Below are 135,595 nucleotides of genomic sequence, written 5' to 3'. Positions count from 1 at the left end.
AAGTTTCAGATGCTTGCCAGGGGCTCTGCAGGTTTGCAGAGGAGATATTGATTCAAGTAATACCTAAAAATGAAGCCATCTGGGGCTGGGAGCTCAGGAAATGCTTTGCAAGAGGTTTTGGGTTTTTTTGGGTTTTTTTTGTGCCCTGCAAACACAACCACCTTCAGCTCCCCAGGTCACTGCTGCAGAGACTTTGAACTTCTGCATCCTCAGGCGAGGTTTCTGCTGGAAGCAGGCCAGGGGTGACTCACCTGAAAGGAGTGGAATGGGAAAAGCACTGAGCACACAACTGCAGCTCTCCTTCTGGAGCCTGATTTGCCACTAGCAGGTGGCTGAGATTGAGATGGCTGCAGCCCTTGGACAGCTGCAGCTCCACTGCAGGGAGCTCACTCGCTGCCAGGCCTGGGGGCTCCTAAAGCCCTGAACAGAAACAAAGACACCACAACCCCCTAGGAAGAAATTCTTCCCCATGAGGGAGGTGAGGCACTGGAACAGGTTGTCCAGAGGCTCCAAGCCTGGATGTGTTCAAAGCCAGGTTGGATGAGGCCTCGGTCTAGTGGGAGGCGTTGGAGTCACGGCAGGGGGCTGGAACTGGGTGGTCTGTAAGTTCTCTTCTACCCCAAGCCACTCTGTGATGCCTCAATGGTTCTGTGCACCCTCCTGCCAAGGCTCAAACTGCTCTAGAGGCAGCAGATGAAGCCCAGACAGCAGGAAGCATGCAGGCAGCTAAAGGCAGGAACCAGCCAAGGTCTGCCCAGGAGGGGCAAAACCCACCCAGAACCCCTCTGAGATCCTCCCTGCAGCTCTGCCCAGGCACAGACCGAGCAGCCCCAGAGCCAGGGCGCAGGAGCTCCGAGCTCTTCAGCTGGCCCCAGCTCTGCCTGCTGACTGGAGCTCAGCCTATGGCAGACCAGCCCTTGCCACCTGCTGACAGAGCTCCACAGGAGCCTACCTGGGCACTTTCCAGGGCACCTTCCAGGTTTGTGCTGTGCTCAGCACTGTAAAGCTGCTTTGAGCGCTGCTGGCACGCTCAGGCAGTGCCAATGGGCCAGGGCCAAGCTCACCCAGGGCTGGCCTCCCCCTGGGCAGTCTCAGCAGGCTGGGAGCTGGAGCTCCAGGCAGCTTCATCTGAAATGGAGCTGCTCAGAGCCACAGAGGCAAGGCTCAGCTCAAGGTCACCCAGGGAGAGGCTGAACAGACCCTGCTGGTGTGGCAGCCACTCCCAGGGCCTCCCCTGCAGCCCTGCTGGCCTCAGGCAATCAGGAGACCTCCAACCTCATCCAGTCCAACCCTGACCCAGCACTGCCAGAACAGCACCAACCCATGGCCCTCAGCACCACAGCCCCAGGCATGGAGACTCCACCACTGCCCTGGGCAGCCTGGGCCAGGCCTGGACAACCCTCAAGGGGCAGAAATTGTTCCTTATGGCCAACCTAAACCTCCCCTGGGGCAACTTCAGGCAGTTTCTCCTTTCTCTCCAGTCTTAATCTCCCTCTTTCAGTTCAGACCATCACCCCTTGTCCTGTCCCAATAGGCCCTGCTCAAAAGTCTGTTCCTAGCTTTCTGCTCAGCCCTTGAAGCACTGAGAGGCCACCAGAAGGCCTCCCTGCAGCCTGCTCCAGGCTGATTGGTTCCAGAGACTGGAGGAATAACAGAGAGATGGGAAAAGTGCCCTAGTGAGGACCATTTCACAGAAGCTATTTTTCTTCCTGGCATTTAGCTCTGCACTTGGGTGTTAGTCACAGCCCAGCAGCTCTCTGCTGTGTGAACCTGCAGGAGGAGCTGTCCAGGGGTTTGCCTTTGCCACCCTGCACTGCCAGCAGTGCTCTGGAACAGCCATTCAAGGACACAGAAGCTCCTCTGCCTGCCCGAGCTCGGCCAGCAGTGCTGCTGGCACCAGAGCACAACCTGCAGGGCTCCAGATCTGTCACCACCAAACTGCTGCTGCAAGATTAGAAGCTTTCACCCTCCAGTTTCTCCTCTAGGCTTGTGGCTAAGGGGGAAGCTTCAGAGGCACAAAGGGCTTCACTCACCTAAAGAACCTCCTGACCTTGGCCTTTCTGTCTCTTACTGAGAATGTTTTGTTTCTGTTCTGCCTGCAGAAGAAAACCAAGAGCAGACCTGGTGGGCTCCAGCTGGATGGGTCCAGGGAAGCTGATGTAACCAAGGAACGAGGATCCTAGCAACAGGCTGCAGCCCAGCATTTAAAGAGAGAAACAAAGGCAGGAGCGAACAGACAATAGCGAAACACCGGCTCCAGCCCATAGGCAGCAGACCCCAAGGCAGCAGGGCTGGGAAGAGATCAATCGGGGCCGCGGAGGGCAGGCTGCGAGGTGTTCGTAAAGGCCCAAGAGAAGTTCCAGCCACAGCAGAGGATTGTTTCAAACACTTTTAGAGCTGCCAGGTTCTGTACAAATCGTCCTTGGTACAAAGATACAAACCCTGGGGACTGCACCCCGCGGCCACCGCCTGCAGGAGCATCCCACTCCCCTCCCGCAGGCTGTGCACGGGGCCCTCGTCCCCTGCTGGTTGTTTTCCGTGTCTTAAGAGAAGCAAAATAAAAGCAACCCCCCACACCCCCTCAGTTATCCCTCCCCCCCCCCCCCCCCCACTGCACCCCCATGGGCTAAAAACAGTGAAGTACAAAAGTGGGTGAAGCCCTCCTGCTGCCAGCTCTGCCAGAGGCTAACAAGGGCTTGGGTTCCCCCCCGACACACACCTTTTTTTCTTGTTTTCACCATCAGAAGCCTCTCAAAACCCCCAACAGCCCCAAGCCAACCCCCACAGGGCAGTGGCTGCTGCTGCAGCTGCTCTTTCCATGCCACTGTCACCCAAACAAAGTGCCTGAGTCAAGTCCTCTTCAGTAACAAAAGGGATGGAAAAGAAAATTCACAATTTGCAGTAAAAATCCTAACAAGCCCTGGCAGAGTGGCTGACCCTGCCTCAGAGGGGGGGGGTTTGTCCTCCTCACCACCCCCCTTCATCCCTCACTCCTCTGCCCTGAGACCCCTGAGATGTTTCTTCTAGCCCTGGCCAGGGCTGGGTGCAGGATGTGGGGGATCTGGGGGTGCCTCCCCCCACCCTAACAGAGGCCAAGTGCCTTTTTTGCTCCTCCTCACAAGCACCAGGGCTGGGCAGCTCCCAGCCCAGGTGGCCTCCCTGGCAGTTGTGCTGTAGGTGCTGTGGGTGCTGTGTCTGACAGCACCTCCCTGCTCCAGGGAACTCATAGCCCTTTTATGCTGCTGGTCTCTGATCAGCAGTGAGAAACATCCCTGGAGAGCCCTCCCCAAACTCCGCCTGGCTTGGGGCACTGCCTGAGGAAGAGCTCCCTGGAGCCAGCCTGGCTCTGGCTCCTGGATCTGGGAGGCAGTGAGGGGAGAAGAGAATGAGCTCCACCCAGGAGCCAAGGGAACAGAGAGGACATCCCAGCCGTGAAGTCTCCTTGTGAGGAAATGGAGCAGGAGAGGCTGGGCCACACCAGGCTGAAGTCACTGAACCTCCAGAGGTCACCAAGCCACCAGGAGGGAGGCAGCTGGGTGGGTTTGGGTCTGTACTGCCCCACTCTGGCTCCTGACCCACCCAAGACAAGACAGAAGCAGGCAGTGGAGTTTGCCAAGCTGACAGAGAAAAACAACCCCAAAGCTCTCAGGCTAAACACAGAGCCCCCCACTTTGGAGGCAGCTTCAAAGAGATGGATCAGCTGCTCCCAGCAGAGGCACAGCCCCCAGGAGCAGCTGCTGGGCTGGGGAGTTGTCAGCTTCCTTCTGAAGAGGGCCCAGCTGAAGACAGAAATCAAGCTCCCAGCATAGGCAGCTCCAGCTTGCTCTGCACGACTGCTCCCAGCTCTGCCCTCCCGGCAGCAGGTTGGGAAGGGGTAAGAAGTCTCCAGCAGCAGATTCCTGTTTGCTAGTGGACAGGGCTGGCAGTGGTAGGAGCTGGGTAGGCAAAAACCATTTTCCTCCAGAAAGCAGTTTTCCAGGAGCAGGGATTGAGGATGGCTGGGACCTCTCCCCATGGATCACCGTGGTCCAGATCAGAATTCAGCAGGGACCAGCCCCAGCCCCACTGCAGGATGCTGCTGGAGGCAGCAGGATGGTGACAACACAGAGGTTTGGGCTCCCAGCAGCCAGGCAGGTCCCCAGGCTCCTTGGCTTCATGCTGGGGAAAGCTCCCAGCCTGGGACGTTGCTTTAGGGGGAGGTGATGGCTCCAGACTTCTCAGGCTTCTTGCCCTTGGAGAGGGCAGCTGCCTGCTTTAGGAGTTCTCTGTTCTTGGCCTGGAAACAGAGGAAATGGGGAGTTTATGGAACAGCTCAGTAGCAGCTCTTGGGATCACAGAATTATGGAATTGTTTGGGTTGGCAAAGCTCTCTGAGGTCATCCAGCACAACCCTCAACCCAACCCCACCATGGCCACCAAACCATGGCCCCAAGTGCCATGGCCACACATTTCTGGAACACCTCCAGGGCTGATGACTTCACCACCTCCCTGGGCAGCCTGTTCCAACCCCTGACCACTCTGGCAGTGAAGAAATTTTCCCTAATGCCCAACTCAAACCTCCCCTGGGAAATTTGAAGCCATTTCTGTCACCTGATACCAGGGAGAAGAGACCAACCCCCACCTCACTGCAACCTAGAATGCTAGAACCAGACTTGATGGTTAGAGAAGGGTTGGACTCAGTGACCTGAAAGGTCTTTGCCAACCAAAAGGATTCTGTGCATCCTTCCAGAGCTGAGCAAGATGAAGGCCTTGGGAAGGTGTCTGGCAGCTCTGCAGGAAGCACATTAAACCAAGAAGGCTCTCACCTGTAACTGCTCCATGACCTCCTTGTGTGTCTTCTCCATTTGGTTCATCTTGGCCCTCATCTGCGACTCTTGGTACTGCAGGTCAGCCTTCAGCTCTGTGATCTGCAGAGGGAACAGAAAGGAGCAAGTGAGCTGGAAGGGGAACTGAAGGCCTCCACCCTGCCCTGAACAGGGCTCTGCAGCAGTGCTGTGAGCCTGGGTGAGTCCAGAGACCTGCTGGGCTGGGCTGGGAGAGAGCAAGGAGACCATAACCAGGGCAAGGAGTGGCTCAGGGCTCTTCCCACAGGGAGCAGCAGTTTGCCCTCTGTCTGCTCCCTCACAGAGGTCACTGAGACAGTGGCCAGAAAACCTTTTCTGAAAGGAGATCTTCTGGGTGGGGCCAGAAAGCTTCTGACCTTGGGCAGGAGGAGCCTGGAAGCATCCAGAAGCTGTCCTGCTCCCTCCAAGACACAAAACCAAGCCCTGCTGGAGCTGGAGCTTGGGGAGCACACCAGGGAGCTGTGGGGAGAAGCAGGCCAAGGGCTGTTACCTTCTTCTCCTTCTCCAGGATCATCTGATCCTTCTGGTGCAGCATCTTTTTCAAGGTAGCCACCTCCTCCTTCAGCTGGGCAATGATAACAAAGTGGTCAGTGCCAGGGGAGTCCAGGGCCAGGTCTGGAGAGAAGCTGCAGCAAAGGAGAGGGAAAGACTCAGCACAACCCTACTGGGGAGGAGAGAAAGGAAAGGCAAGAAGCAGCCTCCAGCAAGCAGCAGAAGCTGCTGCCTGGATCCCTCCAGCTGGGAGCAAGCCCTGGCTCACAGCAGGCTCACCTGTCCCCGTTGGCAGATATGGCATCAAACTTGGCTTTCTTCTTTGGGATCTCATTCTGGATGGAGGAGGTGGATAAGGTTTTCTGGCTAGAAGAGGAGGAAATGAGCTGTCAGAGCCTGAGGCACTCCCAGGCCAAGGCAGAGCAGCAGATCCCCACCCACTCTGAACCTAACCAAACACTTCTGAGAGCAAGCACAAGGATCACAAATTCCTTCCTTCAGGAGTAGCTGAGACTGCAACAGCAACCAAGATGTCAGCTAGAGCAGCAGGCAGGGGAAGAGCTCAGGCTTGAAGCTGCCATTTCCATCCTTCCATTTTACCAGTTTGGATTTAACTGTGAACAAACCCAGGGGGCTGAAGCACCAAGGCTCAGCCCAGCACCGTGGGGTCTGCAAACCAGCACAGCCCTTTAGCCAGATCCTCCTCACCCCTGGGGCAGCCTAGCCCTGCTCCCAGTGACTCCAGAGGTGCATCTCTGTGCTCAGCCTGCAGAGCCCCAGCCCCTGCTGCAGCTCACCTGTTGTAGTGGCTGCTGCTGCTGAGCCTGTACTGCTCCTTCTCCTGCAGACTGCCCCGGGAGGAGCTGCTCAGGTGCTTGCACTGCTCTTTGGTCTTCTGCAGCACCCTTTTGTAGGACAGGGTGCACAGCCAGCACAGCAGCTTGCCATCCACCTGCAGGGAGAGGCAGGAGTTATGCTCTTGTCTCCTGCCTGCACACCAACCAGAGAAGGCAACAAGTGCCTTGGAATGATGGAAGGGTTTGGGTGGGAAGGGACCTCCAAAGCTCATCTGGTCCAGCCCCTGCAGCCAGCAGGGACATCCCCAACCAGAGCAGGTTGCTCAGAGCCATAAACAACCTGACCTGGTGCCAGGGATGGGGCAGCTCCCACCTCTCTGGGCAGCCTGGGAGAGGGGCTCACCACTCTCAACATCAATAATTTCTCACTTCTCTCCAGTCTCAATCTCCCTCTTTCAGTTTCAAATCATGCCCCTGTTCTGAGCAGACCTGGCAAAGATCAGCATCACAGAACTGCTTGGGCTGGGAAAGCCCTCTGAGAGCATCCAGTCCAACCACCAACCCAGCACCACCACAGCCACTAAGCCATGGCCCAAGTGCCACAGCCACACACTTCTTGAACACAGTACAGGGGCTCAAAGCCAAAACTGCCCCAAAACACAACTCCCACAGCACAGCTCAGCTCCAGAGACCCCCCTGAAGCAAAAGTGCCCCGCAGAGAGCATCTGAAGGCCAGAGGAGTGCTGGGATCAGCCCTTCCGCCTGCCCAGCTCCTGCCAGGCCGCTGTGCTTGCCCTGGTGGCAGCCTGGCCTGGTGCCCACCTTCCTCCTGTCGTCCTTCCTGTCAAAGGCGCAGTGCTGCTTGCACTGCTCGCAGGCCTGGGGGGGGCCATGCTTCTTCTCCGAGTTGGTGCAGCGCTGGCACTTGTTGCCGATGAAGGCTGCGATGATGTTGCAGTACTGGCAGGGCTTGGGCTGCAGAACAGCAATAGGCAGGGTCACAAAGCAGGCAGGGAAGAGACCTTCAGACCACCCAGTCCAAGCTTCAACCCAGCACTGCCAGGGCACCACCACCCCATGGTCCTCAGCACCACAGCTCCGGGGCTCTGAAACCCCTCCAGGGATGGGGACTCCACCACTGCCCTGGGCAGCCTGGGCCAGGCCTGGACAACCGTCAGGGGGACGAAATTTTTTGTCATGTCCAACCTAAACCTCCCTGGGGCAATCTGAAGACATTTCCTCCTGTCCTGTCACTTGTTCCTTGGAAGAGGAGACCAACCCCCACCTGGCTCCAAATTTTCAGGGAGCTGTAAAGAGCAAGGAGGTCTCTCCTCAGCCTCCTCTTCTCCAGGCTCAACACCCTCAGCTCCCTCAGCTGCTCCTCCCCAGCCCTGTTCTCCAGACCCTTCCCCAGCTTCCTTGCCCTTCTCTGGACCTGCTCCAGCCTCTCAATGTCCTTGGAGTAAGGGCCCCAAAACTCACCCCAGGATTCAAGGTGTGGCCCCAGCAGTGCCCAACACAGGGGACAATCCCTGCCCTACTGTCACACCATGGCTGACGTTTAGCACCCAAGTAACTTATCAGGCACCAGGAAATCTTTAGCCAATCCCTATCACCAAACCAGAAACAACCAAAGCTGCTTTTCCAGATCTCAGACAAGCAGGGACAAAAGATTTATCCCTGCTCCCTGCAGCAGCCTGGGCTCTTGTTTCTACTGGAAATGGAATTATTCATCTCCTGGCCTCAAACAATGCAGAGCTGCTCTTTTCTGGACTAACAGAGCAAAAAAGGCAAAAGCTTCCTGCTCAGGGGGCCTGTGCCACTGACCAGTCCTGCTACTAGAGCAGAGCCAGCCACAAACCGCTCCAGGGCTCAGCCACGGAGAGATGGCAGAGGGCGGGGGGTGAGGAGCCTGCTCCCTACCGTGCCGTAGAGCTTCACGTTCTGAGCACACTTCTTGCAGATTGTGTTGGTCTTGCTGTGGAGGTGAGCACAGAACATCCCATCAGCACCTCCCCAGGGACAGCTGGACCCTCCCTCCCCAGAGAAATGAAACCTCTGTGGTTAGCATCCCAACTCCCTTAGCTTCTGTCTCCAGTGGCAATGCTGCAGTCCCCCCAAGCAGGGACTCTGGGTTCAGGGTGGGGCTCCTGTCCCTGTCTGCCTGAGGATAATTTCCCCCAGAGGTGGCACTGCAAGGAGGGATCTTTTGATGAAGCTGCCTAGGTGACACCAGGTTTTTATCCTCACAAACACAGGAGCCTGACTGCTGCCTAACTGGCAGGGGGTGTGATTCAGCACTGCTGACAGCCTGGCTTCTCAAGGAGCTCTGCTCTGGATGAGGAGGTTAAGGCAGGTCAGGACAGAGGGGGATTTGTCCAGCACAGGTAAGAACATCCCTGGGGTTACCTCTGTCCTTCCTCTGTAAGCTACAGAACTGGCAAAAGTTCAGTTCAAAGAGGCACAGTTAAAGGAAACACCTCAGGAAATAACTTTGGGAACCAGCAATTGGGTAAGAGAAAAACTCACGGGAAGAGGCATTTAGATCCTCCACTAGCAGATGGATCTGAGCCCTGTCCAAGGAGAACAGCCAAGCAAAAGTGCAGGTCTAAGGACACCACAGAGGCACAAGAGACCTGCCCAGCTGGCTGCTGAAGGCCAGAGGTCCCCAACTCCCCCACAGCACCAATCTACAGGCTAAGGCTCAGTCAGGGCAGGGGTGGACACACTCCCTGGGTCTGCCTGCTCTGAAGCAGGTGCTGCTGTCCCCAGACATTACCTCTCCTGCTGGAATTCTGTCCTGCAGTAGGTGCATTTAACAATGGGATGTGCAATCCGGCACTCCTGCAACAGCAGAGCCTTTGGTGAGCTGCAGCCTTCATCCTCAACTCCCAGATCCCCCCTGACCTCCACTCCCATGGACATTCCGCACACTCTGAACATTTCCTCCCTGTACAGTCATGGGCTGAGAGCAGAGGAAGGGTGACAGGGCTGGTGTGTCACAGGTGAGCCAGAAGCAAACTGAGGATCCTAGCAAGGATTACTTGTGCCCAACACCCACAGACAAGGGTCACGGTGCTTGGCCTTCCCTGCCCAGGCACAGACAGGCAGTTCTGCCACAGCTATTCACACCTCTGCCCTGCACCAGCTTCCTGTGCTGGAAAGACTCCAGCCCCACTCTCCTCTCATCCCTTGCCTCAGAGGCTCCCCTGTGCTCCCCTGCTTTGCACCATCTGTCTCAGCAGTCCCAGGCCACTTCACCTCCTGCTGTCTCAACCCTGACCTTGTTCCTCCCTGTGCAAACTGCCACACAACCAGAGTGATCCCCCAAACCCACTTCCCTCCTTCAAGATACCATGAGACCTTCCCCAAACGTCCCCAGACCCTCCCAAACTCCTCAAACATCCCCAAAATACCACAGGCCTCTCCCTTTGCTAACAGCCTCCCTCACACACAGCCCTTCAGTTGCCCCTAGGCCTCCCCTGATGAACAGCACCCACCTCCAGCCCCCCCAGTCTCTCCAACACCCTCCAAATACCCAAACAGCCTTCAAGGCTCTCAGGTACCCCTAACAAAAAAAAACCAGCCCCTCAACACCACAGCCCCTCAACACCACAGCCCCTCACTGCTCCCAGGCTCTATCAGCTACCTCCACACCTCCACCCCGCTCAACCTCCCTTCCCTGCTCCCAGGCTCCCACCTAAACAGCCCACGACTGCCCGACCTGTACCCCCAGGCCCCTTGATACCCCAGACCAAATAGATACTCCCAGGACCACCCCATAAACACCCCTCAAAGACCTCCAAGTCCCTCTAAAAGTTCCCAGACCCCTCAAAAACATCCCTTGTCCTCGCTGCCACCCACGCAGCCCTTCACCCCCTCAGAGCCCCCCGCCCTTCTCAGACAGGTCCTGTTCTCCCAGGGCCTTCCGCGGCAGCCCCGCAGCCCTCCCCAGACCTTGCAAAGCTGCTGGCCCTGGCTGAGCGCCTCGAAGGGGAAGCGCTGGTGGCACTTGGTGCAGGCGTAGAGCGCCGCCATCCCGCCGCCCGCTGACAGGCGCGGCCCGGCCCGCCCCGGGCCCCTCCGGCCGCGCGGCCCCTCCCCGTCCCGCCTCTCCTCCCCCTCGCCATTGGCTATCGGCCACATCGCTCTCGCCTAGACCGCTTTTCATTGGTCAACCTGCCGTCGCTCGCGGCTGGGGGGCGTGGCGGAGCGGAAGGGGCGGTGGCGACGTCACGTGGGCAGTGGTGACGCAACCGCCCCGCCCCTCCCGCGTGACGCTGCGCGGAGCAGGTCGCGCGAGATCGTACAGGGTGGGGGGCTGCCCCAGAATGCCTTACGGCACCGGCCCGGAAGCGAGGCCCGGCCGGGACAGGGGAGAAATGCACGAGGCAAGGGCAAGGGACGGAGCTCAGCTGGGAAGGGTCTGGGCCGGGTTAGGGTAGGCTGGGCCAGGCGAAGGCGCTGAGCCGTGCCAGCCTAGGCTGGCCTGGGCCGAGGGAGATTGCTGAGCAGGACGGGGCTGAGCTGGGCCAGCCCAAGGCTGAGGAAAAGGTGAAGATCAGAGGTGGCAGGGCTAAGCCTGGACGCTCTGTAGTTAGCGTGTGAGAGGGGTGAGGAGGATATGCGAGTCCAGATGAGGAAGAGAGCCTGGGTTAGGGCAGGGCTCAGGGGTTGACTGGGGAGGTGAGGAACTGCTGCCGGGAGGGGAGGGCCTCAGAGGAGGTGAGTGAGAGGGGTTCAGGTCTGGAGGAATAAAGGGAGCAGAAAACTGGGGAGGAGGAGGAGTTGCCTCCACCGTGAGAGCAGAGCTGAGGGGGAGCAGAACCAGAAGGACTAGAGGCAGAGGCAGGGCAGGGGGAAAACAGTGCTTGAAAGCTTGAGGGGAAGAGAATGGGAGGAAAAGGAAGGGAGAATGAGGGAGGAGATAGTGTCTGCAGCAAAAGGAAAACATTCATGTGAACTTGTTTCCCCCTTTGTGCTGACTCCAGCAGCTGCTGGCCTGCTGCTAGAGCAGCTGCTGATTTGCAAGTCCCAGGCCCAGCCAAGAGGATGATTTGCATGGGTGGGTCTGGCTCTGCTGTGGGGCAGGGTCAGAGCTGCAAACCACAGCTCAGTGTGTTTACACCACAGCTTGGCTGCTGGAATTCCCAGCTCCAGACACTGGGAAGGTTTGTTTTGGACTGGATTGGAATTGCTACAGCAAGGGCAGATTATTCTCTGTGCACACACTGACTGCTCGGTTTTTTCATCAAGTCATTTTCACAGAACCCAGTATGGTGGGAAGGGACCTCTGGAGCTCACCCAGTCCAACCGCCGTGCTCCAGCAGGGCACCCACAGCAGCCTGGCCAGGGTCATAGTGGCCAGAGGGCTTGGAAGCTCTCCAGAGAAGGAGACTCCACAACCCCTCTGGGCAGCCTGCTGCAGGATTCTAGCACCCTCACACCAAAGAAGTTTTGCCTCCTGTTCAGGTGGCACCTCCTGGGCTCCAGTTTGTGCCCACTGCCCCTTGTCCTGTCCCTGGGCACCAGTGGCAAGGCCTGGCCCTGTCCTGTACCCCATGTGCCCAGCAGTCCCGATGTGAGTTCTCTAGAGGGAGAGGAGAATCCCTCTTGACCTGCTGGCCTTGGCCATGAGGGTATGTGCTGGTTTGGGGCCAGACAGATCATCTCTTGCCCCGAAAGGGACAAAAGAATGAGACTCACACAAATGGATTGGAGAGTGATGGAAAGTTTAAATGGAAAAAAAAAAAAACAATTGGTGAAGCTATAGAGAACTACAAACCACAAAGCATAGTGACAAAGAGTATCGCAAAGCGTACAGAACCCCTCACAGAATTCCCAAAGCTTCCCAATCCTTCCCTTCTTCCCACCTGAGGGTAAACCCAAACCCCCCAGGGCTCTTTCTTCCCCCTCCCGCTGCTAGGCAAGTCTCAGGCTGGCCAGGTCTGAGACTGCCCCCCCCTCCATTCTCCTCCTGGCATTAGGCCTAGACAGGCCTAAGAGGCCTTGAGGATACTCCCCCGGCATTACCCGATAAGAGAGGACATCTCCCATGGGAGCAGAGAGGGAAGAAAGAGGAAGAGAATGACTTTGCAGATGGCCTTATAGGGTGCAGGATTTATGGGTAGAAATACGTCGTTTCCTGTGTCCACCCCTGTGGGTGGGCACCCAGGACACCAGAGGTGTATCTCATGCGGCAGTGGCAGGGGGCACCCAGCCTAAACTGCCACAGGGTACGTTGCTGGCTTTTCAGGATCTTGTCCCCCGGCACTCCCAGGTCCTTCTCCTTGGAGCTGCTTCCCAGCAGGTCCTCCCTCATCCATACTGCTGCAGGTATTTTGCAGTGTGGCACAGGATGGGTGCTGTGAGCTTGGGTAGCTGCTGCCTGCCTGAACAAAGAGGGGAACTGAAGCGTTTTGGAGTTCAGAGCTGGTTCTGTAGCTGCGAGATGGAGTGAACAAAAGGCAGCAGCTGCTCAGAGCTGTGCTGAACCCCCAGCAGCCTGAGCTGCTCCTTTCCTGTCTGACATTCCTGTGTTCTCTCTCCCTCCCCTCTCTCCGACCTTGGGGGATACCTTGAAATCTTTGGGAAACTTCTTTCCCCACCTTTTCCTCCAGCAGATGACAGAGAATCTGCAGCCCCTGTGCGAGTGGTGGAGCTGAAACGCGAGCCGCTGGCTGCTGCTCCGCTGGGAAAGGCCGGGGGAGTGCCTTGGGCTGCAGTGGGCTGCGTGGGTGTGCACATGAAACTGAAACTCTGCTGTGCTTGGCTGCCTCGGGGACTGCCTCTCATCGCCAGGCAAATGTGCTACGTGCAGGAGAAAGGCTCCGCGTCAGGGAAGGGGCTGCGAGGAGCTGGCTGCTGGGTGGGGACCGCGAAATCTCGGGCGGTGGAAGCAGAAGGCAGAGCCTGGCAGAGGCGTTGGATGGCTGCAAACAAGCCCTGCTCAGTGCTCGGGGCTGGCTGTTTTGCGGGGGGAGGTGGAGGGCTGGGGCTGCCCCAGCTTTCAGGGCTTCTTGACAGCACACCTGGAGAAACCCAACCGCCGCCAGCGATCTGCGAGGAACAATCAAACCTTGCTGAAAGCCAGCGAGGAGGGGAGGGGGAACTGCAAAGCCCTGGAGCTGAAGGGAAGAGGAATGGTTTGGTTTGAGCAACAAACCTGCCAGAGCAGTCGCGGGTGCTAGGGGAAAACATTTGGCTGAGGCAGAGCATTTGTGAAGCTGCTACTGAAGGGTAACCAGAAACGCTCCGAGGGCTGCAGCCTCCCTGGCTCACGGCACAGCCTCAGCTCTGCAGAGCTTGGGAGGCTCTTCAGGCTGTGCTGGACCCCATCTGTACCCCAAAAGGGCTCTAGATATTAGCCAAAGTGTACTGGCCTGCCCCTGCATCGTGGGCTTTCCTCCTAAAACCTCAGGGCTCTCACAGGGGTCCTTGTCCTCCAAGAGCCACCCAGCCCTGTCCTGTTCCAGCTCCAGACCCCGGGAGGCTCCAGGAGTGTTGGGAGCTCAGAGAGTCACAGAATGGTTTGGGTTGGAAAAGCCTTGCAAGAGCCTCCAGTGCAACCATTCTCTAACTGCCCAGGCTGGGGCTAAGCCATCGCCCTCAGCACCACAGCTCTGCCTCTGCCCCTCCAGGGATGGGCATTCAGCCACCTCCCTGGGCAGCCTGTGCCAGGCTTTGAGAACCCTTTCAGGGAAGAAGTTTTTTCTGATGTCCACCCTAAATCTGCCCTGGTGCCACTTGAGGCCTTTTCTTCCCCTCCTATCCCTTGTTCCTTGGGAGAAGAGCCCAACCCCCACCTGGCTCCAGCCTCCTCTCAGGGAGCTCTAGAGAGCAACGAGGTCTCCCCCAGCCTCCAGGCTGAACGCCACAGCTCCCTCAGCTCCAGACCCTTCCCCAGCTTTGCTGCCCTTCTCTGGCCTCACTCCAGCCCCTCCATGTCCTGGCTCACACACACACATGCACAGCCCCCTGCCTGGGTCATCTGCAGCATTTTGGAGCCAAGAAGTTGCCAAAGGACGTTTGATGCAGCTGCTGTCCTCTGACACCCTCTGTGGCTCTCTCACAGATAATATTTCCCTGTCCTGGCTCTCTCCACCTCTCTCCTCTCTGAGTAATTACCTTGTTTTGTGTGAGCACCGAGAGGTTTTCACAGATAATTCATCCAGCATTGAAAAGCAGCCAAGCTCTTGGGCTGCAGAACATTTTCTGGCCACCTGGCACTGCTGCACAGAGGTCTGTGCTGGAGAGCAGCTGCTGGGGAGGCTGAGTGCAGGACAGCCCAGGACAGGGTGAGGGAAGAGAACCCAGAGCCAGCCACAGCCTTGCAGCCTCTCCTCAGAGGACTGCTCAGCTTGGCAAGCTCAGCCCAGGCCTGGGAATGTGCAGGTTCTGCAGATCTGGCTGCTCTGGCAGCAGGCAGGGACCCTGGGGAGTTGGTGGTGGTGCTCTGCTCGCTTGCAGCTCCCTGTCCCAGCTGCTGCTGGGCTCTAGCTGGGTTGGAGCCCAGCACAGAGCTGGTTTTGTCCCGAGGGATGAGCTGATGTGGGCAGCCAGAAGTGACCTTCCCTGTGGCAGCTTAGAGACCCCCAAACAGGCCTCCAAAGATGCCAGGGCGAAGGCTGGTGCCACACTGCTGTGTGTGCTCTCAGCATGAAGCTGACCTCAGGAGACATCTTGGACTACCTCACACTACAGACCAGGGAGGGGAAGGGATTCTCAGGGGGGCACATGGGAGGCAGGTGCCAAATGCTCCACTCTGGGCAGGTGGCTGCCCACAAAGCAGCAGCCCTAGCTGGTATCTCACTGTCTGGCTGTCAGATGTGGGAAGTTCCCCACATCCCGTGTTTCCAGCTCACCAGTTCTGCAAGCAAGGGAACCTTCAGGCCAGCTTTGCTGCCAGTCAGAAGCAGGGTTCAGAGGGGTTGCTATCGGCTCTGCCTGGCAAAAGCCTGGAGCCACTCTGCGGTTTGGGTGGCTGGGGGAAGTCTGGAGGTCAGCACTCACCCAGGTTGGGAGCCAGAGCCCAAGGCTGGCTCTGGAAACAGTCAAAGCTCTCCTCAGGCGTGGCCTTCCCTTCCTTGTTGTCTCCTCTTTCAGAAGAGGAAAGAAATCTCTCTGTGGAGCTCCCAGCCACCCACAATTGCCCACGCTGAGCTGCCAGCCCCAGGGCCACTAATGCAACATTTCAGGCTCCTGCTAACTGCTCCCTGGGGTGCAAACCCCTCCAGCTCTCCAAGGCAGCTGCGTGCTCAGCAGCAGCTGTAGAGCATCACCTCTGCAAAGGCAGCCTCAAAGTCACAGCCTGGCACAGGCTGGCACAGCCTGGGTTATGGACTGCAGCCAGGAGAATCGAGGAGCTGCAGACCTGGACTCCCATGGAACAGACCAACCTCCCCCCCCCCATCCTGCGTGGGGCCAGCTCCCTCCCAGACACCAGCTGGAGTCAGTGCCCTGCTGAGTGATGAAAGAGCACAGCAGGAGCCAGCCCAGCCTCTGGGGAAGGAGCAGCTGAAAAAGGCAAAGGAAAGAACCAAAGGGTTTCACTTGCCAGCCTCAACTGGCAGCCACTCTGGGCCCTGGGCTGGGCACTGCTGAGGCCACACCTCGAATCTTGGGGTCAGTTTTGCACAAAGGACATTGAGGGTGGAGCAGGTCCAGGGAAGGGCAAGGAAGCTGGGGAAGTGTCTGGAGAACAGGGCTGGGGAGGAGCAGCTGAGGGAGCTGGGGGTGTTGAGCCTGGAGAAGAGGAGGCTGAGGGAGACCTCCCTGCTGGGTCACTTCTGCTTTTATTGCCCAAATGCTGAAAGACCTTCCCAGCACCCTGGGACCCCGCATCCCTCCACCACATCCCCATCCATCCAGAGCTGCCCAGGGGGACACAGAGGAGACAGGGCACATGTGGGGCCGTGTCCCATCAGGCCAGGATGGGGTAGGTGGCCTCGGTGGCCACGCCACAGTTGTTGTCCCTCATGGCCATGAGGATGTAGCCATCGTTGCCCCAGTAGGTGGACCAGGAGTTCTTGATCAGCCAATAGGTCTCTCCCTGCAGCACTCCATAGCCCACAGCCAGCACAGCATGATCCAGCTCCCCTGGCTCATTGGCTGCAGGGCACAGCATGGCAGAGATGGGTTAAGTCTGGAAGACATCCCTGGCCTGAGGGCATCCCTGTGCCAAGGCCATCCCTGCTCCCAGGGCTGCCAGCAGACTGGTTCCCTCCTCCACTCCTTGCCAAAGCTGCTCAGTGAAGAGGGGATCCCAGGGGTCCTGGCACCTCCCTGGGCACCCAGGGGCTCCTGTGCCCCCTGACTCACCACACTTGGGCTCGTAGTAGATGCCATTGGAGTAGAAGGAGAAGGTCTTATGTGAGGCATCGATGCTGACGGCCACGGGGCCGTGCTTGTAGATGGCAGCTTTGAGGGCAGTGACGTTGCCAGAGGTGACATTGACGTAGCCTGAGATCTTGCCCAGCATCTCAGACTGGTTGTAGTGGCAGAGGCCATTCTGTGGCACCCAGGGACAGGGACACTGTCATCAGGAGCCCCCAGGTCCCCTCACTGGGACCCTGCTGGGCCCCTCTGCAGCTCTGTTCTGGTGTCTTGGCTCAGGCTCTGGCAGCATCCTGGCTCTGAGCCCTCTGTCCTCCGCTACCCACCACAGTGGGGTCGTGTCCCTGGCTGCCCACATGCAGCACGAGGAGCTGGCTCTGCTCCCAAGCACTGAGGGTTGTTGCCTGCCTCTGGCAACCACATCCCTGCACCCCGGGGTATGGAGGGACCCAGGGCACCACCCATGGGTGGAAGAACCTTGTCCCTGTTTTGCAAGAGGAGAAACTGAGGCACGTGCTGATGAAAGCACCCAGCTGAGCCCTGAGGCTTGGCCTTGGACTCGGCTTTGAGCCACAGGGAGCCTGGGGCTGAGGTGATGTCCCCATCTCTGGAGCCTGCTGCCACTTCTGACCCATCCTGATCAGCCCCACCATGGCTTTGTAGTCCTGCAGGGCACACGCAAAGGCCCAGGGGACCCCAGCAGGAGCACTGCCACTCTCACCTGTCCCTTGTAGGTGCCATAGGACTCAGTGCTGGCAATGCCTCCATGCTTCTTGATCCACTCATAGGCTCTCCACTCCTCGCCCCCATCGCAGGCATAGTTCCCAAAGCCCCAGGAGCAATCAATGAGGACTTGCTGGGATAGGGGGGTCAGCACCCCGGTCTGTGGAAGACACACACTGCTGGTATGGGGACAGGCACTCCCAGGGCACCTTGGCCTTCCTTGCAGGTCACAACTCCGCTCTCACCTTGAGAAAGAGGGCACCCTCCATGGCACCTGTTGTGGCGAAGCTCCAGCAGGACCCACAGACAGCCTGGTCCTTCACGGGGGTCACAGCACCTGGGGACAGCAGGATGGGGACACAGAGGAGCAGGGGGTGCTGGCTGTGCCCACACAAACTCTGGCACGCAGAGATGACCCCCACCCTCCTGCACGCTGGCACAGCAGTGCCCCCAGCCCCGCACCTACCATACATGCGCCAGTCGAGGCTCTCGGGCAGGATGAGGCCACTGTAGAGCTGGCTGGGGAAGGGCTGCCCGGCGTTGGGGACCCCACTGCGGCGCCGGCCCCGCAGCGCCGCCAGCTCCCGCGGCGTGCGGTCGGCCAGGTGGTTGAGGGCCAGCGAGTAGGAGAGCGCCGCTCGGTTCCGGGAGTGCACGAACCTGCCACAGGGCGGCCGGGGACCGGGCTGGCAACGCCGCCCCCGAGCCCTACTGCCCAGCCCCGGGCACCTCTGAACCCCGGCGTGGGAGGTTTCTGGAGTGCGCGAACCTGCCACGGCGTGGGGACAGCAGCAGCCACGCTGCTGCCACCCCCACCACGGCTGTGCCAATACTGCCCAGCCCCAGGGGGCAGAGAGTCAGAGTCCTTTGGGTTGGAAGAGACCTTTAAGGTCATGCAGTCCAGCTATGAAGCCAGCACTGCCAGGGCACTACCAAGCCATGGCCCTCAGCACCACACCTCTACAGCTTTAAACGCCCCCAGGGATGGGGGTCCCTGCTCCTGCTGCCACACTCTTCCTGACCAAGGCCACGCTGCTGGTGGCTTCCCTGGGCACCTGGGCAGGCCCTGGCTCATCCTCAGCTACTGCTGACCAGCACGCAGAGCAGTGGCAGCTTTCCAGGCCCCTGCCCCAAGCCTGCAGCAGTGCTGGAGGGGTCGTGGCACAGCAGAGGCCCCAGCAGGCTGTACCTCATGTTGTGCACAAAGATGCTCTGCCTGTGCTCCAGCTCCCGTGCCGAGCTGTAGCTCCGGCCCAGCCGCCTGCGGTACTGCTGGAAGGCCTCATGGGCCCAGGGCTGCTGCCTGCCCACCAGGTCCTCCATGGGGTTTGCCAGCACCTGGTGCTCTGCCACGCTGCCCGGCAGCACCCCACACTGCTTCGTCTCTGGAGGGAAGGAGGGGATGCCATGAGTCTGAGCTCCACGGGCAGGATGGGGGTGCCGAGCCCAGCCCCCAAGACCCCAGACCCCCAGGAGCCCAGCCCACCGTTGGCAGGGAGGTCGAAGACGTCCGGGGGGAAGCTGTTGTCAAAGTGGCTGTAGGAGATCTCATACTTGTCGTAGTGGGAGCCCAGCAGGCTGTTGTAGCCTCGCATCTCATAGTGCACCGGAGCCACCCCGCAGCTGGCATTGGTCACCCACAGGGTGTAGACGTTCTTCTTCTGTGCCCAGTGGGTGACGTTCTGCCAGACGGTGCAGTAGTGGCCCCGGTGGTATTCCTCCCGCAGGAACTGGGGGCACAGGCTGTGAGGGGGGAGCTCTGCCTGGTGACCCTGCACCACCCTGCCCTGCAGGCTCCGCCTCACCCAGCCCCTTTGCTCCCAGTGCCCCCAGGCAGGGCACATACAACACCTTGCACCAGCCTCTGATGGGCACTCAGGCCAGACCCAGCAGCTACACAGAGGCACAGAATCATTACCATAGACTCCATCACGGAGGGTCTGGAAGGGATCTCTGGAGCTCACCCAGTCGAAGCCCCCTGCTCCAGCAGGGCACCCACAGCAGCTTGCTCAGGATCACATTGGCTGGGGGGGTGTGGAAGCTCTCCAGAGAAGGAGACTCCACAACCTCTCTGGGAGCCTGCTCCAGGCCCCCAGCAGCCTCACACCAAAGGAGTTTCTCCTCCTGCTCATCTGGAGCCTCTCCTCCTGCCATGTGTTCCTTGGTAGGAGAGTCCAAGTCCAGCTCTGGGGGCTGGATTAGTGTCCAGCTGGGTGGCAGCTTGTCCCCACCTCCCCCGTGCTGCACCCCTCCCGCTGCAGCCATCCGTGCCCGGGCTGGGGCCGGCAGGAGCCGGGGCACATGCAGCGACTTGCAGGCTGTGTGGGCTGCGGCGCGCCCTGGCACGGCTCTGCCTGGGAAAGCAGCTGGAGTCCGGCCCCGTGAGGGCGGAGAAGTGACCCTGCCTGTGCCCCGGGCTGTGGGGACGCGTCCCAGCCTGTCGCAGCACCCCCCGGGATGGTTTGAGGCACCCCCAGCTGCCCAGTGCCCCTGCATGGAGCCTGAGGATGCTGCAGGCTGGTTCCGAGGTCTGCACTCCTCACCCTGAAGCCATCCAGGCTGGGGAAGACGCTCTGAGCCCTGACCACATCCTCCTTGGAGCCAGGCAGCTGGAAGCACTTTCTGGCGTTCACCTCCTTCTCCGTGGTCTCTGGGGTGATCTTGTACCTCATCCCGTAGGGCTTCACCGCTGCCAGCTGGTATGTTATCACCTGCCCTGTGCCAGCGGGAAGGGGGCACTGAGGGCATAGTGCCCCTGTCCATGTCCTGCCTTGGCACAGGGGTGGAGCCAGTCCGGAGCAGAGGGTGCCCAGCTGCTTACCACCATAGTACTGGATCCTGCTCTTGTTCCCTGTCTCATTGTACCAGGCCTCGAAGGGTTCCTCGATCTCAGCGTAGGGCAGGTTAATGACACCTGGTGGGAGCCCCCACCACAGGGCAAGGGTCAGCCCCGAGGCCTCAGCACCCTAACAGCCCTTCCAGAGCTTCCCCAGCACCCACAGACCCTCAGCTGACCAAGCTGCTGTCCCCACCTGGCAGCCATCTGGCTGTGGGAAGCTGCCCTAGTTTGGCACTGGAGTGGCCTGGTCCTGGCCAGTTTGAGCATCCCCTCCCCCCATGACAAAGGGTCCAGGGGGTCCTGTTACCTCTGACGTGGTAGATGGAGCCGAAATGGGGGACTGGGGGGGACAGCCCAGGGTCCTGTCCTGAAAGGCAGAGAAGGGCAGGGGTCAGTGAGGAGTGGGGTGCTGTGGGAAGTCCTCCACCATGGCCAAGGTGGGGACAGGGCAGGAGGCTGCCCGAGCCAATGCTCCCCATGCCTGCAGCCCTTCCTGCAGGAGGAGGTGGGAGCTTGGCTGCAAGGAATTCCCAAAGCCCCCAAGTGGCACATACAAAGCATGCCAACACACTGTGACACCCTCCCAAGGTCAGTACCGTGCCACAGCCTGCCAGTGTCACATCCCCAGGGCACCCCAGCTGCTGTGTGTGCCTGTGGGAAGTGTGGGCTGCTGGCATGGCTTTGGGGGATGTTCCCAAGGAGGGATGCAGCGAAACTGTCCCCTGATAAGCAGGGAATGGTTGAGGGGTTCCAGGTGGCTGATGAGTCCTGCCTGGCATCTCCCAGTGAGCTCTCCAAGCTCTCTGTGGCTGCCAGCTTGTGCAACCCCACGCCAACACACCTGCCACTGGCACTGGGGCATTCCCTCCATCAGCATCTTCCACCCTGCTGGGAGCAAGGAGCCAGCAGTGCCTGTCCCCCAGCGCTGGCAAGCTCTGCTCTGCACCACAAACCATGGCACCAGCGTGCCCCAGGAGTGCCATTCCCCTGAGTCTGGGCAGCTAGGGACAGTTCCCCAGGGCAGAAGGGGCAGTGATGGATCGAGCAACCCCACAGCCCTGCTGAGCTTCACAGCTGCCCCAGAAGGGGGTCCCATGGGGGCACAGCCCCTTCTGCCCCACTGTCCCCTCCAGCTGCCTCTGGTGACAGCCTGCCTGGCTGCCCTGCCCACACCTTGCAGGCAGCAAGGGCAGGGACACAGCCTGGGCTTGTGCAGGGGTTAAAGCCCTCCTGGCTCTGCTTAGACTCATCTTCCTCCCCCCCAGCCCTGCCAAGCCCTCAAGGCACGCTCCCCACCCTCCACCCACCCCCCTTTGCCACCCCAGCTCTGCTCTGTCTTGGGGCAGCTGCACATCTGGAGACCCAACAAGCGAGGAACGACATTGCCCAGCCTGCCTGCCCTGCCGGTGAGACCTGCCTGGGTGTTCCCAGCAGGGACAGTGCCAGGCGGGGACAGACTCACCCCGGATGGCGGCGCAGAGCGCAGCGGCCGCGAAGCAGCAGAGGACCCGAGCCATGCTCCCGCCCCGGCACGCCCGGCGCCGGCTCCCAGCTTTAAGCCGAAGCCGGCGGCAGCCAAACCAGCGGCAGCCAATGCAGAAGTTGGGGCCCACCCCAGAAGAGGGAAGGAACCGGCACCGGGTGGTGCCTGGCGGGGTGTGGGGGAGTCGGGACAGGCACCCCGGAGTGCTCAGCCTCGGCAGGGTGCCCAGGGAGGGAGATGGAGCAATGCTGGGTGCTGCAGGGAGGTGGGAGGTGCAGGATGGATCCCAAGAAACCGTGAGAAGCGTGGTGGGAGGGTGCAGGCCGGATGGGTCCATAGGGCAGCCCCCAGCCTGCCAGGGCAATGGGGTGCCTGAGGTTGTGCATCCACTCCTGGGCCTGGGGAGCCCTGATGGTGGGGGGCAGGAGCAGTACCCGCAGCAGAGTCAGGGCTGTGAGCATCTCACCATTAAACCACTAGGCCCTGAGACTGAGAGCACTGAGAGCCCTTTGCTGAGGGGGCTTGAAGGGAAGGGAAGCTGAGCTGGCTATGGGGCGTAGAGAAATGTGGGCATCCCACTGGGCAAAGCCACCCCATCTCCCATGGTCCATGGCTCTCCTGTGCCCACTCCCCTCCCAGGGACACTGGCAGGGCTGGCTCCATCCCCAGCAGGGTCTGACACACCCCACCCAGCAAGTCCCAGAGAGTTCCCCCCAAACCCCCACAGCTGGGATTCAGGGGAGCTGGGTGAGCTGGGGGTGACAAGGGGAGTGTGGCATCAGTCTGGGGGGCACATCCCCCATCCCAGCAGGGACACAGGACCCCCAGCACCCCTGATCCCATGTGAGAACAGGAAACACTGAGGCCACACTCACTGTAACACAGGAAAGAGGTCAGCCTGTGAGGGCTAACCACAGGTGAGGAGGAGGAAGGCTCCAGAGAGATGAGGAAGGACTCTGCCCCCCATCCTCCAGCACAAATCCAGTCTGTCTCTGTGAGGAAACTGGGAGGCCAAGCTGGGATGCAGCCAGCTCCTGCCCCCCACCTGCCCTGTGCCCCCTCACCGCCCCGGGAGCACAGCCCAGCACCGGAAGCTGTTTTGGGGACACAGACACTAAAACGTCCCCAACCCCTCGCTGGCACTGCTGGCACTGCCCTGCATGGCAAGAGGGCAGCTGGGGGTTGGGGCCTATGCAGGATCAGGCGCAGGAGCAGCTGCGGGGTGGTGTTACCAGCTGGGGAGGGGGTTTCACCTCAGTAAGGTGCTGGGGGAGGTCACACTGGGTGCTGGGGGGGCTCAGGCAGGCAGAGAGGGGCTCAGGCAGGCTGCTGCTTGTGCTTTGCTCTCAGAGGGTCACCCTATTGCTGTCCCCCCGGTGCCACCTCCACAGGCAGATGGGAGCTCCCAATGCCATCCCTGTGCCTCCTCCACAGCCAGGTGGTGAAACTTGTCCCCTGCCCACAATACCTCCACAGGCAGCTGGTGGTACCCCTTGATGCCATGTGGTGCCCCCACATTTCACAGGCAGGTGATAGAACCTCGCAATGCCATCCTGCCCCTCCTGTACCATCTCCACAGCCAGGTGGCGAGGCCTGCCCCCTCCATGCCACCCCCACGAGTGTGCGATGGGAGCCCTCAGTGCAGTCTTGTGCCCCCCCATGCCAGCTCCACGAACGTGTGATGGGATTCCTGAATTCCAACTCGCCCCTCCATGCCACCTCCCTGTGCAGGCGATGTGCCCGGCGGAGCGGTGCCCGGCGGCGGGGCTGGCTGGTACAATGCCCCATTGCTGGGAGCGCCGGGAGGAAGGGGGGGCCGCGGGGAGGGGAAGCTCTCTGCTGGCTTTGCGAAAGCTGTTGGAGGAGCCGGAGTGGCACGGCCACGGCCGCGGTCCCCGCACTGCCCTGCGCTGCCCTGCCACCCTTCTCCTCCTCAGCTCGGCCCCCGGCGCTGGGTGCTGCGGTGGCACCGAACCCCTGGTCCCAGCCGGGAGCTGCGGGGGCAGCGTGGGACCGGGGTCCATGCCAGCTGGAGCCGGAGGGTTGACGGTAGGAGGGATGCACTGGGATGTACTGGGATGCACTGGGATGTGGGAGGTGGGCTCTACCCTCTGCAGTTTGGGGAGGGGGTCTCTCAATCTCTTTGCTCTGTGTTTTTGGGGGTGCTGAGAGCTGTTCCCCCGCAGCCATGTGTGAGGTGGCTCTGGGTCAGGGCACTGAACTGCCGGGAGGCTGCTGGGGGGCTACTAGTGAGCCCTGCCCCCACCACTCCTACCTGGAGCCTCTGCAATCAATCTGGGGCTGGGGGGTGGGGAGCAGGACCCCCCATCGTCCCTGTGTTGGGGGCCAGCAGAGGGGCAGCACACTTGGGGTGTCACGGTGTGGGGAGGGCTGGGGGGCTCCAGCTTGCCCCCCCAGCACTAATCAGCGATGACAGCTCAGCGGGGGGGGGGCTGTCAAACAAACGGTGCCTTGGTCACACGCTGGGGAGTGGGCAGTCACGGCACCTTGGGGGACACCAGGAGGGAGGGACAGGGGAGTCACACCTACTACCCCCCTCCCCACAGGTGCCCAGACGATGCCAGCCCAGCCAGCTCTCGTGGGGGGTATGCTGGGGGCTGAGCTTTCCTCAGGCAGGGGTGGGGGGCAGCTGTGGGGGACTCAGGTCATGGCTGGAGGTGGGGCTCCCCCTAATCCCTGCAGCTCTGCCTCGTCCCCAGTCCTTGGTGTGTCCCAAGGAGGGACAGGAACTCGCCGCTTCCTGCCCTGCACAATTCCCTGCCCGCGCCGCTGCTCCCGGGACATTGTGTGGCTGCCCCTCATCCCCCACCCCTGCAGCCCTTCGGATCCGGGAATTGCTCCACTTCCAGCGGAAATCCTGCTTCCCGGCCCGGGCTGCCACACGGAGGGGTGGGGTGAGTTCCCTCTGCTCCGGGCAGCTCCTCCCAGGGTGGGGGACAAGGAGACACCCCCCACCATGGGTCACCCTTTGTCATGGGGTTGGCCGCTGGTGGTTGGGCTTGTGGGGGCAGTTGGCTTCCTAGGGGATGGTCAATGAGTCCTTCCTGCTCTGCCCCGGGGTGCTGGAGAGCTGCAGGGGCTGAACTGGGGAGACTGGAGCACCGGCAAGCTTCCAGCCCAGGGCCCTGGCTCTGGGTAACAGGGCTGGGGACAGCAAGGTAGGAGCAGGGGCATGCCACCACCTGCCACCATGCCAGTCTGAGGAGAGGATGGTGCAGGGGCAAGATGTGCTCTCCTCAGCCCTCCCCAAGCTTGAGGGTGTCTTGGGAGGACGGGGACACAGCTCAGGGCTGTGTGTCCTAATGAGCCACTTAAAATGATGACACTTCCCCTCCTGGGCCGCAGCAGCTTCATGCCTCAGTTTCCCCTGGGGCCAGGGATGTCCAGAGCTGGGGGGCGCTGGAGGGCCCCAGGTGTGCTCCTAGCTGGGCTGTGCTGAGGCCTCAGTTCCTCCTCTCCCGGGGGGCTGTGGCAGGGTGGTGACAGCCCCTGGGCTGCAGGGCCACACACAAATGACAGGGCTATAACCAGAGTGCCCAGAGGGCTGCAGCCACTGTGCAGGTTCCTGCCTGGCTCCTACAGCTGCCACTGTCCCCAGGGTCTGGATCCTCTCAGTGTTGAGGTTCCCCTTGCTGGCTGCAGCACCATCCTCTTCCTCCTCCTCCTCCTCCCCCATGCCTGCTCTTGTTGCTTCCTCCTCCCCTCGTGTAGATGCAGACCTGGTTCTTCTGGCAGCTGCCTCTCAGCCACTCACCCCCTCCCCAGGGAGCTGTGGCACTCCTGGGTGCCAGGGACTCACTTGGCAAATGCCACCTTGGCTGTGCCCATGGCAATAGGTGTTCCAAACAGCCCCAGGATCTCTCCATGCAGTTGCCTCCCCCCGGAGCCTGACCCCTCCACCCCATTGTTCCCCATAGTGGAACAGAGCCAGGGGATGGGCACCATCCCCTTGGCACTGGGGATAACACGCAGGGTGGCACTGGTGTGCACTGGCATGTTATGCCCAGCTCAGAGCTGGTGGTGGGGATGAAGAGGGCAGGAGCAGATGGATGGCGGCTGGGATGTGGCTGCCTGCCCCCAGCCATGCCTGGTGGGGTGGGGGCAGTGGTGGGGGTGAGGAGTTGGCCAGGTCTTAGCGCAGGGTGGGAGCTGGCAGCTTGGCTGTGCTCTGTGCTGGTGGAGCTGGTGCGGGCAGGGCTCGGTTGCCATCTGCTCCTGGGCTCCTTCTGGGGAGGGCTGGGGCCAGACACCAGTTTGCGGCTACCAGACACGCAAGGGGACAGTTTTTGTGCCACTCTGCCCAACTGAGAGGCAGCACAGACCAGCTCAGAGGTTTTGAGGGTGCCCAGAGAAGGCGAAGCATGGGTGCCGTGCTGCTGAGGGTGCTGGGCATGGCATGAGCAGCTAAATCCCACAGTGCTGCATCCCGGCTTGTGTCTGCAATAGTGTGGCAGCAGCACCAGGGCTGGGATTGTGCCCCCGACGGCTCTGCGCAGCGCAGGGTCGCGGCACGGTGCCCTCCCACCGATCCCGGGCTACGGACCGGGCGAGCGCTGCCCTAATGCTACGGAGCTCTTCACCGCAAAGCTCTGCCCAGTCCCAGCTGGGCAAACTGGTGCGGCTGGATGGCCAGCACCCAGCAGAGGTGACGGGGCTACAACAGTCTCCTTACAGGAGAGGTCCAATCCTCTCCTCCCCGCCACCGCCACACCTCCTCTGCCGAGCGCGGTGCAGGCCGGAAAACCGCAGCCACGACCTCGGCGGAGCGAGCAGGACCTGTTCTGGCCCGGGGCAGCAGCTCCCCTGAGGGCTCCTTTCCTGCGGCGGGACAGCCGAGGGACACGGCTCCCCTCGGAGGGAAGTGATCGGTTTTGGGGGGGACATGGTGCAAGAAAACCCTCCCACGGATGTGGTTTCAGCGCATGCAGCGGGGTTTGAGTTCCTGCAGGGGGGGTTGAGCTCCTGCAGGGGAGTTGGGGTTCCTGCAGGGCTGTTGCATCATGTGCAGGAGTGCTGCAGGTATTGGAGGGATGTTCAGCTCTTGGAAGAATGTTGCAGCCGTGCAGAGAGGTTGCAGCCCATGGCAGGAGGATTTGAGCCCTTGGAAGGGCCTTGCAGCCCATGGCAGTGGTGCCACAGTGCACTTGCTCTCTCCCTGATGCCCTCCCTGATGCCCACAGGTGCCTCTTCTCCTCCCCGAGGTGACATGGAGCAGCTGAAGTGACCCAAGGACCATTGCAGTGAGTGAGGCACCATGGATGGGAGCATGGGGAGGACACGGGACGGGGGGGGCGGGAGCAGTGCTGCCCTCCTCACAGCCTGGTCCCAGCAGGGCACATGGTGTCCCCATGTCACTGCCCAGGCACCCAGCTCGCTGTGCCAGGGGTGGTCAAGACCACGCTCGTCCTGGAGCTGGGATGGGTGGGCGGAGGGGTTCCTGCCAGAGGGGACCAAGTGGGCACAAGATGTGCATGGGGCTCATGCTGCCTTTGTCCTGCAGGTGGTGCCCAGGATGGGCTGCGTGCCCTGCAAAGAGAAGGTGTGCAGCAAAGGGCAGGGGAGGGGTGAGACGGCGTCCCCCCAGCCCCTCCCCTCCCAGTACGACCCTGACCCCACGCAGCCAGGCACCATCTTCACCTGCATCCCAGACTTCAACAACTTCCACAGCCCCGCGGCGCTGCCCTCGGCTCCAGCCCTTGCAGGGCCGGGGGGGGTCAGCACCAACACCCTGCAGATGCGGACTGGGGGCATCACAGGTCAGCAGGGTTAGGGTGCTGGGGTGGTCCTGGGATGTGTGAGGGACCCAAGGGCTCAATGTGTTCCCCTCTGTGTGTCACAGGTGGGGGGGTGACGCTTTTCATCGCCCTCTATGACTATGAGGCCAGGACAGAGGATGATTTGACCTTCCAGAAAGGGGAGAAGTTCCACATCATCAACAACACGTGAGCCCCCCGACCCCTGCCCCCCGCGGGCCCACCCTAGGGAGGTGCCTCTGTACCACGGGTACCCCCCACAGCACCCAGGCTGGGCACCCATAGCTGTGTACCTGCAGGAGAACCAGGGCTGAGTGTCACAAGCTTGGGTGCCCACCGTGGTGGGGGTGAGCAGAGTCTGGGGGGGCTGTGGGTGAGGAAGGAGGCAGAGGGCACCCAGGTCTGTCTTTCTGTCCCGTCTCCTCACTCTCTGTCCCTCTTTTCCCAGGGAGGGTGACTGGTGGGAGGCCAGGTCACTGAGCTCAGGCACCACAGGCTACATCCCCAGCAACTACGTGGCCCCCGTGGACTCCATCCAGGCAGAGGAGTGAGTGGTTGGGGCAGGGGTGAGGGGGACCCTGACCCTGTCTGCACTGGCCCCTGGTGAGCCCTGGCGGCGCTGCGGTGCTGGCATAGGGCAATGGCGTGGGGATCTTGTGGGTGCCCTTGCAGGGGGTGCCCGTGGCTGCCCCCCGGTGCTGAGCTCAGCCCCCGCAGGTGGTACTTTGGGAAGATTGGGCGCAAGGACGCCGAGAGGCAGCTCTTGTGCCACGGCAACTGCAGGGGCACCTTCCTCATCCGGGAGAGTGAGACCACCAAAGGTATGGGGAAGGGGGCACTGGGGGGCTGCACCCCGCATCCCCCTCGGACCATCCTGACCCATGTGACCAACCAGGTGCCTACTCCCTGTCCATCCGGGACTGGGACGAGGCCAAGGGGGACCACGTGAAGCACTACAAGGTGCGGAAGCTGGACAGCGGCGGCTACTACATCACCACCCGGGCGCAGTTCGACAGCGTCCAGCAGCTGGTGCAGCACTACATAGGTGCCGCGGGCTGGGGGGAGAGTGACAGCGGGGAGGAGGGGGCAATGAGGAGGGGTGGGGAGAGCCACCAGGCTGGGCTACCTGGGTGTAAGTGGAGAAGGAGAGGGCTGTGCTGGTGGTGGCTTTAGAGGACCTCCTCAGGGTCCCCCCTCTTCTGTATCATCGCTGCAGGGACCACCTGGCCTCTGTACAGAGGGGAAACCTACTGGGTCTGGGTGGGCATCAGCTGCTCCCTGGGCACAGCCTGGGGGGCACAGTCTGGGGGACACTGAGGGATCTGGCCCAGCTCAAGGGGTTGCAGGGCCATCCCTGGTGAAGGTGGAGGGGGTGCACCCCATTTCTGTGTGGGCACATTGGGGGGTGACTGGACCCTGCAGAAGCCTTGGTGATACCCAGGGTAGAGTGGGGACAAAGGGCTGGTGGTGGTGGTGTCTGTGCCCAGGCTCATGCCCATCCCCGGTGCCACAGAGCGGGCAGCAGGGCTGTGCTGCCGCCTGGCTGTGCCGTGCCACAAAGGGACACCCAAGCTGGCAGACCTCTCAGTCAAGACCAAGGATGTGTGGGAGATCCCCCGGGAGTCCTTGCAGCTGCTCAAGAAGCTGGGCAACGGGCAGTTCGGGGAAGTGTGGATGGGTAGGGCCTGGTAGGCGAGCTGGGGCGAGGCGGGAGGGGAGAGGGCACTCCCAGGCCTGGCACCCTCCCAGGGAAGAGCTGAGTAACTCCAATTTGCTGACAAGGAGAAATGGTCATGGAATGGTGTTGGTTGGAAAGAATCTCAGATCAATGAGTCCAACCATCAAAGATCACCAGGGCCAGCAACCTATGGCCCCAAGGTGCCCCTCCCCGGGCAGTCTATGCCAATGCCTGACCACACATTCAGTGAAGAGATTGTCCCTGCCAAGCCAATGTCCTGCTGTGGGGTCACAGCAGGTACCCCAAGGTGCCCCATGACCACAAAAAGCTCCACCCCATGCATTTCAGACACAAAGCAAGAGCCAAAGCCAGGCTGGGGGGTTCCCTCCTCACCATCCTCTCCCTCCAGTGCCCTGTGCTTCCCCCGCTTGGCATCTGCATGCTGCATTCATCCCATGCCTCCCGCCCCCTCCCTGCCCCCTGCAGAGTACAATGATGGTTTGTGCTCCCTGCTCACCCACCCCTGCCCTGCCATGAAGCCCCCGACCCTGGGCCTGGCTAAGGATGCCTGGGAGGTGGCACGGGAGTCCCTCAGCCTGCACAGGAGCCTTGGCATGGGAAGTTTCGGAAACGTGTGGCTGGGTAAGGGTGCTCTGGCCTGCAGGAGCTGTGGGTGTGGGGGACAGAGCACAGAGTCACAGAGGGACAGAAGTGTTTGGGGTGGAAGAGACCTCTGAGACCACAGAATCCAACCTTCAACCTACGACTGCCATGGCCACTGGAACACAGCCCCAGGTGCCATGGACATGCACCTCTTGAACTCCTCCAGGGATGGGGACTCCACCACCTCCCTGGGCAGCCTGTGCCAACCCCTGACCACTCTGGCAGCAAAGAAATTTTTCCTCATCTCCAATCTAACCCTCCCCTGGCACAATTTCTCCACCTATCACCTGATCCTAGGGAGAAGAGACCAACCCCACCTGGCTCCAGCCTCCTTCAGGGAGCTGCAGAGAGCAATGAGGTCTCCCTCAACCTCCTCTTCTCCAGGCTCAACACCCACAGCTCCCTCAGCTGCTCCTCCCCAGCCCCCCTCTCCAGACCCTTCCCCACCTTCACTGACCTTCTGTAGTCTGGTCCTACCCTGGCAGGTGGTGCCATGGGATGCCAGCTGATACCCAGTGCTGTGGGGGAGATGGCATCTTGGCACAGGCTCCCCTATGGAGGGTGGGGAATGGGCAAAGGTTGGCATTAGGAGATGAGCTCACAGGGGCCTTGTGCCCATGCTGTGGGGTGAGAGGGACTCCTTGTCCTGGGTGGGGTGTAGTGGTTTCATGGCCCTCCCTTGCCCTGCCCTGACTTCCTTGCTCCTCCACCCACTCACCCACTCATCCATCCATCCATCCATCCATCCATCCATCCATCCATCCATCCATCCATCATCATCCACCCACCCAAGCATGCACCCACACACCCCTCCATCCTGGCCCTGCCAGGGCTGGCTGTCCTGTGGAGCTCTTGGTGACCTCCTGTGCCCACCCCAGGGACATGGAATGGCACCACGAAGGTGGCAGTGAAGACGCTGAAGCCTGGCACGATGTCCCCAGAGGCCTTCCTGGAGGAGGCTCAGATCATGAAGAGGCTGCGGCACGACAAGCTGGTGCAGCTCTACGCCGTGGTGTCCGAGGAGCCGATCTACATCGTCACTGAGTTCATGAGCCAGGGTCAGCATGGGCACTGCCTGGGGCACCACAGCTCTTCTGACAGCCTCACCCTCGGGGGGGACACCCTTGGATGGGCAGGGAGCTGGTCCTAAGGTTGAGGGCTTGCAGAGGAGGGCACCTTTGGGTGGGCATGACCAGCTCTCAGGCACATTGAGTGGCACCCTCTGCCCACAGGCAGCTTGCTGGATTTCCTGAAGGATGGGGACGGCCGCTACCTGAAGCTGCCCCAGCTGGTGGACATGGCTGCCCAGGTACTGGGGAGGCTGGCACGGGGTGGGGGTGCACCTGAGGGGTCCTCACTGTGTCCTCCCTGTGCCCAGGTGGCGGCAGGCATGGCCTACATTGAGCGGATGAACTACATCCACCGGGACCTGCGTGCTGCCAACATCCTGGTGGGGGAGAGCTTGGTCTGCAAGATCGCTGACTTCGGCCTCGCCCGCCTCATTGAGGACAATGAGTACACAGCACGCCAGGGTGAGCCCCCCGTGCCACCATGCCCCGGGCACCACTGCCCCCTACCCTGTGCACTGCCTTGAGCCTGGCCAAGCACTCCCCGAGGACTGGGGGTCCCAAGAGATGGATGCTCCAGGGGATGGCCACCTCAAGTGATGGTGTGCCAGGAGATGGGCACTCTGGAATGATCCCCCAGGGGATGTGTGCCCTGGGTGTGATAGATACCCTGAATGATGGGTACCCTGGCTGCTGGGTACTCTGGCTGCTGTGTGTCCCAGAGGATAGGTGCCCCAGATGCTGATGGGTGCCCCAAATGCAGGGTGCCCCCAGTGCAGGATGCCTCAGGCACTAGGTGCTCTCCACGAGGAGTATCTTGGGTGCTGGGTGCCCCAGGTGTGGGGTACCTTGGGTGCAGGTGCCATGGGGTGCTCTGACCACAGCCTCCCCTCGCAGGTGCCAAGTTCCCCATCAAGTGGACAGCGCCGGAGGCTGCCCTGTTCGGGAGGTTCACCATCAAGTCAGATGTTTGGTCCTTTGGCATCCTCCTGACCGAGCTGGTGACCAAAGGCCGCGTCCCCTACCCAGGTACAGCGGGCACCCTTGGACTGGGCAGGGGGCTGCTGCCTTGTGCACAAGATCGCCCTGGGCCTCAGTTTCCCTGGCTGAGCTGGGTGCTGATCGGGGGGATGCTAGGTGCTGGGCCGGGGGGTCCCGGGTGCTGATCGGAGGGATGCTGGGTGCTGAGCCGGGGGGTCCCGGGTGCTGATCAGGGGGATGCTGGGTGCTGGGCCGGGGGGTCCCGGGTGTTGATCGGGGGGATGCTGGGTGCTGGGCCAGGGGGTCCCGGGTGCTGATCAGAGGGATGCTGGGTGCTGGGCCAGGGGGTCCTGGGTGCTGATCGGGGGGGTGCTGGGTGCTAGGCCGGGGGGTCCCGGGTGCTGATCGGGGGGGTGCTGGGTGCTGAGTCGGCGGGTCTGTGCGCCGCAGGGATGAACAACAGGGAGGTGCTGGAGCAGGTGGAGCGTGGGTACCGCATGCCGTGCCCGGGCAGCTGCCCGCCCTCGCTGCACGAGGGGATGGTGCAGTGCTGGCGCCGGGAGCCCGAGGAGCGTCCAACCTTCGAGTATCTCCAGGCCTTCCTCGAAGACTACTTCACTGCCACCGAGCCCCAGTACCAGCCTGGGGACAACCAGTGACCCTCTGCCAGCCCCTGGGGAGGCCTTTGGGCAGATCTCCCTCTTCGTGCAGGGGGGCCGATGCCCCCTGTGACTGTGCCCCCTCCAAGCGCCTGTCAGGGGGTGCTCGAGGGGTTTGGACTCAGAGAGGGGGCAAAGCTGTGCCCCCCAATCCCAAGTCCCCTTTGCAACTCCCCCCCAGCCCTTCTCTTGTTTCCTTCACCCCCACCTTTGAACCAGGGAAGTGCTTTTGGCTGTGGGGAGGAGATGGGGACCCCGCTGTACCTCCCCCAGACACCCCTACCCCACAGCAGCAGAAGCCTTGGGGTGGGCATGTGGGGGCCTCCCCATGCCAACCCAAATTTCCTCGAGGGGGTCCAGCCCCCCCCCAAATCCTGGCTCTGGCCTGGGGAAGGTTCTCTCACACCCCACACCCCCTCCCAACTTTACATCTCTAATTTATAAGATTCCCTCCCCGCCCCCCCCACCAGCCACCTCACCTCAAGGGTCCCCACAGCTGGGGGGGGTTCCCTGCCCCCCTGTTTCCTCCCCCCCTTCTTATTTCCTCTCCTTACAGTAGGGCCAAATCCTGACAGCCATAAACTTCTGATTGCACTGGGGGGAGGGTGTCAAGGAGTCCCTGGGTGGGTACAAGAGGTGCCAGGGAGGGAGCAGACTTGGGGGCAGCTCTGCCCTGAGGGCTGTTTCCTGCTGCCCTGTGTGGGGCAGGAGAGGGTACAGGATGGGGTCATCCACCCCAGCATTTGTAGGGGGGCCCTGCTGGAGCTTGGCTCAGACCCCTGTGGCAAGCATTAATGGGGGCTGGGGGGGACGACTCAGGGCACAATGTGAATGTGATGGCACTGGGGTGTGACATGGGGGTGCCACCCTGTCAGCTGCCCCCCACCTGGCACCCCCAGGCTTGACCCCAGCCCTGCTGTTTATGGCCAGGAGTTCTCCTGCACCCATGGGGCAGGGCTGGGGGGGGAGCAGTGCTATGGGGGGGACTGGGGAAAGGGGGGTGGAATTTGTTGGGTTTTTTAAAATCAAGTCTGTAAATAAAAATAAAAACTTTCTAACGAATAGAGGGGGCAGCCTGGCTCCTTCTGCCCCCCTCAGGGAGAGAGGCTGCCCCAGTGGGGACAGACATAGGGCAGGGGGGGATAGAAATGGAGGGGACAAAGCTTCATTGCAATATTTGGGGTGGGGGCACCCATCCCCACCCAGGGGGGCTCCCAGGTTGAACCTAGGATGAGGGTTGGATCCCCCCTCTCCAGCCCCAGGCACCCATTGGCAGCCTGGTGAGGGGAGACCCAGAGAAAAGCCCCCCCTGCCCCTGGCATCCCCATGGAGCAGGGGGGGTGGAGGGGTGGGGGCTCCCCTCTTGCTCTTCCCAGTCATCTGTGTTAATGAGGCACCAGCCTGAGTATAATTAGTGGCGTGGGAGGGGTGTCCCCGGCCTGGAGGAGCGATGTGTGGGTGTGGGGTGTCCTGTGCTTGGAGCGTGGGGAGGAAAGGGTTAATTTCCCTCGCAGCTTTGCCTCCCCAGCAGGGCCCAGCTGTGGGCAGCTAATGAATTCCCCAGCACCGGTGGGGAGGGGGAACTGGCCCCGGCCCCATGCGTGGGAGGCTCAGGCTAGGGGTGGAGAGACGTTGGACAGGTGAGGAGGGGGACACGGGTCCAGTGCCAGTGGGTTTGGCGACATGCCAGGGGGTTCAGGGATTTGCCACCTCCCGAACTCCTCCTGCTTCACCCCAGCTCCTCCCAGAGCTGCAAACCCCTGGCGGGCACAGCGCAGGGCAGCAGGGCTGGATGCAGCCACCCCCCTCTCCCCCACCCCCTACATTTTTCCCCCAATCCCAGGGAAAAATCCCTCCGGGAAGGGCCAGGCCCCCAGCCGGCCTTGGCTGGGCAGCATGGCACACTGCCCGGTGCTGGGGTGGGGGCAGGCTAGGAGAGCAGATTGCGTGGCACTGCCAGCCGAGGCGAGGAGGTGGTTGGCACCGGAATGCAGCGGGCAAAGCTCTGCTGCCAGATTGCAGCCACCAGCTCTGGTCGCCCCATGCCTGGGGCTGGGCACCCAGGAGCACGGGGGCATGTGGGGCCAAGGGCACCCCATGGGCACCGCAGTGTCACCATCACCCTGCTCAGTGGCTTTGGGACTGGGGAATTGCCACCACCCCGTGCTCAAAGCTGGCACCCAGGGAAAGAACAGGGGTGGGAGGTGGAGCTGGGTGAGAGGAGGAAGCAGCTGGGTGCTGGCTCACCATCACCCTCGCTGTGCCCACAGGCAGCTCCTCCAGCCAGGGAGGGACCCTGGTGTGCTGGGCCCTGCCTACGCCAGCCTGGAGTCCTGCTCCTGCAGAAGTGAGCAGGATCAGCCCCTGGCTCTGCCCAGCTGCCTGCCTGGCAACCCCTTCCAGGCAAGAAAAAATCACTTAGAAATAAAAACGGAAATGTGAGGCCTGGTCTGGTATGGAGGGGCAGGTTGGCAGTGTGGGCAGCTCCTGCCACCCTCCTGATGCTCTACTTTCACCTCCACAGAGCCTGAACCAGATCCTGCCCAGATTCCTGACTGGAAATGCCACCTCCCATGTCCGCAGCCCAGGCTCCCTGTCCCCAGTGGTGCTGGTGGCAGGAGTGGGCAGGGCTGAGGCAGAGGGTTTGTGCTGGTGGTGCCCTGAGGACCTTGGTGGAATTGGCACTGGAACACTGCTGTGCCACAGCAGTCCCTGCCTGGGCATCTCACCCCAGCCCTTTTGCCGTCATGAGCGTGAGAGGTCTTGGGGAGAGAGGGTGGGGCCCAGGCTCGCAGTGACCTGTGTGGAGGAGCTGAAGGGAGGGACCCCCAGGGACCCCCACCCTCGACCTCCATCCTTCTGCTCTTTCCTCCTCTCCCACCATAGGTGCCCCGAGGCAGGAGCGAAGGGGTTAAAGGGTTTCACCCTGGGGTGGCCGCAGGCTGGGCAGGGGAGGAGGCATCGATTTTATGTTAATGCTGAGCTGTATCGACCAGGGAGGGTTGCTGGGGAGCGGGGGGGCACAGCCACCCGCCCACTCCTGGGGTCGCCCTCTGCAGTCCATTCTCCGCAGCCCAGGACAGAGTCCACCCTGGGGTGTCCCCAGCAGCTGGGAGTGCTGCGGAAGGAAGCTGCCCCCCCCCAGGAAGGTGCTGCAGGGCTGAGTTTTGCTGCAGAGCTTGGGTTGGTTGCTCGGCGGGAACAGAACCGCGGATGCTGGGCGGGGGGACAAAGCTCAGCATGCAGCCCTGGGCGGGGGGGCTCCAGTCCCTTCACCTCTCGGCTGCCTGGTCCCTGCAGCATCGCGACCAGCGCCGCAGAGCCGAGCCCTGCCTGCAGCATCCTCTGGAGCTCAGTGCCACCACCCCTGTCCTCACTCTGCCTGCGGCCGAGGGCCGAATCCAGCACCACGCTGCAGCATCAGGTCCCCTCCATGCTCCTCAGGACCCCCAGCCCCACCATCCCTGCTCCTGCCTGCAAACCCTGCCCAGCCCACACAGTCCTGCTCCGACTGGCTGCTCTGCCCATGTTGTGCCAACCTTAATCCAGGCAGGAGCTTGCAGGTGGGGGGTCTGGAGTGAGTGTGCCCACCCGGTGCCAAGTGCACAGTGGGCACAGGTGTGAGACCACTGCAGATGGCTGGTGCTGCAGACCCTGGCACAAGGAAGCCATGGCATTGCCACCCTCCTTCGGGAGGTTCCCTTCACTTAGTGCTGCTTCTGGGAGCTGTGTCACCTCCATAAGCATCCCCACCCAAAACAGGGCCAGGGAACTGGGGGTCCACTCTGGCCCCAGCCCTGCAGGGACTGGCAGAGCCCTCAGAGGTCCTGGGTCATGGATCAGAGCTGCATCCCCGGGTGGCCATGGCCAGACAACAGTGGAAAGTGGCCAAAAATGTGGTTTTAAGCTCACCCAGGCTTGGGATTTCTGGTCTAGGCCAGCAGGGAGTGTGTCTTCAGAGGGGAAACTGAGGCACAGAGAGATTTATCTGCCATCACCCACCAGTCCTGGGGGAGAGGGGTTGGCACTTTTTTCCTTGGAAAAACAAACGATATTTGGGAAGAGCCAAGCACACAGCAGCAAGCAGGGAGCAGCAGGATTTAGGGACGGAGCCCTCCTGGACGAAACCAGACGTGGGGACACTCAGGTCACAAGGCTGACACAGGCGGGAGGGGAGAAGGCACCGCGGGAGCCTTCCTCTGCCCGGGGCAGGAGCTGTTCGGAAATGGTTGCACAGGGGAAAAAAATCTGGGATGGTTTTGCTGCTCCTTCAGGGCAGCACCGGGCTGGAATACTGGGATGGGTGGGGGTCTTGTGCTGCAGTTCCATTTGTCGGGGTAAAATCTGGCTGGTCCCAGTCCACTGAAGACAATGGAGGCACAGGGCCCCCCAAACCACTCAGTGGGGGTCTCTGGACCATGCTCTCCACAAAGGCAGTTGCTGCAACCTGATGAGGCACCACATTGTGCTGCCCCCATCGCCATCCTTGTGCCCGTGCACCCCAGCTCCTCCCTGCAGCACCCCACGGCACCCCACTACCGCCGAACCCCCACCCCCTACGCCAAGCAGCCGGTGACTTTTTTGAGGTACCGACTGCCACCACCACCCATTCGGGACGAGCCGAGCTTTGGGGCGACAAACCCAGGCGGATGCCCCCTTGGCCCTATCCTGCAGTGGGTGATGGGAAGTGGGGCCTTCGCGCTGCAGGTTTGGGGAGGGGGCCGGGGGTGTTAGGGTCCCTGGGCAGCCGCCAGCATCGTGCAGGAGCACGGTGTGAGCCGCAGGGACAGCGGTAGCCCCGGCGAGGCCAAAGCAGCCACTAGATGGTAGCGTAAGCCCACGGCAGCGCTGCTGACACAGCACTGGCCTGGCAGAAGGGACAGGGTGCCCCGGGTAACCCGGCTGGCCCTGGGGACCTGCCCCCACCACCCACCTTCCCCGGTAAAAAGAGAAGCCGATGAGGCTGAGCACCCGCGGAGTTGTGACACGGGCGGTGTGGGCACAATTCCCTTGCCCCAGTGTCCCCCGCTACCACCAAGAGCCACCGGTGCCCACCAGCAGTTCTCTGAACTGGGGGGCAAAGAGGGGGAACCCCACTCCCAACCCCATCTCCCCCTCCAAACGCTGTGGGGACAACCACAAGGCACAAACCTAACTTGAACTAGGGACAAACTCAGACCTGGGGACACCTGGGGTGACCTGCAAGGCCCCCAGCTCAAGGTGGGGCTGCTGGGCATCCATGGGAGCCTAGCAGAGCTGGGGCGTGTGTGCTCCTCTGCAGGGATCCTTCTGGGAAGCGTCTCTCTTTGCTCCTCATCCTCACTTCTGGCCCTGCCCAGGGCTCCCTGCCAGGCTGGGATCTATATTTTATGATAACTCCAGGGATGTTCTTCAGACCTGACAAAGGACTTTGACAGTTTTAAGCTTCCCTTTGATTAATGCAGGACCTTTTAATGCTTCAGATTAAATTAATAAATCTTTTACCTTCCAGCCCATTCTGCTTGCAGTGTTTGGTGCCTTTGGTTTGGGGTTTTTTTTTGGTTTGGGTTGGGTTGGGTTGGGTTTTTTGTTTGCATGACCTCCTCCTCTCCCTGTCTGTGCAAAAAGCCTGCCCCATGTCCCGCTGCTCCTGTCCCCTTCTCAGCCTTGCAATACTCAGAGGGTGCTCAGCCCTGCAACATGAGAAGGGAGGGATCCTCCTTGGGGGCTCATTGGGGTTTTTTCTGGTTTTGGTTTTTTTTTGTTTGTTTGGGGTTTTTGTTTGTTTGTTTGTTTTTAACTGTCCCTAAAAATAGCAAGAAAATTCAAAGCTGACATTCAGGGCGAGGGGACAAGGAAGGCTGCAAAGTTGCTCACTCAGCCACCAGTGACTGCAGTGATCCTGTCTGCGTGTGCAGATTCCTCTGCTGACCAGGCTGCAGCCCAGGCCTCCTCTCCACACTGCCATGCAAACCTCTCCCCATCCTTATTTGCCCAGAGAAGCTGTGGACAGCTCATCCCTGGAAGTGTCTCAGACCGGGCTCAATGAAACTTTGAGCAAACCTAGACTGGTGTAGGTGTTCCTGCCCGTAGCAGGGGCTTAGAACTGGGTGATCTTTAGGGTCCCTTTCAACCCAACCTATTCTGGGGTTCTGTGGTTATCCAGGTTATGTGGAGTCCACCCAGCCTCTGGTCCATCCCACTGGGGTGCACAGGACCCCAGGGATGGAGCTGGTGGCTTCTTAGGATGCAGTAGATCCCAGCTGGAAAACAGCTTCCAACTTTACAGCTGTACACAAGAAACTCTCTGAGGCTCCTGGAGCACCAAATCCAAATGCCAAGGCAGCAGCCAGCAGCAAGCTGGGCCTGTCATCAGGCAGTCTGGTGGCAAAACTGGCACTGCCCAGCCTGGCTCCTGAGTGCAGATTTACTCCCCGTCACCTGTTGCTCTAGGAACGCTCCTCCAACCCCAACTTGCACCAGGCAGGTAAGGATGTGGCAGCCAGGTGCTGTGTCTCTCTCTGCACCCATGGTGTTATTGCATCCATGACTCATGTGTTATTAGCTGCCAAGCAATATTCCCAATTCCCCCGAGTTTAACCCTTCCCTCGGCACTCCCAGAGCCATGGTGTCACAACAAACATCTCCAGCATCTGCTGCTCCAATTAGATTGTCTCGAACCCAACTCCACCAACACTTAACACTGGCAGGGACTCAGAAGGAAGATGCTGAGAAGATGCTCCAGGAGATCATGGAGTGCTCAAGGTGTGTGTGCAGAGAGGAGATATCTTCTTGTTGTCCCAAGGGAATTTGGTCACCTCTTGCCATCTCCTTCTGGGACGCAGCCAAGAGAAGGTGGAGGACCAGGGTGTTCCCAAGCAGCAGGGAAGTTTCCAGGGCTGGAAAATTAATTTTAAAAGGGGTGGGCCACGCTCTGCCAACCCTTTACGGGGAGGGGGGGAGAGGCAAGGGAAGGGCATCCCGGGGTTCCACCAGAGGTGGTTGCCCCCACCCCCGGGGTGCCTCCCCCCTCAAAAGTAGTGCGCAACGGCTGCGCAGCCGTTTGCGCATCACCAGGGAGGAGAAAGAAGGAAAGGGGGGGTGGAGAGGTGGGAAAAGAAAAAGAAGGGGGGGCGAAAAAGGGAAGGACTACAAGGCCCGGCATGCCCCGGCGGTGCTGCACGGCTCCCCGGGGTGCCGGATGCTGTTCGTGCCGCTGACAGCGGAGCACAAGCGGAGCCGCGGTCCCAGGGTGTTGAAGGGGGAAGGGGGAGAGGAGAGAGAGAGGGGCAAGGCGCGTCTCACCGCCGGCTCCACTTCTTTTTTCTTCCCCCCCCCCCCCCCCAGCACCATTTAATCTTTTTATTTTATTTTATTATTTTATTTTTCTTTTTAAATCCCAGCCCCCACAAAGCCGGGAGCGGCAGAAGGCAAGAGAGAGAAGGGAGGAGGAGGTGGTGGTGGTGGTGGTGGTGGTGGAGGAGGAGGGAGGAGGAGGAGGAGGAGGAGGAGGAGGAGGAGGAGGAGGAGGAGGAAGGGGGGAGGCAGCAGCAAGCCAGGGCTTTGCTGCGCTGTGTCTTTTCTTTGCTTTCCGCAGGCGGCGAGCGGCGGAGGCGCAGAGGGGAGGTCGGTTCCCCTCCGCCTCCCGCTCCGCTGCCTTTTGTGTGTGTGTGTGAGAGGCGAAGGGGGGGGCGCTAAAAAAGGGGGGGGGATAAAAGGCAAAAAATTAGGGGGGGGGGGAAAGTAGAAGGGAGAGGGAGGGGGGAAACACACCGAGGGGTGGAGGGGGGGGCGGATTGGAGAGGGAAGGAGGAAAAGAGCAGGCAAAGGACGGAGAAGAAGGAGGAGGGGGGGCTGGCAAGGAGCAGAGTTGCCTTGGGGAGAATGTGAGCAGGAGGCGCTGGAAATGCTCTCGTTGAAGGTGGTGAACGGTGCCGAGGGCTCCGGGACTCCCGCTCAGGAGGTAGCTCAGCCGGACGGCAGGAGCCTCCCCGGGCGGGCGAGCTCCGGGGGGTTCGGAAGGCAGCAGCCGCTGGTGGGTGAGTAAAAACCGGGGATCCCCCCCACACACCCCCGCCTTTGTGTGTGGGGCTGGGAAGGCGGGGAGGAATGGGGGCGAGGACACAGGGGACACCCCCTTGGGGCAGAGCATGGGGACGTGGGGAGGGGTGCGGGGGAGAGGCGGCGGCGTGTGCTCTGTGTGTGTCGTGTGCCCCCCTTGTCCCCTCCGCTGAAGTTGCGCGGCGAGTTGGTGCCCAAATTGCCGGAGTTTAATGGCACTTGGGGCGGGGAGGGGGGCCCGCGGCGAGCCCCCGACCAGGGAAAGGCTGTGAGCTCCATGAGTTCCGTCGCGTCCCCGACTGGCTGGGGCCCCCCCGCTCCACTCTCCCCAGTGTGTCCCTGTTCCCCCCCCCCCCGGCTGTGAGCAGTGAGTGACAGCTGTCAGAGCAGCTCTCTCCGCTAGAAGGCAGAGGCTGTGCTGGAGCCCAGAGTGTCAACAGCGTCTGGGGGGGATGTGGGGCACCCCCCCGGGGCACAGCATCCCTCTCCTCAATCATCCTTTGGCAGCTGAGCCCCGGGGGGGAGCAGAGGGCTGGCCCGTGGAGTGCAGTCCCCGGTGGCGGTGATGGGGAGGCTGGTGATGGGTATAAGGCTGGGGCGGGGGGTCTCACCCCAGCCCCACAGGCGAAGTTGCGTGGTGGTGCTCGGCGAGCAGTTGTCACTTTTGTGCCTGTCATTCCCCCTCTGATTTGTTTTTATCGATCAGCTGATTTAAATCCCCCCCACACCCTCCCTGGTGTTTGCATGGTGACAGGGACTGCAGGGGACTGGTGGCTCTGGAGGGGGCTGGAGCCTCCCCGTGGGGTCACACTAACGCTGGACCCTCTGCCCACCCCTGGGTGATGTGTTTGGTTTCCCCGAGGCTGGGGCGGGCGGTGACACCCGGGTCCTTGCTTGTTTATGTGCTGGGGTGGATATCGTGGCCTTGGCTACGACCGGGTGGCATTGTGCGCCCAGCCCTTGGGTCCGTGGTGGCCAGAAGAGCCACCGGGAGCCAGGGGCTGAGCTCATTGTGTGCCGTGGCGAGCTCGGGCGCGCGGTGGAGTCGCTCCATATTTATCCTGGCGTGACAAGAGAGCAGAAGCGAACCCCCAGGGCGACCGGCAGGGATCCTGCCCTCTCCTTGCGACCCAGGCACTGCCAGGCAGTGGGGGTGCATGGTCCAAATCGAGGCACCCCCATCCACCCCAGGCCTCCTCCTTCCTCTCCTCTCCTTGCCCCCCCAGGTGTCCCCTTACACTGGCTTTTCCTGCTGGGCTGAGGAATTTGCAGGGGAGGGTGGTGGTGATGGTGGTGGTGGTGGGGAAGAGGGAGAAGAGGAGGGGAGAAGGGGGGGCTGGAGAAGGGATGGCGCGGCGCCAAATTCCGCTCTGCCATGTCTCTGTAACCTGAATAGGCCAACTCCATCCCCGGTGCGAGTTCCCCGGGGCTCCGCCGCGCTCCGGTGCAGTCAGGCAGGAGGTGCTGGCCTCTTCCCACCCTCCCTCCCTGTTCCAGCACACCCCAGCCAGCCACAGGCCACTTCCCTCCCTCCACTGTCCGGCGAGCGGACGCCGGACGGAGCCACCGTGCACCCACTGGAGCCACCGTGTACCCACCGGGAACCGACCGGGCAGGAGGTGGAGAAGGTTGGAGGTTTGGCGGAGCGGGGAGCGGAGGGTGCGGGGAAGAGGCGAACGATTGGCACGAAGGGGTTGGCACGAAGGGGCTGGCACTGCGGCGAGGACGGGGTAGCCAAGGACATGCTGGGAGCGGGGCGGCCGGCGGTGGAGAAACGATGGAAGGCTGTGGAAGGTTACGGGAAGCCTGGGGGGGCTGGAGCTGGCCTGGCCTCCTTAGAGGAGGCAGCAGAGACCCGGGGCAGGCTATTTCTGCTGAGATCCCGAGGAAAGCTCTGGGAGAATTGTGGGTTCTATAAATAGTGTGTGTCAGCCGAGTGGAAACAGGGCCTTGAAATGCTCCTGCTATTCTCCCGAGTGCTTGGAACCAGCTCTTGGTAAACAGGGCAGCGCTGGGGAGGGCTGTTTCCTTCTTCCGGGCTCGTGGTGGGGGGAGCGGGAGGGATAAGGAGGGGATTTTTTGCCTGGTGATAGGGCAGGGCTCCCCCCCGGGGCTGGCCAGCTGGATGCTGGGCTATGGCCGGGCTGCCCGGATGCGGGATGGCCTCTGAATGCGTCGCAGATGTGTGTCTGTGTCCCCCGGCCGTCGTCCTCTCCTTAGCCCTGCTGCTCGCCAAACTTCGGGGCTGGGATGTGCCACGCGGTGTGGACCGGTCCTCGGGGAGATGGCGACGCTTCCCGGGAACTAGGGCTTGGCTGGCCGGGAACTAGGGCTTGGCTGGCCGGGAGGTACTTGGCCTCCCCTCTTTGGTCGCTGACACGGGGGGCTATGGGGTCACAGCCTCGTTCCCCTGCTCCCCACCGCGCGTCCATCTCTCTGGGCTGTAGCTGTTCCTGCTGTGCCTCAGGGGCATGCACTGAGCAATGCTTTAGCCTGGTCTGGGTGCCTGACGGCAGAACTTTGATGCCATGGGACTTTCCCCAGGCACACCTGGACACCCAGTGTGCCAGGGACACCCTCCCTAGCGGCGTTGTGTACGTGGAGGGACGTAGTGACGTGTGCCAGGGTGGCGCTTGGCTCTGGGGTGCATCCCCACGATCCCACCGCAACGGGCGGGCACTTCACCTTCGCACAGGGACCCAGCGTGGTGCACGGTGTCACCTCCTCCTGCACCCACCCTCAGTGTTTGCCCTGTGCCTCGGACAGGGTCTGGAGAGCTGTGTGACCCTTTCTTTCCCTTCACAGTAACAGAGGGGAGGCAGAGGGGTGATGCTGGGGGGCCTGCCGGGTGTTTGTAAGGTGATGTGCTGCGCCGTGAGAGGGATCCGGTGTCGCGAGAGGGATCCAGCATGGTGAGAGGGATCCAGCATGGTGAGAGGGATCCAGCATGATCAGAGAGATCGGTGTGCTCGTGGCGGGATCTGGCGTTGCAGAGTGCAGCAGCTGGGAGCTCACTGGGATGTCATGGGGCTGGGGGGCACCCCGGAGCCAGGTGAAGGCTGTGGGGTGCTGGGTGCTGTCGCAGTGGGGAGCAGTGTGTCTCTGCGTGGGTGGGAAGGGGCCAGCGCCAGGCCAGTGGTTTGTTGGTTTTTTGGTTTGTTTTTTCTCTCCATCTTTTTTTTCCCCCTTTCTTTCCTAACCCTCCCTCACCCCCCCCCACCGTGGGTTGAGCGTTGGGGCGACAGACAGGGAAAGTCTGAGCAATGGTCTCCGCGCTGGTGCTGTCTTCAATCACCGCGTCCCAGAATCCCTCGCTCTGGGCCTTCTAGGCACAAGGGCTTACAGCGAGAATCGGCAGCTGCAGCTGCGAGTGAAAGCACAAGAGCCCGGCTGGGTCTTTGGCATCGGCAGGAGAGCAAAAAGCTGGGGGAGGCGAGGAAGGAAAGAAGAAGAAGAAGAAGGGAGGGAGGGGTGTAGGGGGGTGGAAATGTGCCCTGTGGTTTTTTTCCAGGCTTTGCCACCGAGGGTTGTGTTTCAGAGCATCAGTTCCCGGGCGCGGGAAGAGGCGGGAAAGGAGTAGGGGGGGGTGCAGAGCGATGCCTCCGGGGAGCTCATTAAAATCCGTCGGCTCCCCCCTTTACGCCGGCCGAGGGAGGCTGGTTATGGAGGGGAAGGAGGGACGTGCTGGGAAGGAACATGCCTGCAAAGCGGCTGCCCGGTGGGGACAGCTCTGGCCCAGGCAGGAACGCTGCCCCGGGGGCTCGCACGTCGGAGCACGTAGGACGCCTGCGTGCCAGCGAGGCCGTGACAAGGGCGGGAGCGATGCCGCCACGCCAGGGACTCTTGCTGCGCCCCCCGAGCTGGCCTGCCAGGTGTGATGAGCTGCCATGGGGCAGATCTGTGGATGGGCTGAGGAGAGCTTGGCTTTGGGGCACAGGGGCTCGTCAGGGTGTGGGGAGGCAGGAGAAGGATCAGCAGGGGACGCTGGCATGTGTGTGGGCAGGGTTTGGTGTGCGGGCATGGCACAGGAAGGGCTTGGTGCATGGACAGGGCTTAGTGCATGGGCTGGTTGCTGGCAGGGTTTGGCATGCAGGCAAGGAACATGCAAGGTTTGGTGCACAGACAGGATTTGGTGCATAGGCAGGATTTGGAGCAGGTTTTGCTGTGCTGGCAAGGCACAGGAAAGGTTTGGTGAACAGAGAGGGTTTGGTGTGCAGGCGGGGTGCAGGCAGGGTTTGGTGTGCAGGCAAGGCTTGGTGCACAGGCTGGTTGTAGTCAAGATTTGGTTACGGACAGGGTTTGGGGCACAGGCAGGGTTTGGTTCATGGGCTGGCTGAAGGCAGGGTTTGATTTGTGGGCCAGGTTTGGTGCACAGGAAGAGTTTGGTGCACAAGGATGGGGCTGGTGTGAGTAGCTGAGAGATGCAGGTGGGTCTGTCAGAATGCTACCATGGTGAAAATGGGTGATGGGGAATGGGAAGTAGCAGGGAGCTCCCTCCCTGTGCCAAAGCCCACCCCACACCAGCATGCTGGTGGGTCAGAGCTGATGCAGCCTGGCCTGGCATGATGCAGGGAGAGTCAGGGGAGAGGCGAAATGTGGTATTGATCGTCTTGGAGGGAGAGCAAAGCAGTTCTGGCATCTGCCAGCTCCAACCTCTGCCCTTCCTGCTGCTAAATCAGCTGCAGGCAGAGGGAGAAGCAGCATCCCATCCCATCCCATTCTGTCCTGTTCCATCCCACCCCACCTCATCCCATCCCCACTCCACCATCACTGCTGCCGGCAGGGCCCCCAGCCCCAGGCTCGCTCTTTGCTCTTCGCTCTTTGCCTCCTGCTGACTTCAGCTCCTCAGCTTGGGCTCAGTGCCTGAGCATTCCTCCCAAAACCTGGGCCTAAAATATCTGGAGGAGGACGGAGCGCCTTGGGTGAGGGAGATGAGCTCCTCAGCTGCAGGAAGGAGGGAAGCTGCTCCGCTCCCTGTCAGCTGCCAGCCCCACTGGCCCCCTGGGAATTGGCTGGGAATAAATCTTGCCCAGCAGACTCGGTGGCTCGGTTTGGGATGAATGTGGCTGAGCAGGAGCAGGGGCAGGAGGGGAGTGTGGCACCCTGAACATCATGGGACCAGTGGCATGGGAGCATGGTGACTGGGGAGAGGGGTGACAGGGAGCGGGGTGGAAGGGGACAGGGAGAGCGGAGTGGCAGGGAGTGGGTGACATAGGAGCAGGGTGCCAGGGGAACAGTATGGGAGGGAAACAGGGTGGCAGGGAGCAGGGTGACAGGAAGCAGGGTGACATGGGAGAAGGGTGGCAAGGAGCATGATGACATGGGAGCAGGATGTCAGGGAGAAGAGTGGCAGGGAGCAGGGTGGCAGAGAGCAGGGTGGCAAGGAGCAGGATGACATAGGAGTGGGATGGCAGGGAGCTGGGTGGCAGAGAGCAAGGTGGCAGAGAACAGGGTGGCAGGGAGCAAGCTGGGGCTGGGTGGCTGAGGAGGGACAATAAATGCTGAGAGGGAGGTGCTAGGCGGGAGCTGTGTGAGAACCAGTTTGCAAGGTCCAGATTGGCAGCAGATCCTGAACCAGGAGGAGCTGAGCATCCATACGGCCCCTGCCGAGATCAGACGAGACGACAGCGACTCGGTTTGGGGGAAGAAATTGGAGGCGGGGAAGCTTTTTTGCTGAAATGAAATTTGAACCCCAAAGTGGGAGGGAAGTGGAGGTGGGGGGCACGGCTCTCTCCACATGGTTATTACTGCTGTTTTCCACCCAGCTGAAAGGAGAATGTAGCTTAATATGGACCCGCGGGGAGGAGAAGCGATCGGGAACGGGGATTTGTCAGGAGGGAGCTGGGAAACAGCGAGAGAGACGTAGAGGTGAGAGTGGCCAAGAGCATTTGCCCGGGGAGGTGTTTGCAGCCCGGCAGGAGAGGACAGAGTCGGGCTGGAACAAGGAGCTATTGTTCTTGGCGAGCGGGGGGCCAGCCCGCGGCCCCCCCAGACCAGCAGAGCTGGCGCGGATGTGGGGAAGGCTTTTTTTGGGACTGGTTTTCCCAGTGGATTGTTGGCTGGGGAGTGGGAAGAGCTCTGGCAGTGTCGGGGTGCACGAAAGAGACTGCTTGAAATGCTGGGGGAGGGGGGGGTGGTGGGGCAGCATTCTGGGGCCTGGGAGTGGAGGGGGCGTGATGGCAAGTGAGAGGGGAGAGGACTGGAGTGAACTGGAGGAGTTTTGGATCAGTGAGTGGGAAGGTGGAAATGGCAGAGTGGGGGCTTGGTGGTTGGAGGCTGGCATGGGGATGTGGCTGTTGTGAGCAGTGGTGAGGCAGAACCAAAGTTCTTTGGCTGGCAGATGCTTGAGTGGGGCTGGGGAGGGGCAACCAGAGTGGCTTCTGCCCTTGGTGGCCTGGGGACACCCAGCACCCCACAACCAAGGTCCTGCTGCGGTCCCCTCTTGGCTCTTGGTGTCTGTCTGGCAGCCCCCAGCCTGTCACTGCCATCCTGTGTGTCCCCCTGGTCCCTTGCCCCAGTGGCTGCCATCACCACCCTTGGCACATGCCACTGCCATTGGCATCTCACTCATGGGCACAGAGGTGTTGGTGCGAGCAGATGCCCTGCCCCACTGCTGGCATCAGCTGCCACAGTGCCACAGCTACTGGCTGTCCCCTAGGCTACGTCGTGCTTGGGGACACCCCAGGGTGCTAGAGAGTAGGAGTGTGGGAGGTGCATGAGAGATGGAGGAAGAGGAGGAGGAGAAGGGACAGACACACAGTTCTGCAGGGTATGGGGGCTGTGGCCAGGGAGTGGGAAGCAAGGCAGGAACAGCTTTTGCACAGCTCAGGGTGAAGCTTGGCCTTGCCCCAGCCCTCCCTGAGCAACCATGGCCACCCATAGCCCCTCCAGTCCAGCTGGGAGAGAGAGAAACCTTCCTGTTCCCGGTGCAGCCCTGGCATTTGCACCCACAGCCTCCCTGGGCAACCTGTGCCATTGTCTCCTCACCCTCACTATAAAGAACTGAGTGGCTTTGGCTCACAGGTGGCTTTGGACTCACAGGTGACATTGTGGACTTGAGTGGCTTTAGGGTCATGGGTGGCTTTGGGGCTGCTGCTACTCTTTGTCCTTCTCCAGTCCTGTTCCTGGTCTCTGTGTTTCTGGAGCCCCCAGATTTGAGAGTTACCTGTGGGGGCTTCTCCTCTCCTCCAGCCCAGGGGTGCCACATTTTCTTGGCAGCTCTCACTCTGAATCCTTTGCTCTGCTCCAGCCCAGCCAGGCAGTGCTCAGCATTGCCATCATGTCACAATTGTCACCATGTTTGTAATTCCCTTCCCCCGGCCCCGCCACTGCCAGCCCTGCCCACACGTGGTGGCACCGTGGCACCGGCACGACGCCTGCCTCCCCATCCTTCATCCTCCATCCTCCTCTTCCTTGCAGGCTCAGCACCCTGCAATCGGGCTGGGTGCCCATCTCGGGGTGTGTGTGTAGGGGGGGAGCAGCATTCCCCTCTCCTCCCCTCCCCAGCATTCCTCGGGAGTGAAGCACAAGAGCTGGCAGGGCACTGCTGCTTTCTCTGGCCTCCACTCCTCCGGTGCCTGAACAAAGCCCTCCTGCCTCTCCCGGGAACCCGGGGCTGGAAATGGGAGAGGCTGCTGGTGCTGCGTGGCAGGAGAAACCTCCTTCTCCAGAACCTATTTTGGGCTTGTAGGGTGGGTGGGGGACGGAGGAGGGCATAATCCTCCAGCGATCCCTGTGAGAGGAAGCTCTGGACAGACTCAACCAGGGGACAACTGGGGGACTGTGCCCACCTTGTGGCATCATCCCCAGCCTGGGCTTTACATCCTTACCATCTCACTGCCATCCTATTGCTATGGTGACTGAGCCCTGGAGAGGACCACTTCGGCCCCAGTTTGGCCCCAGTTCATGCATTACCCTTTCTGCTAATACAGCTGGGTGCATCCAGACCCTCTATCCAACAGGATGCATCCCAAAGGGATTTTGTGCACCTTCCCAAAGTCCAACACTCTTCTCCTTGCAGAACAAAGCCCCCCTTTTGCTTTCTCCCCACCGCCCCCGGTGAGGCAGGCCCCCGTTGGAGCGCAGTCCCCGACAGCGAAGGTTATTTTAATGGATGCATTACTTTAAACGAGCCCTCCGCCATCTGTTCCACCCCCTAATTACGCATGCAAAAAAAGAGCCCAGCTCGCAGCCAGCGCAGGGGAAAGTACAGAGCTCGGTGATTTAAATGCCTCTATCCGCAGCTCCTCCGGCAGCTGGGCTGGGCTGCTCCTCTCCTTCCTCCTGAATCCTATCCTTGCTCCCTGCTCCTTGCCTTGCTCCTGGCTTCTTACCTTCCTCCTGACTCCTCACCTTCCTTCCAGCCCCTCGCTTTCTTCCTGACTCCTCGCCTTCCTCCTGTCTTCTTGTCTTCCTCCTGACTCCTCGCCTTCCTCCTGACCCCTTGCCTTTCTCCTGGCTCCTCAGCTTCTTCCCACCTCCTTACCTGCCCTGGCTCCTCATCTTCCCCCTGTCTTCTCAATTTCCTCCTGAGTCCTTGCCTTCCTCCTGACTTCTCACTTTCCTTCTGAGTCCTCACCTTCCTCCCAACTCGTCATCTTCCTCCTGACTCCTTTCCTTCCTCCTGGCTCCTTGCCTTCCTCCAGACTCCTCACCTTCCTGGATCCTTGCTTTCATTACAGCTCCTCACCTTCCTCCTGGCTGCCTTGGGAGACAGGCAAGTTGCAGGGAAGAAGGCAAAGGGATGGTTCTCCTGGGTCCAGCAGCTGCCAGCACCTCGGGAGGGTGGCTGTGCTGCCAGACAATGAGTGCAGGCAGGGTCTGGAATTTGGTGGCTCTTTCCTTCCCTCCCTCCCTCCTTCCTTCCCTCCCTCCTTCCCTTCACCTCCCCCCCCTCCCCCGCCATTGCCTCTCCTCACCACCTCCCCTGAAGGTGAGCTCTGCACACCAGCGGCTGAAGCCTTCAAAGCACACGGGCGTCACCATCCCCGGGCTGCCGCGGTGCACGGTGGGGCTCTGCGGGGGTCACCGCGGGCCGGGCTCGTTGCTGCGATGCTGTTTGGTGGTGGCTGGTGTGGGTAGGGGGGTCCCACAGTGCCAGGTGATGCTGGGGTCCTCGTCTTCAGGAGAGGAGCTGAGCAGGAGGCTCTAACCCTCAGGCTGTGCTCGGCGCTGTGGGGCTGTTTCCCAAAATCCAGGAGTCTGGGACCCAGGGTCCAACCCTGAGTGTCCCCAGGTGATTTTTGTTCTGAGATGTCTGTCCTTGGGGCTGTGGAGAGAGAGGGCAGGGTGGGGGGGTTGGAACAAACTGCCTCTCAGAGAGGCAGAGTCTGTAGGTGTTGGGAAATTCTCTTTGAAGTCAGTCTCATGGTTTGGGGAGTGCCAGCTGGGGACGGGGAGGTGACAATGTGCTGTGCCCAGCCACCACCCCCAGCTCTGCCCCAGGGTAAAACCTCTCTTGGGTCTGGGACCAGCGTGGCTTTGGGTGACCCCAGGGCTGACAACTGCAGCCCCACGAGCAGCACAGCAGGGCTGCCTCCTGTTGCCGAATCCTCCAGCGTCCCTGGGTGCCAGCATTTCCACCCTCCTGCTTTCCTCCTTTTTCTCCCCTCCGTCTCCCCTCTCTCCGTGCCTGACTGCAGCAGATGCGCCAGCTCTGCAGGAAAAGGGAATTAAGTTGGGCTGGAGGAATTTTAAAGATTGCTGCAGGCCTGAGGGTCTCGGATCCCCCCGCGGAGATGGGCAGTCATGCAGAATTAATCCTATCGCAGCCTGGCTTGGATTCAGCCGGTGCAGAGCTCCATAAGAGTGCCAGGGAGTGTGGGGGGTGATGCTGGGGGTGGCTGAGCAAACCCCACAGCTCCTTGGCATCGATGGGAAATTAAGAATGAAAAATTAAAAGCCCCCAACTCAGCTTTTTCTCCCCCTCCTCTACATCCACACCTCCCCGAAATCCCGAGGCAGGGCTCGCAGTGGGGGGTGGGAAGGAGGTGGGAGGATTCTGTAAGGCTTAAGGAAAACCTGTTTGCTGGAGCAAAGGCAGTTTGGGGGGTGGGAAATGCTGGGGCTGTGTCCTGCTGGTGGTGAACCCTGGTACAGCTCTGCCCTCTGCCACAAGAGAGGGGCTGGCTGGGGTTTGGGTGGGGGTGCCCCTTTGCTGCCATCCCCCAAACCCATCTGCAGTGGGCTCCTGTGGTGCTGGGAGGCAGCCTGGGGTGCTGTGCTGGCACTGGGGACATGCCAGACGTCCCCATGTGCTGCACCAGCCGCCTGCCACATCTGAAGGGACGCCAGGGTGGCATCTGGGTGCCCTGTGGCTCTGCCAGCCCCACAGGCAGCCTTGTCCCCATTGTCCCTCCTGACTGCCGGGGCTGCGGTGCCACGGTGCCAGCGGGCTCTGTGGATGTGTGATGCCAGGCAGGGTGGCCCAGGAGGGCTCTGCAGCTGCTGCTGAGGCCTCAGCTCCTCTGGTTTATAAATAATGCAGCAGCGAGGTGCTGGCAGCCCTGGCGCAGCTGCAGGAGCTCCAGGGGCAAGCAGTGGGTGCTGCCACCCTGGCTGGGTGGCACCAAGCCATACCATGCCCATGGTGAGGAGGGAAGCCCTGGTGGGTATCCCCTGCCATTGCTCCCCACACTATCTCCCAGCCTCACAGTGTCTGGGGGTGGGGTTGGGGTTGGGGGGGTGTCCGTGTTGACCCCACGTGCAGGGATGTCCCCACACCTTGTGGCGGTGGCACTGCCGGCGGCGCGCAGTTTGCATGGTTGCCATGGCGATGTGCTGGCACTAACGAACCTGAGTAAACATTAATGAGGGAGAGCCCCATGCTGGGTGGGTGGCTTGGAGGGTGACAGTGTGGGGGGCTGTGGCACTCAGACCTGGGCACCCAAGTGTCCCACGAGGCTGGGTGCTGGGGTGGGCATTGTGGGATTGTCTGGGTGCCATTGTGTGTACCCAGACACCTGGGCTGGGTCCGCTCTGGGTGGTGTGTGAGGTTGTGCTTTGATGGCCAGACTGGGGGTGCTTGGTCCTTGGGCAGGACGTCTGTGTCCTCTGGGGCACCCTGGGGGCACCCAGAGTGGGAAGATCCTGACCCCAAGGACCCAGGGGTCCTGTTCTGCCTCCAAGTGCAGTGGGCATTGCTATGTGGCACTGGCCACTGTCACCCTCTCCATGCAGCACCCATGGGTGCAGGTATGGGGTGGGGGGCATGCAGCCACATCCGGGTGCCCCCCCGGGGTTGGTGGGGAGCTCAAGGCGTTCTTGGCGGCAGCTGCCACACGGCCCTGCCACCACCGCTGCCTACAGTTGTCACCATGACTCAACTCTGCACATCCCTCCCTTTGCCTCAGCCACGCCAGGGTTTGGGTGGGGGTCAGCCCTCCGCACCGGCAGCCCCACCGTGCCCAGGGTCCCTTCCCGCATTCATTGGCTCTGCAGCTCATTAATCAGAGGTGCAGGTGCCCCGGGTACCTTCCTCCTCCCGGAGGGCTCCTAATGAGCGGCTGCTAACGAGCGCCTGCTCCCCGCTCCTCTCCCCAGCGCTGGGAAGAGGTTGATTGGCAGCTGGCAGCGACGCGCGGGCTCCTTTCGGGACCTCTTAGGGGTCGAGTGACCCCCACCTCTGCTTGGCGTGGCCTTTGTGCCATGCAGGAGAGTCTGTCATCATGCCAGAGCTGCACGGTGCCCACCGGTCTGATGGTTCTCGGAGCCCTCGTGGCCCTGTTGTCCTGATCAGCTTGAGCTCCTGCCTGCAGCCTGCCTGCAGCTGCCTGATTCTGCAGCACAGCATTTACCAGGGGAGAGGGCTGAGGGCTGGCACCATCCTTCCAGGCGTGCATGGATGCAGTGTCAGTGCCACCTCTCTCCCTGGTGCAGGGCTGCTGTGGGATGTGCGTCATGGGTACCAAGTTCCCTGTGCCTCAGGTTCTCCTCCTGGCAACAGAGGGCCCAGGCTGGGGGCTGGGTGAGGATGTGGGGTTGTGGTTGGAAGCTGGTGTTGGTCCCCCGCGCCCCATTTTTGCCCCCCGTAATCACATCATACAAAGCCACCGGGCCCCTGGGAAGCCTTTCTTGGATCTGCCTGCCTGGGGGGCTCTGGAGGGAGGTCAGTTGAGGACCTGTGGGTCCTGTGCACCCCAAAACCAGGCCAGCATGGTATGGGGGAGCAGGTCTGTTTGGTACCCCGGATGAGGCTTGTCCCCCTCTTTTGGGCGCCTGCAGCCGGAAACAGCCCATCCCACACAGAGCCATCGACCCGCACCGGGGCCGGGTCCTCCCAGTGCCCGCCGAAGGGAGCCCTAATCCCCCGTGCCACGGTGCCTGGCCTGGCAGTGGCTAATTGCAGTGTCCCCAGATGAGGATTAGGGTTTAAAGCAGGGAAGGAGCAGCGGGAGATGAGCTCCAGAGCAACAAAGCTCCCGTGCCCCTGCAAAGCCACTTTTATTAGGGGTATAATTAAAAGCTGACAGGAGGGGAAGGTCGCAGGGACGGTCACTGTGAGGGCTGGGGTGAGGCATGAAGCCACTCGGAGGTCTCTGTGCCCCCACCCCAGGCGACTGACCTGCCAGCCCCCTGCTCTGACCGCAGCGTTTCTGGCAGGGCAGAGGTGCTGGGCTGGCAGAGGAAATCCAAACTCGGCCCCGATGAAAGGGGCTTTGTGTGCCCGGGAGAGAGCAGCCCTCCTCCTTCTCCTCCTCCCCTGGCCACGAGGCTGCTTTCCCGCCTGGGGCTGGCTTCACCCTGGGTGCTGGAGGGAAACTGAGGCACGGGGCAGCCCCATGGCCTCCTGCCCTGCTCAGGCTGCCGCAAGCTCTTTTCTCCAGCACTTGCACCCTGGCACTGGCACAGCCACACACAGCAGGTGAGCTGGGTCCTGGGGACATGCTGGGATCCTCCATGGGTGCCCCAGCCAATGCCATCTCTGCAGGGTCCCTGGGGTGGGTTTTCCCTGCCAGGCCAGGGCTGGGCAGGTCTCTATCAACAGAGAAGGAGCTGTGGAGACAGAGAGACATCCTGGGGAGAGAGGGACATCATGGGACAGAGGGACATTTTCCCCTGTCCTCTTCATGCCCTTCCCCCAGCGCTGCTGCCTGCCTCAGATTCCCTTTCCCTCCTTTGTCAGCTCTGTGGCTGATGTTCCACTGCCTCCTGGTCACCCTTGGGGGTTCAGCCCACACGCGTTAGTGACCCCACAGCTGTCCCTCCCGGCGTGGCTGAGGCCCCCTGGGAAGGGGACACATTGCAGCACCCAGGGTTATGCACAGCTCTGGGCAGAAGCTCACAGGAATGTCCCTCCCGTGCCAGTCGGGTCCCTTTGCTGGGAGCAGGGTGGGGGCGCAGGCAGGGTCCCCCAGCTGGGTGCTGGCTCTCTGGCTGCCTTGTCCTGGCCCAGCCCGGCAGGGGGCTCGTTCTGAGCCTGGACAGGAAGACGAATGAATTCCATTACGGGATGGCGATTTTATTCCACGTGTCAGGGAGCCTGAGATTAACTTGCTCACCAGGCTGTGACAGACCCAGACACCCTCTTGCGTGCGCCTGGGCGTGGGGGCTTCGCAGGCACTGCGGGCACGAAGCTGCCTCAGACCCCACCGTCCCTCCCATGGCAGCCAGGGCCGTGCCAGTCCCCAGTGCCACTGCTCAGGAGTCCTCCTGGCTGCCGGGGAGGGCTGCAGCGGCCAAGGTGGGGGGCTGGAGCCACCGTGCCGTCCCCTGTCCACCCCAGGATGTAGGTCTTGAAGCCGGGTAAGGGGTAAGGCAGCCTCCCAGCACAGCTCCCCTGCAGCTCGGCACTGTGCCGGGAGGCCTCTTGCTGCCAAAAAACAGGCTGGGAAGGAGGTGGGAAGGACGTGGGAGTTCGGGAGCCTGTTGTGATGGCTGCTGGTGCTGGGGACATGGCAAGGCCAGTGGGCTGCTGTCAATGCCCCCCACAGGAGTGGCTGCCCACCTAGGGAAAACGTGTTGAGGCTGTGCATCCGTGTCAGGATCTTGCACACATGTTGCAGTCATACATTCACATTGGGGTCATGGATCCATGTCAGGATCAGGCAGCCACGCTGGGGCTGTGCATCCACACCGGGGCTGCACATTCGTGTGCATGGTGCCATGCCAAGCAATGTGGTGCTGTGCTGAGCTGCGAGGTGCTGTGCCAAGCCAAGCCGTGGGGCCGGCTGATCTCCCCTTGCCGCCCCCCTGCACGGGCGCAGGCAGCTGGCTCTGTTTGCTGGAGGCTTTGTGCATTCCAGTTCGTGGGTCACTCGCCTTCGAAACCTCTCCGGGGACGGAGGCATTTGGGAGCCGTAACAAACAACCCAAGGGCTCCGATGACGCCCGCACCCGGCACTGCCTGCCAGCACTTTGGGGAGGGGAGGGGGGATGGACCTGGGAGACGACCCCCTGCTCCCTTGGGGTGCTGGAGGGGAGCTTTGGGGTGGTGCTGGGAGGTCTCTGTAATAACAGCTGGGGAGGGAGGGACATGCCAAGCGTGTTTCCCTGCAGGACGTGGGAGTGATGTGGTTTGGGGAGTGCAGGAGGGATGCTGTGGTCCCCTCTGCTTATGGGGTGTCAGAGGGGAGGAGGGGGGTGCTGGCTGTGCAGGACTGGCATCCGGATACTTTCAAGGCCCACCTGGATGTGTTCCAATGTGATCTGTTTTCGGTGACCCTGCTCTGGCAGTCTTCAGAGGTCCCTTCCAACCCCACCTCTCTGATTCTGTGATATGGAGAGGGGCAAGGGGAGCCAGCTGGGCATGGTGCAAACAGGATGGACAATGTGGGCAGCGAACTTGAGGTGGCCAGGCTCGGGTTTGCTCAGGGCTGGTTAATGTGTCCTGGAATGTGTGTTGGAGCCATCCAGGGGAGATCAAGGGTCCAGCGAGGCTCAGGGGGCTGCCTGGCCACATGCTGGGGAGGCTGCGCTGGGCGGCCTGGGGAAGGTCAGCCTTGGCCAGATGCAGCCACTCCACCCTCCTCCAGTGCTTTGCACATTAATGCAAATGCACTGGCCTGAGTGGTTCATTAGCAGCATGTGGAATGGAATAATGCATCCGCATCCCATTAGCCTAATGAAAAAAAGGGAGCCGGCACCTGGAACAAAGCTGCCGACTCTTGGCTAGTGCTCTGTCTCGGCCATGATGGGCCGGGGAGGGGGGCGGCTCTCCTCCCCTTCCCTCCCCCTCCCTTTTCTTCCCTTCCCCTCCCCTTTCCCTTCCCTTCCCAGTCACCTGCCAGTCCCCAGGGCACCCTCACAGGGCACCACATCAGGGGAGCCCCATCCCCAGGATGTCCTCACCGTGGCAAGGAGGGGGACCTCGGGGTGGGCAGAGGCAGTCCCAGCATCACTCCTCTGGGTGGGTGGGGAGGGACCCAAGCTGGGAGTGCCACAGAGATCCTGGCTGTGGTGTTGGTGCCAGCCAACGACAAGATGTCCCCACGTCCCCATGTCCCTGGGGCTGGGAGCTGGGAGCCTGAAGGATTAGAGGAAACATTGCCAAACAAACCAGGCTGTGCCGGAACCAATTAGCCTCCAGCAGGCAGAGTTTCAGATGCTGTTATTTCTGCCTCTTCTCTTTTCTCTCCCTCCTTCTGTCTCCCCCTTTTCTCCCCTCCTTGGCCCTCCCCAGCCCCTCCTGCCCGCCCCCAGCATCTCTGCTCTCGCCATTCCTCTCCGTGTCGGAGCTTGTTTTGGGCACTGGCTCTGGAGTGACTCATGCCGCGCGTAGGGGATTTTAAAAGCTTTCTGCTGTCGCTGGGAAGCCGGTTTGGGCTGCTCCGACACTGGGGGTGGAGCGCGATCCCTCGCAGACAACCCTTGTCTAGGGAACCCAAAAAAAAAAAAAAAAACCCAAAAAAACACAACACCAAACCCCACAAACCAACAAAACCGAAAATCCCCCACCTTGGCGCTCCCCGAAAATACCCCTGGGGTCCCACGGGCCCCTCTTTGCCAAGGCCGGTTCGGTCAGCCCAAGCCAACGGTTGAGTCAGAGGCGAAACTTTCGAGCCGTTGGAGCTTCCTCCAGCGGGGCCCCTCTCCGAGGAAGTGGTCTGCTGGGGCGTCGAGCCCGGCGGGGCGGTTGCCCGGCCTCGGCGGGTGCTGCACGCAGGCGCAGGCGGCCGGCGCTGGAGGTTGAAGCGTGGGAGACTTTTTTATTTTCCTCTAACCCCCCACCCCGCCCCCCGCCCCCTCTTCCCTTCTCTCTCCTCCCCTCCTCTGTCACCTCCTCCACTGCCAAACCCTGGGTGGGGGCCCTCGCGGCACGACCGACCCTCCCGTCGATCCACAGCTGGCCCTGGTTTTTCCCCCCTTCATCCTCCTCCTCCTTCTCCTCCTCCTTGCCTTGAGCTGTGTTGCTGAGGGACTGCAGCTCCTGTGGATCAGGAGGAGATTTAGGTCAAGCGCTCGACTGAGTCGAAACAGCCATCTGTGTGCGGAGGAAACCGGCCACCCAGAGCCCCCGGCGAGGCCGGCCTGGCACCGCCACCGGGACTTGGCACCGCCACCGGGGCCCGGCACCACCAGCACCCTCCAAACGGTGCGCCCGGGCGCGTTAGGCTGCCTTTGTCTCGAGCGAGGCAAAAAAACCCACAAAACTATCCACCAAGCAAATAAATAGGGGAGAAAAATCCCCCTGTCCACCCCTTCCGTCACCCAGCTCCGCCGTGGGCATCGCCGCTGGGAGGTTTGGCACCGAGCGGCCGCGGCAGCGCTCCAAGGTCGCCCTGACACACGGTGGAAGGTGTGCGCCCGGGAAGGGAGGTCGGAGAGATCCGGGCTGGGGATGTGGGTGCTGAGGGATGAGGTTGCTGCAGGCAGGGCAGGAGGTGCGGGCAGGAGGCAGGCGCTGGCTGCCTGCCCAGAGCCTGGACTCCTGTGTTCCTGCAGGAACAGGGTGGAGCTGGAGGAGGCCGGGCAGCTGGTGTCATCCCGGCCGCGGAGCGTTTCCCTCCCTGGGAGGGTGGAGAGTTCCGCACTGAGCTGCTCCCGCCTTGACCGTGCCTCAGTTTCCCCAAGTGTAGAACCGTCCGCAGAACAGCCTGAAGCTGGCGGCACAGCCGGCCACCCTGGCAAGGTGGGGAGCCCCAGATGCCCCTTGGTACCCCGTGCCAGGGTGGGAGTGGTCACAGCCCCTCCTGCTCTCCACCTGCTGACTTCTCGCTTTCTCCATTTCCTTCCGGAGCCTTTTTTTCGCTCGCCGGTGTCTGTGTGGCCGCGCCTGTGCACACACCCGTGCGCGGCGAGAGGAAACGCTGCCGGTGCCGAGGCAAGGCCGGTGTGCTCCGGTCCGGACTTCCCGCCGCAGCCGGCTCGGCGCGTCCCAGCCCCGCCACAGGTTCTGCCTGGCCGCGGGCCGGAGCTCGGCCGGGCACACGGATGGTGCCCGGTTTCTCACCCCATCCATCACCCATCCGATGCCCTGCCCACGCCCCTCTGGGCCCCTCGGGAGTCCGTTGTGCTTGGTAAGGAGCTTTGCCTGGTTAGCAGCCAGTTTGCAGGGTAATCCTGCCTTGGTCGGGGGGATTATGTGTGGGGAGAGCTGTGGGGGGCTGAGAGTGCCCAGGGGCTGGCAGACGGCTTGGGGGCATTGGGGGTTCCCTCAGTGCAGCAGGATTTGTTCTGCAGGGTGATGAGGACAGTGTTCAGAGAAGGGCAAAGAGGCTGCAGAAGGGTCTGGAGAAAAGGGCTGGGAAGGAGCATCTGAGGGAGCTGGAGGTGTTCAGCCTGGGAAAGAGGAGGCTGAGTGAGACCTCATTGCTCTCTGCAGTTCCCTGAAAGGTCGGAGCCAGTTGAGGGTTGGTCTCTTCTCCTAAGGAACAGGTGATAGGAGGAGAGGAAATGGCCTCAAGTTGCAGCAGGGGTGGTTTAGGTTGGAGATTAGAAACAATTTCTTTGCTGCAAGGGTCATCAGGGATTGCAACAGGCTGCCCAGGGAGGTGGTGGAGTTCAAGAGCCCTGTGACCATGGCAGTTCGGGACACAGTTTGGTGTCTGTGGTGGTGTTGGGTCAATGGTTGGCTCTGATGCTCTTAGAGGTCTCTTCCAACCAAAGCAATTCTACAGCTCTGTGATTGCTCCAGAGTGGATTTGGGGACCACCAAATCCATAGCTCTGTCCATAGCTCGCTCAGTGCTAGGGTGAGCAGGCAGGAGCAGGGTGTCCCTGAAGAGTGTCACGAGGCAGGGAGCTGACAGCCCTGTGCCAGGGTTGGGCATGTGGCAAGTGCGGCTGCATCTTTTGCCTGCATCTCTCATGTCATTTGACCTGGCAGCATGCGGGCACCATGCGGAGGAGGCGTCTGGAGCAGGGACCTGGGAGCTGAGCTTGGGGACAGGTCTCAGTCAGGGGTCCCATCCTGGATTCCCCACAGACCCGGGTCCCCAGGGAGGGTTGGGAGGGGGTGGGGGGATGCTGGGAGCTCTCTGGCTGCCTCTGTTCTCAGAGGGCTCCATTAATGCTTTAAATATCCAACCTTTCCAGGTGGGTTTTGTTGAAAATTAATTTCCGGAGCTATTTTAATTTTGCTGTATTTAATTTGCTGTTTATTTTAATTAATTAACGTCGGGAAAATCTCTGCTCCTGAGCATCCTGCAGCCGTCTGGGGTGGCTGCACCCAGGAGGTGAGAGCCAGGGGGTGTCAGGGGTGCAAGAGGTACCAGCAGGGAGGGTTCCCAGGCCCCAGTGGTGCCCACCCAGCTCTGCCTCACCTGTGCGCAGGGTGAATGGGGTGTGGGCAGCCAACTGCTCACCAGGATGGGATTGGGGATGCAGTGAGCTGGGCCCTTTCCCAGCTTCATCCCTAGCTCCAGGGCTCATCCTGGGATTTGCTGCTGGTGAGTTGGGATGGTTGCATCTTCTGGCTGGATTTGGCTTGGGTACCACTTGGAGACATCTTCCTCTTCTTCGTTCACCTCCTCCTGGTTTCTGGGTATCTGAGGGTCTGGCATCCATGAGGATGCAGTGTGTGGTGGGAAGAACATGCCATGCTGTGCCATTGCCATGCCAAGCATCAGAGCCCTGGTTGATTTAAAAGCCCAGCACAGAGCTGTTTGACCCACACAGAGGGATGCAGGTTAGAGCTCAACCTCTCACCCCCATCCCCAGATCACTCTGTCCAGTGCTTGATGCTCCAGGATCCCTGTGAGGGAGTCCCTGGCAGGGAGTGAGCTGAATGAGGTTTGGGGGGGAAGGGATGGAGCTGCTTTCCTCCAGATCAAGGCCTCTGGTCTCTGCTGTCTAGACACTGCCACACACACCTAATGTGGTTCTTGGCAGGAGCTGTGGCTGCTCTCTTGAGGTTAATTGCTGTGCAGAGCTCTGCAGACAGATAGCCCAGCTTTGTGCTTGCCCCCGGGGACACCTCCCTCACCCAGCCCCTGTGCTGCCTGCAGTCCTCTGGGGATGCTCAGGTCTCACCCCAAAGGATGCTTAGCCCCCTCCCCAAGGGACACTCAGACCCCCCAGGGCTGAGGAGCAGATGGGGGATGAAGAGCTGGTGCTGCTGTGCCCAGATAGATGGTTTGGGTACAGGACTGAGTGGGGAGGAGGTGTCTGCCTGTTTTGGGGAGCAGAGAGGGATGGGGCAGAGGTACTGGGGGCTGGGCTGGGTGAGGGGACATGCAGCAGGGGCAGCTGGACAAAGGCAGAGCCTCACCCAGGCTGCAGGGCTGGATCCAGCCTCCGGAACGGGAGCTGGAGAGAGTTGCAGTGGGGACTGGGCTGGGAAGAGCTGTTCCATCCTCCAGCCCCAACATCTGGTGGAAAGCAGGGCTGGGGAGGGGGGACACAGAGGGGGCTGCAGGGCCAAGCCTGGGAGCTGGTTGGATCTGGACTCCCTGGAGAGGGCTGGTTGAGGCCATTCCCAGTGGCTGCTCTTGCAAAGGAACCAGAGGTCTCTGGGATCTGCAGGGAGCTCAGGGCAGCCTGGCATGGGCACCTTCCTGGGAACACCACAAGCTCAGGCTGCTGTGACACTGCTGCTGGCACCATGAGTCCATTTCCCTGCCCAGCTCCGTGTGGAGGAACCAGATTCTCCATGGATTCCCCTTGCCAGGCCCAATGCCAGCTCCTGAGAACCATCTTCAAGGCAAGGTGGTGCTAGGAAGGGTGCATCCCATGGAGGGGAATCAGATCAGGTCTCCAGAGAGAGCCCCGAGGCACAATGTCCTCTTGTCTCTCACGTGGCTGATGGCAGAGCTGCAGACTGGGCTTGGTCCTGGGTGCCAGGGCCATGCCAGAGTGAGCCCCTGCCTGGGGTCCTGCCCCGTGTGAGATCCCCCAGGGAACTGGGTGCAGGTTTTGGTCCGAGCTGTGTTTTGGTTTGGGTTTCATCATGTTTTCATGGCAGGGAATTTCCGTTCCTAACCAAATACCAGAGAAAAGAAGAAAATAAAGGAAAAAAAAACCACCAGCAACCAAACCCCAACCCTTCTTTTACTGAATTTTTGCCAAAAAATTAGGATGTTTCCATTCTTCTTGTGGCTTTTGGCAGCCCCAAACTGCAGCCAATGGAAGAAAATGTCTGTATGGAAATGCTGCTGGGCCCTCCGTGCAGGGCTGGTTCAGGGCTGGCTGGGCAGGGAGCTCCTGGTGGCTTTTGCGAGGGGGTTTTGGGTGCAGAAAGAAGACTCTTAGCCTGAGGAGAAACTTGCGGAGAACGTGAGGATGAGCGCTGGAGCCTGGCGAGCGTGGGGCCGGCCCCCACGGCTGCTGGGAGCTGTTGCAGAGGACATTGCCATGAGAACAGGGTCGCGGTGGGGTGGGGAGCACCGACACGAGGCAGCCGAGCGGCTGCAAGGACGCCGGTGGCACTCGGAGCCTGCGGTTCCCACTTGTCCTTGCAGCGAGTCGCTCTCTCCTCCCCGCCTGGCAGCAAACCCCACGTTCAGCTCTGGTGTGTGCTGGGCCTCCCACCTCCCCTCCCGGCATCGCCCAGCAGCTCGCTGCCAACCCTCTCTTCGCCCTCCAGCTTTCTGAGGGTCCCTTTGCAGGGTCGGGGTGGGGGAGGAGGAGGAGCAGGCTCTGCAATGCTTCAATGAGGTTGGGTTGTTTTCCACCCCCCTCCAATCCATGCTAGGAAGAATTACAGTCGCCCAGGCATCTGTTCTGGCAGAATCGAGCTAAAGAGCTTGTCCTGGGCTTGGCACAGCAGCCGGCGCAGCCGACAGCTCTTCCAAGGGCAGCCTTGGCGACTGCGGAGCAGCAGGTTGACATTGCAGGGAGAGAAGCCCTGCACAGCAGGCACAGCCCCCCTGCCCCTCTGGGCAGGATGAGGGGGGTCCTGTGGTGAGGGTGGGCTGTAGGGGGCTGCAAACCTCCTCCCCAGATGGGCAGTATCCTCCAGCAGATCTTTTGTTTGGAGCAGGGAGGAGGGCAGTCAGTGCCAGTGCATCCCAGGTTCCTTGTCCCCGGGCAGGCTTGTGGCACCTTGCTGGCCTAGCAGGGAGACAGAATCAGTCCCTGAGCAGCAGGTTGCAGAACCCTGCAAGGACCACCCAAACCCCCTGTTAGCTGCTTCTGCCTCCCATCTGCAACCCAGAGAGGGGCCTTGGCATCCCCAGCTGTGCAGTGTGCCCTGCCACCCCCTGACAATTTGTGGCCACCCCAGAGGTCCTGCTCTTACCCACCCCCCCTGGGGGTGTCACAGATGTGTACAGTGGCACCAGGAGATGCTGGAGCACAATGTGCTTGGCAGGGCTTTGCCATACCTCAGCCCTGTCCCTTGTGCTTCTCCCATCCCCTGTGCCTTGATCCTAGCCAGGCCTGTGGGCACAGCCATGGTGCAGGGAATTAGCCATAAATCTCTGTCTGTGTCTCCATTCAGCTCACAGGAGCTGGGCTTGGCATGGCTGGCAAGGAAGTGGCTGTTTGAAGACACCTTTGCAGCTGTGCTCCCACCTGATGCCCAGCACAGTGCCATATCAGTGACACAGAGCAGCCACCAGCACCATGGATGGGCCACATCCGTGCCCCACACCAGCAGCAGTCAAGGCAGGGCAATGAGGGGGGCAGTGCTGGAGCCAGTCAGGCACAGATGGGATTGTTACTGGTGGTAAAAACCCAACCCGAGCACAGCAACCTGACCCCGCAGGCTCTGGTGGCAGCAGTTCCCACCGGTGTCAGTGTTCGTGCCCCCTGCCATCCCCACCCTCCCCCTGGCCTGGACACAAGGCCGCCCTCCACGTGCCAGTGTCCCCACCGCCTGGTCCCCTCTGCTCTGCTGGGCTCTGGGTTTGGTTCTTCCCCCAGCCCCGGGGACAGGCGCTCTGACCTTGCACCCATCCTGGCCCTTGGTGCTGCGGGTGCTGGGTGAGCCCTGTTCCCACGGGTGTCCCCCCCCCTCCGCGAGCCGACCCACCCCCTGTGATTTCCTATTGCTTTCTTCATGAGCCTCAGCCTCCTGTTTGCTTTTTTAACTGCAATAACCACAAGAGGGAAGTTTCGGAGCGGTACGAGCCCGGCTGCGCCGGGAAGGCAGAGCCAGCGCCACGCTGCCGCCCATCGCCGCTCCGCCGCCCCGGGGGCTTCGGCGGCGCGGTCCCGGAGGTGGTGGCAGCTGCTCTCTCCATCCTCCTCTTCCTGCCCTTCATCCCCAATCCCTTTTCTCTTGGCAGTGGTGAATTTGGGGTTGGTTTGACGCCGCCGAAGGGGCTCGGGCCCCCCGAGCACCGATCGATCGCTCTGCTCACTCCTGCTCGCCTTTTTTTTGTGTTTGTTTGCAGCCGCTTGAGGGCTCTTGTGATGAATCCGGGCTGGACAGGTTTCAAGAACAGCTGAAACACAGCCTGGGTGGGGGTGGGAGTGGGAGGGCAGCGGGGCCGGCCAGCACCAGAATGCAAAATGGTGCTGCGGGCAGAGCTGGGACAGCAGGGTGGGTACCCACCGGGTCCCGCTGCAGGGGTGGAGGGGGCGAGTGCCAGTGGCGTCACCCCAAAGTGCTGCCGTGGGTTGGCAGCGTGGGGGTCCTGAGGGTTGGTGGGGCTGAGGATTTGCGGCGATGTGTGGAGAGTGGGCTCAGCACCCCTGCTGAGCACCCATCGCCCATGAGCCGGGCTGGGCTCCAGCCAGCCTCTCATCAACCCTCAGCTGCTGAAGGGTTGGTCCCTCTGGCCTGGCCTGGTCCCACTGGCCTGGCTGAGGGTTTGTGCTAATCTGTGGGGACTGGTTTCAGCCCCCTTGCCTGCTGCTGCCCACTGCTGGGAGCTGGGCTGGGCTCCAACCAGCCTCCCCATCCTGCTGCTGAAGGGTTGGTCCCATTGGCCTGGCACCTGTGCCAGAGTTTGGGGTCACAGCTGTAAGGGGCTGGGGGTACCACGCCATGCTGGATGTCCCCCATCCCTGATTGGCCCTGGGGAGCAGCGCCCCAGCCTCCCATGGCTGTAAGATGGCAGCTTCCAAATGAAAGAGGAAACCCTCCCAAAAACCTGAGCACAAAGAGGAGGGTGAGCACCTCCCTGTGCCCACAGCCTGGGGCTGCCAGCTTCACTGGGGGGACAATGGCAGTAAAGGACGGGGTGCACAGCCCCACTGGGGGCACAGGGGTAGAAGAAGAACTGGGCATTGGCAGGAAATCTTCCCTGGCTGAAGTGGAGCTGAAGGGCAAGGTGGTGGCTGCAGTGGTGCTGGGTGCCAGGGTGCTGGATGTTGGGGTGCTGGATGCTGGGTGCCAGAGTGCTGGGGTGTTGGGTGCTGGAGTGCTGGGTGCCAGGCTGGTGCGTGCTGGGGTGTTTGATGCTGGGTGCCAGGGTGCCGGGGTGCTGGGGCAGACTGGCTGGCTGGCTGGCTGTAGCCATGGCTCTGGGTGCGTGGAGTGCGCGCAGGCGGCAGCAATAATTAGTTCCTACTCCAGCACTTCTCACTCAAAGTGCTTTTTAAAAGCCTCCATTCATTAGTCTTCACTGTTCCCCCGAGGTGTCGTGTCCTGGTTCTCTCCCCTCTCCAACTCCCCACCTTCCCTAGAGCAGCTGGGGATCCTGAGCTGGCAAGGGGGGATCGTTGCTGGTGGCAGATGCTGGTTCCTTGTGAAACCCAAAGAGGTGGCAGTGAGGCTTCTGGGGACCGTCCTGGTGCCCCCATCCCGAGGGGGCTGAGAGGGTCTTGTGGGCATGTGGACATCATTGGGAAGTTCCCATCGAGGCAGAGCTGTGGTGAGCTGAGAGCGCTGTGGACGAGAGTGGGGTGGTGGGGAAGGACTGTGGGTCTGGCGGGTGCAGCTGGTGATGGCAGGGAGAGCAGTGCCAGGGTGCCAGGGTGCCAGAGTGCCAGGGAGTGGCATGGCAGTGCCAGTTTCCAAATTACCCAGCATGTGTCCAGCTCCCAGGGGTGAGCAGGCAGAAGGCTGGAGGATGTTGGAGGCCGTCAGTGCTGCTCAGCCCCCGAAGCAGAGCACAGGAGCTGGGGGTGCCTGGGTGCATGCCCCCAGCAGGGCACGGAGGCAGGCAGGCGCTGGCGAAGGGCCTCCTCTGCAAACCCTAACCTTATTTTCCCAGGTCCGACGCCAGTTTCCATGGAAACAGCCGGGAGCAGAAACGGGAACCAGAATCCAGAAACGCGAAGCCTGGAGCTCCCATTCGCCTTCCTGGATTCCTGCTCCCCACAGCCCTGGGAAGGCAGCTGGGTGCTGTCTATGGGGCACCCACAGTGCTCCCATACTGCTCCCACCCTCACAGGGTGCAGGGCTGGCCTGCCTGGGCACCCCGTGGGGTTGGGGTTCTCCTGTGCCCTCTCGTGTTGCAAGCACCCAGGCACGATGTGTGGGGATGTGTGGTGTGTCCAGCAGTGTTGTGCCATAGGTAGGGGTACCACGGGCAGGGGTACAGCAGGCAGGGCCACTGTGGGCAGGGAATATTGCAGGCAGAGGATATTCCAGGCAGCCCCATGTGCAGGCAAGTTCAGACCACATCTGCACACGTCTGTGTGTCTGGATGGTGCACAGAGTGGGTGGGTGATGTACAGAGCAGGGGCACTGCATGGGTGTGGGAGATGTGGGCACAGGATGTGTCACTTCTGTGTGATCAGTGCCACTGGTGTGCACTGGCAGGATCCCAGTATGTGGTGATTCTTAGTCACATCCCCACCCTGATGTCCCCATCCCCAGGACACAGTAGGGACTGGGGGCCTCAGCAGCCAGGAGAGGGGCAGCACCCAACATCTGTGCCCACAGGGACCTGAGTGCTGCTGGGGTGTGGCTGTGGGGAGAGGCCCTGCTTGGCTCCTCAGTGCTGGGAGCCTCCCAAGTTGCCCAGGCTGCATAGGTTGGATATTAGGACAGGCTGAAAAAAATGGGGGGCTTTGAGCCCCAGTGTTCAATATCTGAAGGGGCTACAGGAAGGCTGGGGAGGGACTGTTCAGAAGTGCCTGCGGGGATAGGACTAGGGGAAATGGTTTGGAACTGGAGCAGGGGAGAGTTAGGTTGGACATCAGGAGGAAGTTCTGCTCAGTGAGGGTGGGGAGACACTGGAACAGGTTGCCCTGGGATATGGTTGAGGCTCCATCCCTGGAGACATTCGTGATCAGACTGGATGTGGCCCTGGGCAGCCTGATCTGGTTGGAGATGTCCCTGCTGTCTGCAGGGGGTTGGCCAAGATGAGCCTGGGGGCTCCCTTCCAACCTGATGCAATCTGTGAGCTCCTCTGGGCCACCCATTCCAGTGCCTCACAACCCCAATGGGGCCGAACCATTCCCTGTGCCCTCACTGCTCCCTGGGGGTGGCATCAGCCCCTCAGCAGTGCCCTTGTCCGCGGGGCCGTGGCACTGGAGCAGAGCCGTGGGCGCAGGCACCGCCGGCAGGGTGCAATTCATCACCGGGAGACGGACAGGTATTAGGCTCCATTATGGGTAACCGGCGGAGGGAGACGCTATTAATAATACAGACACATACAGAGGGAAGAAAGTGCACACTTGATTTCCATGTTGCTACCAGGAGTTGTGAGGCTGGCTCTGGCTGCCTCTTCCCACACGTGACTGCAACACAGTGGGTAGCTGACAGCCCAGAGAGCCTGGCTTGGGGCCAGGAAAAAGCAGAAAACACAATGTCTGTGCATATCCTCTCTCTTAAAATAACACCAACACCGTCTGAGACGAATTAAAATAAGATCAGGAGCGGTCTCACGAAGAGGGAGAAGACGGAGAGGGGAAAAGGCAGGCAGGGGGATTGGGGTTTGGGGCTTGGGTGGCTTCGTTTGCCCCCCCTCCCCCAGGGAAGGCAGCAGAAGGTTTGTTTTTGCAGGGTCGGAGCTGAAAACCCAGCGAGCTGCAGGAGAAAAGGCAGCAGCAGAGCCGCGCTGCGGGGCGGGAGCGGGGCCGCTGCTGGCTGTCCAGCACATGGCCTTTGGAGGGGAGCCTCGGCAGGGCGGGGGATGCTGCATGATGGAGAGCATCAGGAATTTCCTGCAGCTGAGGAACACACCAAATACCAGAGAGCCAGAGCGGAGGAGAGCAGGGTGCCGGGGAGGGAGTGAGGAGAGGGGCCGAGTGGGGCGGGGGGGGGGGGCTTGAAATAACCAACAAAGGCAGGGGGTAAGGGGGGGTGTGGGGAGCCTGTCATTTTGGGGCTTTTTCCATGTCTTTGGCTTAAATTTTTTGTGGGTTTGGAAGGAGGTGCCCCGTGGTGCTGCCTGTACCCACAGGCCCCTCCTGCCTGCTCCCTGCCTGAGCTGGGGTTTGGTGTTTTGGGGGTTTTACATCTTCCCTCCCTTTTCCCCCCACACCACCTGACATGGTGCCAGAGGGGATGTGGGGGGGTTGGTGACAGTGTGATGTAGGACTGGGGCTGCATCCCACAGACCTCTGCCTCTTCCGTGGGGTTGGATCCATGCTCAGGGAGCTGGGAGCAGCCTGGAGAATGAGCACATCCCTGTGGGATGGTGTCGCAGGCGAGTGGGGGCCCTTGGAGGGGACCCCCCGTGCTGCCCGGGGAGCCATGGCAGCACCTTCTACACATGCAACGAGTTTGCCAGGTGCCCTTTGGCCACATTCCTGCTTCTCCCTGGGCCAGGCTGGGTTAAATACAACCCAAAATCCCCAGGCAGGCTTCAGCCGTTGCATCCAGGTGCAGCTCGACCTCTCTCTCCTCCTCCTCTGCCACCCCCCTGCATCCAGCTCCTGGCTGCATCCAGCCCTGGCTCCCTCGGGGATGCTGGGGGGCCGGAGGGGAGGGGAGATCAGAGGGGCATCTTGCAGTGCTGGAGCCAGGTAGCCAGAAGGTCGCACTGAAAATCTGGAAGTGGAGTTTGGAGCTCAGCAGAGCGCTGAAATCCGTCTTGTTTTAGGGCAGAGAGGAGGGGGAGGAGAGAAAAAGATGCAATGAAGGGAGAGGGTGGGAGAGGGGCTGCTGGGGGTCTCCAGGCAGGTGCTGTGTGCTGGGTGGAGCTGGGCTGATCATCACAGCAAGGGGCATCGGGGGCTTTTTGGGGATCTAAAGGGAGATGAAGAGGAGACAGAAACCCCTGAGTGAGTGCTGGAGCCCGGCCAGGCGGTGCTGAAGGTTTTGCAGTCCTCTCCCCCGCCTTTCACCGAGTCCTTCCCGTTTCCACTGATTCCAGCCCGCCGGTGTCCTCACCTTCCCCGTGACCCACACATCCCGGTGACCCACACCTGCCGGGGCCCACCGGGGCTGGGAGTGCTGGGAAGGGGCTGAGCTCATGAGCAGACCACAGCCTCCCCAGCACGGGGGTCAGAGAGCAGCAGCCCAGGGTGGGAGGCTGCAGCACTTTGTGTGGGCTGGTGGCCCCTGGTGTCCCCCTCACCAGCCCCCATAAGCCAGTCCAGCTCTGCCCCAAATCTGGGGGTGCAGCACAATGGAGGCAGTGCTGGGGAGGTCCTCAGAGGCTCGCCCACCCACTGCTGAACCCCTCTGTCATTTGCCCTTCCCTCTCCTGCCAACGAAAGCCTTCAGCTGCCTTCATTGCACACCGTGAGCCCTTGGCCTGGGCACAGGGCGGGTGCTTTGCCCCTCCCCCGGCACGCTGGTGTCCTGTCCCGGAGCAAGGGTCTCTCTCGGCCGGTTGCATGCCAGGAATCCCTCCTGGCCCTGCTCACCCTCAGCGGCCCTTTGATCTCCAGCACCCGGGGTGAGAGGGCGAGAGGGGCCCAGCTGGGGTGCAGAGAGACAGGGCTGCAGTCTGGGGGAGATCTGACAACCCAGGACCCCTCCCTGGCTAATGAACCTGGGGGCAAGGGGGTGCTGTGCCAAGGCTGAGGTGTTTCTCATTAGGCATCAGCTGCTAATTGCCCCCTTTACAAAGTCCTGCAGTGCAGGGGGGGCCTTTCTCCATGGTGGGTGCCTGCCCTTCCCCAAGGTGTGTCCCCGAGATCTGTGCCCTCCTGGTCATGCCTGCCTGGCACAGGGCAGGGTCCTCCGACATTTTGGGTAGGTGCCTGGTCTAAGTGCCCATGTGCTGCCCACAGGTGATGTGGCACCTTTGGTCACACCTTGGGGTCCAGGCACACTCCTCTGGCACCCCCTTGGCCAGAGTGTGCTGGGCGGGGGACAAGCAGGGTGCCTGTGCCAGCCCTCAGGATAAGGACAGGGTGGCATTTACCATACAAAACCCCAGCAGAAGATCACAGGGTGCCCTGGCTCCCCCTGCCCACCCTGTGCCCCCCTCCCAGCACATGCCTTTGCTTGGGGGCCGGCAGGGTGCGGGGACTGGAGGCAGGCGGTGCTGGGGAGGCAGGGGCCGGGGGGGGATACTGGCTGGAGCAAGTCTGAACCTGGCATCTGTCGAATGTCACCTTACCCAGACAGGCTGTGCTTCCCTGTCGCCATACCAACCGTTCTGCTCCAGCCACCTGCGGGGGGGGTGGCAGGGAGTGTCTTTGGGGAGGAGGAGGAGAGCTCCCTGCTCGCTCCCCACTGCCTCCACACTGGCTCCCCTCCCTTTCCCTTTCCTGCTCACCCATGGGGTGTGAGACCCCCCCAGGTTATGAATCACGTTGTGCAGGCACACACCGATGCTCCTCCAGCCACCTGGGCTCTGCCTGGGGTGACATTGTGTGTGACCCCAAACTGCATCATCTGGCTCTGACCTGCCTCAGTTTCCCCTCCCTGAGGCAGAGGGACTGGGGTGCATCCAGGGTGGGTGCCCCTGTACCCCAGTGGGTGCCTCTGCTCTCTGCCAAGCTGTGGCGCAGCTGCAGTGCAGAAAGGATGCTGGGGCTCCTTCCACCCCAGGCTGGGCAGCCAGGGCCTCTTCCCACAGCTCGGCAGATTTCCCTGTCCCTCTCCCTGTGACCAGATGTTCTCTGCCTTCCTCCCCCCGGCCAGCTCCAGGCCAGAGCCGCGCTGGGACGGTCACTGCCTGCCAGCATCACTCCTCCTGCCCCACACCTGGACTGCAACCAGGAGCAGGGACAGCTAACGGTGTCCTCCCTTGGGGCTGGCTCCCAGTACCCAGCCCTGCACCCCAGCTGGCTGTGGGAAGCTCAAAAGCCATGGGGAGCTGAGCTGGGTTGGGGTTTCCCATATGCATGTGGGGTAGCGTGGGGGGGATGCACACACTGAAGCAGCAAGGCTATCTTTGTGGGAGTGCTGGAGTGTTTGAAGAGATGCTGGACTGTTTGGAGGGCTGCTGAAGCATTTGGGGAGATGTTGGAGCATTTGGGGTGAGGTTCCTGGAGAACTGGGAGGATGCTGGAGTAGTTCAGGAGGGGATGTTGGAGTATTTGCGGCTTGCTGGAGCGTTTGGAAGGTGTCTGAGCGTTTGTGATGGGGTTACTGGAGCACTGTGGGGATGCTGGAGGGTTTGGGATGGGAGTACCAGGACATTAGGGGAGATGATGAAGGACTTGGGGAGATGTTGGAGTGTTACAGTGGCTGCTGGAGCCTTGAGGAGGTGCATTTGGGGTACAGGTGTTGGAGCACTGTGGGGTGTTGCTGGAGCACTGGAGCTGCTGCTGGAGCACTGTGGGGTGTTGCTGGGGCATTTGGAGTGGAGGTGCTGGAGCATTAAGGTGGCTGCTGGAGCGTCTGATGGGACATAGCTGAGTTCTCGTGGCAGTGGTGCCGTGAGCAGGAGGGGCAGGACAGGGCATGGTGTGCAAGGGTCCTCCTGGCAGGTGCATGTGCAGTGTGTGCTGAGCCATGCAGGATGAGATGCTGAGCTGCATGGGTGCTGCTTGTGGGGCCACAGGGCTGCTGCTCATGGGGTTGTGTGGCTGCTTCTCACCAGGATGCATGGATGCTGCTCGCGGGGCTGCATGTGCACAGCTCCCGCTCCCGTGGGAATGCCTTCCCAGCCTCGGAAGGCACGGGGAGCATGGCAGGGGGATGGACGGACAGCCAGCTGAGGATGGACACTGCCACCCACTGCCTCCTCCCATGGCCAAGCTCAGCGTCTCCCCGAGTGTGTAATTTCACCACAGTGCCTAAACCAGGGACAGAAGTAAATTGACCTTTTAACCCCTTTTCCTACAAGGGGGATTAGAGCCTGCTTCCTGTTAGATATCTCCAAGAACTGGCTCCATCCTGCTGCACCAAGCGGGGAGGGGGACACCCACCCAAAAAGCTTTCTCTTCCCTGCCCATCCACCACCAACTCAGCTGTGCCCACCCCACCCCATCACCTACCTTCCTCACCAGCTCACTTTGGGGTGCTTTCCCCAAAACCTGGGGGCAAAAACCAAGGTGGAAGATTGCTGGGAGGAAGAAACCAAAGGCAGAGAGTGATAAATATTGAAAGGGTGGGATTTCGATGTAGGCTGCAACAGCTGTGCCGGTTACAGTGTCACACTATCTCTCCACAGGTTTACTGACCCATTTCCATTCACACGGCTGCCAGTATCTTAGCAACTGCAACAGTCCCCCAAGAACAGGCATATTGCCTGCTATTAGTGACTGCTGCAACTGTGTCAAGGTTAGCTCTCTCCCTCCAAGCCCTGCCGGGTTTGTTTTTTGCCCAAAGCCAAAGCAGGCTGCTCGGTGACACATCCCCCGGCAGCTGGCTCCGCTCCTGGGTTGCTGTTCATCCCTGCCGTGAAAATCACCAACAGGGCTGCAGGGGACCGGGGGCCCAGGGGGCTAGGGGGTGGGATGGAGGAGATGCAGGACTGGGTGGTGGCATGGATGGGATCTCAGGGCTAGGAAGTGGGTGCAGAAGATGTAGGATTGGGTGGTGGGGTGAAGAAAATGCAGGACTGGGTGGTGGGATGAAGATGCAGGGTTGAGTGGTGGGATGGAGGAGATGAAGGGTTGTGTGGTGGGATGGAGGAGATGAAGGATTGGGTGGTGGGATGGAGGAGATGCAGGGTTGAGTGCTCCCAGGGCTGCTGTGGTGATGTTGGTGGTGGCACTGGCGTGTAGGTGACTGCAAGTGGATGGTGCAGCCCTGACAGTAGCAGAGCTATCACCCAGCTAGGTGGGACCAGCAACACTGAGCCCCGGGGAGGCACCCAGAGGTGGCTGGGGGCTGTGCTGGTCCTGCCTGGGGTGTCATGAGTGGGGACAGCCTCGGGCTGTGGCTCAGTGCTGGGTGCTGCCATGGCCAGGCATGGGCAGGGGGATGCTGTGTGGCCCTGGGCTCTGTGGTGGCACCAAGGGGCTCAGAGTGGAAGGCTGTGTCTGTCCATGCTGGCATGGCCTGGCACCACTGGCTGGGACAGAAGTGCCGCATCGGTAACATCCATTGTCACCAGCTCTGGGCACAGATTCAGCTTCAGCAGGGAACCCTCTGCCTCCCCCACCCCCCTGCTGTTTGTGCCCCCAGACCCTGCTCAATTTCAGTGGGGAAACTGAGGCAGGCAGTGAGTGCATGGGTGGGGGGGCAGCAGGGAGCTGTTCCTGATGCACCTAGCCTTGACGGGCATGAAATGAGGACCCACACCCAGAGAAGGGACTTGTGCTGCCCAAAGCACAGTGATAATGAGGTGGGCAGGGGGAGAGGGCAAGCTGCCTGCACCCCGCTCAGACAGCACCCACAGGGAGGGAAACTGAGGCACAGGCACCAGGCAGGCAGAGCATCCAGCACCCAGCTCCCAGGTGGGTGCTCTGCCTGGGGAGCAATGTCTCAGAGCCACCCCAGGGCTGCATCCAGGGGTGAAGGAGCAGCAGGGTGGGTGCTGGGGTGGGCAAGTTGCATCCTGCCCCCTCCTCCATTGCCGGCAGCACTGCAGACAGTTGGCTCCAGAGCAGCGCGGCCACAGGGACGGCTGAGAGGGAAGCCACAAAAATGATTTAAGGGGCTGGAGGGGATTGATTTATTAAGAACAATTAAAAGCACTAAATACGCTTAGCTCAGCCCAGACGCCGGGCGAGGGAGCCTGGGGCAGAGACCTGTCTGCTGCATCCGCAGGGTGAGGCTGGCAGCTGGGGGGTACACCTGCAGCACCGGGCTGGAGAGGTGGTACCGGGCAGGACCAGGGCAGCAAGGGAAGGAGAGGAGTGCTGGCATTTGGTGGTGCAATGGGATGTGGTGACCTGTGGTCAGGTTGGCACCCAGGGATGGATTTGTACCTAGAGGTGGGTTTGCAACTGCTTCGGGCTGGATTTGCCCCCACCCAGGGCTGGACTTGCCCCCAGGGGTGACTTTGTACCCAGGTTGGGCCTGCACCCGTTGCTGCACTTGCACCCAGGGCTGATTTTGTACCCAGGATGGGTTTGCATCTGGGGGACATGTGGTGGGATGCCAGGCAACAGGAGATTCCCCAGGCAGTGCTGAAACAGAGCTGCTTAGTTCCGGTGCCCGCTGCAGGATACCTAGTGTGACCAGTAGTCCAGGCCGGGTAGAGTGCTGTTGTGCCAGCCCCACCTGGGAGTGCCGCCTTGAGAGTTCACAAAGCACCGAGAGTGTGCCAGGCCTGGTGCTGGGTGGCAGGGGGAGGCTGGGCAGGAGCTGAGGGAGCAGAGATCAGGGAGCATTGTGACATCAGTGCCCAGGTCCCCCGCTGGGGAAATCCCAACTGAGTCCTTGGAGGCTGGGAGAGTCCCAGGCCTTGTACAGACCTGCCCAGCCCTGGCACCTCCTCAGGCACTGCAGGTAACTTTGAGGGACACTGGAAAGCTGCACCCACCTGGGGTCTCTGGGGCTGTCACCCTCTGGGGTGGGCTGTGTCCAAGGGTGGCATTTGGTGCCCTCACTGTGCTGCTGGGGTGCTGGGTGTGGGGGCAGCAGGCTGGGTACTGTGGCTAGTTGCAGTGGGAGTGCTGGTTTGTGCCCATTCCCCAGGGTCTGTCCCCTCCTCTGGGCTCAGCACCTGGCTGTGCATTGGGGCAGCAGTTGGGGACCCAGGTGATGCTTGGGGACATGAGGATAGGGAGGAGCCACCCTGCCTTCCTCCCTTCTCTCTCTCTGCCCCATCCCAGTGCTGATAGGGGTGAGGGTGGGGTCATGGTTTTGTGTTCAGCTTCAGATCCCCCCCATAGAGAAGCTACCATCCCCCTCGGGTCACCCCACCCTGGGGGAGGATGCCCCCCACATCCCCAGCACCACCTGGCTCCCCAGTGCCGTAAGCCAGGTTGGGAACCTCCTGCCTTGCCCTGGAGGCATCTGCTCCCTGAAACCCAAGGTACTAGAGGGGTTCCTACCCTGCCCACCCCCGCGGGGAGGGGCCCTGGGAATCAGCGAGAGACAGGAGATGCTGGGAAAGGTGCTGAACGGGAACAAAAGGTCCGCGGGGCAGCTGGCAGGGCCGAGCAGAGCCCGAGGCTTTCTGCTGACCCTGCGCTGGCTGCCCCAGCCCCGGCCTCCCCCCGCCGCCCCCACCCGCTCCTGCCTACGTCAGCGCTTCCCGGCAGCGCTCCCAGGTAGAGCTGGGCAGGAGGTGGAAAAAACATTTCTGCCTCTACCCCAGTGCTGATGCCTCCACCAGCCATGGCAAAAGCCTTTGGAATTGTCCCCAGGCATCACCATGAGGCCACCTGCCCTTTTCCCGTGGGGTTGGAGCTGTGCTGTGACATGGGTTGGGTTGGTGGTCACGGTGTGGGTGCTGCATCCCCCTCCAACTGCATCTGCACTCTTCTGTTCTTGCCAGGCTTGCCTGTGGGCACAATGGCTGGGAATGGAGGTGGCCAGGGATGGAGGTGATTGGAGATGGAGGTGGCTGGGAATGGCAGTGTTCTGGCCCTGGTGGCCTTGGCACTGCCAGCATTTGCCACCATGCTCCAGCTTAGCCAGATGCTGTCACAACTGCAGACAACAAGGGCAAAGTCAGAGCCCATGGGACAAGGGAAGAAGTCACCCTGCTGGCCATTGTCACTGACTGGAACACATTGGTCTCCCAGTAGCCACACTGAGGGAAGATGGATGCGAGGGCAGCACAGTGACTTGCCCAGGGCCATGCAGGTGGGATGGTGGCAGAGGTGGGACCAACCCGGGGTGCTGGGCAGCTGGTCACTGCGTGCCCCCAGCCTCGGCAGCATGCCCGCCGCCGGCTGCCCAAGGGTTAACGAGGGTTTGCTGCTCCTGCAGACAATTAGTGACATCTTTGCTGACAACGCCACACTGAGCCCCGCTCGCAGCCTCCCCGGCAGCACCAGCCCGGCCGCCCCCGCGCCCTGCACAACCCCCGCACCGCCGCCGCCCACCTCCACCACCGCGGCCCCGCCGTCCGGCCCCAGCACCTCCTCTCCCCTCACCCCGGTGGCTTTTTTGGCAGCGCCGGGCACAATCGCGATGCTGAGCTCCCCTCGTTGCCCTCTGACCTGCTGTTGCTGTGGAAACTGCATCCCACAGAGGATTATGGAGCCTGAATCCGCAGGCTCCCAGCTCCCCTCGAAATCCAGACGGCCCCATCCCAGCCCCCTTGCCCGTGCTGCCCACGGCGCTGCTGCCCGCGGGGTGCCTGCCTGTGCCCATCAGGATTGGTGCTGGAGGAGGTGGCAACAGCCTTCCCAGGTCCCCTGGTTTGTACCTGTTGGTGATGTTGCCCAAAGGTACCACGGTGTCACCACGAGGCCATTGGCGACCCCTGGTACCTCTGCTCCCCTGTGCTATCATCACCTGAGCATCGTCTCCTGCTGTGCCACCATCCCTGCATCATCTCCTGCTGTGCCACCATCCCTGCATCCCGAATATGGGATGCCAGCAGGACCCCCCCACCCAGCCAGGAGCCAAAAGCACCCCAAGAGAAGTGAGTGCACCCCAAGGACCCAGCCCCAAACCGCCTGTGCATGGGTACCCAACAGCTCTGGGGCAACATCAGGAGCTGGGACTCCCCCAGAGCCACCCCTGTGCCCAGGGAGAGGCAGTGTGGGTCCCCCCAGGCCCGGGGGGTGGGTGCAGGGACGGGGAGTGGAGCCTGTTGGGGGAGCTCTGTGGGCTGGGTTTGTGTCTCAGCATCTCTCCCTGCCACCCGGGGAGACAGGAGCTGAATTAATCGCGATCAATTAGTGCTGCTTGCAGACCCCGGCTGCCTCCCTGCACCAGCTTTGTGCCGTCGCACCCAGCAAGGGGGGGCCTCATGTCCCCAACAGCACCCAGCCCACCATCGGGGACCACGACCCCTCCAGAGAAGCCCCCGGGATGGGGCTGGGGGACAGGCAAAGTGTCCTCCAGTCCACGTGGGCACCTGCAGCCACAGCCAAGCATCCTCACCCTAGCATTTGGCGTAGGGTAACGACAGGGGTGGGGAGAGGACAGACGAAACCCCTCACAGTCACCTCTGTGAGGGGCCAGCATGGGACGATTTGGGGTGAGGAGGGAGGGGTCCCGAGCGAGGGGCCGGATCCTGCAGTTTACTGCAGCAAATGCCCCTGCAATCTGCATCCGACTGAATCCCACCTTCCTTCCCCCGCATCGTGCTGCCCTGGGCTACAGCTAATCTATTGTGCGCTGGGCTGCAGCCAGCACAAGCTGCAATACAGTAAATCCTTCTGCAGTATCCTGCGAGGGGACCGAGCCCAGCCGCAGCCGCTCACCGCCTGCCAGACAAAGCCAGCGGGCCCACACGGGGCTGGAGTGCAGGGCATGGGGACACGGGAGGGTGCCAGGGACCCCTGGCTTCATGCCGGTGAAGCTGGGGGGATGGAACCAGCTCCAGCCCCAGCCCTAAGCAGAGGTGGGAAGTTCCCCAAGGAGTTTTGGCAGAGCTGATCTCACCCTTGCACCCCAAATCCTCCCGGCGAGCCCTGAGACACGCTCCATGCTCTGCCCACCCTGAACATGGAGTTGTCCCTCAGCCACGCCACCACCATGGTCCTCCCCAAGGTGCCAGCAGGACACAGAGGTTTGCATCCCACTTTCTGTCCATCCTAAGCGTGAGATCCCTCAGCCCTGGCACCACAATGGTCCTCCCCAAGGTGCCAGCAGGACACAGAGGTTTGTGTCCATGCTCTGCCCATCCTGAGCATGGGGTTGTCCCTCAGCCCTGGCACCACCATGGTCTTCCCCAGGGTGCCAGCACAGCACAGGGGTTTGCATCCCACCCTCTATGCTGCCTCAGTTTCCCCACACAGCACCTCAACTCCCTGCTCCCACATGCAGGCTGCAGCCCGCATGAGCCCTGCTGCCCTTTGCTGCGGGGTCTGTCTGGCTGCTGTGATTATTCTGATTATTCTCATTATTATTATTGTTATTATGATTATTGGGATGCTGGGGGGGGCTGTGGGGAGGGGAGGGGGGGCTCTGCAGCTCTGCTGGACCCAGCCTTGGTGAGGGAGGCATCCTTCAAAGGCAAGGCGCTCTGTCACCGCCCCACAGCAGCTGCGTTCTCCTCAATTAGAAGAGGTAATGAAGCAATTTATGGGCATCTACAAAGTGATGTGTGAGTGACAGGCTGTGTGCGAGCCGCGCCGGGGCTCTGCCGGCAACTTCTGCTCTGCCAATTGGAATGGCAGGCGCCTGGTGAAGGGGAGAGACAAGCCGGGAGGTGTATCCAGAGGTGTGTGCGCCCCGGAGCTCCCGTGGGGCTGCGGTGGAAATGCCAGAGGACTGTGGCACGATGTGGGCAGGGCTGGGTGCCCTGACTCGCTGCCTCCGAGGGACTCTGCCCTCTGTTCCCACCCCCGAGACACATCGTGTCACAGCCTGCCTGCAACTGGAGCTGGCAGGGCAGCTGGGTGGGAGTGGACTGGGGAGCTGGGGTGGCACAGGACCTCTGGGAGAGATGGCCGAAGCTGCTTGTTTCCATCTGCACCCTGCACAGTGCCCGTCCTGCTCTCTGCCTCAGTTTCCCCACTTGTATCTGTGTCCCCACCACTGGACTCTGGCTGCTTTCCTGCGCCCCCCCTCTTGGGATTTTTGGGCTCTCTTGGAGGGGAATTGTGTTTTGGGGTTACCCATTCTGATCGGGGCATCAGTCTGGCATGAGCTGTCAATGGCCTCCTGCTTCTGCCACTGCCAGGGGGTGGGATGGGGGTCCACGGTGCCAGTCTGGCCATACCTGGAGGGGGTCCCCACACTGCAAGAGCCTATGGGTGTTGCCCGGGTGCCCACTAGGCAGGAGGCAGGGGCACCGTAGTGTTTTTTGGTGTGTTGTGCCCAAGTGGGTGTGATCCTGTGTGGGTGGTGGGTGCTGCACATCCACGTGCTGGCATGCCTGTGTATATACCAGCATGTACCCATGTGTGCACCCATGTTCTGTACCTGTGGGTCCACCTGCACCCAGGTGGGTGCACACATGCACCTGTACCCATGCCCACGTGCATTGTCCTTGCCCCATGGATGCACCTATGGATGCCCAGTCCTCCACAGGGGTACCCCATGAGTGCCCAATCCTCCCCATGGTTTCCTCATCCTCCCCATGAGTTCACTCATGTGTGGCCACTCCTTGCCATGAATGCACAACCCTCTCCATGGGTGCCCAGTCCTCCCCATAGTTGCCCAATCCTCCCTGTGGGTGTTCCCGTGAGTGCCCAATCCTCCCGATGGTCGCCCACTCTTCCATGGATCCACCCACGTGGGCACGATCCTCTGTACCCATCGGTGGGTGCTGTGTGTGGGGATGCCAGGTTGCCGAGGGGGGTGGACAAATCTGCCCCCCCTGCCTGTGCCCCTGCCCCGACACGCCAGCCCTGGCACGGTCCCCAGAGGCTCCCACACCCCAGCTCGGCCCCAGCTCAGCCCTGCACCGCGCCGCATCTCCCAGGAAACAGGATCCGCAGCCAGGAGTTTCCGCTCAACTCCTGCGCGCCTCCCACAACAGGAAAAAAAAAAAAAAAGAGAGAGAGAAAAAGAAAGAAAGAAAGAAAAAAAAAGAGAGAGAAAAAGGGGGGGGGGGGGGGAGGTCCCCCCCCGGGCCCCCGCCGGCGTTAATCCTGCCCGGCCCATTCTGCTTTTCTTGTCGAGCCAGTTTCTAAAATTGGCCAAGGGAGGCAACTGGTTGCTCTCCCCCTGCCCAGAACCTCCCCCCTCAGTCCCCACCTGCCTATTCTGGTGCGGTGTTGGCACCCAGTGGGTACTGCCATGATGCCATGAGCTCGCCAGGTGCACCTGGACCCCTCTGCCTCCTTCCCTGCAGTGGGTGCTGGGGGTGAGTGCTGGGGGTGGGTGCTGGGTGACCCAGGACTTCCCTGGTGGGTTACACAGCTGGCATCCCCACATGCCAGCGGGGTGCCCCTTGGCTGCCGTGGGCAGTCCCCCAGCCCCAGCGCCGGGGGACGTGGCTGTGCCGGGCGAGCCCTCGGCACGGGCACGATTCCATCTGGCACCTTCCAAATGTTACTGCGCTCCTGGCCCTGCTCGGTGTTAACCCGCAGCTCCCCGCAGCCTGATGGCTATGGGGGGACCTGAGTATCACACACACACACACACCCTTAGCCCCAGAGGTCCGCAGCAGGATCTCAGAGGGCTGCAGAGCCACCCCCGGGTGCCACAGGCTGTGGGCAGGGGCTGCTGTGGGCAGGTTTTGGAGCCCCCGTCCCTGCCGGCTGGCCGCGGGTGTTACATGACCCTGCGCGGCCGCGCTGGGCAGGGACACACCGCGGCTGTGACTCATGTGTGGCTATAACAGGGAGCCCAGGGAGGGGGGCACGGCCCTCTGCGCAGCCTCCGGCCTGCTGACACTTTTTTTTTTGAGGGGGAGGTGGCCATGCTCACCCCTCTGGGGCAGAGCACCACCATCAGGTGGAGGAGAGCTGGCAACAGCAGCCAGCTCCCCAAGGGGCACCCCAGGCTGGCACCCCGACCCCGTACCCTGAGGGATGGGTGTTGGGGTGTCCCGCGCGTGTGTCCCCCCATCCCCAACAAGCAGAGGGTAGAGGAGGGGGCCAGTCAGGCTGCTCTCCTCCCGCGCCGGGTCGACGGGGCGGGGGAACAAAGCTGGCACCGCGGAGAGCAGCTAAATTTAGCTCTTTCCCTGCGCGCTCCTAGTTGCGGCGCTGGGCTCCAGCCGGCCGAGGTGCCACCGTCTCTGCCGTCCATCTGTCGAGTGGCTCCACCGCCCCAGCTCCCCCCGGGCCACCCCCAGCCCCACCGCCACCGCCTGCCACCCCCATCCAGCCAAGGAGGGTGGGTCAGACCCTGCTGGGGATGGGGGGGTTGGAGTGGGAGAGGAGGGTTTGTGCCTCCGCTGGATGACGCCACCGAAGTTGGGGACATCTGATTGTGGAGGGGAGGGCGTCCCCCACAGCATGGCCCTAGGGGGCTGCAGCCACCTACATCCGTGGTGGAGAAGGTGGAGAAGGTCCAAGAGAGGTGATTGCAGGGGAAATGGTCGTTGTGGGGGAAAGGGTCCTTGCAGGAGGGATGGTGCTTGCAGGGGGGATGGTTGCTGCAGAGCAGGTGGTCCTTCCAGGGGAGATGTTCTGCACAGGTGAGATGGTTTCTCCTGGGGGAGGTGGCTGTCACAGGGATGATGGTCGCTGCAAGGGACATGGTTCCTCCGGGGGAGGAGGCGATTGCGTGGCAGATGGCCTCTTGCAGGGGAGATGATCACTGCAGGGAAAATGCTTGCGGCAGGGGAGATGTTTCTTGCAAGGGAGATGGTCACAGCAGGGAGGGTGACTGCTGCAGGGGAATGGCTGCTGCAGGGGAGACAGTTTCTCACAATACCAGGACCAGACACTAGGCCACCCCCATCCCTGCCCACCTCGAGGGCACTGTGACAGGGCTGAACCCATCAAAGTTTCCTCCAGGCCTGAAGATGGCACCAGCCAGACTGGGGACTGCACTGCTGGAGATCCTGATGCCAGCAGCACACCTGGGGCCAGGCTAAGAGAAGGCATTTGTCCCCAGCCCAGCAGTGTCCCCAGCAGCACAGGGACACTGCTGTCCCCAGGGTCCCTGCTCCCAGGGGATTTGGGAGATGTTTTGTGCTGCAGCACTGGGTGCTTAGGAGAACACCAAGACCTGCAGATCCCACTCCCTGGTGCCAGGGTGGGTACTTTAGCCTGCCCTATGGACATGGCACCTCAGGGTGCCCTGGGAGGGTGGCTCCCAGCCCCAGCTCTCCCTTGGGGCCACATGACCCAGGTGCCTCGAGCCCTTCTCTGGCACCACAATCTCCTCCTGCAGTGACTCCACATCCTGGCACTGCACTGGGCAGGGTATGTTACCCTACAGCTCCCTGCTTGTGGGGGGGACGCCCAAACCCCCTCTTTTCAGGTGGCAAACACCCCAACCCCCTCTCTTCTGGTGGCAAACAGCCCTGGGAAGGGCCGTGGTGGCCGAGCAGCTCAGCTGGACCCATTACCTAAGATGGAGCCCAGGCACCATCTGCTCCTGATGGCAGCATGGCAGAGAGGACGGTGCTGTGGTGACAGCAGGGTCGAGCCCCAAGGGCAGAGCCGCAGGAGGGGTCAGGGCCACCTGCGAGCCCCCTGTGCCCCGTCTCTGCCCACCCCTCTGGACCCCTAGCTCTTGCTCTGCTCCCAGCCCATGTGCTGGTGGCATCACAGGGGGCTGGCTCCCCAGGCAGGGGTGGGTGCCCTGGGAGAGCTTCTGGGTGGGACCCCTGGTGCTGCTGGGTGCCCCTGGTTCAGAGGTGCACAGGGGGTGCCCAGAGTGGGGTGTGGGCAGGGTGGGGAGATGTGGGGAGGAAGAGGAGGGAGCAGGACCTGTGTGCTTTAGGGGGATGCTGGATTTAGGGGTGGTCTGTGGAGGTCGGTTTCTCCTGCGTGTGTGACCCCCTGCACGGCTCAGGGAAGAGTGGCCTGGGGGCCCGGCTGGGGAAGACGGAAGCCCTCGGAAAGCGCCTGCCAGGAAGCTGTCACTGGAGGGACTGGAGGGGATTTTCCATTGGTGTCAGCAGGCGCAGGACGAGCTGGAGAGGGACTCACGGGGCGGGCGGGGGGGGGGGGTAGGGGGTGGAGCCAGCAAGGGGGCGTGGGAGGGTGCGAGGGACAGGGCACAGAGGGGACAGCAGGTCCCAGGCATGGGGGGGCATGTGCAAGGGAGCTGCACCTCTGTGGTGCCCCCAGATGTGTGTGTGCCGCCGGAGGGCACCTCTGCAGTGCCCCAGATGTGTGCGCGTGCATGCAGGGGACAGCTGTAACACTGAACTAGGCTGATGGGGGTGTCCAGGGACACCCATGTGAGAGTATTTATGGCCACCCTGACACCTCCCAGTCTCCCGTGGTGCCCAGGGAGTGGCGAAGTGTAGGAGCCGTGTGGGGGCCGCTTGGCACCGGTGCCGCGGGCGGCTGGGTGCGGTGCCGCGGGGGGACGGGAGGTGTGGGGCCGGCCTGGCCCCATCTGTGTGGCGGCTGCGTCCCTGCCGTCTGCTTGTCTCCCGGTGGCATCTCCGGCCCCACCCTGACGTCTGGGTGGCCTCAGAGCTGGGCACCAAACCATGGCCGTGTCTTGTGGGGCCATGCCTGCCGCCACGCCGGTGCCAAGCAAAGCCCTTCCACTCCCCCCCCCCGCCCTCCTCACTCAGACTGGGGGTCAGGGCAGGGTGCCAGCACCCGCAGGGGACACAGCGGGGATGTCTCCAACCCTGTGCACCCTCCCGGTGCCACCTCGCAGCACCCCAGTGGGAGCTTGCCTGGGCTGGAGGGAGGTGGTGCGGGAGGGGGGAACCATGGCACTCGCCACCAAGCTCCATCAAGGCTGAAGCCGTTAAACTAATTAAAGCTTTGCAGCAGCAGGATTAAGGCCGGGCAGGGGAGGTGGGAGCCCAGGTAGTCGATTAGTTCAGCAGGCGAAGGATATTGGATTTCTGCGAGGCGAGTCAGCAAGTCTTCGGGGGCTGTTATCTTTGCAGGGCTGCGGGGTCAGGAGGTGGGATGTGGAGGTGACTGCAATCTCGACTGCTTCCCCCCCGCTTCTCCTACCCTCCCCAAAATCCACCCCCCCCCCCCATCCCTTCTCAAGCCATCACAGCACCCCCCTCTCGCTGCCTCTCCCCCACCCACAGCGCCCATTTCTCTCTGTGTCCTTCTGGTTCCCTCCATCCCTCCTCGCCTGTGTGGTCTCTGCTGGTGTTTTGTAACCGGCGAGGAGGAGGGAGAAAAAATAAAAATTAAAAAAAAAAAAAAAGAAAAAAAAAGAAAAGGAAAAAAAAAAAAAAAGAAACAGAGCCCCAGAGCCCTACCCCTGGAGAAGAAGCCAGGAATGGCGAAGGCCAGAGAGCCTAATGGGAAACATGTGGTGGCTGCCTGGGGCTAAGCAGGGAGGTGAAAGTGAGCGCTGTGGCATGGCCAGCGTCCCAGTCTGCCCAGTTACCCCCCAGCAGCCCCCTCCCTACCACCCAGCTCCCATCTTCTGCCCCACGCTGTGGGAGTGGGGAGGGCTGGTGGCTGATGGCTGGCTGCATGGTGAGGGGTGGGTGGTATGAGGGTGAAGGAGGTGGTCCCTGCTGTGGGGAGGGGTTGGTTGGGGTGAGGGAGAAGTGCCCCCCGCCTTGACACTGGACATGTGGCCCTGACAGGACCAAAAGCAGGGCTCTAGTGCCAACCAGTTTGGGTTAAGAGCTGGTTGAATGGGCAGGGGGATGTGCCCAGCTCCTCTGGCACCCATGGGTGCACACCAGCGAATGCTGTGAACGGGTGGCACGCACGCCAGTGGGTGCCATGCACCACACTGGGCACCCTGTGGCCATCCCACAGGCTTTGCCAGCACATCCACCGCGGGCACGCTGGGGTCAGGGGTGCAGGTTTAGGGGACCCCCCCGGCGCTGCCCGCCGAGCTGTGCGGCGGGGACCGGCTCGCAGCGGCTGTTCTGGAAAGGCTCCCGGCTGCTTCCTTCCTGCCCAGCTCCCCTCCCAGCGCTCTCTGGGCACGGCAGCAGCCTCGGCAGAGCCCGGACCGGTCTTTCGAGCGCATATTTTCCTGCTCCACACTGCCCTTGGCGTAACTCTACACCGAGCAGGCAGTGGCCGGAGAGGTGCCCGCATCGCCTCGGTGCCAACTCTGCGCCCAAAGGCTGCTGGGGAAAAGCAGGGTAGGCAGGGAGGGGGATGCGGACGGACTGACAGGTTTGAGTTCTCCTTCCTTGCCTTGTTGATAAGTTGTCAGCTAATCCAGACACCGGGAGGAGCCTGGATCGCTCCGGGCGGCTGCTTGTGTGTCTGCGTCTGTGTGCTGGGGAAGGGAGCCGGCAAGCAGTGATTCGCGCGGGCACGCTGGCAGGCAGGGCAATGGCGATAGCTTGGGGGGGGGGGTCTGCCGGGCACCCCTCTGCGGGACGGGCAGCTGCTTTGGGTGCCTGGCCCCCAATATGCACCAGTGTCACACGAGGGAGTGCGGATGCCCACCTGTGAGAGCTTGCACGCATGTGTGCAACAGGGACATCCGTGTGGCCATGCCCACACCGTGGTGTGCACACAGGTTCCCACAGCCTGGCAGGGAGATGCTCTGCCTCGAATGGGTAGCCCTCAGCTGAAGGCATGGCCGCAGCAGGATGTTCTGCTCCGAAATGCCACCCTGTGCCTGGGTATCCCACAGTGCCCCCATCCCATGGGGCAGAGGGGTCAGCATGGGTCCTTGGGCATCCCTGTGGATTGTGGCTTTGAATGGGCAGGTACCAAGCCAAGCGGGCACCGATGCCAGCCCAGGGCAGGGGGATGCTCCCTGGGAGGGGTCTGCCAGGCTGATGGAGTTGGGGGGGGGTCTCTGTTCTTGATGGAGCAGATGGGAGATCAGTCGCCTGCCAGCCCGTCGCACTGGAGAACGGTGCCAGCCTGCCAACCGAGTGGCTCCCGCGTGCCCAGGGCTCGGGCCCTCGCCAGCCTGGCAGCGTCGGCGACAGCAGGAGCTTCAGAGTGAACCTGCACTGCAAACACCCGCGGCCCAGGTACCCCGCGGGGGGGCCTGAGCCCCGGGAACGGGGAGTGGGGGCTGCACTGGTGTTAGCAAGTTGGCAGCAGGTTGGCTGCTTCTGTTCTGCCGATCCCTGCCCTGGCAGGAGAGAGGAGGGAGCCACAAAGTATGGCTGAGAATCAGGGGGGAAACATCTTCAGCTGTGCAGAGCCCATGGCTTGATCTGGGGGGGGGCAGATAGGGGTGTCTGCTGGCCCCGCATGGGGTGCAGGGTGGGGTGCGTTCGTGCAAATATCTTCCCCGTAGACATCACTTTTGCCCTCATTGCCGCCAAGGGGAAACTGAGGCAGAGGCGATGGCAGAGGGTGGGTATTGGCACCGGGCAGCGTCACCTCGGGGCGGGGGCAGCATCTGAGCGTGGGGTGCTCATTGGTGCGTGGGCGGATGGCAGGAGGTGGAGGGAAGGGTGTGCGGAACACGTTGAGCCGCCTCCGCCGGCAAAGAACCAACTCCCCCTTCCTCGCCCATCATCCCCGGTGTGTCCGGGCGAGACGGGGCGGGGGGCGGACCGGGGCGGTGGCGGAGCGCGGCTCACCGGGGACACCTAGCGACAGCGCAGCCAAAGGGCCCCCGCCGAGCCCCCCTCCCCGGGACACCCCCGCGCCTCCCGCGGAGCCCCCTTCCAGCCCTGGGACATCACTCCTCCCTCCTACCGAGCCCCACCCCCAGATCCCTGGGACATCTCCCCCCCTCCCTCATCCCCAGGGCACCTCCTCCCCATCCTTGGGAGACCACCCACCTCCTTCCCACTGCGCCCCCATCTCCTTCCCACAGCCCCCCCCGCCCAGCCCCCCTCTCCCGTGGAGGGGTTGGGAGCGGGTGTGTGGGGGGTAAATGTGTCGCCTTTATCCCCCAGATCGGAGGTAGCCTCCAAGCCCCCTGCCACCTGGCTGCCTCTCAGCTGTGGGAGCACAGGAGGATCAGCCCCAGGTGTGTCCCCTGGAGGGCTGGTGCTGGGCAGTGGGGGATGGGGGGGGAGGCAGTGGTACCCCTCCCAGCTGGGAGCTAACCCTATGCACCCCCTTCCTTTGCAGGGAGCTCAAGTGCAACAGCAAGAGCACCAGCAAAGCCAAGGGTGAGTCCCAACCCCAGCCTTACCTCTAGCTCCAGCTCCATGACCCCCCCAGACCTATCAGCTACAGCTCCACAACCCCCATGGACTCTCTAGTTCTGGCCTACAGCCCCCCAGACTCCCTGGCTCTGCCCCACAGAGGGGACAGGACAGCCCAGAACCCCATGGGCACAGCCATCTTGCTTCTCCCTTGGAGGTGGCTCCATGCCAGGCTGGCACAGGTGGTTCTGCCATGGGGGAGGGCATCCAGCCCCTTCCTGAGCAGGGCAGGAGGCTGCACCTTATTTCCCCAGCAGTGCAGTGGGCAAGGGAGGAGGCTGGGGGTGGCAGGGACAGGTTCCCAGGTCATCACTGGTGACAGGGCAGGGGTGAGACAGGGAGGTGAACAAGGGCACCCCCTCTCCGGGGGCATCTGGGACAGAGCACGGCATCGCCAGCCGCATTTGGCTGGTGGTGCTCTCGGAGCCTCACTGTCCTCTCCTCTGCCCCACACAGGTCCTGGTGCCACCTTCCCTGACCCCCATGTCAGCAACTGCTCGGCCCAGCGGCACGCGGGGGAGGAGGAGGCCAGGATGCGCGTGAAGCCCCCGGGCCCAGTGGTAACGACCAGCGTTGTGCGCGGCTCGCCCGACTACGCCCGAGAGCCTGAGTTCTACCCTCCTGGGCACCCTGTGCAGCGCCCCCCGGCCTGCCCGGCGGAGAAGGCCTTGTCCTGCAGCGTGCTGAGCTTCCCCGAGGGATCGTGCCCCACGCTCGGCCGCGAGCACCAGGTGGGCTCGCTGCTGCACGGCGACCCGGCCGACCGGTGCCAGGGCGTCCACGGGGGCACCAAGGCGGCGCAGGACTTGCTGGGCTGTGCCGGCCAGCCCCGGATCCTGGGGCAAAGCGCGGAGGAGGCAGCCGCCCGTGACCGGGCGCTCAAAACCTTCCCTGACGTGACGCTGGCCTCGGGCCCCTGCAACGTCGACAGCATCCTCGCCTTGCTCCGCAGCAAGTGCGGCAACGGCCACATCAACCTCCACCCCGTGGTGCAGCTCATCGACATCATGAAGGACCTCAACCGCCTCTCTGAGGACCTCAAGAGCAGCGGCGTGCACCTGGACTGCGGCAACCTGCGCGGTGGCGGCGCCCACGAGGACAGTCGGCTGCTGCCCGCCGACCGTGACCTCCAGTACAGCTTCTTCTCCTCGCCCTCCCTGGCCAACAGCATCCGCAGCCCCGAGGAGCGGGGGGCACTCTGCAAGACGGAGCCGCCGCGGCACCCCCGGCCTCCTGCCCGCGATGGAGAAGTTGATGGCGGCGGGGGGAGCACCCCGCAGCCTCCCGGACACAGTGGGGGTGTTGGGGGGACCTCCAAAGCTTCGACAGAGGAAGCTGGCTGCTCCCAGCCCGACACCGGCGATTACTCGGACCTGGCCGAGGCAGACATCCTGAACGAGCTGGCCTCGCTGGCGTGCCCGGGAACGCAGCTGCTGGAGTCACAGGCGATGGAGCCGCAGCCCCAGTTGCTGCCAGCTCAGGAGTTGGACTCCCAGTCCCGGCTGCTGGACTCCCAGTCCCTTGAGTCACAACCCCAGCTGCTCGACTCGCAGAGCTTGGAGCCACTGCCGGAGTCGTTGGAGCTGCAAAATCTGGAGCCGCTGGGGCTGCAGTCTTTGGAGCCACTTTCAGCGTCGCTGGAACTGCAGTCGCTGGAGCCTTTGTCTGAGTCGCTGGAGCTGCAGTCACTGGAGCCCCTGGCTGAGCCCCTGGGGCTGCAGACGCTGGAGCCGCTCCCTGGGGCCCTGGAGCCACCACTGCTGGACGCTCGGACCCCGCTGCTGCCCACTGAGCCCTCGCTGCTGGAGACGCAACCGCTGGGGACCGTCTCGGAGCTGCTGGAGGCACAAACGGGCACCGGGGACCCGCTACGGCCCCACGGACTGCAGGCCAGGCTCGGGGGGTGCCCCCTGAGCAGTGTGGTGAAACGGGGTCCCTGTGGCAGCCGGGGGGCTGGGCGCTGCGGCGAGGACCACCGCAAATACGCCCTGCGCCGGACAGACAAACCAAAGATGCTGTGCCGCAGGAGGAGGGCAGGGCGAGGGCGCCGGGTGGACATTGCCTCCGAGAGCCGCGTCTTGTCCCCCCTCGCCTTGCCCACCGAGGTGCCCCCCGGGCCTGAGGTGCCCAGCACCCCACTGCTGAGTCCCCCACCACCGCCCACTACCACCACCCTGGACACTGACGAGGTGCCCAAGCCCCCTGCAACGGCAAGGAAGATGAAGTGCCGAGGGGTAAGGAAGATGGTGGTGAAGATGGCCAAGATCCCTGTGTCCCTGGGCAGGAGGAACAAGACCACCTACAAGGTATCGTCACTCAGCAGCAACCTGAACCTGGAGGGCAAGGAGCTGGCAGCCAGCAGCTCCATGGAGCCCACACCGCTGCTCAAGATGAAGAACAACGGGCGCAACGTGGTGGTGGTCTTCCCCCCGGGGGAGATGCCCATCATCCTGAAGCGCAAGCGGGGCAGGCCCCCCAAGAACCTGCTGCTGGGCCAAGTCAAGCCCAAGGAGCCAGTCCCAGAGGTGAAGAAGAGGAGGAGGAGGAAGCAGAAGCTGGCCTCGCCCCAGCCTTCCTACATCGCCGACACCAATGACAGCAAGGCTGACTACTCGGACGTGCTGGCCAAGCTGGCCTTCCTCAACCGGCAGAGCCAGTGCTCGGGGCGCTGCTCGCCGCCCCGCTGCTGGACCCCCAGCGAGCCCGAGTCCATCCACCAGGCCCCCGATACCCAGAGCATCTCCCACTTCTTGCACCGCGTCCAGGGCTTCCGCCGGCGCGGCGGCAAGGCGGGCGGCTTCGGGGGGCGCGGCGGGGGCCACGCTGCCCGCGCTGCCCGGTGCTCCTTCAGCGATTTCTTTGAGGGCATTGGGAAGAAGAAGAAAGCTCCCACGGCCCTCCACGCCGATGCCGTGCACCCGCGCAAGCGGGGCCGGCCCGAGCCCGACCCTGTGGGCAAACCCAAGCGGAAGCGCCGCGCACGCAAGAACGGAGCCCTGTTCCCGGAGCCTAACCCCGGGCAGAGCTTTGGTGACGCTAGCGCTGAGTGGGCTGCTGGGGAGAAGGGCAGCCCCTGGGCCCCCCATCACGGCCACCCCAGCGGCCAGGCCGGCCGCAATGGTGGCTACCAAGGGGCTGAGGCGAGACCCTTCCACTCCCCCGGGCTGGAGTCCGGCTCCTCTGGCCGTGCCGGTTTCTACGCCGGGAGCGCTCCGTCCTCGCAGGCGGAGGCTGGCCCGGAGCGGCACAGCCTCTTCACCGGCTACTTCCGCTCGCTGCTGGACTCAGACGACTCCTCCGACCTGCTCGACTTCGCCCTCTCGGCCTCACGCTCCGAGTCCCGCAAGTCAGCCGCCGCCTACACGGCCCCCCCGGCCGCCTTGCCGGGCCAGCGGGGTCTGGCTGCCTACCCGGCCCGGGGGGGCAAGGTGGCGGCGGCGACCCCCGGTGCCGAGGCTGCCTTCCACGCGGCGCTGCAAGGCCGGCCTGCGTTCCCCGGCCGCGCCGCCGCCGCCACCTATGGGGTAGCCCAAGGGTCATCGGAGTGCCGGGGTGCTGAGGCGTTCACCAAGCTGGCACCGCCCTCGGCCGTCTCCCGGTCCCCCACGGCTCACCCGGCGGCCAGCGGCACCTCCGGCTACTCGCCCTACGGCAGCTACGGCAGCGGGCAGAGCGTGGCACCGGCCAGCGTGTTCCCGCCGGGGAAGCAGTACTCGCAAGACTGCCCCAACAGCAAGGACTGCAGCTTCGCCTACGGCAGCGGCAGCAGCCTCCCGTCCTCGCCCAGCAGCGCCCACAGCGCCGGCTACGCGCCGCAGACGGCCGGTCCCAGCCTGCCGCTGGGCAAAGCTGCCTTCTTCAACAGCGCCGAGCAGGGGGCACAGTTCTCCAGCGCCTCACACACCCCCTTGAGGTGTGACAGCCGGGCCAGCACCGTATCGCCCGGCGGCTACATGGTGCCCAAGGGCTCGGCCTCCTTCCAGCCCTCACCTGAGAATTGTCGGCAGTTCCCCGGCTCCGCGCCCTGGGCTTTCCGGCAGGGTTACGGAGGGCTGGACTGGAGCTCGGAGGCCTTCAGCCAGCTCTACAACCCGGGCTTTGAGTGCCACCTCAACGAGCCCAACGTCATCCTGGACATCTCCAACTACACCCCACAGAAAGCCAAGCAGCAGACGGTCTCGGAGACCTTCTCGGAGTCCTCTTCCGACAGCACCCAGTTCAACCAGCCAGCCGGCTACCGGCGTGCCAACAGCGAGGCCTCATCCAGCGAAGGCCAGTCCAGTCTCTCCAGCCTGGAGAAGCTGATGATGGACTGGAACGAGGCATCCTCCGCCCCGGGCTACAACTGGAACCAGAGCGTCCTCTTCCAGAGCAACTCCAAGCCTGGCCGGGGCCGACGGAAGAAGGTGGACATGTTCGACACTTCCCACCTGAGCTTCTCCTCCTCTTCCTCCTCTTCCTCCGTGTACCCCTCCAAGAGGAGCACAGGACCCCGGCAGCCCCGAGGGTCCCGGGGAGCTTGTGCCTCCAAGAAGGAGAGGGGCACGGGCAAGGCCAAGTTCCCCACCAAGTCCCAGGCAGTCAACCCCCTGTTCCAGGAGAGCACCGACCTGGGCTTGGACTACTACAGCGGGGACAGCAGCATGTCCCCACTGCCCTCCCAGTCCCGGGGCTTCGGGGTGGGCGAGCGGGACCCCTGTGACTACACCGGCCCCTACTCCATGAACCCCTCAACCCCCTCAGACGGGACCTTCGTGCAGGGGTTCCAGAGCGACTCCCCCGGGCTGGGACAGCCGGATTTGGAGGGCAAGCACTTCCCGGCGCTGCCGCACCAGCTGGGCGGCCCCACCCCGCAGACTGTCTTCGAGGCCGGCCTGCAGAAAGCCTTCTCGCCCAACTGCTCCCCGACCCTGGCCTTTAAGGAGGACCTACGGGCGGGTGACCTCCGCAAGCTTCCCACCTGCGACTCGCTCAAACACAGCATGCAGGGGGGGGCCCTGCCACACGCCCCTCACCTGGCCTGCCGCGACCTCCCCATGCCACAACCGCACTACGACTCCCCCAGCTGCAAAAACCCTCCCTACTGGTACTCCCCCAACGCCAGCACCCGCAGCCCCTCCTACGACGGGAAAGCGGGGGCCGGGATGCTGGTAGACTTCATGGGCAGGACGGACCCCTCGTGTCTGAACCCCCACTTGGGCAGCCCGAGCGGCGCCCACCCCTCCAAGGGCGAGAAGGAGCCCTTGGAGATGTCCCGGGCTCACCACCGAGGACCCTACGCTTGCCCCTTGATCAATGACTTGAACATCTCCCCCGTACCGAGAGACTCAATGCTGCAGCTGCAGGACAACTACAGGTACCCCAGTTTTGCACCCCAGGGGCACCCCGTCATGCCCCCCCCCCAGAAGAGCGGGTTCTTGGGCCCCATGGTAGAGCAACAGCACCCTGAGGACACTTTTACAGTCACCTCGTTGTAGTGCCTGCTGACATGCCACCCGGACAGCGAGGTTTTGTTACAGGGTAGGTGGGGCTTCGGGCTTCAGGGGGGATGGCACAGGGCAGGCTGGCATGGGGCACTCCCAGGCCCCTCTCATCGTGTGTCCTCCTTCTCCCCCCCTCCCCATCTCCGTGTTGTGTTTCTCTTTCAGAGGTAATTTAGCCAGCACTTTTTTCTGGAACACTTTTCAAGTTCTGTATTTAACTGGGATTGGAGCCCTTTGGTCAGTTGTTTTCTAAGAAAAAGAAAAAAAAAAAAAAAAGGAGAAAAAAGTTTAAAAAGTTACAAAATAAGCAAAAGGAAAAAAAAAACCAACAAACCAACAACGGACGAAGAGAGCAACCCCCCCACTTTGTACACCCCCCCCCCCCGCACTCAAACCTGCTCCGCCTGCCCCCCGCCTGGCTCTGCTTTCCAAACCACCACCCCCGCGCCCCCCGCCCCGCAGCAGGACAATCCGACCGCCGGACGGACAGCTGGACAGACCGACAACCCCCGCCAGGCCCCGCCCAGCACAGCCACGGAGGGCAGGAGGTGGCCTCAGGGTCTGGGAGGTCGGTGGCTGGGTGCCCCCTGCCCGCAGCCTGGCCGGGGGTCTTGTTGGGGCTGTGGGGGGTTTCTTCCCCACCCTGCCTCCTGTGCCCGCTCGCTTTGCCCCGGGGTGTTTCTGTCGCTGGATGGAGGCCGAGGGGTGTTTGGGAGAGCTGACCCCTACCTGACTCTGGGAGCGGGACCCGGAGGTGTCACCATCACCCGGTAAGTGCCACCCAAGTGCCCCACCGCTGCCCAGTGCACATCCGTGAGAGCGTGGCATGGGGCTGAGGGGGCAGCAGGGGCACACTGAGTGCCCCCCACTTTCCAGTGAGGTTTCCAGCCCAAGGGCAACCACTAAGCTTCACCCACTGGGTGCCCCCAGCCCCTTTTGGGATGCAAGCACTGTCCCCGAGTGTCACCCCACAGGGACCTTATCTGAGCCAGCATCTGTGGGTGGCTGGGGTGTGGGGTGCCAGAGCCTCGGGTGGCAGGGTGCTGGACTCCAGGGTGGGCATGTGCCAGAGCATAGGATGCTGGTGCTCCGGGTGATGGGGTGCCAGAGCCCCAGGTGGTGGGATGCTGGACCTCAGCTTGGTGAAGTGCTGGACCCCAAGGTGATGGAATGCTGGACCCCAGGGAGGGGAGGTGCCAGAGGCCTGGATGAGGTGGTGCCATAGCCCAGGGTGGTTGGGTGCTGGGAACATGGTGCCAGGCCTCTGGGTCACATGGGTGCCAGATGTGGGGTGAGTAGGGTATAGACACCTGGGTGGGTCCATGAGTGCCAGATCCCTCGGTGTGCGGGTGCCAGACCCGTGGATTTGTGGGTGTCAAGATGGGGATGAGCAAGACCCCAGACCCCTGGGTGTATGGGTGCCAGACAAGGGTGATGAGTACCCAAAATCCCTGGGTATTAGGGTGCCAGACCTGGCTGAGGAGGACCCCAGACACTCGGGTGCTTGGGTGCCTGACCCATGGGTTACCTGGGTGCCAGATGGGGCTGAGCAGAACTCCAGACCCTTGGGTCTATGGATGCCAGATCGCTGGTGTGTGGGTGCCAGGTGTGGCTGGGTGCTGAATCATGGCGGTGGGACGCTGACTCCTCCTCTCCCTTCTCTCCCCTCTCCCCCCAGCCTGCCCTCCTGCCGCAGCACCCTCGCCCTTCGCCTCCCCCAGCCCATCCCGCAGCAGAGAGGAGAGCAGAGGAGAAGGCTCTGCCAGCGGGGGCACCCCGATCCCATCACCACCCCGCCCCCAGCTTCGCCACTGGCCCCCACCTCGGCCGTGGCGCCGGCGCCGCGTTCCCGCTCCTCCAAATCCAGAAGCAGAATCGGGGAGGGAGGGGAGTTGGGATTGGGGGTGGGGTGGAGGTTGGGGGAAAAAAAACCCTCCTTGTGATTTTTAGGTTTTATTTTCTTAATTTTCACGTTCTGCACAAAAGAAACCAGCAATTGTAAATACTTTTGAAGAAAAGGAGTTACAAAAAAAAAAAAAAAAAAAGAAAAAGAAAAAAAGGAAAAAAAAGTTGTCTAAGAAAAAAAAAGTTTAAAATGCTGAAATCACGTTTAAAAAATATTCACTAAGTGGGGGGGAGAAAAAATCCCAAAGTGTCCAAAATGATGAAAGGGGAAAAGGGGAAAAAAACAAAACAAAACAAAACAAAAAAACCACAAAAGCAAAAACTCACCAGGTGTGCACTGAGAAAAAAAAAAAAGAAGTAAATAAATTTATTTAGGGATTGAGAGTCAGGAAGAAAATAAAAAAGAGGAGAAAAATCATTTAAAAAAAAAGGAGAAATGAGAAAAAAAAAGAAAAAATTACAATAACCTATTTATTGTATATAATGTTTTATTATAAATCGTGTCTTGTACATTGCCTTCTGGACCTCTGCTGTGCTTTTGTGGTGTGCAAACTTCCCTCTGGGCTCCCTGGGGCTCCCTGGCCTTTTTTTTGCCTCTTTTGGTCCATTTTTCCTCATAAATTTGATTTTTATTTTTCTTCTGAAGCTGATGAAGAAGAAATTAAAAGGAGGAGGAGGAGGAGGAGGAGGAGGAGGTGGTGGTGGGTTGGGGTTGGGTTATGGGTTTTGAGTTTTTTTTATTTTATTCTTGGCAGTACACAGCCAAAGATTTGAGTTTGTATCAAGTGGACAAGAAAACAAACAAACAAACAAGAGGCTTGTGTAAAATGAACAACAACAAAACAACAAAAAAGAGATTTGTATAAAATGGAAAAAGCCAACAACAACAACAAAAGGTTTGTATAAAATCAGCAACCACAGGGAAAAAACAATGAAAAGAGGGGGAAAAAGGTGGGGGAGAGGTAAAAAGGGTAAAAAGAGATTTAAAAAAAAGGTAAAAAAAATTAAACAAGAAAAGAAAAGGAACCAACCCCTCCCACACAAAACAACAAAGAGAGAGCAAATCAATCACACAGCCGCTGGGGGGAGAACTGGGGGGTTCGGGGAGGTCAGGGTAAAGCAGGAGGTGGGGGTGGGGGTCAGCAGCTTCCTTCCTGTGGATTCCAACGTGGTGGTCGTGGAGATGCTCAGGGTGTGAGGGTGTGAGTGGATGCTGGGGGGAGGGGCTCGTTTCCATCCCTCTCCCACCTCAATATCTTATCCTGCCCCATGCCCCCGCCCCGGGGGGTTGGCACTTTCTGGGCAACTTCGTGGATTGTGCAAAAAAAACCCAAACCGAATGACCCCAAAACAAACCCAAACGAACCCCCAAAACAAACCCAAACGACCCCAAGGCTGGAAATGAACAAGGGATTTGGTCCCCCCAAAACTTCTCAGAACAACGTGTCCGCCCCCCTCCCCCCTCCCTCCCCCCACACTGAGCTACGCAGGGACTGTGCTGCTCTGGCCAGAGCCGGGACCCACCCCCCGCTTCCAAGTACACCCCATGACCCCCCCTCCCGTCCCCCAGTTCTGCCCTCCTGCTGTGCTAATTGGGGAGGAATCTCTAGTAGCCACTTTTTCTGTATTAAACCCTTGGGTTCTTGCCTGCTGCTCTCTTGCTTCTCTTAGGGGGGGCCTGGCTGTGCCAAGGAAGGGGGAGGATGGAGGGAGGCTGAATGCCCCCCCTGTCCAGCCCGGTTATGGGGGAGATGCCAGGATCTGGCCTAAAGTGGGAATTGCAGCAAGAAAGGTGAACTTTGGTGTAAATTCTGGTGTGGTGTGATGAGGGAGGGGGCACTGCTGCTGCCTGCCCCCCCAGGATAGGTGTCATGGTGGGGGACATAGCCAGGGTGGCACTGGAGCATCCCTGGGACATGCTGCCCGCCCTCCCCTTCCCCACCCGGCAAGTCACCTCATACTCAGGGCTAGGGGTGCAGAGGGCTTTGCTTTACTGGGAAGTGTGCCTGCCCTCCCCATCCCTGGCACACATGGGGCACCCTGCATTGCACCCAGGAGGGGCACCTGGGGCTAGAGTGAGCTTCAGGGCATGGGGATCTCAGGGGTTATGCTGAGGGTGGCACCTGGAGCCCCCTGAGAACCCCTTGCCCTCCCCAGCTGCCTCACGCTCAGGGCTGTGGGGACATAGGGCATTCCTTTGCCAGGCAGGGTGGGTGCCCACCCCTCTCTGGCACCCATGGGGAACGCTGGATTGCACACACAGGGCTGCAGGAGCTTCATGGCAATGGCTGGAGCCAAAAGGAGGAACAGAAGCTCCCCCCCCACACTCCCCGCAAAGAAAAAGCAACCTACAAATGAAAATAAAACCATCCAGCGACTGGCAGGCTGGGGAAGGGGAAGGCTGCGGCATCCTCCGGGCCAGGAGAAAAGAAGGGAGTGGGGGGTCGGGGGGTCGGGTGCACACCAGGCTGCCTGTGGGTGGGAGAGGTCAGCGATCCCGGCGGGGTCAGGGCTGCTGCGGCTCAGGGCTGGTGCAGCGCTGGGGGGGCAGAGGGAGGTTGCTATGGAGAAGAACTCCTGGTGAATGCTGATGGCTGAGGGGGTTGCGCGGGCAGGGGGCTGCCGGAGCTGCTGCAGCCTGAAAGATGTCGGTGCTGTGTGATGGGAGGGGGAAATGCTAGGGAAACCCCCACTTGGTGGGCTGGGGGCCCAGCAAAGCCCCTTCCCCTTGCTGCTGGGTGGCACCAAGCCATCTGACTGCAGCCCCCACACAAACCCCCTGCTCTAAGGTGTGAGTGGCACCCTGGTGGCACCCTAAGCACCCAGCCAGGCTCGTGGGAACCACCCACTCTGGGCTCTGGGCACCCCCCAAAGGGTCCACCAAACATCTCTGACTTGGGATGGGTTTTGGTGGTTCATTAGTATTTGGGAGGGGTGGGGGGGGGGCAAACTCAACCCAATCCCTCAGGCACCATGAGGCATTGAGAGGATGAAGCACCCAGAGAGTGCCAGGGGGGTATCAGCACAGACCTGCTGCTGCCCTGCAAAAGCTGCTTCGGGAAGGAAGGAGAAAAGGCTTCCAAACGTGGTGGAGGAAATGCTTCTCTGACTGCTTCTCTGTTTGCCTGGCACCTGCTTGTGGGGGCACCTGGGGCAAGCCCAGCAGGGCTGTGGTGCCATGTGGTGCCCAGGGTGCTGTGGGATCACAGAATCGTTCAGGTTGGAAAAGACCTCCAAGATCATCACCACCACTGTGGCCACCAAACCATGGCCCAAGGTGCCATGGCCACAGGTTTCTTAAACACCTCCAGGGATGGGCACTCCACCCCCTCCCTGGGCAGCCTGTACCAATGTTTCTCCTAGGTGTAGGTGGCAAGGGAAGGTTGGTGCCCAGGTGTGTGGCTGGACCTGCTTGGCCACATCACCCTCTCCTCAGGCTGGAAGTTGTTGTTTTAACGAAGCAGCTCTGCTGGGAGGAGAGATCTGGTCTCTGGCTGTGCTAATGGAGCTGGAGCAGGAGCCCTGGAGTGCTGCACGGTGAGAGGTGCTCCACATCCCTGGCACCAGCAGAAAGGCCCAGGGCTGACCTTGGTGAGCCAGAGCTTTGCCCACATGTGTCATGGGCAATGTGGCTGCTGCTGGGATCCAGCATGTGCCAGGGGAAAGCAGCTTCACCACCACTTCACCTTTTCCATCCCCTTGGAAACAGGGATGCCCACACCTGTGCCCATGCCAAGTTCATCCCACTACCAACACCAGGCTCAGCCATTGCACCTGGAGTGGGATGAGGGCCACATTACCCCCTCCGGCCCTGGGGGGCAGTGATGGGACCCTGCCTTCACCCCACAGTGCTGGGGCCAGCAAAGCCACCCGGAGCTGCCCGGGAGGTTTGGACACCTCCTCCTGCTGCAAATTAATGGCTGTGCCGGGGAGAAAATTGAAGCCATTATTCTTAGCTCGCATCCTTTCTACCCTCCAACTTGTACCACTTGACATGCTAATCACACGCTAACGAGGGAGGGAGGAGGCTCCCACGGCAGACCTGCAATCCAGTGCAGCTGGCAGCCGGGGTGTGGAACACCTTGTGCTGGGGGGCTGCCGGCACCCCGGCACCAGCACCGGGACCCTTGCACCGATATCGGTAGCCCGACACCCGCACCAGGACCCCTGCACCGGTGTTGGTACCCCGACACCAGCATCCCCACCGCAGTGCTGCCGCCCGTGCCCCAACGCCAGCACCCAGCCCTGCTGCACCTTTCCCATCAGCGGCACGGCAGCAAACAGCCCCCTGAGCCCTGCTGAAGCCCCCCCCCCCGGCTGATGTCTACCCATGCTGTCCTTGTGTCCCCGTCCAGGACATCCAGGGAGGGGACGCAGGGCGACAGCGGCGGCCCCTGGGGCCATCCCGTGCCATGTCCCCAGCCCCGGAAGCAGCCTCAGTGGCGGCAGTGGAGGGAGGTGGTGAGAAGCCCAGCTGGAAACGCCAGACCACCCCTGCTGTTCCCAAGGGATGCCCAGGCCCTTGGAAGAAATTTCCACCCCCAGCGTCCCTCCCCGCCCCCCCTCCCCTCCCTCCCCCTCCCCCCACTCCTCCTTCTTCCTCTCAGGCTCCCCATGAGCTGCAGGCCCCAGCTGAGCCCCGGCGCACTCAGTGCAGCTGCGGCGGGGCTGCTCCTGCCTGTCCGCAGCCACCCCGGGCTGGATCCAGCCCAGAAGGCTCTGGAGTCCATTAACATTCCCGGGAGCCATCTCATCCCCCCACCCCCGCCCTGGCTCTGGCTTTTCCTTGGGTTTAATCAAGCCCAGCCTGGTGCCTTTGCCATCTCAGGGAGGGTGGATGGCACCCAGCTCCCCACCATGGCACATGGGTGCTGGCACCCAGGGTGCGGGTGCCAATGCTGGGGGGGTGTGGGGGAAGGCAGGGAGCTGCCAGAAATTTGGAAAAGCTTTTTGGAGCAGGAGGAGCTGAGCTCAGCAGCGTGGGGGCCAGGAAAGCTGGGAATAAAGGAAGGGTTGGTGCAGGGGTTGTTGTTAATGGCTGCTGATGGGGAGAGGGGGGAGCTGGCACCAGCAGGGGGAAAGGGCAGGCTGGGCTCCCTGTGAAAGGGAGGGGGCAGTGCTTGGCAGCCTGGCCTCCTTCCTGGCACCCAGAAATGAGGTGGGGAAGTGTAGGATGGGTGCCAGCACTGCTGGGTCCTGTATGGCTGCCAGCAAAGTCCTGGCTGGGGTGGGATGTGATGGTGTCTGCACACAGCTGGGGTACAGCTGGGGTGTGTCAGGGGACTGTGGACTCCCCCAAGAGTGGGGACACCCAGGGGATCTCCCTTTCAACCCACTGGCAACCTGAAGGGTGCAAGGTGAGGACACCCGTGGGGCTTAGCCTCTATGGGTTTCACCATGTCCCTGCTCCCATGGCAGCCTAGGGGAGCAGAGCCCCCATGGGTGCTGGTTTGGGGTGCTGGTGTTTGCTTAGGGGTGCCAGTCTGGGGGCTTTGTTGTTGGGGTGGAGGTGCCAGTGTTGGAGAAGGGGTGCTGGCAGTGTGATGTTGCTGGTTTTGGGGCAGGGGTGCTGGTGTTAGGGTAGGTGTGTGGGCACTGGGGTCCTGCGTTGGGGTAAGAGTGCCAGTGTTGGGGTTCTGGTGCTGGTGTTGAGTTGGTGGTACTAGCACGTGGTAAGGGGTGCTACTGTTGGGTTACAGGTGCCAGTGTTGGGGTGCTGGTGCTGGGGTAGTGGTGCTGGGTTTGGGGTCCTGGATGGGACTCCCCCTGAGGAGGGAGCAGATGGGTGACCCTCTGGCTGTGGCAGGGTCAGGGTGGCCTTGCTGAGTGGGAAGGAGCTGGGAGCAATGCCAAGTGTCCCCTAGGCTGGCAGTGGGGCTGGGTTGGGGGGGTCTGTAGATGGTGGGGTGGGAGAGCCAAGGAGCAGCACTTGGGATTTTGGGGTTTGGTCCTGTGGGGGCCCCGCAGTGCCAGTTATCAGCGGCGGCAGAAGCGCAGCGCTCCCGGCTGGGCACACGCCGGCTCCTCAGGGAGGGATTAAAGGATTATTTTATTGTTGGTTATCACTGGGAGGGGGAAAGAAACCTCCATTGCTGGGAACTCTGCCTAATCAGAGCACAGATTAGCTCCCTGCCTCTGCCCAGCCCAACTGGGATGGCTCCTGCCCAGGATGGAGGGCTGGGGGCACTGCTCTGTACCCATCCCCAGCAGCAGCAGGAGTCCAGCAGGGCCACACGAGGCTGATGGGGTCCTGAGGATCTGCCTTGCCTGTAAGCCACCTGTGGCACCAGGTCACTGCCTGCAGCAGTTGGCAGAAGAAATGGTGGCTCCTCCCCCAGGACTGTGGGGACTGTCACCCTGGGCCAGGCACAGTGACACCCCGGGAGTATGGGGACACCCTGGGAGCATAGGGACCATCACCCTGGGCCAGGCACAATGATTCCCCAGGCCTGGCTCTGAGCCAGGAGCAATGCTGTGCCCCAGGGATGGTGAGAGCCACCTCGATGGCTGCCAGTGAGTGCAAGCTCATGGCTGTGCCAATTGTCTTCCATCTCCCCTGGCCACAGTGGGGGCATCTTGGCAGGTTGGGGGGAGCAGGAACTTGGCAGATTGCACAGGGGCTGTGCCTCCCCCAGCACTGGTATGAGGACAAATGCCCCCAGTGACACCTCAGCATCCCCAGAGGATGGGAACAAACTGGGCTCTGGTCCCCATGCACTTGCACCCCTCAAGGAAATCAGCCCTGGGCTGCAGGGTGAGAAATGGAGCCCAGGAGGAGCCAAAAACGGTGCTCAGGCAGCCCCAGGGCTCCCACTGGGCAGATCTCTCCCCACTGCAGCACTGTGAGGTATCAGCTGCCCTTCCTCCTCCTCGTCTGCTGCCTTCACCCTCCTCCTGCAGCCGCAGCATGGCAGGTGGTGAGGGATGCTGCTGCCAGCACAGCCCTGCCTGGCTCCCAGTCTGGGAGCTGCTCTGACTGGGGCTGCTGGGGAAGATGGGTGGCTGAGCCAAGGCTCCATGAACAGCAAAGTTTTGGGGTTCACCCCTCACAGCAGAGCTGTGTAACCCATCCTGTTCCCTCGAGTGCCCATCAGAGCTGTGCTGCAGGTAGCAGCTGACTGGTACCTATAGGCACAGTGGGTCTTGTGCTGCTTCCTGCCCACCCTGAACCCCGAGGTACTGTGAGCACCCCCTGCCCAGTGGGATGGAGCTGGGGATGCCCCCAGGACACCTGGCACAGAGCAGCCACCTCTACACTGCTCCACAGACATCAGGGCAAGGTGGGACCATACTGGGTGCTCCAGGAGCTGGTGCAGCCATCTCAGGAACCACAGAACCATGGAAGGCTGGAAGAGACCTTTGAGATCATCAAGTCCAAGCCCTCACCCAGAGGTCACGATGCCACCACTGCTGCTGAGCCACTGGCAAGGACCCAGGTCCCTCAGCACAGCACCCAGTGCATTTTAAACCCCTCCAGGGATGGGCACCCCACCACCTCCCTAGGCAGCCTGTGCCCTTTCTGGGAAGAACTTTTTCCTAATCTCCAACCTGAACTTCCCCTGGCACAACCTCAGACCAGGCTGTTGGTCCCCACCCTGCTTCCTTAGGCCCCAGCCCTGTCTGTGGAGCTGGGAGTCCCTTAGCACAACCTCACTCATTGCACTGCAGCCTCCGAGCATGCAGCTTGGATTTTTACCTTTCCAACCCCCAGTCCGCAGCAAGCAGAGGCGCAGCCAGGTTCAAACGCTGGGTGCGGGCACGGGGCAAGTCCCCTCTCCAATTGTGCCTTGCCTGGAGTGAGGCTGAAGCCAGCGCGGCAGCAGCAGCCGATCATTAGAGGCTCCTTCCGCGCACCCTTTCTGCCGCCGGCCCCGCGCTATTTTCTTTAGTCTTTTATTTACACTTTATTGCTCTTGTTTTTGCACCGGCAAGCGCTGCTGGAGTGCACAGAAATCCTTCAGATCTCGGCTGGCAGCAGAGTTCTGCCTAATCATAGTCATTATCTGGAAGCAGGTAATGGGCATCTTTCCCATGTTAATTTGAAAACAGAATCAGCCAGAGCAGGACACCGGGGACGGAGCCTGCTCCCAGCAGCCGCCGCTGCCTTCCCGGTGCTTCGGGGTGCTGGCAGCGTCGGTGGGTACAGGCCACCTCGGCAAGGTGGGTTTTGGGATGGGGCCCACGCAACCCTGGGCACAAGGACTTGTGCCGGGCCTCGTGGCATCGATAAATCAGCCAGGAAAGGGCTGCTGGCTGGCATCCCGCCTGGCCGGGACCCGTCCTTGCTGCCGCAGCAATAAAATCCCCCAGCGTCGGCTGGGCTTTTTTTTCGGTGATGATGAGGAGGAGGATGGTCTCTCCCCCTCCTCCCCGCGCCCGGCGTCAGAACTTGCCCCTGGCTCGGCCCAGCGTGCCTGGGTCCTTCGTTAACAAGGACTCGTCCCTTTCATCCCCGGCGGCGGGAGGGGCTGGGGATGGAGGTGAGAGGCGAGGATCTCTCCCGGGGCCGGGAGGGGCAGGCTGGGTGGCGTTGGAGTTTCATTTGCCGAGATACCATTAACGAGTGAGCAAAGGTTGCGGAGTCTCCATGGAGACAAGACAGCAAGCGAGACGGAGCGGCTGTGCAGCTGGGGTGAGAGCTGATTAGTAAATGTCAGCGGCGCAGCCACTGCCCGCAGCCACGCTGGCACGGGCACCCGGCGGGCAGCGCGCACCCCCGGGCACCCCACAGGCCCCGGGCACCCTGTATGTACTGTGCAGCCTGGTACCCTGCACACCCCAGCCGTCCTCTCTGCCCCACTGCATCCTGTGCACCTCGCCCATCCCTGTGCCTCACTGAATCCTGGCATCCTGTGCACCTCGCCCATCCCTGTGCCCCACTGCATCCTGGCATCCTGTGCACCTCGCCCATCCCTGTGCCTCACTGAATCCTGGCATCCTGTGCACCTCACCCATCCCTGTGCCCCACTGCATCCTGGCATCCTGTGCACCTCGCCCATCCCTGTGCCCCACTGGACCCCAGCACTCTGCACACTTCATCTGTCCTCTGTGTACCACTGCATCCTGGTACCCTGTGTGCCCTGTCCATCTCCTGTGTCACTCTGCATCCCTCATGACCTGGGTACCCCATCTGTGACTCCTACCTACCCTGTGTGCCGCCCATCCCAGCTATCCATGCCACACACCCTGGGCACCCCATGTGTCCCCTGCACCCCAGCATGCCTCACATGCTCCCTTCATATGCCCCACTGCATCCTGTGTGCACCCATTCCCTCGGGTACTTTGTGCATCCTACAAGCCCCACGCACCCCTGGGGCACATCCAGGTGCCCCCCACCCTCTGTACATCCTACACACCCCAGGCACCTCAGCTCACAGCTGTGGTCCAGATGGATGCCAGGGTGCCAGTGCCATGGTTCTTGGGAATCAGGGATGCAGGAGAAGCCCAGAGCTCACCGTGGGGTACAGGCTGCTGGAGCATCATTACAGCTCCGGTGCCAACAGACCTGGTGTCCTGCAGGGATGCAGCTGGAGCTGCCCTCCACTTGTGCCATGCTGCAGGGGCTCCTCAGCCATTTTGTGAGACATGGGGGAAGAGAGATAGTGGGGCTGGGGCATGGGTAATTGGCCAGGAAAGGGGCACCCAAGGGTCCCCCAGCTGAGAGTGGGTGACTCCAGACAGCTGCTTGATGAGGTCATGGCTGTGTGCCAGGCTGGGTCAGCACATGGGCAGCCATGAGCTGCCATCTCCTCGCTGCCATGGAGGATGTCCACTCCTCCATCCCTGGGTCATGTAGAGGAAGGATAAGGCAGGACCTGCTGCATTCCGCTACAGCTTCAGCAGAAGCACAGCCGAGGCTGAGGCTGAGGCTGGAGAGGGCAGCAATTTGTGCCAGGGTCTGCCTGGGGTTAGCCAGGGCTTGGCACAGGAGCAGCCAGGAGGCATAAGCAGCTCCTCTGCCCTTCCCAGCCCCCTGGAGCATCATTTACCTGCAGCAGAATGCAGGAAGGCACCTGGCAGGAGAGAGCATCCCTCTTGGAGGGAAACAAGTGTCAGGGGGTACGTCGGGGAGCGGGGGGGCTGGATCCTGCAATTTAGCAGCTACTGCTTGGCAGCTATAAACAGAGCCTCTCACACAGCCAGGGAGAGATAAAGGTTGCAGTGCAGATACAGATTAGGTGGTTCCCTTGAGGCTGTGACACCTTGAGATAGAAGCAGATCTTCTTCAAGGGAACGGCTGCTGGCAGCATGGAAAACCTGGAGCTGAGCAGCCTCCAGAAACAGCTCAGCCCTTGCCTTGCCCTCCTGGACAGGGACAGGGAGTTGCTAGGGCAGTAGGTACTGGGTGCTGAGCATCACACCCTAGGTGGCCACAGACTGAGGGGGAATGATACAAAACGAGCAGGAAATGTCTGTTTGCGATATGTGAATGTGTGCCAATCTCACCCAGGAGCCAAAAAAGATTGGAGGCAGTGGTGGAGACACTCCAGGAGAGGCCAAGGGCTGTGGCCAAGGGCATGGCAGACAGGAGTTGAGGGCAAAATGGGCATGCATGGCACATATTGGAGTGACTGCCAGGCTGCTCCCATTGGGGCGACCAGCTGTGTCTATCAGTGATGCCCATGGCTGGGGTGCCCTCCTTGGCTGCCACCATGGCTGCTGGCAGCAGGAGGATTTGTTTGCTTCCTGTGGGGAGCACAGGTGAGTTACAGCCTGTGGTTGGGTTTAAAGCACAAGCACTTGGAGACAGATGCCCGTGCCCAGTGCCCTTCATCCTGTTCCCACGCATTCCCTGTTTTTGGAGGTACAGCTGAGCCTGGTGCTTGACTGTAGAATTGGGGGGAGAGACTCCACTCCCCAGCTCCTCAGGCCATGGGGAGAAACCCAGGTGGGAACCAAAATGAGCATCACTGGAGATGCTTCCAGCAGCCATTGCCCTTGCATGGCCAGTGAAGGGGCAGCTGGATGTCTCCGTGCCCCGCCAGCTCCAGGTACCCCTGTGCTGGGAGCCCTGCACCCTGCTTTGGGGGCTGGAGGTGGATGAGGTGCTGGAACCCCCTGGCCTTGTTTGGAGGTGGAGGACAGATGGGGACCTCATGGGTTGGTGGCAGAAGGAGAGGCAGCTGCCCGGCTCCAGTCCCGCTTCCAGTCCAGCACCGTCCCTGTCACCTGTCCCCCCTCGCCCCACTGCCATCCGCCCACGTCTCACCCAAAGCCGCTCATTCCTCCCTCAGCCGTGACCCTAAGCCTCAACCCTTCGGCCCCTTGAGCCCGGCCCCGCCCCTGCAGGCCCCGCCCCCTAGGTGGGACTTCCCTCGCAGGGCTGGGACCATAGAGGCGAGAGGCAACACCAAAGGGGAGCCCTCCGGACGGGGAGGCGGAAGGGACAGATACCCCTTTCTCCCAAAGCCAGCTGGAAGAATATCGATCTCTGGCTGTCACAGACGCAGATATGTTTTTTTAGAATGTCGTGGCTGTGCGTGGTGTCGCGATTCTCCTTCTGCCCCTGGAATCTGTCCAGAAACTGCCCGGGGCTCCCCGCCAACTATTTCCTCTAATGGTACATTCCTCCTGTTTACTCTCTTTGCGCGGCCTGCTTGGGTGGGGTCCTTTTGCTGCTCTAGTTTCGTACGCAAGTGGCGTAGAGCGGCCTTGATAGACAGTCAGGTGCAGCCAATAGAGTGGAGATATATTTAAGGGACTGGCCAATAGCGTAGCGGGCCGGCGGACGGGAGGAGGTGGGGCTCGGGTCGGTCAGGGCAGGGAGGGGGAGTTGAGGAATGGCGGACGGCCGGGCTGGGCCGCCCTGCTGGTAGCGACCGGAGGGGACGGCCACGGACTGGGGTGAGTCCCAAAGAGGCGAGCGGGTACTCCCCGGGTCTCCCAGGCTGCTTCTGCCCGGGGAAGATTGGCGATAGGCGCTGGGGCGGGCCGCTAAGCCCTTGCCAAAGAGTGAGCTGTGGGGATGAGCGGGGCACTGCTTCCTGCTACATAGGGAGCCGCTGGTGGTGTGGGCCCTTGGTGCCCCCCGGGTCAGGGCAGCCTGGCCCTGGGGAGAAGGAAATGGCGCCATCCCTGAGCTGACACTTGCCCAGCCTCTCCTGGGGGTTGCAGTCACAGCCCTGGGCCGGAGGGCCGGGGATGTGTGTGGGGGCGATTGCCCTGCCTGGGGTGGTGAGCAGAGCCATGGGCTGGGCTTTCCCGAGGCCTAGCTGCTGTCTGCTGTCCTGGGGCCGTTACAGAGGTCTGGCTTAGTGAGGAAAGGCTTGGGAAAGCTGAGAAGGAAGGGGACTGCTGTAGGGTTCCCTCTAAGGGAGAAGCAGTGGGGCTGGGCTGGCGGAGGGGGGGGTCCCTCCGTTTCCGGACCGGCTGCAGCCTCTGCTGTCCGGGTTTGACATCAGCTTGTGCAGATGTGTGCCAGCCTACAAAGTCTGTTTGCCGGGGTGCGAGCTGCCTGCCCCTCTTGGTACAAGTTGTGGTGGCTGCCCTCCTGTGAAAGCGACTTCTCCCTCCTGGCTCTGCCCTATAGGTGCTGTGCTCCTCAGTGTGTCTGGCAGCACTTTAAGAGTGAGTGCAAGCCCCCCCTGGACTGTTAGCAGGGGGCACACAGGATGTAAAAGTGCATGGGCTGAGGCTGTGTAGGGGAGGCAGGGGGCTTGGGGAAGTGTTGTACCCAATATTACTTCCTTAGGTGTTGTGGGGGCTGCAGTGGGATAGGGTCAGGTAGTTTGGTCAAGCATCCTGACCTTCCAGTGAACTGTGACCAAATTGTCTTCCAGAGAAGAAGCTGTTAGGGAATGTCCTGGGGGTTGATTCTCTCTAGCATTTAGGTTTGTGTTAGGATTGCTCCTTGAGGGTACAAATAGCCTCTGTGCTGTGGAGAGAGGTAGGAGATTGTAGCTCCTCCCTGGTAGTTATTACTAATCATAGAGTTATGGAATGCTTTAGGTGGGAAGGGACCTTCGAAGCTGAGCCAGTGCAACCCTCTGCACTCAGCAGGGACATCCCAGCCAGAGCAGCTTGCTCAGAGCCCTGACCTGGGATGGTTCAGGGATGGAGCATCAGGGCATCTCTCACCTCTCTGGGCAACCTGGGCCAAGTATTTGAGGACAGTTGACCTTAAGGACCTTTCCAGGGTAGGATTTTTTCATTTCCTGCCCAAAGTTTCCCTTTTGGCACAACTCTTACTTTCATTAGTAACAACAGCTGCTAATTGGGCTCCTCTGCATGGCTCAGCCCATTGGTGGGGCTGCTTGATGAGCTCATACCAGCAGTAGGCCTGGTTGATAATACCCTAGAAACCAGTGGAAGCAGCACTGCAGGTGGTGGTGGACATGAGGTGAAGAAGTGTTTATGAAATGCAGCAGCTGCAGCACTGGAACCCTCGCGCTTGCAATGCCCTTCCCAGGAACCTGTGGGCTGGAAAGGTTGGAAGTGAGAAGACAGTGGGATGTGAGCTGTGCTTTCTGGGAAGTGCTGAAGTCCCTGTGGGTCACATGAAGAAGGGGAACCTTTACATTTTCCACCCCTTGTAACCATCCTCAGAATCAGCTGCAGCTCCACACTGCAGGAACTTCCAGTGCTGCTGTTGCAACACTTCTGCTTTGCCCCTTTTTGACCTTGGATAGTTTTTGCCATGGAAACTGATCCAGAATCTAATCCAAAACTTGGTTAAAGCCAAACCAAAGCCAACATCTACCCCCTGAGAACACCAAATGTTGCTGGAGTGACTTTGGCCCTGCAGTGGGTTTTCAAGGACAAGCTCTGTGCAGGCAGTGGGGTGGAGCAGCCCAGCCCAGCCTCTCCAGCCCTCCCCAGTTGGGTTTAAGGAGAACCTAAAGTTTGAGTGAGCAAAGCCTGACCCAAGCCTTGGGGACTGCCCTGGTGCCAGGCTTTGCTCAAGCTTCAGTTGTCACCCCTGTCCCTGGCTGGGTTGCTGATAGTGGGGATCAAACCCAGGGCTTTTCCCTTGCAGAGTATCTATTCCTGCCAGGTTAGAAAAACCTCTTGGGCTGAGGAGCAGCTTTGCCAGCTCCCTTTTCATGCAGCTGAGACAAGGTGAGGCCTTGCTGTGCTCATGAAGTGTGGGCTGGAAGAGGGATAAAGTCCCAGGGGTGAGCTGAGTGTAAACGTCTCCCTAAACAGAATATTTCCTCTGCTTTTAAAAAAGCAATGGGATGCCCTTTCAGCTCTTTCAGATGACCCAAATTCCATTATTTTCTTTACAACCCCCCTTCTGGTGGCTCATGCCTGTCAGATTCCTTCCTCCTCTGAGGAAAAAGCCTTTCTAAGCTGTCTGCTGCTGATTAGGGTGTTGCATGGTGACATTACCAGGCTCCTGCTTCACCTCAGCCCTGTCCTGCAAAAACCCAGGGGTCTGCTGCTGCTGCCTGACCTCAGGCCATGGTCTCACCCCCCCACTCTCCTGTTTCTCACTTCAGCTTCTGCCTGCTCTGTTTTCATAACAAATCTTTCAGCTTTGGCTTTGTAGAACTGTTCTGTGGGTTGGGAAGGAGGATGCAGGAGACAAAAAAAGGAGGAGTTGTGGTATGTTTCTGGCTGCTTTATTGTGTCCAAGTCCTGGCTGAAATGTGGTGGGAGGTGGCTGGAGAAGGGTAGAGGCTGGACCTGAGCTCTGGTGTGTAGAGAGATCCCTGTGGGGTTTGAAGGGATGGCAAAGTTCTCTTGAGCAGAGCATAAAACTGATTTCCCTCTGAATAACCACAGGATCATTTTGGCTGGAAAAGCTCTTTAAGAACATGGAGTCCAACCATTCTCTAACCCATGGCCTTTGGCACCTCATATCCATGGCTTTTGAACACCTCCAGGGATGGGGACTGAGCCACTTCTGGGCTTTGAGAACCATTCCAGTGAAGAAGTTTCTTCTCATGTCCAACCTAAACCTCCCCTGGGACAACTTGAGGACATTTCTTTTTGTCCTGTCCTTTGTTCCTAAGGAGAAGAGCTCAACCACCACTTGGCTCCAGCTTTTCAGGGAGCTGTAGAGAGCAATGAGGTCTCCCCTCAGCCTTTTTCTCTCCAGGCTGAACACCCCCAACTCCCTCAGCTTCTCTTCCCCAGCTCTGTTCTCCAGACCTTTCCCCAGCTTTGTTGCCCTTCTCTGGACCTGCTCCAGCCTCTCAATGTCCTTCCTGTAGCAGGGGGCCCAAAACTGACCCCAGGATTCAAGGTGTGGCCTCAGCAGTGCCCAGTGCAGGAGTCAATCCCTCTCCTGTCCTGCTGGTCATACTGTGGCTGATGCAGGCCAGGATGTTGGTGGCCACCTGGGCTGAGGCTGTGACACCCCATACCCAAGCAGTGTTTGTGCTGCAGCTCAGGAGGTGGCTGTGAACAGTGATTCAGTGATCAGAGTACAGCCTCCCTGATAACCACCAACCCAGTTCCCCTGCATGCTTTGAATAGGTCTCATTCTTCAGGGCTGGGTAGGAAGAGTTGATTTCATTCACTGAGCTTAGATAATGGCCTCGTGTGGGTGGAGGGGTTAAAACTCCAGCGATTGCCTCATCTGCATACAGTTAGAGCAGCAAATCCTCCTGCTGGAGTCTTTAGTTTTGGTGGTGATAGAGGAACAAAGAAGGTTGTTAGGATTAATGCTCCCACAAAATCAGGTTAGTTGTCTTTGGCAGGCTGCAATAAGGAAGATTCCAACAAGTGTAAGACTCAGCTTTAATCCTTGCAGATAGTTTCTCTCTGGAGATTCAAATCTTTAATAGCTGCGGCCTCAAATGTTTTAAGAACTTGAAGGGTCCTGCTTTGACTCTGAGGGGTTTGATGAGAATTTGTAGCCCTTGCTCATAGCAGAGCAAAAGGAGTTGCTGTGTGCATGCAGGAGTCGGGCACAGGGCGGGAAAACAATCGGGGAATGGGTTGGGAGGGACCCCAAAGCTCATCCAGTTCCAACGCCCTGCCATGGGCAGGGGCACCTCCACCAGCCCAGCTTGCTCAAGGCCTCATCCAGCCTGGCCTTGGACACCTCCAGGGAGGGGACATCCACAGCCTCCCTGGGCAACCTGTGCCAGTGTCTCTCCACCCTCACTGGGAAGAATTTGACTGATATCCAGGACTGGATATTGGAAAGGATTGGGCAGGGATTGTTTGCATTGGTTGGGTGATATGGAATGGGACACCAGTGCCTGGCAAAAGCTTCTCCTGAAGGTTCAACCACCCAGAACAGGGCAGTTCCTGGCAGGGTGGTGCTGGGCTTGCTCATTTGGGCAGTTCCTGCAGCGGTGCTGTGTGAGAAGCACAGGAGGCAAACCCAAAATGATGCTTTCACTGGAGAAACAAACCAAAAAACAGCAAAATGCAACCTTTTCCCAGGCTGTCTGCTGGTGCCTGGCTGTTTTCAGCAGCCCTCTAATGGCATCTGTAGTACTCGGTGGTGTGTTGGAGTATTCCTGCTTGCTGTGCAAGGATAAATATTTGTGAGCTGGGGCAGATTAAGGCTGATTTAAATATTTTAGGTATGTATAAACGTGGGATTTAAAAAAGGCATTGGGAAATGCCTTCTGGGTAATAAGCAAATGAGTGCTGAGAGCAGAACCACCCTGGTGACATTTGCTTCCTTTGTATTTTTGCAACTATGAGTAAAGCCAGAGCTGCTCCTTGCCCTCTGAGGGGAGGCTGCCCAGCGGGCTGGGCTGCAGGGAGGCCTGGCTCCTTCCTGCAGCACCTCAGCTGTAGGCCTCACCTTGACTTGCATAAACGGTTTGCTTTTCCATCTGAAGGGCTGCAGGATTTGGGTTTTCCTTGCCCAGGGATGGTGGGGGGGGGTCCCCTCCCTGCAGAGCCGAGCTGGGAGCTTGCAGGTGGCTGTGCGGCAGAGGCACAGCTCTGAGCGTTAATCGCCTGCTTCAGCCCTTGCTCTCCTCCCTGCCTAATGGGCCTGGGAAATTGCTCCTCTAGATCCTGCCCTAATTCTTGAGATCACAGTAAAGCTCTCTGGTATTAGAGTGCTGCTGGAGAAGTGCTAGGGTGCAGACACAGCTCAAGGATCTGCCTGCCAGAGGCTTTGGGTAAGAAAATTTAAAGGAGCAGGAGTCTCAGTCAGGCTGTCAGAGGTGGTCAGTGGTGACCTGCACCACTCCTCAGCACCTTCCATGTCCTCTCCTCTTACAGAGCCACATCCCAGACCTGTTTCTGGGGAGAAGTGGTGGTTTAAGGGATGCTGTGATACAAGAGAGGAAGAATGATGGGGTTGGAAGTGACCTCTGGAGCTCACCCAGTCCAACCCCTCTGTTCCAGCAGGACACCCACAGCAGCTTGCCCAGGGGCACAATAGCCAGGGGAGTTTGGAAGCTCTCCAGAGAAGGAGACTCCACAGCCTCTCTGGGAAGCCTGCTCCAGGCCTCCAGCACCCTCACCAAAGAAGTTTCTCCTCCTCCTCAGGTGGCACCTCCTGGGTTCCAGTTTGTGCCCTTTGCTCCTTGTCCTGTCCCTGGGCACCACTGAGCAGAGTCTGGCCCCAGCCTCTTGCCCCCCACCCTTTGGCTTTTGAACTGGGGAGCCCAGAACTGGACCCAGCACTCCAGCTGTGGCCTCACTGATAAATCAGCAGCAGTTGGTGCCTGGGAGGCTGTGGCTGTGTTAGGAGCTCTGAGCTCACCAGTGCCCTGCTGTCCTGGAGGTGTTGATTTTCCTGTGGCACTGCTGGAAGTGCAGCATGGGACAGACAAGACAGAGCAGTGCACCAGCAATAATTCGTTCCCAGTGCTGCTGTAAATCAAACCTAACCCCTGGGGTTATTGTTTTGGTGCCTGCTGGAAGTGCTCAGCAAGGAGGGAGCTGCTCTGGTGTTGTCTGATGCAGGCAGAAAACCTTCTCCTCGAGCTGCTTGTTTCCTATGGCTGGGGATGCCTTCATTTCAGCATCTCCTTTGTGAAGCACAGAGATGGGAGATCAGAATCTCCTCGTGGGAAAGTGAAGGGCACCAAAGGCAGCAGCTGCTCAGCTGGTGTGTGATGATCTGGGACCTGCTGCCCTGTTGGGATGAGCTCAGCAACTGACAGAGCAGCTCAGGGGAGTGGAACCCCCAAAGCACAGTGACCTGCTGGGGTGGCTTTGTGTGGGGCCTTGGGGTGCAGTGGGATGCTGCAGTGTGGGGAAGGCCAGCAAGGAGAATCAATCTGAGAATTGTTTGGGCTGGTAAAGGCCTCACAGATCGAGTCCAACCATCAGCCCAGCACCACCATGGCCACAGCTTTCTTGAACACCTCCAGGGGTGGGGACTCTACCACCCCCTGGGCAGCCTGTTCCAATCCCTGACCACTGTTGCAGCAAAGAAACATTTCCTCATCTCCAGTCTAACCCTCCCTGGGTCAATTTCAGGCTGTTTCCCCTCCCATCCTCCCTGGCAGTGACAGTGTGCTCACCTGGTTCTCAGGCTCTTCTCTCCATGCCTTGGTTCCTCTGCACTGGCTGCCCCAGCCTGGCTTGTTGGCTGATGTTTCTGATAATGTTACAGAGCAACCTGAGCCTCAGTTTCTCCCTGCTCATGAAGCTGGCCTAATGACTCTGACCTTTGTTTGTAAAGGAAAAGGATCACCCAAGCAGTGGAGCTGCTTTGCCATCATCAGTGCCAGGTGAGCAGTGCTGTGGGGAGGCCTTGCTTGAAAGGTGCTGGAAATCCCTAGGGAGAGAAAATGCTTGATGGAAAAGGAGGAGGGGGAATGTTCCTCATCTCAGCACACGTTCCTGCAGGGCCTGGAGGGTCCATCTCCAGCCACCTTCTCTTCCAGCAGGGCTGGAGAGGTGATTGTCCCCCTGGTCTGGGGACACTGTGAATCCTGGGATCAGGGTTGGGCCTCTTGCTGCAAGAAGGACATTGAGGGGCTGGAGTGGGTCCAGGGAAGGACAATGAAACTGGGGAAAGGTCTGGAGAACAGGGCTGGTGAGGAGCAGCTGAGGGAGCTGGGGGTGTTCAGCCTGGAGAAAAGGAGGCTGAGGGGAGACCTTCTGGTGCTCTACAAGCCTGTGGAAGGAGGCTGAAGGTTGGAGCAGGGTGGGGGTTGGGTTCTTCTCCTGCATAACAAGTGGTAGCATGAGAGAAAATGTCCTCAAGTTGCACCAGGGGAGGTTTAGGTTGGGCATGAGGAAAAATTTGTTCCCCAGAAGGTTTGTCAAGCCTTGGAACAGGCTGCCCAGGGGAAGTGGTTGAATCATCATCCCTGGAGGTGTTTAAAAGCTGTGAAGATGTGGTGGTGAGGACCATGGTTTAGTGGTGACTTGGCAGTGCTGAGTTAATGGTTGGACTTGGATGATCTTAAAGGTCCCAGCCTCAATGACTCTGTGATTCCATCCTAAGCCTCTGTTTCAGATAGTCCCCAACTGTCTTTGCCTTCTCCTGTCATACCACAGGGCCTGGTGTCAGCGAGTGCCCAGAAGCCAGCACCGCCTGAGTCACTGCATGCTGGGCACTTTGTGGGGCACTTTGTGAGGCACTTTGTTGATCTCTTGTGTTCCCTCTGAGGAGATTGAGTGTAGGTTTAATGTCTCATTTCCTCTTTTTACTGGATGCCCTTTTCCTACCTCCCTAGCATCTCCCTTCAGGATTCTGTATAGCACAAGTCTCTTTCTGTGGCTCAGAAGGATGAGCGATGCTTTGCTTTCAGGCAGTGCCATGCTGGAGGGCTGGAAGTGGCATTCAGGGAAGGCTATCAGCCACCATCTCTGCTGTGCTGGTGGAGCCCTGCTTCATGCATGGAGTGCAAAAAAAGGGATTTAATTGGGAGGGAGGGGGAAAAGTGGCCCTGGGCTGAATGGCTGGGTGAAAGTTCCCTGACCACCCCTTAGCCCAGCAAATAGTCAGCTGAGTGCTTGCCAGAGCGGAAGCAAGTTCCCTTTCAGGCACCTTGCTTTTGTGTGCTGCAGGAGAGAGCAGAGACAGACACACAGGGATGGACAGACAGACACTCACACACTCACTTACTTATGGGTTTTGCCTTGCAGCTGCAAAAAAAAAAAAAGGCAACCCAACCAAAAAGCAACCCAAGCAGGCAAGGGAGAGAGCTGTGCCCACACCCAGATCCTGTTCTTTCACTGCCAGCAGCTGCTGAGCCCAGCCTGTGGTGGGGGAAGGCAGAGAGCTGCAAACACAGCTTGTGTGCAACCTTTGCCTTCTGTCTGGGGCAGCCTGCAGTCGCTGCCTGCTTCCCTTGTGGAGGCAAAATGACTCCCACACAGAATGAATGGAGACAAAGCAACCTCTGGGCTGCTGGGGAGAATTCAATATTGTATCAGGGAGGTTACATCTAGGGTCTGGCTTCACATGAGAGGTTTCCTTAAAGCAGCTTATTAGAGACCTTGTGGTGAGCTTTGATAGAAGCCTCACATCTTCAACAGCCCTAATGCAGCCTAATCTCTCTGCTCCCAAAAAAATCAGCTCAATGAAGTGATGCTTTTAAACACCCTGAAATAATTTTGAATGGGCCAGAGCCTGGAGGTTGCACAGAACCCCAGCATGGAGGGGCTGGGAGGGACCTCTGGAGCTTACCCAATCCAACCCCACTGCTCCAGCAGGGCACCCACAGCAACTTGCCTAGGAGCACAATGGCCAGGGAAGCTCTGCAGAGAAGGAGACTCCACAGCCTCTCTGGGCAGCCTGCTCCAGGCCTCTAGCACCTCACACCAAAGAAGTTTAAGAAGTTTCTCCTCCTGTTGAGGTGGTACCTCCTGGGTTCCAGTTTGTGCCCCTTGTCCTGTCCCTGGGCACCACTGAGCAGAGTCTGGCCCCAGCCTCTTGCCCCCCACAGGTCCTTTAGCTCTTGCTGAGCATTGCTCAGATCCCCTCTGGGGCTGATCTTTTCCAGGCTCTCAGCCTTTGCTCCTCACAGAGCTGCTCCAGGCCCCTCAGCATCTTTGGAGCCTCTACTGGATTCTCTCCAGCAGTTCCCTGTCTCTTGAACTGGGGAGTCCAGAACTGGACCCAGCACTCCAGATGTGGCCTCCCTGGGGCAGAGTAGAGGGGGAGGAGAAACTCCTGCTGTAGGTTACATAAAGTGAGATCACTGCTGGGCTTGGAACATGCAAAGTGGAAACAAGTATAGCTTGAATAGACTTTTTCTGTCCCAAGGAGATTATGCAGGCATCTGTCACCACATCCAAGATGAAATTTGACCCTGCTCTGTCAGTGCAGGGGGGCAGAGTGAAGCTGTGGGGCTTTGCTGAAATCTGCCTGGAAGGTTGTTCGGTCCTGCTGGCTGCAGGGATGGAGAAAGTGAGTCCAGGGCTTGTCAGGCTCTTGAGCAAAACCAGAAGACTGCTGCTCACAGCTTCCTGCAGCTCTGCCTGCAAGGCATGACTGGCAGCCTGGGATCCTGTGCCCTGCCCCTGCTCCTGCAGGCACAGAAGCCGAGGGCAGGGGCTCTGTGTGGTCACCATGCTGGTGAAGAACTGGATAGCAGAGGTGGGGCAGGGCCCTTCTTCCCCAGCCCTGCTTCCTCTTCCCATCCTTGGACAGGACATAAACGTAGGGGGAGGGGAAGGAGAAGTACCTGGAACCCCTGGATGCAGTGGCTTTGAGATGAGGTCTTCCTGTGCTCCTGGGTTGGGGGCAGCACCCATCTCTGGCAGGGGGCTTGGACTGGATCATCTCTTGAGGTCCCTTCCAACCCCTAACATTCTGTGGTTCTGTGATCTTGCTTTACTCCTGAGATTCATGGAATGGGTTGGAAGGGACCCCAAAGCTCATCCAGTTCCAACCCCCTGCCATGAGCAGGGACACCTCCACCAGCCCAGCTTGCTCAAGGCCTCATCCAGCCTGGCCTTGAACTCCTCCAGGAAGAGGACATCCACAGCCTCCCTAGGCAACCTGTGCCAGTGTCTCCCCACCCTTGCTGTAAAGAATTTCTTCCTCATTTCCAGTCTCAATCTCTCCTCTTCCAGCTTCCATCCATTCCCTCTCATGCTGTCACTATAAGCTCCTGCACAAAGTCCCTTCCTGATCCCAACAGCACATTGGGGACCTGCAGCTGCCACCACCTCTCTCATTTGGGGGTCATTTTTTTCCCCTTCCACGACACAACCCCCTGTGCTATTTTGACTTTCTGAAGACTGTTCTTAAACCCCTTTGATTCCCATGCTCATGGCTGCTCTCTTGGTTTTTTGGGACAGAAGTCCCAGCAGCCAGGAGGCTCTCAGGGAGTCAGTGCCTTTTTTTTTCTTCCCCTCCTTCTCCCCGTGTCAAAGGTTAACTTAAAATATTAATGCAGCAAAGATTCATTTAAGATACTGCAAGTGTTGAGGCAAGAATACATGTACATATTGTAATTACTTCCTTTTTCTTACAATTAAAGTAATTGGATTATATTTAATGAGCTATTTACATTTAATAATTAAGAAAAGACTTATCTTTGCAGTATTCCCCAAGTGCAGCAGCAGGGTGGGGGCACTCCGAGCTCTGATATAATTATCTAGGCGTGAGTTGAAACTGAAAGAGCAGAAGAGCCGTGCAGAAAACATTTGGAACTGGTTTGGTGCTCCTCTGCCTCCCTCAGCACAGTTCCCTGTGTGTGCTGAAGGAGGGCAGGCCTGGCTGGGCCCGGCTTGAGCTGCTGCAGAGGAAGGCTGAGCGGCTCCAGCCTTGGGGAAGGAGGCATTTAGAGCAGAGCCCTCCCCCTCTCTCCCTGTTTAATTACCCAGCGCTGCCTTAGAATGCAAACCTGCTGCTGTGTGCTGAGAGCCACAGCCTGCAGTGCTTTGTTGCTGCTCCCAGGCAGCACCAGCCCTGCTGTGCTGGAATCAGGGAGTCACAGAATGGCAGCGGCTGGAAGGGGCCTCCGGAGGTCATCAAGTCCAGCCCCTGCCAGAGCAGGGTCAGAGCTCCTCAGCCTGGACCTCTGAGGGCTGTGGGATGGGGCAGAGTGGCAGTCCTGGTGTAGTAGATTCCTCTCTTGGGTGACTGTGCCTGGTAACCCAGGGGGTTGTTACTGCTCATGGGATCCTCTCCTGGGACAGGACTTGACTCCTGGAGTAGTCTTGTTGGCTTTGGACAGTGTTTCAGGCTCAGACCTGGTGGTGTTGGACACCTGCAACAGTCTGAAACCTGCCCACTGACTGCATCTCTCCCCACATGCTCCTAAAATAGCTGAGAACCTGTAGTGAGTTTTCTGGGGTTGTTTGGCTTGGAGGAAAAGAGGCCTCTGGTTCACCACTTCCTGAAAGGAGCTTGGAGCCAGGTGGGGGTTGGGCTCTTCTCCCTAGTAACAAGAGAGGAAGTGGCCTCAAGTTGTACCAGGGGAGGTTTGGCGTGGACCTGAGGACCAGTTTCTTTCCCAGAAGGTTTGTCAAGGCCTGGCACAGGCTGCTCAGGGCAGTGGTGGAGTCTCCATCCCTGAAGGGGTTTCAAAGCCCTGGAGGTGTGGTGCTGAGGGTTGGTGGTGCCCTGGCAGTGCTGGAGTGGGGGCTGGGCTGGATGATCTGAAAGGTCTCCTCCAACCCAAAGGACTCTGGCTGTGTACCTGAGCACACAGTTACCTGTTGGCTGAGGGCTCTGTTGTCACTGCTGTTGTATCCTTACCCACATTATTCATGGGCTGAACAGATTCTGCTCCTTTGCTGCTGCTGTTTCCTAGGAAGCAGCAAAGCCAGAGCTCAGCTGGCGCCGGAGGAGCTCTGCCTCCTCCTGATGGAGATCCTCATGGCAAGGACCTTGAAACCTCTGTTTTGGAGCTTTAATTCCTGTGTAATCAATAGTTCTGTATTCTGAGAATCAAATCCCTGTGACAGCTCTCTTTAATTGAGCTAAACTGCCTCTCTCTTGCCACAGCTCTGCGAGAGTTTTGCCGAGCTGCAGCCTCTCTGCTGCATCCTCACAGGCGCTGGTGGAACACCAAGTGACCTTCTTTGTTTAACTTGTTCCTCTGCTAAATGAGTGGAAACATTAATTAGGGCAACAGTGTGGGGGGAAGGGAGGGGGGAAAAATAGCCCAGGTCAGAGTGCCAGGGGTGTTTGCACTGCAGCAGGAGACAGGAGGATCTGGATGTTCCCTCTTGGTGACACCCCCATCCTTCCACCCCCATCTTGGTTCCTGCCAGCAGCTCCCAAGCAGTCCCTCTCCAGGAGAGCAGCCTGGCATTTATTCCTGCAAGATCCTCTTCAGCAAAGCTAATAACAAAAGTTTAAAAGGAAGAGCCAAATTTTCAGTCACACCTGTGCAATCCCCTTGAGGGCAGTAAATGATGATGATAATGCATGAGCCAGACACACAAAAAATCAAAAACCACCCAGAAAATGGCTTTTGGAGCCTCCTTTGCATTTTTCAGAGCCAGCAGACTGGAGGGGGGGGGTTGGAAAAAGCCAGGGGAGAAAGCAGGCAGAGTGGCTTTGCTGCAGGAGAGGAGTGCTGGCTCTTTGTGTTCTCAAGGACTCCACAGCAGGCTGCAGGAGCAGGGCTGGGGTTGCCTGCTGGCAGAAGCTGGCTGTGGAAGTGCCCAGCATGGCTCTTGCCCCATGCTGCTGCCTGAGCAGCTCTTGCAGAACACCAGCAGAACATTGCCAGCCCAGCTCTCCAGTGGGCTCTTGGCACACAGAGGGTTACCTGTGTCCTTCTGGAGCTGCCTGCTGCTGAAGGCTTCAGGAAAGCCCTGGGTCGTGATGGGTGAGGACAGCCTTGCCCTTTCCATCTTTAGAAGGAAGAGCCAAATGCTCAGTCAGGCCTGGGAAGTGCTATGTCCAGAGGAGGCCACAAAAATGTTTGGAGGGCTGGAGCACCTCTCCTACGAAGGCTGAGTTGGGGCTGTTCAGCTTGGAGATGAGAAGGCTCCAGGGAGACCTTAGAGCAGCCTTCCAGTACCTGAAGGGGCTGCAGGAGAGCTGGGGAAGGACAGAATGAGAGGTGATGGTTTGAGCTAGAGCAGGGTGGATTTAGGAGGGAGTTCTTTACCCTGAGGGTGGTGGGACACTGGCACAGGTTGCCCAGGGAGGTGGTGGAGGCCCCATCCCTGGAGACATTCAAGGTCAGGCTTTGTGCTCTAGCTGGGCATGTCCCTTCCAACCCAAACCACTCTGACCCTATGATCTTGGCCACTGGTAAGAGATGGGGGAGGTGCATTTCCCTAGTGCCTGGGGGGTTACCTCTTCATGTCCCCTGTGGCTTTTGGGGAGGATGAGCTCTGTGTGAGAGGAAGCAGCCCTTCATGGCTGCCTCCTGCTCAGCTGCTGGCAGGCTGGGCCCTTGGTGACAGATGAGCCCTGACATGCTGCTGGGGCCTGAGCACTGGCTGCAGCTGGCAGCATGCAGCAGTGTGGGGCAGCACATGGCACTGTGCAGGGCTGCAGCACTGCCTGCTGGGGCTCTCTCTCAGTATGGAACCGGAGCATTTCTGATTGCTGCATCCCACTTGTCTGTGGCTGCATTGTGAGCCTGGATCTAGCCCTGAGCACTGGGCAGAGCCTTCTGCTGAATTTGGCCTTTATTTTTTTCCCCCTTCCCCTCCCAGTTCTCTGTGTGTGTGTGGCTGCTGCTTCCCTTTCTGCTTGTCTTTTGGGGTTACATAAAAGCCAGTCTCTTTCTGGCCATTACAGCTACATGGGGGAGTAGTTACTGCTGAGAGAAGCTTGAAATGTGAAGCAGAGTTGTCACAGACATTAGAGGGAACAGTCAGTCTGTGCTGGCAAGCTCCTGAGTTAAGTCTCATTTCATACTGATGGGAATTTCAGATCTGATTATCTCCTTTCTCCCTCATTCCCAAACCTGCTGCTGTGTCTAATCCCCCAACGGGCACTCCGAAAGGCTGCTCTCCAAGGCTCTTAGCTGAAGGCTTCATCTCCTTGGCTATTCTGCTTGTTTGTGGCCAGGCAGAGGATTTGGGGAGCCCTGCTGGGGGCAGGGTGATTGGTCCCCCCCCCAGCCTGCTTCAAAGTCAGGCTTCGTTTCCCTCCCCTTCCCCAAACCCTCTCTCTGTTCCACCAGGCACTGGCAGATGATCTCTTTGCTGGGGCTCAGATTGTCCTTGGTCTGAGGTTGTGCCACATGGTGGGGAGTTACCCAGGTGACTCCTGGTGATGCCAGGCTAAGTGGTCAGGTACCAGTGAGCAGGACCTTGCCAGGGCTGTGAGGGTGGGGAGATTGCAATACCTCTGAGAGAACTGAGGCTGTTTAGTCTGAGGAAGAGCAGCCTGAGGGGGCCTGGTGTCCACAGGGCTCACCTCCTAGCCTTGCCTGTCCTTTCCTCAGCACCACCTTGTTGACTCTCTGCCTGCTCTGCAGAACTCCCGGGCTGGTTCCTCTCTTGCTGTGCAGGGCTGCTTGGTGCTCAGCTCCAAACTGCTGCTTAAGGAGCATTTGCTCCAAGCTGCTGCTTGCAGCTGGCAGAACTGGACTCAAAAAGCAAATCCTCCCACCCTGCAAGGTCCCTGCACTGCTTCCCAATACTTGGAATCAAAGTCTCTCTCCTTTAGTGTCCCAATTTTATTGTGCCAACCCAATTTATTAAAACTAGTCAATAAGGCTGAGCTTTGTGCAAGGGGTTTATAGACTGGCAGCTCTGCTTTGGAACAACCCAGCTGAGCCTGCAGCTAATCCAGGCCTGGGATCCTTGAGGGAGCTGCTGGAGCAGAGCCCCTGGGGAGAGCAGTCGATGGCTGCCTGATAACAAACCTGAGAGCACCACAACTTCTCTTGACTCCACCTCCAGCTTTGCTCAGAGTAGCTGGGATCCAAAAGGCAAATGCTGCCAGCTGGGGGGAGGGGGGTGCCTCCCTTCACTGGCCATGCTTGTTCCCCAGTGCCCCAAGAGTGTTTGCAGAGGTAATTGCCAGAGGCTGGGGGAGCAAAGCAGGCAAGGTGAGAGCTGCTTGGGGAGGGAGCGAGATGCAGCAGCCATCTGAAGAAGCACTGCCCATGGACCCTGCTCCCTGGGAGGAAATCAGGGGAAAAGGAGGCTGAGGGGAGACCTTCTGGCTCTCTGTGAGGCTGGAGCCAGGTGGGGGTTGGTCTCCTCTCCCAAGGAACAAGTGACAGGATAAGAGGAAATAGCCTTAAGTTGCCCCAGGAGAGATTTAGGTTGGAAGTCAGAAGAAACTTCCTCACTGAAAGGGTTCTCAAAGTCTGGCCCAGGCTGCCCAGGGAGGTGGCTGAATCCCCATCCCTGGAGGGGTTTGAGGGCCATGGGTTAGCCCCAGCCTTGGTAGAGTTAGAGAATGGTTGGACTGGAGGATCTTAAAGGGCTTTTCCCAAACAATTCTTCGGTTCTATGAATCCTGCAGAAGAGGTGCCAGCTGTGGCTGAGGATCTTTAGGAATGTAGGAGTGGTGAGCTCTGCTTCCAGGGCTTTTGTCATGCTCAGCAAAGCTTTGCTAGGCTGGTGCAGGGCTGTGGAGCAGGCTGGGGCTTCAGCAGTGCCTCTGTAAGCATTTTGGGAGAGGGCAAATGAGGAATTCTGGCAATGCCCGGCTGGAGGTGGGGCAGGCGAGGGGGAGAGAGCTGCAGGGCAGAGCTGAGCTGTTGGGATGGTTTGGCTCTTAGTCACTGCTGTCATAACAGGGCTTGGAGCCTTCTGAGTCAAGCTGTGACTTGGAGGCTGCAGGAGATGCTTGCAGTGAGCAGGTAGGAAGCTTCTGGTTGACCTGGGAGAGCAAAATCCTGTGTACCAGAAGAGAAGCCCTTCCCTCTTGTGTTGAAGGAGGTGTGAAGTGTGGTGGTTGGGAGGCTGAGTGAAGGGCCATGGATGCAGCAGACCTTGTTCTGCTGCCATGTGAGAGGCTTCAGCCTTGCCCTGCTTGCCTGTGATTCTCCCAGCAGCAGGGATCACTTCCCTGCTCACAGCTCACCCTCTGCTCCAACTTGCTGCCTCTTTTTGTTCCCACATTCGTTAGAAACCTGTTGTAGGCAGTTCCTTAGAGGAGTGTCCTTTTATCCCTCCCTCTCTCCTCCCATTCCACTGGGATTTGGGGCAGTCCTCTGTGCCCACATCCCACCCTTCCAGCTCCTTAAAACCAGCAGATGCACCCTGAACTCCACTGCTGATCTTCAGCATTAAGCAGGTGGAAGTGTTCTCTCTGCCCAAAAGAGAAGGATGCTCTGGGGGCCTCACAATTCACTGAACTCAGTTCTGAGCAGCAGGATTTAGTCCTAACGTCTGCTCTGTGGTGGTTACGTGACAGTGACTAATGCCTGGTGCCCAGCCCGGCTGGCTGGGGTGGAAAGCTGCTGTGCTGCCATGCCCTGAGCACCGAAAGCAAAGCAGCTCTGGATGGCCCTGGCTGGTAGCACGCTGTCGATGGGCTCCTTAATGACTCTCTTAAAGAATAAAAGAGCTTCCTGGAAAGGTTTCTTAGGTCTTGTCCCTTCCTCGATTCCTTTCTTGCCTCTTCCCCTGCCCCCAGCTCTGTGCCTTGTGCTGTCGCCCATGTGTCTGTTCCTCCTCCTCCCCCTGCTCTCACACCTTTTCCCTTCCCCACACTTGATTGTCTGCCCCTCCTGACTGCTGCTTCCCAAAGACACCACTTATTTTCCAATCCAGACTATTAATCTTTGTCCCACCTCCTCATGAGGCATGAAGGTTTTACAGGAGCCCATTAGCTGTTATCTCTGAACCTACCCTCCACAGCCTCCCTGGCAAAGCAAGGTCTAGCAGCCAGACGAGGACATCCACTGCCCTTTTTTTGCTAATGCTGGCACTGGGCTCTGCTTGTCACTCCCAGGTTTCCTATCTCCCTTCCTCCACCCTTCAAAAACATCAGAAGCCTCAAAGCTCCTTGTTCTTCTGCTCAGAGGAGAGGAAATTCTGCTTCAAAACCCCTTCTGCCCCAGAGGCTGCTGGCAGAGTGGCTGCCCACAACCCATCCTGTCCTCCCCACCTTGCTCTACAGGGTTAATGCCTCCTTGCAGCTGGGCTGCTGCTGCTGGGCTGCTGCTGCTGGGCTGCTGCTGCTGGGCTGCTGCTGGCTCCTGCCGGCTCCTGCCTGCTCTGAGGAGCAGCCTGGGGCAGGAGCAATGCCAGAGGAGGGGCAAGGAGGGCTGGGGGCTGTCAGAGCCATCAGAAGGGTGAAACTCTTGGTTCTGCAGTGGAGTGTGGCAGGCTGTGCTGGCAGGGAGGGGGTGGATGCTGGAATGAGCCAGGCTGTGGCGGAGTGTTTTGCTTTGCCCTTATCTGCTGCCTTGCACCAGTGCAGCTCCACACTGGAGGGCTGCTGGACCACTGCTCTGTTTCTGCCAAAACAAAGGCTACTTTCCCCACTGCTGCTTGCTTTTATTTTCTAAACACGAAGGGAAACACTCTAGGGAAGGGCTGTGCATGGACAGCCCTGGGAGCCTTTGTTTGTTTGTGGGTGTTTGGGGCACTGCTCCCTTTTCTGCCCAGTTCTGCCCATACTTGCAGAGATTGGTGCCACCTGCACCTCTCCAGCCTGGCACACCCAGCACCTTTGGGACGAGCACACTCACATCTCTTCCCCCTTACAGGCTTATTTCCCATCGTGCTGCTTTCTTTCTGTCTGTCCTGCTCCTTGGGAGGTTCCCAGGCTGGCTTTGGTAGCTGGGCTGAGTCCACCCTGGCTCTGCAGACCCCACCATGTGCTCCCCAGCCGAGCCTTGGGGACGCCTGGGCAAGAGGCTGGATGCAGGCAGCCTGCAAATGCTGCCTTGTTTATGAGAGCTGCTTGGTGGTGGTGCAGACTGCAGTCTGGGGGGAGCTGGGAAAGTTTGTCTGGCATAAAGCACTAAAGCTGACAGAAGGTTGTAGGGCTGGGGCTGTAATCGATGCAGCTGAGAAGCGAAGGTCAGAGTCCTGCCTCGGCTCACCCTGAGCTTTAAATATCCCAGCAGCTCCCCATGGCTGCTGCAGAGCCTGGGCACAGTGGAGAGCAGCACAGGCTCCAGTCCTTGGAGAGTCTCTGCTTGTGTTTGTTTGGATGTAGATCTCACTGCCCTCTGCCAGCTCCCTTCCAGGTCTCACTGCCCTCTTTAAGGGGCAGTGTTTGGGGGCGTGCTCTGTCCTTGCACAGGTGAAATTCCTGCTGTAGAGGCATTGCAAAATGGCAACCTGCAGCTGCTTGTCTGGGAGATCTCCTCTGGCCCTGGTGTGCTGCAGCTCTTGAACTCCTCTGCCTTAATGGTCAGATTTAGCAATTCAAAAATCTGGCTGGTGAGGTAATTAGGAGGGATAATGCCCACTTCTTCCTCTTAACACCCTGATAGAAAAGCATCCAGAAAGGACTCCTGGACCTCAAAGATAAGCTGCCAGCTGCCACAGACACTATCAAAGGGTGGCTCAAAGTCAAGAGCAAACAGCTGATTTTGGATGGTTGTGGGTTTTTTGCTGGTGGTGACAGGAAGCCATCTTCTCCGAGCTGTTGGCTTCCTGGTTTATTTTTACCCCCTGCCCCAGCATGCCTCTCACATGGGAGCTGCCTGCTTCTCTGGGTTGTTCCTCAGCTGACCTAGAAAAGTGATTCTTTCCCCTTCTAAATTAATCAAGAAGTTGGGCTGTATTTGCTTGCACGTAGCCTGAAACACTTCAGGCCTGTGTCGTGCTCCTCCTGCTCCTCGCCTGGGTCTGCTTCTCTCTCCTGGAGCTAGCTGAGCTGGGATGGAGGTGGCTGAGCTGGGACCAAGCTGTCTGTGGCTCCAGCATAGCCTGCTGGCGAAGGGCAGTTTTGGCAGCCGGAGGCACTGACCTGCACTCAGAAGTGTTTTGTCCCCATAACTTGTGGACTCTTCGGGCTTTCTGCTGTGTTTTCTGGTTTATTTAATTTTTTTTCCAAGAGCTGGAAGTTTGTCCTGCCTGGTGCACAATCAATCCTGACTCCTTTCTGAGCATACTCTGCTCCTGCATCCTGATTAGAGCTCCCTCAACGTCCAACTGCTGCGGCAGGAAAACAATGGTCCAGTGTAAACCTGGGCCCCGGGGGATTTCCCAAGGGAAGAGGGCTGCAGCCTGCAGGATAAGGAACAGTCACCAGAAAGTTTCCTGGTCAGCTGCAAGCACTTCCTGTTGTTTCAGGAGAGCCCTGCCCGCTGCTGCAGGAGGCACCGGGCGTGCTCTGGGCTGCTGGGAGAAGGCTGCTTGGTTGTTTTTTTCAGCATCTCCTCTCTCCATCCTTTTGCTTCAAGCCAAGCCATTGCCTGCAGGTGTGGAACACTGCTGGGGAAGAGCTGTGAGGCTCAGCAAAGAGCTGTGCTGGAGGCAGGAGCCTGGTGGGCAGCAGTGGAAGCAGGGCTGTGGTGACCCTGCTCTGGCAGGGGGGTTGGACCCCGATGGTCCCTGGAGCTCCCTCCCAGCCTCTGATGTTCTGTGATTCTGTGAGGCCAGCAGCACCTCTGTGTGGGTCGAGATGTGGAGCTGCCCACCTGGGCTGTCAGGGCCCCAGGGTCTCAGCACAGCAGGATCTCGATTTGTGGCGTGGGAGGGTGGGGAGGGGGCAAGGGAAGGCTTCTGAATGGAGGCCGTTGGAGAGCAGGAAGGGTGCCCAGCGCGGCTGTGCCGGGGCCGGCAGCTGAGTAATCCTTTCCTGTTTCTTTTCTGGATTGTTTTCCACCTCGCAGAGCAGAGCCTGCAGCAGGGCCACCATGCCTCTGGTGACGAGGAACATCGAGCCAAGGCACCTGTGCCGTCAGACGCTGCCCAGCGTGCCCAGCGAGCTGGAATGCATGACCAACATCACCCTGGCAAATGTCATCCGACAGCTGGGCAGCCTGAGTGAGTGCTGCCCCCGGGAGTCGCTCCTGCTCTTTATTTAGCTCCCTCCTTTACTCTCCTGTTCCTATTTCTCCCCCATCTGCCTTCCCTGGGTAATGCTAAAATGTTTTCCTGAAGAAATCCGATGCTGGCTTCACATCCCTGGTCCTGCTCAGAAGAGAAAATGGGAAGGGGGTGTTGTGGGGAGGTGTGGATGTGCCTCTGCCTGTGTGAGAGGCTGCAGTGGAACTGCAGATGGGGAAGGATGGAGCAGCACAGCTCAGGATTGTGAAATGGGAGCAGGCAGGATGTGGTGGCAGAGGCTGTGCTCATTGAAGGGATCTGGGCTGGCTGGAGCCTGCCTGCTGCCAGGGGGCTGCTCCCTGATGAGAGGTAACTAAAGCACACACAGCAGCCTGCTGCCTGCTGCTGCTGGTGGCACTGGGAGACCTCAGATGCCCAGTGGGCACTGAGGGGTTTGGAGCTGGGTGAGCTGTGCTGGTGCTGCCTGGCTCAGCTTCCCAGTGGGCTGAGCACCATCCTGGTAATGGCTGGAGGGAAAGCAAGGGGCTAGGTGGTGTTGGAGAAACAAAGGGTTAATTGTGGTCATAGAGTCAGATAATGGCTCAGGCTGGAAGGGACCTCAGAGATCACCTACTGCAACCCACTGCCATGGGCAGGGACACCTCTCAACTAGACTTGGTTGCTTGAGGCCTCATCCAACCTGAAGGCATTCACAGCCTCCCTGGGCAGCCTGTTCCAGAGTCTCACCACCCTGGCACTGAAGAACTTCTCCCTCAGCTCCAGTCCAACCCTGCTCTCCCTCAGCTTCAAACTATTCCCCCTTGTCCTGTCCCTAGACACCCTCATGACAAGTCCCTTTGCAGCCTTCCTGCAGGTTTCCTTCAGGTCTGTCCGGGCTGCTTCCTTCCCCTGTTGAAATGCTCTGCATGCTGCTCAGCCACCTTTGCCGTTGAAGCCAGACTTTGCTCATGAGATCAATGTATTGTTTAGCTTCTCTGTGGTGTCTGCAAGCTCTTCTGCTTGCTCTGCAAAGCAAGGCCCTCATCTTCCACCAAGCCCTTCCTCCCTTTCCCAGAACAAGTTTGGGTGCAAACCTCAGCTGTGGCTGAGAGCTGTGCCTGTGTTTGCTGCCAGGTGGTGTCACATTCTGGTGGGCTGTAGAAATGTCACTGCACAGGCAAGAGCAGGCTCTCTGCTCATGTTCAGCTGGCCACCAGTGTTCATTTGTTAGGTCTTGTAGCCAAGATGGAGTGTGAGTAAAATCCACCTTGTGTGTGTGAAATGATGAGGAAGAAGGCGGCAAAGCTGCAAATCCCTGCTGCAGGGGAAGCTAATCCCAGGCCAGAGGCACACAGTGCGTTAGTGTGGCACAGCCCTGGTGAGAGCCTTCAGCTTTACATCTCCTCTGCTCACCTCACATGTTCCAAGCTCCTATGCTTCTGCCTTTTTGAAGAAGGCAAAGTGCTGGAGGGCAACCTGCAGCCTGGCATGGTGGTCCTGGCAGCCTGGCTGGGCGATGCTGGAAGGCCCAGGGGCAGGTACCTGCGGGAGGCTGCTGGACGGGAAGCTCAGGAGAGGTGGCTCCTGCTGACACTTGTGTGCTTGTCTGTGAGAGGGGAGCCAGGTGGGGAGGGAATGCTGAGCACCATCCCTCCCTCAGCCCCTTCCCTGGAGTCTGCAGCCCTATCACACCCAAAGCACCCAACTCCTGCCCCCCCTTTCCTTTGCTCCTTCCTGGCACACCGAGCGGGGCTGGGCAGCAGGTTCAGTAGGCTGTGACAGCCCTCTCAGGTGAGAAGCAGCCATGCCTGGTGCACCACAGCCTCTTTCCAAAGATACAAACATAAATCTTGTCAAACTTTCAGATTGCAGAGAGTTTCCCCTCGCAGCTGGGAGCACTTGGGATGAGGCTCCTGCGCCTCTCGGTGTGCTGCGGAGGAACCCACGAGCTAAAGATGGAAAGAGTCATTAAGTCAGGCTGCCTGTTCTCCTGCCAGGCCATCACAAAGAGAATCCTGATTGGGAGCTGCACTTTGGCAGCCAAAGTAACTAAAGCAAAAAATTAATCTCTGCCTTACGCCATCAAGAAGTGTGCAAGGAACACAGAAGGTCTGTGAGGTGCTGGCTGATCTCTCTGCTGGGGCACTTACACACCACCAGCCCTAACCCCTGCAGGGGCAGGACCTGGCATGGCCTCTGGCCTGAATCTGCTTTGGTGCCTTCATCCCTCCTGCTGTATGAGGAGCAGCTGAGGGGACTGGCGTGTTGTAGTCTGGAGAAGAGGATGAGGGGAAACCTTCTGGCTCTTCACAACTTCCTGAAAGGAGGCTGGAGCCAGGTGAGGGTTGGGCTCTTCTCCCTACTGTAGGTGATAAGACCAAGGGAAATGGCCTGGAATTGTGCCAGGGGAGGGTTAGGTTGGAGATTAGGAAAAATCTCTTTCCTTCCAGAGTGGTCAGGAACTGGAACAGGCTGCCCAGGGAGGTGGTGGAGTCCCCATGCCTGGAGGTGTTCAAGAAGGGTGTGGCCATGGCACTTGGGGCCATGGTTTGGTGGCCATGGTGGTGTTGGGTTGATGCTTGGACTGGATGATCTCAGAGGCCTTTTCCAGCCAAACCCATTCCCTGATTCTCCCAGTGTGTGCAGTGCTCCTCAGAGATTGTGTCATACCTGAAACATCCTCCTCAGCACTGCAATCCCAAGAGCTGCTTTTTTCCCCTGGTGCTTGTTGCAGCTCCTGCTGAAATCCAGCAACTCTTCCCAGTTCTCATGGAAGCACAACCCAAATCCCAACTTTTCTCTGTGGAACTTCTGCTGGGAGGTGTTGGTCTTGGGCTGGTGTTGAACATGGAAAGTCCTTGTCAAAACTTGGTTGCAAGCAAAGGTTGCTTGGCCCTTAAGTCTCCAGAAGTAAAAATCTCTCCTGTGAGTTTGAGGAGGGCTGTGGCTGGGTTTGTTCCTGGAGCCTGCATGGAATCTGCACTGACTGGGAGGAGGTCAGCTGAAGTTAAGGTCCAGCCTTTGCTTTCTACAAACACTTCAAGCTGGCATTGCCCCCAGAGAGGTGGAGGAGGTTGATTTTTAACCTGGCTGCTTCCCCGTGCTTGGCAGTGCAAGGAGCAGAGCACGGGAGGGTGAGCAAGGAGCTGCTGTAAGCAGAGGCAGCTGGGGGGGGCTGCTGGAGGGGCTCTTGCTGTGACTCACTGCAGACAGCCCTGGTGGAGTTGGTTACCCTTCCCTGGATGTCGGAGCAGATCCTGAGGAGTAACAGATTCCAGAGCACACTGCTGACCAGATGCTGCTGCTCCTCAACCCCAGAGTGCTTACTGGGAGCAGCCCTGGCTGGAAATGCTTCCATCGGGGGAAGGTGGGGGAGGAGGGGGCTGGGGCTGCTCTCAGTGCCAGGTCTGTCCTGGTCGGGGCAGTGGTTTGGGCTCCCTGTCCTGGGCCATGCCTGAGAGCAGGACTCATTGTGAGTTCTTGGGTTCCTCCCAGTTCTCCCCTCTCTGTCTGCCTGTGGCCATCTCTTGTTGCGGATGGAGAGGGCAGATCTCTGCTGGGCTTGCAGGAGGTGCAGAGCTCCTGCCCCAGGCCCCTGGGCTGTGCCGTGGTGGTGTTTGTCCGAGCACCCCAAGCAGGCTGTTGTGTCCCCGCCTGAGGAGTTGCCGGTTGGATTTGAGTTGGAATCACCGGGAATGCGTCAATTTCTCAGACACTGCCACCTGAAGGAGCCGAGGGGTCACTGCCTGTGGCTGCGGGGGCAGCTCAGGCTCCCGACCAGGGACTGGCTCTGCTCTCTGGTTCCAGAGCGCTGTGAGCTTGTAAACATCTGCAGTTACCCTAGAGGCAGCCTGCTGGAGACTGCAGCCTTTGAGATTCTCCAGAGCAGCCCAGAGCTGACAGCATTTGCTTGTCTCATGAGCAGAACAGATCTGAAAAGACCTCCAGAGCCAGCCAGCTCCAGAGCAGCACAGTGCTGGCAGCCCTCTTTTGCTGCCTTGCTTTAACAATGACTTGAAAGGGGTTCGATGGTTTCCGATTGCTTGAAGATGCCTTGGAGCTGTCAGGTGTTGGTGGAACAGAGCCTTCCCTTCCTGGCTGTTCAGCTCTGACACGCTTGGTCTGCCCATTCCTCCTTTCTTCAGGAGAAGCAGCTGGGGGGCTCAGTCTGCTCCCAGCAGGGTAACTTGGCCACTTTGCCCTTGCAGGTAAATTTGCAGAGGACATCTTTGGAGGGTTGTTCACTCAGGCCAGCACCTTCGCCTCCCGGGTCAGCGTCCTGGTCGAGAGAGTCGACCGCCTGCAAGTCAAAGTCACTCAGCTGGACCCCAAAGAGGAGGAAGGTAATGGAGTGCAGCACAGGCCCTGCATGGGGCAGGTTCTCATTTGAGTCAGAGTGCTTGGTTCCTGGCCATGAGACGAGCCCAGCACTGTCAGCTGTTGAGACTTCTCCTCTTGGGCTAGGAGGGAGCATTTCTGCTGCTCCATGCTGCTCCTGTGGACAGCATGAGGCCAGGCCTGATCCTTAGCCACTCTCCATGGGGAAACTCCCTCTGCAGCAGTTTAATGGCTTGAGCCTCAGTCAGAGGGGTTCAGAAGCACATCAGCAGCTCTCAGGAGAGCCATGTCTGAAGCAGTGGATCTTGGCACAGCACCATCTGAGATCTGCTGGGCTCCCCAGGAGAGCTGTGGGAAAGGGAACCTGGCCTGAAGATGTGCTGAGCATGCCAAGAACTCCAACTGGAGTCAGATGTTCACTGCTTGATCCTCAGTGTCACTCGCCTGGGTCAGGCTGCTCTTCACTTGCTCTCTCCTCTTTCTTGCAGTCTCCCTGCAAGGCATTAACACCAGGAAGGCCTTCAAAAGCTCCACTACTCAGGACCAGAAGCTCTTTGACAGAGATTCTCTCCCTGTGCCTGTCCTTGAAACCTACAGGACCTGCAATACTCCTCCACCCCTCAACATTCTCTCACCTTACAGGTATGGCTGCAAGACCTCCCTGGCCCCTTGTTGCCATGGGGAGGAGCAGCTCATCCTCCCAACCTGCTGAGGAGGTCAATTCCCATCCTGTGCTGGGTTGGAGTAGCCATTTGCAGTGGGAAATGCTGAGATCCACCAGGAAGCCTCCAGCCCTAGATTCCATGGAGCTTTGGTTCAGGGCTGTACAGTGACAGATTGGGTTAGCTGCTGTCAGTTCTGTGACTGCCTTGGGGCAAAGCTTGGCCAGCCCTGGATGAAGGTGGTGGCTGTTGTGCAGAAGATGCATTTTCTGTTGTGCCTCTCTGCAGCCTGGTGGCTCCTCTCCAGAAAGGCTCAGCACAGCAGAGTGTGCAGCTGTAAGTGGCTGTCACCCAGGTGGCCTACTCTGCCTGGTCTGAGACATCTGATGTGACCTCCTCTGGCTCTGTAGCCCCTTCTCCTGAGCAATCCTGCTCAGATTTCATCTCGTAAGTGGTAGGAGTAAAGGGGGTCAGGATGCAGAGGCTGAGCCCACATCCATAAATATCTTCTGAGCAGGTAAAAAGTAATTACAGATAGCTGGAGGCAGCTGGCTGCTGCCAGACGCAGCTGCACTGCAAAGCAGGAGCAGAGGCTGTGGCTCTGTGTGTGTCAGCTCAGGAGCTTCAAGGACACTGCTGCTCTGATTTAGGGTTCCTGAGCTGGGGGGGAGGAAAGCTTTTCACACCCCAAACACAGCACACAGGCAGGAGCTGAAGTGAGAGACCTGCTGCTCCCTGGCCATGGCTCAGAGCAGCTGCAGGGTGAGGTGCTGAGTAGTGCTGAGTGTGTGAGGGCAAAGTACTGGCAGGTGGGAGAGCCAGGGGGGTGAGGCTGTGGCTCCACTGCTGCTGCTGGCCTGGGGCGACAGAGTTGAGAGCAGCATCTGACCTTGCTGCAGACTTCAGACTGCTACCTGCTTGTGCTTTGTGTTTTCCTTCAGCTTCAAACCTGACTTGGGCCTTGCCTGTTGTTTTTCTTCTCCCCTCTCCTGTTCTAGGGATGATGGCAAAGAAGCTCTTAAATTTTACACAGATCCTTCATATTTCTTTGACCTTTGGAAAGAGAAAATGCTTCAGGACACCAAGGATATTATGAAAGAGAAGCGGAAGCACAGGGTGAGGAGCTGGGAGCTGTCTGCCAGCAGAGGCATTTGGGGAAAGCAGGAGGGGGGAAGTGTTAATAAATCCTGGGCTCAAAATTCAGGTTTGCTCTCTTAAACCCTTTGCAGCTTCACAGATTGCCCTGGGTTGGAAGGGACCCTGCAAGGTCATCTTGGCCAACCCCCTGCAGGCATTCCCAGGGAGTTTAAAGCAAAGCAAAATAAGATTTGTGTTTGATTTCTGCCTCCCCTAGAAAGAGAAGAAGGAGAACCCCAACCGGGGAAACGTCAACCCACGGAAGATCAAAACCCGGAAGGAAGAGTGGGAGAAGCTGAAAATGGGGCAGGAGTTTGTGGAGTCCAAGGACAAGCATGGCCCTGCTGGGTAAGCTGGGCTGGGGTCCCTGTCAGCCCCTCAGCAAGGGGCAGCAGGCAGGGGGTGATTGGGATGCAGTTCCCCCTGCCCCTCGGCTTCTCCAAAGGGAACCTGCTGCTGGTTCCAGACCTGCTAAATAAATCAGGGAGCTGCACAGCTCCAGCAAGGTGGCAGGAACAGCTTTTCCAGCAAGTCTGCTCTCAGCCTGCCTGGCTTGTGGGCACAGAAGGTGTTGAGAGCTTTGGCTCCTGACCCTGTGGTGATGCCCTCCCATCACAGGCAGCCTCTGGGCCTCCCGCTGTGGAGCAGGGTGGCACCTGGGTGGCACCTGGGTGCCATTGTGTGATTTGCTTTGTTCCAGCTCACAAATGGCTCTTCACACCCTAAACTCTCAAGTGGGGGCTGTGCCCATCCCAGTGTTCCAAGCTCCAGATCTCTCTTTAGTACCTCTGGCTTGGGAATTCATTTAACTTTTGACACTAGGCAGGCTGGAGGCAGCCTGAGCTCCCCACAATGCCCTTGCTCAGCTGCTCTCTCCTCACAGCTTCCTCTCATACAAGACAAATCTCTCTTTAAATCACACTCTCCAGCTAAAAATAAAACCTGCTTTGGGTTTAATAGGAGAGCAGGTTTGGTGCCTAGCAGAGGGGTAGAGCAGCACAGCAGCACCATGCTCCTGCTCTTCTCTCCTCTTGGAAGCAGCTTCATGCATTTGGATTTGTGAGGTCCAGAGCCCCTCACAATGGGGAGGTTCCAGTACCCCACAGTGAAAGAAGCTCATGGAAGTGTTGTGGGGGTGATCCCCTCCTGCAGTACTGTTCCAGCTCTGGATCCTTGCTTTTCCTGGCATTGCTGTTGGCACTCTTGGGTTCTTTGTGCTGCTTCTGTAGCTTTGGGTTTGAGCATCTTGGAGCAGCTTTTCTTTTTTGGCCACTGATGAGGGGGAGTCCTTCAGGTCCCATTGGTCAAAACACATAGGTAAAAGTCCTGATAAAGGTCCTTTCTGTAAGCAAATGTTAAGAAACATTGCAGTGGTGCCGAGGGACAGGACAAGGGGCAAGGGGCACAAACTGGAACCCAGGAGGTTCCATCTGAACAGGAGGATAAACTTCTTTGGTGTGAGAGTGCTGGAGGCCTGGAGCAGGCTGCCCAGAGAGGTTGTGGAGTCTCTTCTCTGGAGACTTTCCAAACCCACCTGGATGTGTTCCTGTGTGACCTGCCCTGAGTGACCCTGCTCTGGCAGGGGGGTTGGGCTGGGTGAGCGCTGGAGGTCCCTCCCAACCCCTCTGTTCTGGGGTTCTGGGATCCTGGAGGCTGATCCATGGCACTTGGATGCCATAGCAGCTGTTTGGTGGCTGTAGCCCTTCCAGCAGGCAGAGCTCTTGGAAGCAAAGGGGAAAATGAGCTTTGGACGCTGCCTTGGAGTGCTGGAGTGCAGCTCTGCTGCTGCTGTCCCTCAGGTACCCTCCTGCCACGGTCTATCAGAACGGCAGCATTGGTTCCAATGAGAGCATGGATGGGAGCTGCTACCCCCCCCCGCCGCAGGCTGACTCCATTGTGCCACCACCTCCCTCCTTCCCAGATGACAGCCTGCCTCCACCCCCGGTGGAATTTAGGTAAGCCTACAGGATCCCTTCTGTCACCCAGCAGTGGGAGGTGGCGTAAAAGGATGACATGAGACAGGCTGGGACAGTTCAGCACAACTTCCTGCCGGGTGCTGGATGGGAAGCAGAACGCTGTTGTCTGGAGGGGAGGTGCAACTGCAGGCAGGGACCCCTGCCCTAAGGCACTGCTCCCTAAATCCCAACCACTGCCAGCATTCCAGAACTTAGGGACACAGTGGCTTGGGTGGTGCAGGCTAGAAGAGATGGCTGCAAGGAGACAGCCCAAGGCATGAGAGCTGCTGGCAGCAGTTAGAGCTGGGAGGTGGCCGGGTGTCTGAGCTGACACATGACCTGCATTAGCACTGAGGTTCTGCAGCTAACAGCCTTCCCCCTCCCCTCTGCCTCCACAGCTATCCTGCAGACAACCAAAGAGGTTCTGGTTCTGGAGGGCCCAAGCGATCCAGCCTGGTCAGCCCCAGCCACCCGCCGCCGGCGCCTCCCATCAGCTCCCCCTCCGCAGCCAGGCCTGGCTTTGCTCCCCCTCCAGCACCACCTCCACCACCACCACTGATGGGAAACATCCCTCCTCCACCACCTCCCGTGGGCTTCCCATCCCCAGGAACCCCACCGCCCCCCTCATCCCCTTCTTTCCCTCCTCACCCCGAGTTTGCTGCCCCCCCGCCACCACCACCCCCTCCGGCAGCCGAATACAGCAGTGTGCTGCCAGCTGCACTGCCACAGCTGCCTGGGGGCAATGTGCCACCTCCCCCACCACCACCACCTCCCCCTGGGCCACCACCTCTGTCTTCTGGTGGCCTGGATGGTCCCCCACCCCCTCCTCCACCCTCAGACACCTCTGCCTCCAAGCCCAAGTCATCCCTGCCTGCGGTTAGCGATGCCAGGAGTGATCTGCTCTCAGCCATTCGCCAAGGTAAGCTTTGGCTTCTCTGCCAGCTTCCTCCTTGCTTCTGGAGGACCCCACAGTGTCCAAGCATGAGCCCTTGGGAGCCATCTCCTGAGCAGTGCTGTCACTCCCTTGCTCTTGAGACCCACCCTGTGGTCCCTCCTTGTCTGCCCACTCTGATGGCAACCTCAGGAGGTTTTGTGCCTCCGCCTGCTCCCTTAGGAGATGGCAGGGCTGGGGTTGGTGTGCTCCAGCTTCTCAAGTGGATGAAGGGCAGTGGTGGTAGCCCCTCACAGGAGCACAGAAACCATTCCCTTCCCACCCCACCTGCCCTCCCAGCCTGTCAAGTGTCACTCACCATCAGCATCAGCCCACAGCATGTCCAGCGCTGGCTGGCAGCACCCAGGCGGCCACACTCAGAGGATTGTGTCACAGGGATGGCTGCTTGGGGGATTTCAGTGTGACCAAAGCTTTTTGTGTGATCCCCTCCCTCACCTTCTTCCCAACAGGCTTCCAGCTGCGCAAGGTGGAGGAGCAGAGGGAGCAGGAGAAGAGGGACGTTGTGGGCAACGACGTGGCCACCATCCTGTCACGCCGCATCGCCGTGGAGTACAGCGACTCGGAGGACGACTCCTCGGAGTTCGATGAGGACGAGTGGTCGGATTAGCCACACTCCCACCCCCTGCCTCCCCTCCTCTTCTGCCTTAACATCTTAAAGAATCAGATGGCCAAACCTTCCACCACTTCCTTTTTTCACCCCATAACCAAAGATGTGCCAAGGGGGTTCATACAACCAGCAGCAGATCTTCCCTCGCCCTCCCCCTCCAGCCTTGGCAGGACTCTGGGCGCTCCTTACGGACACTGAGGGTGCGGTGCTGGGGTGTAGCTGGAGGGGCTGTAAGGGTTTGCTTATTGAAAAGAGAGCTCTAAGCCTCCAGGTCCTTGGTGCCAGCAGGCAGAGCACACAGCAGCCCTGCATCTTGAAGGAGTCAAGATGGATGATGCTGTGGCAGCCACGCGGATGAAGGACACCTCCAGCTGCCTTGCTCCTTGCACCCTCAGCCAGCTGAGCCCATGGCCCTTCCTTCCCAGTGCATACTGGGAGTGCTGCAAGAAAATGGCCTTTAAATGTCACTCCTCTGCTGCACCCCCACTGACAAACAAGCAGGTTTTGGCAGCAGTGCACAATTCTTGCTCCTTAGTATTATTTGCAGACCACCCTGCCTGGGCTGCACCTCCGGGCCCAGGGGCTGCAGAGGGCATTGGGTGCAGTGTGGGGAGGGGCAGGGTTTGCTTCAAGAGCTGCCTTCACCTTCCCCAAATCCTCTCCCTGGGCTGCCTCGCGGAAGGAGTCTTGTACAAAGGGGGTGCAAAAGTTGGGGCACAACAATTGCTTCCCACTTCTGAGAGAGCAGAGCCATGACCCCACTGAGCTCCCTCTGTGTGCTGGAGCTCTGCTGTGCTGACTTCTGCCTGCTGGGAGAGGGCCTAAGCCAGGGCAGGACACAAGTGCCTTGAGCAGGGAGGTGGTGTGAGGAGGGCTCCTCTGAACCCCAGGCTCTTGGGAGCTTCTCTGGCCTGTTCAGGGCAATGCTGCAGTCAGTTTAAGAGGTGCTTTGTGTAGTGGGCTGACCACACAGGGCCTTGAGGAGCAAAAAATGCTGGCAAGAGCTTTGCTGCCTCCTCCCTTCCTCATGTGCCTAGGAGCACCTCGTGTGTGAGCTGAGTTGCCCATCATTTACATCAGCCCTGCCCTACCTTGTTTCCCATCCTTTGGTCATTATAATTCATTAGTTAATTTGCAGAAGACATTTCTGCTCCTCACTCACCCTGGGAATCCCTGGGCTGCTCACTGCAGCCCTGGGGCAGCCATGGGGAGCAAGTGGTGACCTTGAACTGGCTGCCCTGGGCTTGTTCCTGGCTTCCGTTTCCTTCCATAGGCCATAAGCACA

General features: G+C 60.2%; 5 protein-coding genes across 11 annotated transcripts; 3 read left to right on the top strand and 2 right to left on the bottom strand.

Moving 5' to 3' along the window:
- Positions 1-3,096: 3,096 nt before the first annotated feature.
- Positions 3,097-10,182, bottom strand: FAM76A (family with sequence similarity 76 member A). Of its 3 annotated transcripts, XM_054395357.1 has the most exons (9): positions 10,090-10,182; positions 8,912-8,976; positions 8,056-8,110; positions 6,955-7,107; positions 6,133-6,287; positions 5,615-5,701; positions 5,334-5,469; positions 4,805-4,906; positions 3,097-4,276 (listed from the first exon to the last, which is right to left on the bottom strand). In XM_054395357.1, the coding sequence occupies exons 1-9, from the start codon at positions 10,168-10,170 to the stop codon at positions 4,190-4,192; spliced, it is 921 nt and encodes a 306-aa protein (XP_054251332.1). In that variant the 5' UTR covers positions 10,171-10,182; the 3' UTR covers positions 3,097-4,189. The 3 variants fall into 3 exon arrangements, with proteins under 3 accessions (XP_054251332.1, XP_054251329.1, XP_054251330.1); XM_054395354.1 differs by lacking the exon at positions 5,615-5,701 and having other exon boundaries at positions 10,090-10,170; XM_054395355.1 differs by lacking the exons at positions 5,615-5,701; positions 6,955-7,107 and having other exon boundaries at positions 10,090-10,170.
- A 5,872-nt stretch (positions 10,183-16,054) lies between these two features.
- LOC128977623 (counting factor associated protein D-like) lies at positions 16,055-23,173 on the bottom strand. Its single transcript, XM_054395211.1, is given in 14 exon segments — positions 16,055-16,242; positions 16,453-16,642; positions 17,189-17,350; positions 17,436-17,527; positions 17,657-17,850; positions 18,380-18,575; positions 18,677-18,920; positions 19,734-19,906; positions 20,012-20,104; positions 20,337-20,396; positions 21,492-21,547; positions 21,583-21,655; positions 21,658-21,724; positions 23,081-23,173. Coding segments are annotated over 14 exon segments (1,881 nt in total).
- Positions 23,174-27,042: 3,869 nt separating this feature from the next.
- On the top strand, positions 27,043-32,361 carry FGR (FGR proto-oncogene, Src family tyrosine kinase). 3 transcript variants are annotated; one of them, XM_054395350.1, is made up of 11 exons: positions 27,043-27,289; positions 27,373-27,475; positions 27,735-27,833; positions 28,004-28,107; positions 28,182-28,331; positions 28,800-28,964; positions 30,506-30,685; positions 30,860-30,936; positions 31,006-31,159; positions 31,592-31,723; positions 32,126-32,361. In XM_054395350.1, exons 1-11 carry the CDS (start codon positions 27,046-27,048, stop codon positions 32,332-32,334), a joined length of 1,617 nt encoding a protein of 538 aa, XP_054251325.1. In that variant the 5' UTR covers positions 27,043-27,045; the 3' UTR covers positions 32,335-32,361. The 3 variants fall into 3 exon arrangements, with proteins under 3 accessions (XP_054251325.1, XP_054251323.1, XP_054251324.1); XM_054395348.1 differs by lacking the exon at positions 28,800-28,964 and adding an exon at positions 29,451-29,606 and having other exon boundaries at positions 27,046-27,289; XM_054395349.1 differs by lacking the exon at positions 28,800-28,964 and having other exon boundaries at positions 27,046-27,289.
- A 7,858-nt stretch (positions 32,362-40,219) lies between these two features.
- On the top strand, positions 40,220-91,086 carry AHDC1 (AT-hook DNA binding motif containing 1). 2 transcript variants are annotated; one of them, XM_054395343.1, is made up of 4 exons: positions 40,220-40,352; positions 84,307-84,472; positions 85,533-85,573; positions 86,066-91,086. In XM_054395343.1, exons 1-4 carry the CDS (start codon positions 40,220-40,222, stop codon positions 91,084-91,086), a joined length of 5,361 nt encoding a protein of 1,786 aa, XP_054251318.1. The 2 variants fall into 2 exon arrangements, with proteins under 2 accessions (XP_054251318.1, XP_054251319.1); XM_054395344.1 differs by lacking the exon at positions 40,220-40,352 and adding an exon at positions 83,372-83,654 and having other exon boundaries at positions 84,310-84,472.
- A 33,434-nt stretch (positions 91,087-124,520) lies between these two features.
- WASF2 (WASP family member 2) lies at positions 124,521-134,916 on the top strand. 2 transcript variants are annotated; one of them, XM_054395155.1, is made up of 8 exons: positions 124,521-124,656; positions 128,868-129,002; positions 129,486-129,639; positions 130,658-130,775; positions 131,014-131,144; positions 132,596-132,751; positions 133,150-133,670; positions 134,153-134,916. In XM_054395155.1, exons 1-8 carry the CDS (start codon positions 124,527-124,529, stop codon positions 134,308-134,310), a joined length of 1,503 nt encoding a protein of 500 aa, XP_054251130.1. In that variant the 5' UTR covers positions 124,521-124,526; the 3' UTR covers positions 134,311-134,916. The 2 variants fall into 2 exon arrangements, with proteins under 2 accessions (XP_054251130.1, XP_054251128.1); XM_054395153.1 differs by having other exon boundaries at positions 124,527-124,656; positions 133,171-133,670.
- Positions 134,917-135,595: the final 679 nt, after the last annotated feature.

Source organism: Indicator indicator, chromosome 33 (genome assembly GCF_027791375.1).
Source record: "Indicator indicator isolate 239-I01 chromosome 33, UM_Iind_1.1, whole genome shotgun sequence".
NCBI classification, from domain to species: domain Eukaryota; kingdom Metazoa; phylum Chordata; class Aves; order Piciformes; family Indicatoridae; genus Indicator; species Indicator indicator.
Note: the sequence above shows the minus strand (reverse complement) of the source record. Positions and strands in the feature narration are given on the sequence as shown.

Excerpts from the sequence above, each read along its gene's own strand:
- FAM76A (XM_054395357.1), bottom strand. The coding sequence starts at position 10,170 with ATGGCGGCGCTCTACGCCTGCACCAAGTGCCACCAGCGCTTCCCCTTC. Across the intron at positions 8,977-10,089 it reads AGGGCCAGCAGCTTTGCAAG|GAGTGCCGGATTGCACATCC; the intron begins GTCTGGGGAGGG and ends CTGCTGTTGCAG. Across the intron at positions 5,470-5,614 it reads ATATCTGCCAACGGGGACAG|CTTCTCTCCAGACCTGGCCC; the intron begins GTGAGCCTGCTG and ends CCTTTGCTGCAG.
- FGR (XM_054395350.1), top strand. The coding sequence starts at position 27,046 with ATGGGCTGCGTGCCCTGCAAAGAGAAGGTGTGCAGCAAAGGGCAGGGG. Across the intron at positions 28,108-28,181 it reads GGAGAGTGAGACCACCAAAG|GTGCCTACTCCCTGTCCATC; the intron begins GTATGGGGAAGG and ends GTGACCAACCAG. Across the intron at positions 28,332-28,799 it reads GCTGGTGCAGCACTACATAG|AGCGGGCAGCAGGGCTGTGC; the intron begins GTGCCGCGGGCT and ends CCGGTGCCACAG.
- AHDC1 (XM_054395343.1), top strand. The coding sequence starts at position 40,220 with ATGCTCTCGTTGAAGGTGGTGAACGGTGCCGAGGGCTCCGGGACTCCC. Across the intron at positions 84,473-85,532 it reads TGCAAACACCCGCGGCCCAG|GGAGCTCAAGTGCAACAGCA; the intron begins GTACCCCGCGGG and ends CTTCCTTTGCAG. Across the intron at positions 85,574-86,065 it reads GAGCACCAGCAAAGCCAAGG|GTCCTGGTGCCACCTTCCCT; the intron begins GTGAGTCCCAAC and ends TGCCCCACACAG.
- WASF2 (XM_054395155.1), top strand. The coding sequence starts at position 124,527 with ATGCCTCTGGTGACGAGGAACATCGAGCCAAGGCACCTGTGCCGTCAG. Across the intron at positions 129,640-130,657 it reads AACATTCTCTCACCTTACAG|GGATGATGGCAAAGAAGCTC; the intron begins GTATGGCTGCAA and ends CTCCTGTTCTAG. Across the intron at positions 131,145-132,595 it reads GACAAGCATGGCCCTGCTGG|GTACCCTCCTGCCACGGTCT; the intron begins GTAAGCTGGGCT and ends GCTGTCCCTCAG.